Below are 139771 nucleotides of genomic sequence, written 5' to 3'. Positions count from 1 at the left end.
TTCTGCAATGCTTTACTGAGCCCAGTCACAACATCTCCCAAACCGCCAACCTTAAAAATTAGAAAATAAAGAACAAAATAAATCTCCTAAAAAAGAATTATGCCTTTAGAGTTTATCCATACTAACTACACTAAAGATTTCCATAGGAATATGGGGTTAGTTGATGTTAGCCATACTAACTGAAGAGAGCTCAGCCAATGGTTAAATTGTTGGTTAGATCATTGCTGCCAATTATGTTTCTCTAACCGTACTAATGTTGGTATGCAGCAGTAAGAATCCTTGAAATAATATAGAAACAAACACCTCTACAAAATAGGTAGTGTAAACAAGACTGAGGATCTGAAGCATATATCATGTAAAATTAAGGGTTACCTTAGCAACTGGTGCCATCTCAGCAGCAATGTGAATTATATGCAATCCTGCACTAAAATCAACAAGAATCAAAAGTTAAGAGAAATTATAAGTGCAATTACACCAAAGCAGAACTCGTATAATTACCAACCGGGTATGAGATGACGTCAATTTAAGCAAGGCATCAATAGTATCATGTTCATTCTTTTTGTTACACATCAAATAGGCATCACAAATTTTTCTATCCCTCTTCAATGCCATTTCTCTCAGAAGCATTGCATCTTCTAGTGATATTTTCTTCTCAAGAACCCAACCGTCTATCACAAGAAATAAACGACTCCAAAACTCCCAAGGCATATCATCCACGAGTCCATCCAATGTCTTCTCTTTTCTCTCATCTTTAAAAAGATTTAATGTAGATTGAAATTCCTTAACAGATTCCTGATATAGCTCCAGAAAAGAACTTATCTCTTCATCAGACTTTTCAAGACGTTCTTCCAGAGCTTTTATCTTTTGCTGCATGATTTCATTGTGTTGCTGCAATTTCTCCGATGATAATTTATAGACATTAGCCTCTTCAAAGTATTGTTCCAATTTGTCGACCTTTTCCTGCAGCTCATGGTTTTTCTGTAACATGGATATTGCTTTATCTGCTTCCTTTGTTGCCCTGGCTGACAATTCTTGTAAATATTCCACCTTTTCACATATGCTTTTGTAATCAACTCTCAAGGTAGACAGTTTGGATATGTCTTCCTTAGAGCCAAGGAGTTTAGTTTCCAACTCCTTAATAGATGACTCCAACAGAAAACGTTCTTTCTCCAACAATGCAACACGTTCATCTGTACCCTTGAGACTATCCAGCTCTGCTTTGAAGACTTCCAAATCATTCTTCAGGGACATATTTTCTTGTCTCAATATGCTAAGTTCCTTGACCAGAGAGTCCGGGGTAGAGTTGTTAGAGAGAGCAACTGCTTCAACAACATTACTGGAGCTTCCTTCAGAGCAACCCCTAATAGATAGTTCATTTTGTAGTTTCTCCAGTTGATCTTCTAGAAGTTCTACATGTAATTTTTCTTGGGCAACAACTCTAATCCGTGCATCAGTTTCCACAAGTCTCAACTGTAGAGCGTTGATTTCTTCTTGCACAGATTTCTTCTCATTAAGAATCTTTTCAAGATCCTTAAGTGCTTCAGCACGAGCTTGGTTGAGGATGAGGATATCTAAACACAATAAAATAGAGAGAAGAGTATTTGATAAATAACCCTACCAAATCAAAATAGTTAAAAGAAAATCAGTAAATGCGTGAGGGAACCTACTTTTTTCTGCATTCTTTATAATGCCAATGAAATTCTGTAGTTGAAAACTGGAAACCTTCCCTCCAGCATCTGCATCCAATAACTGTTAAAACAGAAGATACTTGATTACACTGTCAATAAAAGTAGAAAACTAAAGCGAAGCTATATTTATTATTAAGAATGTTTTATTGACTTACATAATACAAATCATCTATTTATATAGGATATAATACATCTATAATATCCTAATGAAATCTAATCAACCTTAACGATATTAATATTATCTCATCATATCATATCCTTAAGGCTTCGTCTTTGTCTCTATTGTAGTGTCTCCAACCTACCTCGTCATTGGCGACTTCTTTATCAATAACTCACTTTGTCTCTAGCATATCCGTTTCCAACTTGTTTTACCTTTTTTTTCAGTTGGTGAAGATAGAATTTTGGAATCTCTATCATGTGAATCTAAAATTAATAATAATGTCGAAAAACAACGGGAGGTGAACAAAACTAATTGGATCATTGAAGCCCTCCACCAATATCTACTATGGGAATTAGCAGAGGCAATGAAACTCTTAAGTCATATCCAGAAGCTCTTATATCAAGTAGAAACTAAAGAGAAGTTAAATTATTGAGGATATTTTATTCACTTACACAATGTAAATTATCTATTTATATGATACAATACCTATAACAAACTGAAAAAGAAGCAATCAATTCAACTTTAGATGATCATGATTATTCCTTCGGTGAACCCAATGGTCTAAAATAGATTGTCTTGCACAGGCAAATAATTATGTATGTTAGTTGTTACAAACAAACAAGAATATCTACAAAAGTACTTGTTAGTTGATCCACAACTTTCTTCAAACATTTGTGCACATCGATAATATGAAAAGAAATAGAAAACAACGCCAGAAATTTATACCCGAGATTTTACATCATTCTGCAAGGCTATACTTTTTATAACATCGTTTGTATTTCCAACAGCTAGAGCAGAGTCAACAGACTCATTAAGCATCCGCTCATTATCAAGGCTTATGATTTCAGCTACCTGAAACACACAACCAACATACAGAAGCGATTGAGAAAAAGAAAAACCAATAACACCGATTGAGAAAAAGAAAAATCAATAATACCAACATTCATATCATCTAAGATGATCCTTTTTACCTCATTAAACTTGGGTTGGCTTTTTACATCCTCTTCATTCGTGTCACCTGAAGCCTTATTAGATATTTGATCATAACTCAAACTAGAGATTTCAGTTGTGGGAGAGGAATCCATATCAGAGGCATCATCACTGTTCTGCCGCAGTTTTGCACCGGATGGGATCTTTTGGGGAGATATCCTTCTCACTTGCTTCCTTTGTTGTGCACAGCAAGTGCTTAGCCTAGAAAATGAGTCAAGCATATCATATGGCTGTTGCAATTTAAAAATTATATAAATCTGCTGCATGCAAATTCCAACTGAACTGCCAAATTCATGTTGTAGATTCTACTATACATTTCCTAAATCTTAGCATTTGAGATCTTCTAAAAAAATATGGTAGGATTGATAATAGCATCCAAAACCCAATACCCATCTGAACTAGATCAAACGAATCACACCCAATAAGAAGAAGACGGAGTAAAGAAATCACCTGATGTTTTTGTGCCGCATCCTGCAAGGAAGAAGAAGAAATCGAAAAGAAGGTGAACAAGGCTCTTGACAGCTTAACGAAGACCATCCATGGCTAATGAAGGAAGTAGAGAGTTTCCCCGCCATTGAAGCGGGGTGTGAAACAGAAGGGGGAGAAGCAAAGCAGCTTGCTAAGCTCTACGGCCAACGCGAAGGCGATTGATTGCTCCCGACTCTTTGCATCTTTTTTGAAAGAAAAAGCTCTCTTCTTTAGATGCGCGCTGATTCGAAGGACACGTGGGTGAGACGAGAAGACACCCTATCTTGTGATCAAACGATGATGGCTACTTTTAACCCTTTTGTTTATGTCCAACCAGCATTATCCATTTTTACTGGTTACAGATCTTTCCGTTGATTATCTTCAAATCCCAATTAATAAAATTCAATTTTTTTAATTCTGGGTCTCAATCATTTTGTTTCCTTCCTTTAATTTATAAGAACAACAAAAAAAAATCAAACATTTTAGTCAGCTGCAAAGTTTTCGTCTTTAATAGTGCATGTACCATAAACCCTAATCCTTATGGCGGGATATTTTAATAATTTTGTTTAGTAAAATTTGAAAAAAATAGACTTTTTAATGAAAAAAATTTAAAATAATAATAATAAATAATTAAATTAAATTAAAATATATTTTAATTAATAAATTGAAATATATGATTAAGAAAAAAGGGAAATAATATTTAATTACAATATTAATTTTATTGTTTTTTGATTTTGTTTGATATAAGAAACTATAATTTTTTTTTTAGATTTGTATAAAATAAATTATTAAAAGTACAATTTTATTTAAAATTTAAATTTAGTATAAAATAAATTATATTTTAATTGATGGATAATTTTATATATATGAAGTCATGTTTATCCTTGCAAAAAATATATATAAAAAAAGTCCCATCTTATCTTTTTAATTAAGATTTTTTTCGACCTTTCAATCACATTATTATTATGTTATAATTTTATGAGAAAATAGTCAAAATTAAGCATATATTAGGAAGAGTTCAATAATTGAAAAGAGAAAAATGTGACTTTTGTATTTTTGCTCTAAGGATAAACATGACTTCATCCTGAAAGGTATAAAAAGTCAAATACAATTCCAAATGGTGCTAAGAATCTCCATTTTGTGGGTAACCAACTTTCCCCATTTAATAATAATAATAAAAAATTGTTTGAATTTTTTATTTTAATTTTATTCTTTTTTTATTTGATTTTATAAGGTTAATATATATATATATATGTTGCATTTAGCAGTTTGTAAGGTTTATTATTATTTATTTATTTTGGATTTTCTCATTTTCTTTTAGATTATTATACTTTGGATGAAACATAGAAAATATCATTTTTTCTTAAAAAAAAGATAAAACAGTCAAATTATTATTTTTTATTTTTTAACTAGGACCGTTTTACCCTTGATGTGGGGGAGAACCGAGGAATCCCATAACTTTTGATTTATTAGATATTTAAAAAATTATTTTAGACATCCCACTCTATGCATCACATGATTAATATTTGAGAATTTTATAAATTAATTTAAGAGGAGTGATAGATAGGGGAGGGAATTTGAGTGAAGGAATGAGAAAGGGAATGAATTGGCATCACCCTTGGAAAAAGGGTAAAGTAGAAGGAAAGAGAGAAGAGAGAAAAATTATTTGATTTTTTTAGCCAATCATATTGCCGCCACGTCATTCCCTCTCTTATTCTTATTATTCGCTCACCAAATTCTCTCTCCCAATCATTTCTCTTAATTTAATTGGATGAAATTTGTTCCATTATTTGAATATATCATATATTATATATCCGATCATATATTGATTTTTTCCCAGCCGATCGAGGTTTTTCGGTTCGAATTGAGTCGATTCAACGATTGGACGATTTTGATCAATTTGGATGTTACTCTTAATTTTTTTTTATTTAAGAAAATAGTACGAACCCATAGTCATACCACTCAATTCAATTTAAGACGATTTTAATAAAAAAATTACGTTTTTAGTCTCAATTAATTAATATGTTTATTTATATATATATATATATATATATATATATATATATATATATATATATATATATATATATATATATATATATATATATATATATATATATAATTTGGGGTTAATTGATTACATCATTCCCTCACTCATTTCCTCCAAATTCCCCCTCCCAATTATATATTTATTAATATTACAATAGAATAAAACATATTCCTTCATATAGATATTTTCATGCATGTTATTCTTTTTTGCTAGTGTTTGCTTGTATTTCAAAAAATTTAAAGTTATTCTGTAGTATTGGATTTGTCCCATTATAAGAATGATTATATCTCAATTAATTGGTTAGATAAAAAAAAAAAAGTAAATCTTGTTGGCTTTTTATTTGATTTTGAGACTCATTGGGATCAAATCTCCTTACCATGGCCTTTCGAATAAGGAGTTAAGAGATCTTGGTTCCGTCCTAGACCTCTAAGATTTATTTTTAAATCTGCTCCCATTTTAAGTTAAGAGATGGATAAATATACACATTTCATGACACTAATCTGGAGTCGAATATCAAGAAGTGAGTTTTTTATACCAACCTAATTGAGATTTGGTGTTTCTTTATATACCATTTTCACAAAATATATTAATTTTTCATTCTCTCTTAATTATTATTGACTTTTTCTATAAAATGATCAATTTTTATGAAAGTGGTACATTATAAAACATCATATTTGAACCATTCATTCCATAGAATTTCTCATCTTAATTTTATTAAATCTAATCAAAATAAAACATCATTTTATTCACTCATATTCGCAAATTACACAATCCATCTATTAAAATAACAGAATATTTTATTTAAAAAAGAACTCACTTGTTCAAAATCATTATTTTTTTAATATACAAAATTAAATAACCTCCCTTTCCACATTAACAAAAACAATATTTAAATAAACCATAATCTTTTTAAGGAGAGAATACCTCTTTAAAGTTAACAATAATTTTGTACAGTAAAATATTTCTATCTATACGGTAGAAACGTATTATACTTCAACTTAATACATTTTAAATAAAATTAAAATCAAATATATTTTAAATATATTTTTTTTAAATATCATGTATATTAAAAATGATAGAAATTATTTGAGCACAAAGACAAAAACATAACATTAAGAGAAAATAAAAAAAAATAAAAAAAACGTTAATAAATAGGTTATCGAGCTCGTAAGTCCTCGAGAAGAACGATTAACTCCCCGACGGACTATACCGACTTTTTTGAATAAATCTCAAAAAGCATAATAATAATAACATTATGAATGATACGCACCGGACGACTACGACCAGTGAAAGTTCGACGATTTCTCTCTAACTAGATAGTTCACCAAAAAATAATTGGGATGATAACTCAATTATGTAGTCCTGCCATATTAGTTGCAGCAATCCAATTTTTCAACAACTATCTAAAGATTCGGGCATCACCCAATAAATCCCAATGATACTCCACAAAAGATTCCAAATTATAGTTACCCCGCCCCCCTCAACAATGCAAAAATAAGTGAGTTGCTGATTTAACCTCCTCGTGAAACATACGACAACGACTAACCATAATATAATTTTTTTCCATACAATATCATCCGTAAAATTCTACCGTGAATAACGCTCCATCTAAAGAACGAGATCTTAGATGTAATCTTTGACTCCCAAAGTTTCTCCCAATAAAAATTATATGAACTCATTTTAGCGAACAACTTGTAGCAATGTCCCACATGAAAACTATCAATGTTTTGCTAATGCATAACGTCTTGTTTAGATTGGGACATTTGTTTGTGTCCTACCAAAAATAAAATTATATTATGAGACGAACTCTTCATAATGAGACTATTCTTGTTGATTCATTTTTTTTAGATATATAATGAGATTAAACATTATGAAGTAGGTTCTAAATACGTTGTAGCTAGACTTTTGACACTACACCAACTGTCGTCCCAAAAACTGATCAAAACACCATTCCTCACAATGAATCAAAATTGCTCACGAATTTTTTTTCTACATAAAATAAATTCCCCTTAAAATGCTAAACCCTACTGAATAATTAAACATTTTTATTAACCAACAAGACTAATCGTAATCATACTTACATTTGATCATCGATGCTAAAAAACTATTTGGTTCCGTTGCAAATCTTTAGCATCATTTTGATAGAATAGTCTTATTAAATAAAATAAGATCTCGAATATCTAAATCTCATTGATTTTTAAAATATTTAACTTTATCCCATCTAACTAAATGATAAAACGATGAGTTAGAGAATTCCATAGAAAATTTATACATTATTCTCTTCATTTTTACCACCACACAAAGAGATCATATATGTAAAAAAAAATTAATAAAATAAACATTTCTTATTTAAGTTATAAATTAACTTAGGTCTCAATTATCAAAAAAAAAAAAATCAAACATTACTTCATCCACTCTTTCATCAATCATATTACTTAATTTATTTATTAAAATGAGAAGGGATAGAGGGGAATTTGAGAAAAGAATGAAAGGAAGAATGATATATAAAATGTGAGGAGAGAGAAAAAAGATAAAAAATTTTATTTTTTCAAGCGAATCAGATTGTGTCACTTAATTCCTTTTCAAATTTTCTCCCTCAGTCATTTCTCTATTAAAATACTCTTTATTTAAAATATTTGTTTAATATATTTTAATTATTATTATATATTAATACCATTTAAGTATTTTTAATCTTCATAACATAAACTCATCAATTTTTTTAAAAAAAATTCAAATTTATTTAAATAAATCATTAACAGCATTACTCTTCTTAAACCATCTCCAACCCACAAACTTATTCTCAAACCCAAAATGCAGTAAATTAATTATACTACATCAAACAGTAATTTCTTAAACGTCACATTAAACAAGTAATTTTTTTTCAACCCAAAAACACATTTCCAAACTCAAAAGAATATTTTTAAAATATTCCTTTTTTATACTAATATTTTTAACATTATTAATATTATCTATGTATTTATCAACTTTACATATTTAATTATAATATTTTCTTATTCATTTAATAAAATAAAAAAAAAATTAATTATATATCAATAATTCATAATTAACCAAATAATTCAATAATACATTTAAATAAACAAACATGATATATTAAAACAAACATTATTAATAAAAAATAAAAAATTTCTTTGTTTATTCGTAATAAGTAAAAATATAAATTTATAAAATATAAAATAAATTATATAATTTAATGATTTAATTATATATTTAAAAAATATTATAATTTTTATATTAAAAATTAAAAAAAAAAGTTAGAGGATAAATTTACATTATAGATATTTAAGATTATATAAAAAAATAAATTAAAGGCCATTTTATAAAAATGGTCAGAATGGGGAATGTACAGTATGTCAGTACCAACACATATTTGCGTTCGTCGGAAGAGAGAAAATCATCCAAAAGACAAAATGGGTTTGTGAATGGAATTCGGTTGGAAGAGAAAAGGGCGCACATAGGGGCGGAGCCAGGATAAAAAAATTACCTGGGGCTGACTCCAACTTGCATCTCAGATTTAACTTTCTATGTTCCGTTTTTTTTTTCAATAAAATTTCCACGATTATTAGAAGATGGAAACTCGTCATGCCCTCTCAATGCACACGCTTGTAAAGTGAGCCACCGAGTGATTTCAATAGTTGCTGTAAACCGTAATTTGTTATTTTGTTTTTTATCTGAAGACTGTGCATTTAGTATTTTGTCAATATGACAAGGATATTCATTAGATTATCAAGATATTCAACTGCCCTATTATGTGGTGAAATATTATATCCTATATGCATAACAAAAGAGCATCTATCCTCATCATTAACTCGCTTTCAATATTTGAATCCATCTATTGTAAATGTAGGTTTTTGGGGTTGCTTATGTTAAAACAAGAAACATGGGAAACAAAAAACATCATCTTTCAAAGGAGAGTATTCTAACCAAGTAATTTCTTAAACCAATGACTTTGGAACCGTCGATTTTGATTTCCAAATTTGGTCGGCGGGTACTCATCCTTAATAGGTTGATATGACCACATCTTGATATAAGCTCGTCTAATTTCATTCCTTTGATTAAAATGATATTTCCATATCGGAATGCGTAATGTTGGATCAAATTTAAGAGAACTTACATCAACATCAATTCTAGGAGATTTGTTAAGTTCTTTAGTAGGGATATCTAATTCTTTATTTCAACTTGTTTATTAATATTAATTTATATTTTCTTATAAATTTTTAAAATAGTTTAAAATTAAGAAATATAAAACACTATTATTATTATTTTAATTTTTATATTTTACTCTTATAAATAATTTGTATTATTAATTATATTGAAATAAATAAAAAATAATGTATAATTATTATATAAATATAATTTTAAAATAAATAATATAATTTACAAAATAAGTTAAAGGTGAGGCCAGAGTTTGATCACCTGACCTCATATTCATATTTCAATAACATAGCCAACTGGGTTAAGACTCACATGTGAAACACATGTATGTATAAAAATTTTTCTTCTAGGATTTTAATTTAGGTGGGGCTGGAGCCCGCCCTAGCCCATGGGTGGCTCCGCCCCTGGGCACACATAATGAGATTTGCGTGCCAATTCGGAATACTTTTAACCTTACTATTGATTTTTTTATTTTGTACTCTTTCTTGTATTCTTTCTTTACATCTTTTTTCGCAAAATAGAAAGAAGAGGACAATAATGGAGTTAATGAGAGTACAATAATGTAGTAAAAATAGAAACTCCACTTTCGAAACCAACACCAAGGTTAGAATCAAAACCAAATTAGTTTCTTGATCTTTCAACTAGTTCTACAGGAAGTTGTTCTTGATTCTGCAACAACCCATCATTTAAAACTCTCTGATTAGATTTCTTCATTTCCAAATCATCAATATAATGTTGATATATATAAGAAACGAATCCCCAAATTGCCAACACCATTGAAATCACCTTCACACCATCCATCTTATCTCTAAAAATAAACACAGCTAAAACAGGAACCACAGGCAAACCCAGAGTACTAATCACGTTCGAAAACAGAGACGAAATCTCAAAGATCAACCCAATCGCTCCAATCGAAAACACTTGCCAAAAGATAGCAGTCCAAACCAAAGTCATCACATAAGCCACTTTCCCAAGTTCAAACTCATTAATCTCCTTCCCAAACCACCTCCATTCCCCACTAGCGAAAAGCCCAATCATAATCGCTAAAGTCGCGAACAGAGACTGATAAATAATCATGTCAAACACAACCCTTAAATTATCCTTCTTCAATATCTTCCTAAACGCAAGCTGAGTAACCGATAGCATTAGAGCGTAACCTGCTGATGCACCAACCGTGGCTAAGAACCCGAGTATGTATTTCCCTTTTGAGACTTTATTTGATTCTGAAGAATCCGGTTGGAAGACTAGAAGGACAGAGGATAGTGTTAAGAGGACGAGAGAGTTTATTATGAAAGGAGTGAGCTTTTGGGCGTTTAGGAAGAAGGAAAAGAGAGCATTGAAGCCTAACTGGCTGGCGCAGATTAAAGAGTAGGTTGAAACTGGAAGATAGACTAACCCAATTGAGTAAAGCATGCAATCTGCGGCTAGGAATATTCCAAGGAAGATATAGAGTGATGACAAGGTGAGAAGTGATGGCGGTCGACTAATTTGATCGATTGTTATGGAAGAAGAAGAAGAAGTGGGGGATTTGGTTTTTGGGAATTTGATGAAGAGAAAAGGGATTAGAATTGGGAAACCGGAAGTTTGAACTAGCGTTGCAATCCATTTGCTGTTTCCACCTTTGTCAAAGTATAATCTTCCAAGTATGACGGCAATTGCCTGTCCAAACAAGACGAAAGCTGTATAGATTGCCATCCTTACCCACCATAGATATCCTTTGAACTTGGATTTTTTATCAACTGATGACTGGTTTTTTGGATACTCCTTCAAAGCTTCCTGCACTGTAGAGTAAGATTTTGTAAAGATCGCACTTTTTTTGAGTATTAAGAAATGGGTTGTTGTCTTTGTTTGTGAATTAGTTTATAGGTCTTGAAAATTAAAGGTGTGATCTTGTGATTAATATTACCTGTGATCTGTGTTTCTTGTAATTGATCATGAGAAACTTCACCCATGGCGAAACTTGCAAGGCAAATGATAAATAAATAAAAATCAAGATCGGACTAGAGAGAGAGAGAGAGAGAGGAGGAGAGAGAACTCGTAAGTGATAAATTAGATTTCGATCATACTAATTTATAAGGCAACTCTGTCCAATTACAAGATATTTTATACGACTTATGCATGTTGGGCAATTGCCATGTGTATTTTTTTTATAAGACTTGAGACTTTATTTATTTATTAATTTTTATTTTAAGAAAATAATGATCAAAGTTAAAAGAATTTAAAACATCAAAACAAATGAAAAAATAATTGTTTTGTTTGAAAATATTTCTTATAATACAATACAAATGAAAATAATTTAAGTCAAATAATAAAAATAGTACAAAAACAAAACGTAAAAAAACAGTTTTCTGTCCCTCCTCTCACGAGGAGAACACAAAACCGTAAATAAAAAAAATGAGCTCTCCCCTATGAGAGAACAGAGGAGCAAAAGATCTCAATTGGGGGAGTTGAATAAGAACATTTTATAAATGGTTTCGAATGTTAAATTGAGATTTTCGGATCTATTCTTTCAATCCTTAAAATTTGGAACTATTTTTTTAATACAAAATGAGTTTTGTCTTTAACTATTTCAAATGTCGTCAAATTATGAGTAACGATAAAGAGCATAAATTTGGTGTCATAAATGGTGTCGGAAATAATGTGCGAACATGAACATGTGATTAAACTTAAATTTAATAAGAAAGAAATTACATTTTTTAAGTTACACATCATTTTTTATATCAATCATAACACCAAATTCTTGCTCTTTATAATTACTCTCAAATTATTATATACGTGACATTTATAAATAAATAAATAAAATATTCATGTTATTAATTTAACTACCAAATTTCAGATAATCAAACACTGGACTACATAGATAATAAATTTACTACGTTAAATCTAATTTTATATAATTTTAACAATAAGAAACTAAAAATGGTAAGGTTCTCAAAAAAAATATCCAAAATTAAAATAGACAACCATAACAAACCCTAATTTGATAATTCAATTTTTTATTAGCGATGTCAAACAAAAAAACAAAAAAGAAATCAAAAGGTCTAGGCTCCAAACGAACAGGAATTTTTTCATAAGGGTGAAAACTCACAAAATTCAAACAATTCATAACCATATGTGAAGATTTATCTTAGATCTTTTGGGTAATCGAAATTCATGATTAATAATGGAAGGCATAGATAATAAATTCAACCTAACTTGTTGAGTCAATAATGGAAGGCATTGATTTTTCCTTTTTGACTAAAAGGAATAATCCTTTTCACCGTAATCATCTCCAAATCTATTTAATTATTTAAATAATTTAAACTAATTGAATATTATTTTACCTTGTATTTAAATAATAGCATCGTTCATTTTATTAATTAAAATATTATTTATTTAAAAAAAAATTATTATTATATATTAATAATTTGTAAAAAAAAAAATTAATTTTAATTTACCTCCAAAAAATTATCACCAATATTAAGTTTTTTCTTTCTCATAATTTTTTAAATAACCTAAATCCAAACAAGGCCGACTAAAGAAAAGAAAAAAAAGAAAAAAATGTGTAGAACATAAGAAATATATCTTCATGGTCATGGACATGGACTAGTAGTCTTCACACCCACTAATCATTTAAAAAAATAAAAATAAACAAGAATTAAAGTTAAACTTCTTTATTATGCCGACAAATATCTCATTATTAATTATTTTTGTTAAATTATTCATATTATTTAATATTATAAATATTTTTGCAACTTAACTCCAAATAAATCACTTCCAACAATTTAATGAAAAAAACATGGGTGACAGAAGCTGTCATTCACATGGAAGATAATTTATTAAAAAAAATAAAAATAATAATCTTATCCTTAGCCGGCAAACAAGATCCACCGTTACTTCTTTCTCGCCTTCACTTATTTAATTGTTTTTAAATATATATACCCAAGTTTTCTAAACCAAACAATTATAATTTATTATTATTTAATTATAAGAAACAATCTATTAGCACTAACAATCTCAAAATTGTTACCAACTTATAAAATCCAATATACAAAACTTCAAATTATCAGTTTTTTATGAATTTTGGGCTATCTATATATTATTTTTGTTCAAATTGTAAAAGTGTCAAAATCACATTTCAAAACTTTATCAGAATAACCTCTTTGGATTTATTTGATGAATTTCAACTCATAATAATAATTCAAAAACTTTCCAATAAACCAAACAAAACAAACAAATATTGGTGGTTTGTATTATCATTGACTAGCTGTAGTAATTGATTATTGTATTATTAAATAAAGTCATATTCACCACAACATTTAAATTAATTTAAGATATTAAGATATTTTTCCATAAATAACACTAGCTAATTAGAAAGATTTTTTTTAATCTTTTTTATAAAGAGTTAATAATTCAGAAGACAATACAAAAATGTTGATTTGCAATAAGTGTCTAGCAATCGTTTTTGCATTAAAAACGTACATTAACATTTTTCAACATTATTTCAGAATTTCGCAACTAAATTTGCAAACACACCTAAATATTGTAAAAAATTCGCTGCAAATTTGCATTAGTGTTAATAATAATTATTTCAACATCATTTCCACTCAATCCAGATTTAATAAATTTTTTTTTTTTTTTTAAATTGTAACTAAACATGATTAAAATATATTTGTAATAGATTTTAAAATTTGTTAAATATATTAAATAATAAAAATATATTTAACATAAACGGAAATAATCTAATATTTTTTCAATATCTAATATATCAAATATATGAAAATATAAACTTTGCATCTTTTTAAAACTGCAATACCTTATAAAATTAGGTATTGCAATACTCTTTTATAATAACTTGTTAAATTTTGTATTGTATAATCAATTACAAATTTGTCTGCATTTCGATTTGCATTATTTAGTTTGAAATTCTATTTATATTACCCTATATATTTTTGTATATTAAAGCATTATCATTTGCATTATATTTATATAGCTGATTTGTAACTTATTTTTCATTGTCATGACTAAAATTATATTATTGATAATATTGCAATTACCTTATTCACAACTTTGTAATACTATTAACAATAACTTATACAACTTCATTTGCATTATTTGAAATACATGATTTGCATAATTCTATATAATATATTTCAAATTTTATATAAATTTTATAACTTTTTGTACATTATTTCAAAAACTAAAATTACAGTTCAATTGAATTCACACAAACATTAATTATATTATCAATTCTTTTTAAATTAACATAATTCATTACAAATTTGTAAAATACATTTCAAATTAAATTAATCAAGTAATAATATTAAAAAATATGAAAAATCATGTCAAAAAATTACACAAAATGAGATTTCTAAATAGCTCTAAAATGTTTCACTCTATCCATTGGTATGTACATTTTTCACCCATCTTAATTTCTGCAAAGTTATATACATTCAATAAAATGACTAATTAGATTTAGTGTCTAGTTTATTTATTAAAAATACGATTAATTGTCTAAACAGAGCAATGCTGCAACCTATGTTAATGATTGAAAAAAAAATATCTACTTGTATCATATGGTGTAAACATAATGCCAGTATTAATGAATAAATAAATGACATGGAGCCCAATTTGGAAGCACTAATAATTTATGTTACTATATCCAGATCCAAATGAGATTTTTTTTTGAATTTGTTTGTCACTAAATTTAATTTACAAACATCCATCATACCTAAATTTCCTTGAGGTATCTGGCTTTCACAAAAATTCACCAAGCTCTTCTAACAAAAACATAAACTAGACTCTTGAAGAGAGGTGTGCATGAACCAAGTGCCCTAAATGTAAGTCATACCAAGAAAGCACATACAGTTGTAGAATTTATCTCATGCTTTATAGGTTAGATATTTTCTAATATGTGAGTGTATATGGAGATTCTCTGTGAAAAATGATGATTGTGTCAAAATTTGGCTTTGATGTTAGTCGATGGACATCACAATCGATCTTTAGGTCTCTCAGGCGTTGGTGCAGTCTGTTAACTATTTAGATAATTTTGGGACGAAACTTTTATCAGCTCGAGAGTTGCAATAGAAAATATCAACTATGCACTCTTTTAGAAAGATAAATGGAGAGGAGGGAAAACTTTGTCTTGGTGGAAAGTTCAGTCCTTTTATTGGCAAAATGCTAATGACATTTTCTGTAATTAGTCTTTTAATTTAAGAGCAACAAAACCTACCATATTCAACCTACCATATTCGAATACTTGTTTTCATATAATATAATTAAAATATTGCAGAATTTTTTAAAAAAAATTATGCAAAATAATCTGCAACTAAGTAAGCACTAATATTTCAAACTAAAACATCAAAATATGTCATCTCCTTTTAAATGTTCATAATCTCTATTTGTACTATTATTCGAATCAATTTGTAGATCATCACTTTCCTCCGAAGCACTTCCATACAATTTAGTTTCATCGAATCTATATAACTCAACATTAATGACATTTGGATCACTCAAATCATTGACATCATATAAGAGAATATTCATGAAAATATACAGTTATATGTTAGAATACTCTTATTGATACACCACTTTATTTGTCTATATTACCTCTATATATCTATATAAAAAATAATAATCTTGATTCTTGAGTTAGTAGACAAGATATTAGTGTGGATTAGTCACATTACCTAGTCTAAGGAATATGGAGTATTAGTGACTGAAAGTATTAAAACTTTGTCATCGTTATGACTCACCTGAAAAGATATCAAATTAGGACAAGTGAAAATATGATATATTCAAGAATTGAATGTCATGTAGCTTTTGACAAGATTTAAGTGCTTTTGAAGGTGAATTTATAAAGTAACTAAAATAACATTTAAAGGTGAATTTATGGTTTAGTTGTTCATTTAACTCTGGTCACGTGTTCAATATTTTATATTATCACATTGTTTGTTTTATTAGAAAAAGATAAATAACTATAGATTTTTGCACAAAGGGACAATTTTTAGTCATTCATATAGTCCAATATTATATGATAAACAAGAATATTATCATTGATCAAGAAAGTTGGTAATTTCATATAAACAAATCTATCTATTTTTGTTTAGGTAATTTGAATAAAATCAACCCAAAATAATTTCAAATTAATAATTTGAGTATAGGTTTGGTTAACCAATGATATGCTCAATCCTATTAGTGATACCCACATTTAGCAAGTTTTTCATTTTTTTTTCAAATTCTTATGATCATAACAATGTGTTACACCATTAGGAATTGGAAGTCCAAATGGATAATCCACTAGTTAATGTACATAAGTCACAAAATTCACATCATGATGAGTGAGATTAGCTTCTCTAATTCATGGTTGTGTATTTCTTCCAAATTAATGGTCAATAATCCCACTAAACTATAGATAACTAGTGGATATGTGTTCAACGTGACAATCAAAATGCTATTGTAAATTGGTCATAATGATTTCTATTGTCACCAAATTGTCATATATTATTCAAGCCAACTAGCTGATCATATATTTGTCACACAATGTAGGAAAATACTAAAAAGGAGTGATAGAGAGAGGGAATTTGGTGAGGGAATGACTTGGCATCACCTTCATTGATTGGAAAATGTAAAAGTGGAGGAGAGAGAGAAAAAAAGAGAAATTATTTGATTTTTTCAGCGAATAAAATTATGCCAAGTCATTTCCTCACCAAATTTCCTCGCCTAATCATTTCTCAATACTAAATTATAATTTAACGATACATTATCTTTACAAATCAATTTAATGTATATGTTAATTAAAGGTTGTTTCAGATATATAGCTTAAATGTTATTTACATCCTAAAAAATTCCTAATTAATTATGGTAGGAGGAACAAAATATATATAGAGAGAATGATGCTTAATTTTGAAAGTGTCCGGATTGTCGGATCGAGATCTGTGGTTAATTTGTATATATATATAAGAGTAAATGGATATTTGAGTCGGATTCTAGGTTGACCTGCCCACAAACTTAAAACGGTTAAAAATAAAATTTAAAATGCTATAGGTATGTTTCGAACTCGCAACCTAACAAAATAAGTACAACTTTTTAACCAACTAGGCTAATAACACTTTATATTTTAAATTCAACACCAAATTTGATGAACGCGAGACGTCCGTATGCATCGCACGAATATCTTCCTAGTTTTATTTAAAGATTGTTTCAGATATATAGCTGAAATGTTATTTACATCCTAAAAAATTCCTAATTAACTATGGTAGAAGGAACAATAAATTATTTTTCTTACATGCATTCAGAGAAGATTGAGGAGCTTATAGTTTCAATGTTTCATTCCTCATCTTCAAATAGTGGGCAATTAAGTATTACAGCGAACAAGAAATAGTAGAGCACATATGCAGAAATGCTCACACCTGAAAATTCACAATTTAGGAAGCATTCAATAAAATCCTAAGAAAACATTTGAACAATCTAGGCTCAACCATATACTATTCAGAAAAAAAAAAATGGGAACAAAGATAGCAAACATGTCTTGTAATTGCCAGTTGAGAAATGATGGAAAAAAAGACAAAATAAAAAAAAAAACATTTTATTTTTGTTTGTTTAACTTGTTAATTTTAACGGTCTTGGATGTAGGAAATAATTGGTTATTGAATGACTCTTGATTGTTCCAACTATATTTGATCTACCATAATAAAACTCATCAATAGTAAAGTCAAAGCTACGTGAAATTTTAGGAAAAATGTATCTACAAGTAAACCTAACATTTAATAAACAACATAAAATAAATAAATAAATAAATAAATAAAAGTCCATCACCTCTAAAACAAGTTTCCTCTTGGATTTAAACGGACGGCTGTTATCCCCTTTGAACTTCCCACTTAAAAGAATGTCATAAGTTGTGTCATCAGGTTTCATGCCATTGTTAAGCATCTCATCATGCAATTTAAAGCCTTCTTGTAATAATACCCAACAATCAATGTGTCCTAGATTAGGACATCAATGTCTTGAAAAATATTTAGAAAACTATTAAATTGTAATTGTAATATAGTTTACAATAATACATTATTATAATAACATAAATTATTTATTAGTGTTAATGCAATATATATATATACAAATTTTATTATCAAAATTAACTAGTTACTTTATAATTTATTTTGCAATAATCATAGTCTTATTTATATATTATGTGTTACAATAATTAATGTCAATATATTTTAGTGATATTATCAACATTATTTCTTGGTTTATTTGTTACTAGGTTAATTGCTAAAATATATTTAGAAGAATTTAGAAAAAATATTACAATTTTTATTTTTAGTGATATGTGGATTGCAGTTCTTAAAATTTGCATTAATTTTTGTTGTTGCACCATATGTTACAATTCGAAAGTTTTTTTTTATTTTTTTTTATTTTTTTTATTTTTTTAATGAGAGGAGTTTCATATGAAAATAATAGAATATAACATTAACACAACAAAAAATAACAAATTATAATTTAGATATTAAATAATATATCAAATTTGTAAATATAAAATTACAATTAAAATAATTCAACAATCTTGCATTTTTTTTAGTGTGACTCTAAAGACGAACTCTTTTGATTTCTATAAGAATAAGTGAGGAAGTAGAGCAAAACAAACAAACTAATTAAGCGGTGTCGAAAGAATCTCTAACAAATATTATGAGCGACAGTGAAAATTATCATTACATGTGGGTTGGTAAGAAATGCCAGAAAATATTTTGTTAAGTGATAACAGATTATCTATCTACATATATTACCAAAATAATAATGAGAAATGTATAAAAAAAAATTAAGGATACATGTAGAGGTCCTTCAAATGGAAAATTAGTTCAAATAACTTATTATTGAATAAATAAGAAATAACTTTATATCTAACAACTTCATTCATTTTGTTGCTAAAAAGATAATGAACACAGACTCGAAAAAATATTACCGGAATAATTGACAGTTATAAACAACAACTCACAAAAAGTTAAGAGTATTATTTGAATTATAAAAATTCAAGATAATAAATCAAATAAATTATAACATCAACTCAAATATGAGGAGTAAAAATAGAAACAAGACAACTGTAATACATATAAAATTTTTTGACAAACATAAATAAATATTATTCAATTTATTTATTTAGATGTCAAAAATATGTCATTCAAATCAGTTAAATTACATTTTATAAAAATGAATAAAATTATTTTGATTGATAAATTAAATAATTTAATAGTTAAAAAATAATTTTTATTTTTTTTATTAATATTTGTAAAAAAGGTAATATCTAATATATATATATATAATGATGCTTAATTTTTAAAGTGTTTGGATTACCATGTCGAGAACTGTGGTTAATTTGGATATATACGTGAGAGTAAATGAATACTTGGGTCGGATTGTGGATTGACCCGCCTATAAACTTAAAACGGTCAAAAATAAAATTAAAAATGTTATTTGTATGTTTTGAACTTGCAACCTAACAAAAAAAAAAGTACAACTCAATAACCAGCTAGACTACCAACATTTTATATTTAGGATTCAACACCAAATTTGATGAACGCGAGACATTTTAACAATAAAAGTTTAAACTTTTAACTAACTAATATATATATATATATATATATATATATATATATATAATGATGCTTAATTTTTAAAGTGTCCGGATTGTCGGGTCGAGAGGTATGGTTAATTTGGATATATATATATATGAGAGTAAATGGATACTTGAGTCGAATTGTGGGTTGACCCGCCCATAAACTTAAAACGGTCAAAAATAAAATTAAAAATATTATTTGTATGTTTCGAACTTGCAACCTAACAAAACAAGTACAATTTTTAACCAAGTGTGATTGAAATGTGATTTACCGAGGGATAATAGGCCGATATCATTTGAAAATGGTTAAACAAATATGAGTCAAATATTTGATTGACCAAAGTGTGAGGTCACGATGCTAATTATTAAAAAATATGAATCAAATATTTGATTGACAAAGTGAAAGTGTAAAGTCACTAGATGAGAGATTCATTCGAAAAAAATATGTGATGAAACATATAAAAAACAAGTTGTTTTACCGAAGTGAATAAAATGTGGGAGAGTGTTCTATTTTTATTTTAATATATTATTCATGATTTATTAAGAATTTTAAACATTAAATACATATTATTATTATTTTATTTATTTTATTTTTATTCTTATTTGTGTGCATAGCACGGAAATTTTCCTACTTAAATTAATAAGAATAAATAATGGCCTTTTTTTTCTTTTTTTTTTTTAATGAGTATTGGCAATAAATAAACATCATCTATACGTTAGCAAAGCGTCATCAATCTATTTATAGTGATTAGTGTCCAAGGAAAATTATATTTTGATGCATTCTCCTTTAATAAAATCACTCTCTTATCCAATAAAATAAAAGTAAATTTTTTACTTACAATAAATATTGATTTTTTTTATCATCTTCTTTTAATATTCATAAAAGTTTTATATATCAATTAAATTGATGTGCTTATATATAATTACAACTTTAAGAAGTTAATTGGTCAAATGATAGAAAGTCAACAAAAGATTTCAGTTTGGAATATGTGCCTTTCAATAAGAAAAAGAGGATCAATTGCTATCTTTATATGGACTTTAAGCGAGGGGATGAAAATATTTTTAATGTGGTTAGTATGAAAATCGAAAGAAAAAACATTACAAAATAAATTATATATATATATATATATATTATTTTATTTTAGAAAGTTAACACATACATAATAATTACCCTCACATCAATTTTAACTTTAAAAGGTTTTTAGTAGAATTCAAAATAAACTTTTAATGTATATATAATACTATTTTTATTTGAAATAATATGAAAGTATAATATATTATTTTGATAAAGAATTAATTTTTATTAAATTTAATTATGAGTTATATATAATAAATTAATTATAAATTTTGATAACGAATAATTGATTATCTAGATGTCACATTATATAAATAATTTATATAAATAATCTTTTTAATGAAAAAAATAAAAACAATAATGTAATTTATTTGAATGATAAACTCATCTGAGTTCATAAACAATGACGGTGAAATAGAGTAAGTTGAACGAACCAACGAAATAATATAAAAAAAATCTTAACGGCGGTTATATTTATTTTTAGTCGATGGTTGATAAGCGACTCTATCAAATAATAATTAACCTTGTCGAAAATTTGAGAAACTCATACAAATTATGAAAAGATACAGGTATAAAATCTCCATATGAATGATTAATTTTAATAACTCTTTATTTAAAAAATAAAAATTAATTTTAGATTATATAAAACGTCTTATTTTTTATTTTTTTTTGTTAAGAAGAAAACATAAACTAATGACACAATTAGAATGTATAATCAGAGTGAATGACCAACTATTTTTTAATTTAAGAAAAAAGATTTGTATATATATATATATTAAAAAAATGAAATTATCTATTGGAGATTACAATTCTGAAAAAAAAAGAATTTGAACAGTTGCTGTTAACCGGTATTCTTCTACATTCTCCTACCGTCCTCATCGAGGGATAAGGGAGATTCACTCAAAAATGGGGCATCAAAAGAAAGAAAAATACATAAACTAACTTTTACTGTTATTTAGCAAGCAGATATCAGCATTTTGTATTTAATTTGGTCAAGCTCCATGGATAATTGAGTGTCAATTTCCTGATCATGAATGCCCTCAATACACAACCATCCATCCATCATCATCTACACTTGCCTGCAACTCTTCTTTTCACATTTGCCTTTAACTTTTGTCATTCAATGGCGGATCTGAAGAAGAATAAAGGAGATGCAATACAGAGATAGTGAAATTGCAACCCCAGCAATAAAATTATGAAATAAACGTTTGTTGTCTCTTGAGGGTACAAAAACTGTCTTGAGAGTGTTGGTTAGTTCAAAGAGCCGATGAGATACCTGCAGAGATCATACAAATAAATGAAATGGAATCACGATTCTAGACGACCCACTGAATGATCAATCGATTACCAAACACTCACCAAAATATAAATGGCAGTTGTGAGCATGAAGTTAAGCAAGGGATATTCTGGAATGAATGATAGAAGCCACTTTGGTTGTCCATTAGGCATGTTAGATCTGCAAATGAAGGAAACAGTAAAAAAAAGACTAGTTTTTTCATTAAATGAACAGAAAAGGAACAATTAGAGAACCTCAGCCAGATATGGAATTGGGAAATGTAAGTCTCCAAAGTAATCTTGCCCAACCACCTAGTACACTCAGAAATCAACATTCAGTCACCTTATAAAATAAAACATAGCATGTTTAGGAAACTCATACTTACAAAAAAAAAAAAAATATTGTCAAAGGGGTCAAGAGAGCTTACGCAAATAGAGTTAAGGAGAAATTTCGAAGCTCCTGGGTGAAATTCCGCAAGCAAATGTAAACACTGAACAACAAGAGAACAGAGTTGGGGTTAAGATTCGCAGCAATGCTGAAAACAAGAAGATGACACAAAAAAAACTAGCTTTGAAGCTATTCAGTTCCTCATTGGATCAAAGGAATAAGATTGTAGTAGGACTGTGAACCTTTGGTAATAGTAAGGCCTTGTTTGATGCGGGTTCTTTACTAATTTCAAACAACTCATCAATCACATTACTCAAATCATCAAACAATATCATTTTTGTTATATATTTATATCCCTAATGTATTTTACCCAAATAACCTATATTTTCAATAACCTACATAAAACAAGGTTACTTGAAAATAATTATTTGGTTATTCAAACAAGTCCTAAAAGATAGAATCTAAAACAAGATAAATCAGCATTTGAAAAGTCAATGATCACCTTATTGGAATCCATGAGGTGTAAGGATGATATTTGTTATAAGTCGCCTTATCCAGCTTGTAGATGTACTCAAACCACAAGTATCCAACCTATGAAGCATGATACAATCAGTCCTCAAAGTGAAGCAATAAGAAATCAAGACTAGCAAATCGATCAATATATACTCCAAGGGAAAAAGAACATGCTACTTACTAATAAAGATGTTGCCAAAATGGCTGTCTTGATTGTCCGCCTCCTTTTGGTTTCTGATTCCTCTAGTTTCTCCATCCATTTCTCAACCTAAGAGAGAAAATCTAAAAGTTTAGGAGTCAAGACATGCAATCATAAGAAAGCGTCATCAGAAGTTGGTGTCATTACATTGGGGTGAAAATAAGCGTATATCATTCCAACGATCCATATGTAGCGATCTAGCCCCGATCGGAAATGCCATTCATGCAGACGAGGAAGATCTGGTTTTGCAGGATCATTATACCCTGCCATTGCACATGGATCACAGTCAGTTGGTGTAGGCACTCTGACAATTGCAATTTTAATCTACCAAAAAGTTGAACTTTTATGGGTCCATAACAACATGCAGCATGCTTACATTCCATTTGATATCATTGATGGAACTGTGTTGGGATACAAAAATAAGAATGCAATTTAAGCTGGGCATGGAAGAAGTAGAAAAGGGTTGATGCTCAGGTACCAGGTTAAGAGATAAATGATGTCCACCCCCATTTGGAAACACCTCCATACAAAATTTCTGGATCTAGAAAAGTATTGAAAACAGTTTATGAGTCTGGGTCTGGATCAAGATCTATATGAGAACCCAACAAATGTTTGTGAAAACTTGAAAGTGAAAAGGTTATAACACTGGAACCCACATAACACTAAAAGTCAATGTGAGGATATTTTGAAATAACACAGAAATCTCAACTATCCTGTAATCCTAAGGTAACCCGCCAAAGTTGAGAAAGCTTATCTAGAAAAAGGGGGGGGGGGGGGGGGGGAAATAAGTAGTTGACAAGAATAGAGTTGAGGCTAGGACCATTCAGTAGTGCACCACTCTCACCCTCATTATTTTCAGGAAACTGAGTGTACTGAATCAATGTTAAATGTTAGGCTAGATACTAACCAAGAAAAAATCTGAAAGGGCTCCATATGATGTCAAAGATCCCAGGTACTTCCCAGATTGCAATAACCACAAGAAAGCATGAGAGTATCTTCAGAGCCATCACAGTTTTGCTTTCATTATACTTGTTGAAAATGCCAAGAACTCCATACACCATAAGAGTGAAAAGCGTGTGCATGGGACAAATATAATAAAGCATATAATCATTGTTGAGAACAATACAACAAAAAGCCACAAAAAAGTTAAGCCGCCACATCATCTGCATAAAATTGAAATGTCAACTATTATTTTTGTTCCAGAATAGGAAAGAAAATTATCACATACACAAACTAAGAAATAAAAGCAGAACTAATATATCACCTGAGCAAATCTAGGAATGCTAAAATCCTTGCGTATATAATAGTAGGAAAAGTTTCCAAATCCAGTCATCCAGACATATGCAGCAATAAAAACACGAATTGCGTTGTATATCTCAGTGGCAGCAAAATAATGATACATTAAAAACAGTACCTGTAGAATATAACATAGCACTCATAAATCTGAAATAAAAACCACAATCATCATGGAATCTTTGAAGATGTTCCTCATACATGATTTTAAAAAAAAGAATTGAAAATAGATTTATAAAATATCAAATGACAAACATATTAACACATTGACAATAAGTAAATTCTTGATAATCATATAGCTCTTTGTGTAGCATTGTAAATGGTGAAATTAAACAGTAGAGCCGATTCTTTGTTATCATTAACGGATGTTCTAAGGGCTGCTTCTATTGTTCTAGAGGCATTAGTCAGAGAGACCCTCTATCTCTGTTTCTGATTATTATAGTTATGGAGTCACTGTCTAAGTTGATGTATAGTGCAAACGATTTTTCTTATCAATGATGTTGCATGTTATACTCATACATTTCCGTATTCTATCTCCCATCTTATTTTCGCTGACGATTCTTTATACATGATCCGGGCAACCAAACGAAATATTAAGCACATGAGGGACGTTTTATGACTATTCGGGGCATGCTCGGGCCTTCTCATAAATTTGGGTAAGTCTAATTCTTTGGTTTTAGTGCTGTCATTGAGAGATTTTGACGGATGAAAGGTGTACGAAGAAGGGAATGCGTTGTGACAAACAAATGACATATGTGATGGGAAAGGCTACTCATCTTCTTTTGCACTGTAATGAGGTGACTAATATTTAAAATTTGTTATTGGTTCAGTCTGGCACCATTGGAGGATGGTGAGATGCTTGGATTGAGGTTGCTAGAGATGCAGGGACTAAAAAAGCAATGGACCATCATCCCCATGGTTTTTGTAGTCTCATTTGGCTTGAATGAAATTGTCGAACGATTGTAGAAGACCCATTAGATTCATACATAGAACAATTCCCATTACAAATTCCGTAACAGTGGGCGACTTGATTGCTATGTTGAAAGAACTTTGTACTATATCAGTTTATATTAAAAAATTTGTTTATTTTCATGTTAGATTTTTGTTTTATAAGTATTTTTATTTCCATTTATTAGTAGTTAAGTTTAAACAACCTTTTTTTCATTTTATGTATGAACTGTTTAAAAAAAGAAGAGAGATAAAAGAAGGCAGTTGTGAAATAATACCAGATATAGTACTAGAGGAAGACTGGGAAATGCCATGAGAAGTCAGGTAGATCCAGATAAGATATACACTAAATTCTGCAATCACAAGGCCATGGAGAAATATACTTGCCTGCATCCAACCTTTCCACTCTTCTGTTTGATGCCGGTTGAGGTAAAGTAAGGCTTTTCCAGAAAATGGTGACTTGTCATGATGCTTCTTCAGAGATGTCATTGCTGAGACTATGATAAGAAGAAGGTAGAGAAAAAGGAATAGGTCCCGGTTGTAGTTCTGTGAAATTCAAAGTAGAAAGTTAAAAGCTGTCAGAAGTATAATCAAACTTGAAGTGTAAAGATGAATGGTTCCAATCTAAACTAAAAAGATTTATCAGAGGTACTTCTCTGATTATGTAATAAAAGGTATTATCTTTATTCATCCAACTCACTAGTAGTTTTGGATCAACCAATAAAAATGCATCACATCAATGTTATTGAATGTTGAAAGGATATCAGAAAAAAAATGAGCACTACAACAAGCTTCCTAATAACTATTATTGTCATGATGACTGTAAAACGTGGTGCAAAGGCATAGAGAGAGGAAAAAAAAGAGGAAAATAAACCTTTGTAGATTGAGGCACATAATCTGTACGGTCACAAATATAAAAATAAACCAGAATTGCTGTGAACTCGGACCTGTCGAGTATTTCATCATTAGGCACAAAATATCTATCACTTTCAGGGGCAAAAATAGGTACAGCTTACATTGCTCTCAGAGTTGCTCGATTTTCTAGCAGGAAAGAGTCTTCCATGGTCAAGAACCTTTCAAATGGAAAGAACAATGAGAAAGATCTGCATAGGAGCAACTAATAAACTCATTTAAAAAGAGAAAATAACACTGGGAACTACCTAAACAAGTTACTCCTTATAGAGGAAGTATGTGACTTCATGGAAGATGATTTTGTAAGCCCTCCTTCCAGTAAAACTGTCCGATCATCTTCTTTGATAGCCTCCTTTTCCAGTTCAACCAGATTAGTGTCTGAATGACTGGCATTCAGGAATTAAATTTATGTCAGAGAACAAGTTCTATGTTGAGAATAAAGGGTGTCAAGTATATAGTAAGGGTAAATGTTTTCAACCTAATATTGACATCTAATCATGAATACATTATGGTTAAAAAAGACAATATACTATAGTTTGAAGCATATATAATACAGCATCACTTCTAAGAAAAATGATGGCAAAAGAAGTCCTTAAAAAGTGTTTCCTTTCTCCTTTGGAAAGGAAGTTCTCTTGGGAAACATCATATACAGATTACGAATTATCTTGCTTGGACTAATTACTTTGTTCCACCATGAAAGATATCATAACATTCATATTTTTCTTACATAATACAGCTGTGCTAAGCAGCACATATACACCATGTTAACCTACAAATTTTGATGAATAGTCTATACCATGACAAAGTTATAGATTTAAAGAAGAGAGTCTAGAGAGTTGTTGTCAAACATTATCAACTATGACCACCACAAGTTAAAACATATTCCATTATCTGATCATAACATGTTCTGATTAACAAAAGGTCAGCTGACCACCTTATTATTGGAGCACATTCAATTAAAATAGACTTAAAAGCTAATGCTAAATTCTCAGGGAAGTTTCCAAGCCTACTATTCTAGACTTAAGGTTAGATTTGGAACTGAAATTCCATAGATAGACAATGTCATGCTGAAGTTTATTTAAATAAATCAGATGGTGCATTTCAATGTAAACTATAGATTTACTAAATTTAACTTCATTAACCAATGCATTTTGTATATATGCATGATTTGGTTTTTACTTTTGTGATGTTTATCTGTTTCAGTAACCTTATCCCTTCAGATACACTAGAACCCATGTCATTGGTGGTAACATAGTTTCAGATAACACAAATCTGAAACTGATTACTTGTGCCCTGAAATTGAAATTGGACCCTTGAATGAAGAGGCGGGATTTGACTTGATTAGTTAAATGCATTAGTGCCACAAATCATGACCCTTAGAAAAATGGTTAATGTACATTCAAAGTAGGTTGTGAGGAAACAAGAGTTAGGTTTTGGAGTCCATGTAATATTTTGATATGTTTATTTAATAAAAGTCCTCAAGAACTAAAAACAATTAATTACAAGACCTCTCCATCCTCCTTCCCTTTTTCTTGTTTTCTCGTATTTCTGCATTTTACTCCCTCTATATAACCAATAAATTTTCCTGCTCTACATTCACTTCTAACACATTAAAAGACAACTACAAAACTTAGCAGTAAACTTCTGAGTTTCCAACCATGACATTATTCGACAAGTTCTCTAAGCTACATTTGCTTTTCACAAGAAAATGTACTCTATAATTTATGTGATCTAAAGCAAGAGACTTACACTTTTGATGGCGATGCATATTTCCTGTACTCCAAAAATTCAGAATATATCCATGCAACAATAGTTGGGATACATCCAAGCAAAAAGGACACCTGAGAAAAGATATGAAATGAAATCATTCATCCTCCACATTATTAGTCTGAGTTGGGAACAAAATAACAACAGAGGATTAATGTTGTACAATACCCAACCATGTTTTTTGAACTTCAGAAAGGAACCCAATATTTCATTACTCACTAAAAAACTCACATAGTTGATACGTTCAAATTCACATGATCATACCCAAAATGTCATCTAAAGGGAACTCATGTCAGCAGATTTATCTATCTATCAATACATTCATTCATTTTTTTTCAGGTGACTTTCAGCATGAATAACTAACTTCCTACAAACTAAAATGAAGCCCAGAAATAGTTGTCCTACTTCTTCCACCCTTCCTATATTCACATTACTCTCTGAAAACTACTCTGTTCACATTAATGCTGAAATGCACAGTTAAAGCTACTGGAAATTCAGAATTCAGTCTCTCCAATGAAGCAAATTCTGATTCAACATTCAATAAAATCAATCAGATAACGGCATCTGAAAAAAAACAGACCTGTCCAGGTGTTAAGGGCCCCTCAAGCACCATTTTACAGGGGAATAGATTTCAGAACTGTAGAAAAAAGTGTTAAAAGAAAGATCAGATGAAATCCGAGATGAGAGAAGAAGCAGAAAACGTCGATACTCCGGATCCATTGGAAGTACCTGAAATGGAAGTACGAACCTTACATTCCTTCTCTAGAAAGTTGTCGTCATATATAGGAGCAAGAACAGATCTGAAGCAACTGGTGTAAGTCGACGTCGTCGTTTGCTTCCAAAACGGGCAAAATGCCGGAGAAACCGTCCGGCGCTCTCTCTCTAACCGTTGGATGGTGGTTGTGGTTTAGTTGCAACTGAGCTTTCTCCTCTCAAAAGGGTCGACAATTTTTTTGCTTTTCCTTAAAAACCAAAACTTTTCGGTTCTTTGTTACAAACTTTATGAATTCATTACAACCTTATTTTAAAAATATTACTAAATATATATTTTAAGGATCTTTATTGTTTTCTCTTTTGAAATGCAAATATCTGAGTTAAAGCTTATACCCGCAAATAGACTTTATCAATTTATCGAAACTTGTCATCTGACTCGAACTCAATACCATATAAATATCGAACTTTCTTTTACCACACTAGACTAGAAAAGGAGATTAATATATCTTTAAAATTGCTCTAAAACTAAATGAAATTGATTAAGTTACATATTTACTATATATTTTAAAATGGCTCATTATCATCTTCCCCAATCTCATAATTATCCATTGCAAATGCATTCATTAAATTTGATGTATTTAAATAATTAGTGTTTAATTACAGTACTAGTTAAACTTCTTCTTGCACATATTAATTAATTAGCAAATGAAGAACTTTGAAGAAAATACTATAATTAAATATAGCATTATATTATTAATATATTATACAATACAACATATTAACTAAGTCAAATTGTTCACAATTAATGGATAATTAGGGGTGGGGTTCATGTTTAAGAATGGTAGAAGGAACCATGTCTTGTAAAAGGCCATAGTCAGTAGTGAGACCAGAACTAATACTAATATTAGATGAGTTATAATAGAATGAATTAGGCACTTCATCCAATAGTAGTTCTTTGTCATGAGAAAAACCCGTTATCTCATTATCTCTTTCAATTTGGCTAATGAGCCGCGATTGTATCATCATCATTCGTGCTTCAACTATTCCCCTCATCGTGCTAGGAACATAATGGTTGTGTTGCCCTTCATAAGTTGTGATTACGGTAGATGGGTCATCGAATGATCTCTCAACACGTTTTTTTACTGGACACTTTTGAGTGGTACATTTGTAATAACTTCTGCAAAATATATAAATATATTATATATTTTTTGAAAAACTAACATAGTTAAAAAAAAATATATTTAAGAAGAACTAACATGACACCCCACATTCATGATTCCCGCTTGCATTCAAAACACTTTCATACTAGTTAACATCACGTATTAAGAAATTATATATCATCATTCATTTCTTCAATGCACCAAATGTATATTATGGCTTATATAAAAAAAAATAAGTGAGCACCAAAACATAGACAACCAGTATAGTTTTATTCATTTTGCGGTTTTAAAAAATTCAAGTCATTAAAATCTCTTTAGCATAGTTAACGTGAGGATCCTATTGCTGATGTGTTTATTCTTAGTCTAATAGTAATTTATAACTCTAACCATAACCAATGTTAGTTTTGTAAGGTTCGGCTCAATAATAGCTGAAATTTTATTTAATTAATTATGGGTCAACTCTAATACAAGGACACGTGATCAGCCTAAACCCATGAGTCATTAATGTCATGTGAAAAAGTATAGATTATATATCACTTTTGCGCAAAACAATTAAGCGGTTTTACTTAAAAAAAGTAATAATAGTATATAAAAATTGTGGTCAAAAGGAAATTAAGCACATAATTCGCAAACACATTTAACCAGTATTTGTTTTTTAACTCATTAAATTAATTCAAGTGATAAGTGTGATTTCTAAGATATTAAAGTCACATATTTAATTCTCATTTAAAATATGAGAATATGCTTAAAAAATATGTTTTTTTTCCTTATTTTGTAACATGCTACGTCACATTTTTATAAATGATTTACTAGTAATTGTTTGAGTATACTTTGATGGGGTGATTAGACATTAATTTTACATAATTTACAATTATATCAAATATATTTTTTTTAATTATATATGTCATTTAAATTATCGATTAAATGTAATAAAATATTTTTGTTTTTATACTATTATAAATATTAATATAAAATACTAAAAATATAATATCTTATTTAAATAATATAAAAATATCCAATTTTAAATGAAAAATATTAATTTTAATCAAAGATTTTTTCACAAGACAATAACCCAATATGAGTCCCAAATTTCCTTGTGAGTTGTGACCTAGCTAATTAGTAATTAAAGAAAGGAAACTTGGAATTGTCTCAAGACTAAACAAGATTATCCATTAATTTCCATATATAATTCATAATTCTCATTCTCCCATGCATGCATGCATCATCTCTCTATCTCTGAATATGATTAATATAAATTAATTATACATGCAATTTTGGGATAAATTAAGAATAGATGAGATTATAATTATAATTAATTACCTTGGAAAGGGGCTGTTCTTGACTGCTTTCTGGCCATACTTTCTCCATCTATATCCATCTTCTAAATTATCAATTTGGCTCTTTGTGGCAAAGGCAAATCTAGCTTGTTTATCCTTCTTTTCCACCTTCTTCTTTGCTTTCTCCTCCCTATTATATTATATATATATCAATCATATGTCAAATCTCTGATGACATGAATGCCCTAATATAATTCAAGAAAAATTGAATATACAGCTAGGTTGTATATAAACACATAAACCCTAATTCATATATTCCCTCTAAGTAAATGCCTCATCTTATAATTTATGCTTACATTTTCTTGGAGCTATGATCACCTTCTAATATTTTAGAACAATCCTTGAGTAAGAGTTGATCAATCTCCTTCAACTTACTCTTGCTAGAATCATGATCTAATTCCCCGCCGGCGCCGGCGGTCTCACTCGATGTGGAAGAAACCGACATACAGCTGTTTGGAGTTTCATTAATAATACTTCCACCGGACAAGTCTAAGGCCGGTTTCTTGATCTGAAGTTGGGTATCTGATGAAAATGGCTCTGGATGATAATTAACGGGAGAATTAGAGGAGATAAACCCAAATGGTAGAGCTAGGGAGGAGTAAGTATAGTCTGCGAATGATGATCCTGCTTGTAGGGTCGAGTCAGTGAAATTATTAGGAGCATGATCATGAAACCCTAATAATGATAATGGATCATGTTCGTGAGGTGCAGGTGAAGAATTGTTGGTATGAAATGAAAGCCCAGATGAGGAATTATTTGTGCCATAATGAATAGGCGGCCGGCTGTTTAGGAGGAAATGGTCGACATGATTATTGAAGGAAAAGAAGTCTCTGGTTTCATGATCAGACATTGAAGAAGAAGAAGAAGAAGAAAAGGAAGATCTTGGCTTTTTAGATGAGTGTTTGGGTAAGATGAATTGATTAAGAAGGCCTTGCTTGTCTTCTTCTTATAAGTGTGTGTGGGGGAAAGAAAGAGAGGTTTGAACTTTGAATAGGATCGAGGAATTGATCGAATTAGTTTAGGCCCACCTCAATAAAGTAAGTTTGACAATGCAATTGAATGCACCTTTTTAGGATCAAATTAAAGGCATCTACCTACCTAGCTAGCTAGTGTTGCCTAAACCAATTAATTTATTGCTTTCAAATTCATAAGCTTGTAATTGAGATAAACCATCTTAATCACATCTTTCATATATTAAATGAAAATAAAATTATCTTTACTTTTGATAATTTACAAAATATCATGACATGGTGATGTAGACAAAATGCTAATTTTCATATAAACTCAGTTTAAAGAATTTTGAGATCTAACCAGGTTTCGACCTCCTTAAGACTTCATGAGTGATGATGTTGTGATCAGCATGACTGGATTACATTCATGTCCAAGTTAGTTAGTCAAAGCCAGGAATTTAATTAGGTTTTTTTTTTTTATGGAAAGTCATATATATAGACAACCTAATTATATAAGTAACTAGAAGTGTTGACGATGTGGAAATGAACTTTAATGGTGTTTTGAAAACACTCTTTACAATGTTAAGAAGGCCTTGTTCGGTCAATGTTTTATTTTAATCAATACAAAATTAATTTTTCAACTAATTATATCATTGATTTATTATTTTTATTTTATTTATATATTAATATTCAAGTCTTTTACTAAAATAATTATTACCTTCTCAAAATCATCAAGTAATATAAAACGTAGACAACGTGCTATATATAACACTATCAAACAATAATTATCGACAAAAAGATGTACCATAAATGTTAATTTTACTGACGTTCTTTTAGACTGTAATTGTAGATACTAGATCGTTATAAATAATTGTTTTTCTTGTCCTAGTAAAATTAATCAATAAAAATGTCCGAAAACAATTAGAACAGATTACAAAGCTAAAATTTGAATCTTAAGCTAAAAATTGATATCTAAGATTTAAAATTTAAGTAGGCTGAAAAAAGACGTCCAATTGGACAGAAATAGAGATTTTAAGTAGGCTCAAAAAAGACGTACAATTGGACAGAAATAGAGTCTTGTTGCAAGTAAGACTTAAAAAGATAGAAATATTGTAAAGAACCAAAGACAGTTAAGTCTAAAGCTAAAATCTCAATTATGGAATTATATTCAAAGATAATTAGATATAATATAATTAATGTGATAAAATAATTAACATGTCCAGATAATTTATATAAAATTTAAAGGTGAATTAAATGGTGAAATTTTATTTAAATTAATCAAATAAAAATGTCTTAACAATTAACAAAAACTATTGTTAATTTGTAGTGTAACATATTAGTTTATTATTATAAATTGTTATTTATTGGAGAAAAAATTGAAAATTTTAAAATTACAAAATAAAAATTCATGTAAATTATCTTTTTCTATATGATTTTGAAGAATTTTAAATTAGGGACAGAAAGTAGATCATGTTGTGTAACAGTAGATGTGAACCCATCAAGGTGAGTTGTTAGATTCAATGATTAATGTTTGATTTTATTTAATGGGAGTTTATTATTTCAACAATATAAATAATCTTTTTATTCAATTTATTACGTATCATAATATTTTGTCATTTCTCACTTTAAATTTTCAAAAGTCCTCTCCTTATTTTTTATTTTTTTAATGTATTTCGAATTCTTCACTCAACATTTTTTTCGCTGAAACCCAGTAATAGTTGATGTACGTTGGTCAAATTGGTTGTGTGGTACTAGATTCATTGTACCATGAGAGACAACCATTTACGACGAAATTTTTTTAAAAGAAATGTATCTAACGCATGTCTTTGATCAATCCCTTATTCGGTGATTTTATTTTTCGTACATTTTATTTTATTTCATCTCTTTATAACATTGTATTTATACCTATTTTATCTAAAGAAAAAAATACCTAAGAATAAGTCTAGTCTTCCGATGGATTATCGCCACATTTGTTGTTTCGACTACTACTACGATCGGGAATATATATGGAGCTCGATGGCCTGGAGCTCGAACAAGAAATGAAATAGAAAGAATGAAGATTGGTGCTAAGGAACATGATCTTCGGTCACCTTAGTCTTCTCTTCACAAAAGGGCTCCGTTAACCCAACAAAAAAAATGCTTGCCCATTCTCTTCTCCTTGGCGGCAATATTCTCTCATATATATATATATATATAAGTAAATTTGCCCTTAGACATAATAAAATTGGTTAATTAAACATGTTTTAAATTATTTATGTAAATAAGATATGTCGGTGGGAATTGCGAACATATGCTAAGTTTTCAACATTCAAAAATAAAAATAAATAAATTATTTATGCATTGTTATTTTTTAAATAATTAATAAAGGAAAAACAACATGCACTATCTAGAGAATTCCTTTTATAAGAGTGTTAATAATTAGAGACCTCTAATAATTAATACATACCACAAATTTTAACAACGGTAATTATATATATATGTTGTACTTATTGTTGAAATTCAGTTTTTTTATGTGTTCGTGTTGTTTTGTCGGGAGAGTGACGCCCAATTCTTCTCACGTGATTCAATGAGAGGAATTTTCCAACGGCTATACCTTCTTAGAAATTGTTTTATCTGTTTTTTTTATAAATTTATTCTCTCTAATCCTATCATTCAAAATATCCATTTCATCAATTTAAATATAATTAAAATACATTCTTTATTTTTATTAATTTTTAAATACAAAATAATATTTTAATAATTAAATTAATTTATATTAAAACCTAAATAACTTATTTTTTTTAGATAAAATCTAAGAAAAAACACTACCAAACAAGTCTAGGACTTAGGATTTGAGTTATATTATAATTTTATTGGTGTGAATGAATGATAGTTAGAATTTTCACATCAACCAAAGAAATCTTTAAGAGAATAAAATTTGGACCTCTGAAAATTTTAAAATGTACATCGCTAGATTTAGACGCGATAGAGTAGGTATGGATTGATACCTTGATTAATGGTAAGCACGAGATAACACAATTTTAATAGAAGGGGCCATATTCATGAAATGATTTATTCAAATAATTGAAGAAAATTAATAGTGATAGTGAAATTGGTGTCCATGTCTTGTAAAGAGACATGTACAAAATGTATGCATCAAATTATAATCTCCTTGAAAAAATGAAGGCTAATTAAGCATGCAGCCACACCTAGCATATATATAATTGTCACATTATTATTATTATTATTGAGTGATATATTTACCTAACTATTTCTGGAGATCATGCGTAACGACGTCGCAGTTGAGAGAAACAAACTACCAACCTGTTATTTTGTTTGTTTATGCTTGTAAAATTTGGAAAGCTACAACAATAAACTAGCTAGCTAGATAGGAGTATCTTCTTTTAACTAAAATTTTATCGTTTATTTAAGTTCGTCATAATTTTTTTTCGAGCCCACACCACCTACGAATCCTGGGTGCGTCCCTGTTTATATGAATTTAATTATTTATATTTTATATAATATAATAATATAAAAGTAGATTATTGTAATATTTTATAAATTATTTGTTGAATTATTATGGTTAAAATGTTATAAATTTATTAGTATTTAAAAAATAGTATTATGAGAAAAGTAAATTGAATATTTATTATATTATATAAAATAATAATATATATTAAAATATAAATAATTAAATTTATAAAAATAATAAGTTGAATATATAAATAAATAAGTGAGGATGTATTTAATAACAAGTTATAATGGTTAAATTTTAACAGTAAATTATATTAGTTTAGAGAAATGATTAGGTGAGGGAATGACTTGGCATAATCTTATTCGGTGAAAAAATCAAATATTTTCTTTTTTTCTCTCTTTCCTACCACTTTTACATTTTCCAACCAATGAAGGGTGATACCAAGTCATCCCCTCACCAAATTCCCTCTCTCTATCACTCCTCATTAGTTTATACTTTAAAAAAAATAAAAATTAAAATAAGTTAATTTTGAAAGTTAAATCACTAACAATGAGATTCATGTTTTATTTTTTTGCACATGTTATTTTTCTTTATTAAAATTTAACTTTATCACATTTTTTTTCAATTATATTTAATTTATCAACTAAAATATTTTATTTTAATTTTTAAATAAAAAAAACAGTTATTTTCATCCAATAATTAATTTATTTTCTTTATGTATATAGATGGAAAAAAGGTGCATCAAACCTTAACTTTGGCATATTTTTGGCCACACAAATGGGACCCGAGATTTGGTCAAGGTTTGCATCTAAAATTAGATCAACAATTTTCTAATTAAAAATTAAAATTTTCCATATATAATAGTTAGAGAGAGCCAGCCTAGCTAGAGATAGATATAGCTAGTTGAGTTTAACACTAGTTTGAAGTCATGACTATAGAGAATGGAAGGTAATAAATTAATTAATATTGAAAATATGTTTGCTAATGGGCAGCAAATTAATTAATTAGGCCTTGTTTGGCCAATGAAGGTCATTTCTTTGAAAGGATTTGATAAGAGGTCACTTTGGCATGTGAATAGACAGCCACCGAATTTTAGCTATATGTCTCACCTAACACTACTACTACTACTTTTAATATATTACTTTTTTTTTTTTTTACTACCTTCAATCTAATTAATTAATTAATTCATTCATTAATGTTGACCTTCAAGTAAGTATTTGTTCATTATATGAATTACAACAAGCTTATATTAGTTTGCAACTACTAAATTTCTAATTGGTAATGTCATCTTAACTGTTCAAATATCATAATCTATATTAATTAATTGATTAAAAATAAAAGTATCTACTACTAATTAATTAGTTAGGTTGTAATTTCAAATCAACCCTTAGTTTTTAAGGATGTGATGTTTGGTGGGCACATATATCAGTATTTCTCTTTCCGAGAGGCAAGTGCATGTCATGTCTCATTGACAAATGTCACTTCATTTATTAATTAAAATAATAAATTAGTTTTCATTTTATTATTATATATTAATAATTTTTAATCAAAAACTTGGCTTTTCAGTTTCTCAAAATCATCCCATATAATTATTCCTCTTTTCTTTACCTATCTTCTAAAAAAAATTCAGAATAAAGCCAAATTTAATAATACAATTAATAAATCAAATATATAGATGAGATTATCAACATTTTTAATTAATATATGATATAATATAAAAAAAAACCTATCTTTTATCATATCAATCTGAATTATGACAAAACTAATCATATTCCCGCATAAATATATATAACATAATCAAGCTTAGGTGAATAATTGAGTACTAATAATATGTATGACGTGTAAGGATATACAAAAGGGTGACGTGGCATCAATAAAGGTGACAAGGTTTTCTTCTTTATTATGACACGCATAACATTAGAGGTCCCCATGTGAAATATATATTATCATATGAGATAAAACTGGGCTTGTTTGATGTTGGCTGTTTAGGGTTTTTTATTATATTAAAAAAAATTATTTGGATTTTTAGTTAAACTATATATTTTAATTAATTAATTAATTAAAAAGATAACATCGAAAGACCTCAAGTTAGATAACATGGAGCTACCATGCATTAATTAATTTAGTATATTTTTATTAATTATATGATGAATCAGCTGAAAAAGAAGACTGAATAAAGGAAGGGCTAGCTAGCATGAGATTTTTGACCAAAGTTGTGCACATAATTATATGAACATTTTAATAAAATATTATATATGCCCAGCTAGATCTGGATCGAATTAATTGTCATAGGTATTTGTTAGGTGACTTCACTGACAAAGGAATCTTTAATTAAGAAGTTGACACAACCACGTTTTCTATTAATTAATTAGTCCCAAAAATCAGTAAAAAAAATTAAGAACTCGACGTAGGAAGTTTTGAAAAAACTCTTTTCATAACAAATAATTGATTTTCAAAATTTCTCGACAATTGGTAGAAAAATTAATCGTTTTGAAAAGGCAGAAGCTTTAACAACCGAACAAAGTTTTAGAATAAAATATTTATCATTCTCGCTAACAACGGACAATGCAGACAAAACTCGAACCATGAAGCCAGAATTATTTTTCATGAGTTAGTTGGCCAATTAAGTTTAGTTCCAACATTTATAATCTAAGATTTTATGGTCAATTTGTGCATAGTGAGGTTTGTGCTTGAACAAAAAAATCACCCGATTGTGAGACCATGGGACATTAACGTCGTGCCAAGTAATCCTTTTGTTTTCTTTTCCATTAGCAACAAAAAACATTGGGCTTGTATGTAGTTAGGTTTGCATTCCATCATCAATACATAGAGGGGATAATCATAAGAGAAATTAATGGATTCCAAATAGAATGCTTAGTTAGTGTTGGTTCTAGCCTGACTCATTAGTCCATTGATAACTGCTACCAAAAAAACTCCATAATTTAGTGATTGAGCACATAAATTAATATTCACGTCATGATTGAGCACATAAATTTATGTTCACTCATAAATTAGTGCTACGAAAATTTTTGACTCATTAAATGAGACGCTATTCATGAATTTCTTTCTGTTTCTGGATTTTCAATTATTTTCATTTTTCTCACTTTGTTGTTAGTATTAATGACATTCACGAATGTTTCTGAAAGGGGGTGTTAGACAGACCTCTCTCACCTTATCTTTTTTTGTCATATGACCATAGAGATTCTTGACTGCTTTTTTAAAATATTGTTGAAGAGACGTACATATAAATTTCACCCATATTGCAAGGAAGACATCACACACATATGTTTTGCGGATGATCTATTTTTGGTGGCTCATACGGATGTTGAATCGGTCAGTACATTTAAAGAAACGTTACCATTTTTTTCTAGTATTACAGGGTGAAATAAGAAATTAAGAAAAGAACTGTTCAATATTATGGGAATCAAAGAGGGTACCCTTCCAATCAGATATTTGGGAGGTTCGCTTTCATCAAAACAGTTGCAATGTTCACACTGTAGGCCTTTGGTCAAAAATGTTAAGAACTCGGTATTGGGATGGCCAACCAAAAAATTGTCATATGCTGGTTGGATTGATCTCGTTAAAAGAGTCATTGTGGGTATAATTGGTTATTGGGTCCAACAAATCGTCGCCCCAAAGAAAATAATGAAGGAGTTAGATAGAATAATGCGAGATTACATTTGGGCACCTAAGGGAGCGGTGGGAAGAAAGTTAAATGGGAGAATGTGCACCCCAAAGAAAGGAGGCGACTTTGATCTTAAAAACTGCAAGAAATAAACACATGGACGTGTAGAATAAATGATGAAATGACATGGTTTTTAAAGAAAATCCTTAGATTGAGGAATGAAACATATCAAATGATTCAAAGCACTATTGGTAATAGAAGGGGTATACTATTTGGCTAGAAAATTATCACATAATTCTCAAGGATGAATTTGAGGGAACTAAAATTACACGGAAATGCTCGACATCTCGATTTGGGATGTGTTTGATGGAAATAGTGGCTCCCTTTTGAGGCGAATCCCATAAGGAAGCAGAATCCTAAGTTTGATTAATAATATTCAGTTCCATGAAGGTATTCACTCGTTCATTTGATAAAATGGAAGAAATGGAAAATTTGTGGTTGATCTTGCCTGGGATATTATACATACAAAGGGAAATCAAGTGGTATGATCTTCAAAGATTATTCGAAGCACCAGTTTATCCTTTAGCTTGCATGCATATAATGAAAGGTTAACGACTCGTGATCAGATTCGAAAATACATGAATATTGTCCTCTTTGTATTTCCTTCTTTATGGAGTGATATTAGAGTTATAGTGGTGAAGCAAAGGCTAACAATTTCTATGCAAACATCTTTAAGTGCAATTGTTTGGCGTTTTGGTATTCAACATTTGGATGGAGGGTAATGCAAGAATTTATACTGGAGTTCGAAGATCAGTAGAGCAAGTCTGGAATCCCTAATAACGAAGGCAAATGAAGCTTAAATCAAAGCTGAAATATTCATTTTGATGTGATTACGAGTAGAGAAAGATTTAAAACGTTATAATACTGTTTGCTTTTTTTGGTTTGTATACTCTTTACATTGTTTTGTTGTGTATTATGTTCTTTGATAAGGATAGGGCAGGCTTTTTTTTTTTCACTTCTGAGTTTTTTTAATGAAATAATATTAAGCCGTTTTCAAAAAAAAAATATGACATCAATTTTTACTAAGATAACTTTTCTAATGGAATTAATCATAATCTAGAGACAATAAAAATAGTATTTAGAATCTTATCACATGAGATGTAAACTATGTCTATATCCAATAAGAACATACTGACCACAAAGATGAGTCAATCATTAGATCACATGAATGCAGTTTAGATTGAAGTCTGATCTGGTTCCGTGGAGAAAAATCAATCATTAAAGAGTTATCCATAACCATAGGATACAAATATATGAACACAAACCAGTTGAATAGTCATGAAGGATCGAATCCAATCTAGTCATCATCCTCAAGAACACTCCTTCGCCTCTGGATCTGAGCATTATTAGAAAGAAAGAAAAAAACAAGGATAAGGTGATTTTCCATTGAACCAAAAGTAGAAGAAATTGCTGCAACTTACTATAACTTTTGTCTGTTTACTCGTCTGCGTATTGATCTGTTCCAGCAATGATATAAGTTTCTCTTCAGAAACCTAGTAAGTAATTGTATATATGTAAGTGTGATCAGTCTGCATCAAAGAACAGATGTAACAAAATCATGTCCACAATTTGCACTTACTTTCTCAGCTATCTGACCCATCTGGGCAGCTCTGAGTACAACATCTTCAACTCCCCTAGCTTTCTCAGGTTTTACCAAAGCAATTCTAGCAACTGTACAAAATTAAGGCAGTTTATGCAACAAGCATTAGCCCATTTCCTGCTAAACACTATCCCATACTGAAAGCATCAGGCAATTGCAATTACTTCTTTCATTTCTTGTGTTGCCAATTTAAACAAATTGAGTATCAACTCTCAAACAAAGAAAAACACATATAATTTATATCATTGTATCCAGATCTAAATGAGAATCAAACAATAAATTTCTGAATCATCTCTGTCTAAATTTAGTTTTCAAACGTATATGTATCTAGATACAAAAACAGAAATAAAAATAGTGTTTCTTAATGGGTTGGATAGGTAACATCAATACCTCAGTACCTCTCTTTTTGAAACAAGGTCATCTTGTTTAAATAAAGTCTAATACAATCATTTTACAGGAAAGGAAACAAAAGAAAAGACAATAACAAATAAAAGTGTATTAGATTCATATCAATGTCTCATTATGTTGTAAAGACATCCATCAAATTCCATATTTCTTAGCTCGTTGACATTCATTTTGAGGCAATACTCTTTGCAATAGCATACCAATAAGAAACTCCATTTCAATCTTGAATCTAACCATGTCTTATATCTCGAGCAACTTTTGCATTATATGTTATAGGATGCATGAGAGCTAGTGAAGAACCAAACATATGTAGTTTAAGCATAAAACATCCATAAACTTACGCCTTTCACGTGCTTCAGAAGACATGATCTGAGTCAGCATCATTTGTCTCCTCTCATCTGCATCCCTGATAATTTAGATCCATTTTTTAAAAATTTGAATAAAAAGCAAGAAACTGATCATATAGTAGTACTATAGTAGAGGAAAAAAAAACCTCTTAGCTTCTTCCTGGGCTTTATGCTGTTCAGAGTTGTTCTGATTTCCCTGTTTGACAAAATCATATATATGATTCAGTAACAACATACTTCATTTCATGGACACAATCCAATTTAATATTAGGTCCTTACAGCGCCGCCACCACCACGTTGAGCCATTAGCTCCTGCATTCTTCTCTGCCTAATTGCTTCCAGTTCTGGATCAGCCTTTAAACCCAAAATTTTAAAATAAGATCATCCATTGTTATGTTATTATGTTAACATATTCGATGAAATCTGAGTAGATATAATTGGATGAACGATTAATACCATGAAATTCTCCGATGAAAAAGGCAAAGATTAGTTGATAATATGAATTAACAAAACCTTAGTACTTTAACACGAGTACAAAACATCTACTATGAGGTAACCCAAGTACTCCAGTAGAAACATGTACGTGTGTCTGTATATTATAAACGAAATTGGATCTATTATATTATATATTGCAAATATATTTAGAGAGTGAGAGTGAATTACCATGTGAAATGATCTCAAATTAGAATCTTGGAGCCCGTTGGTAGAGAAGAAGAAGATTAAAGAAAGAGAGAGGGAAGAACAAATTAATCAGCGTTCGACAAACGCGATAGATTTGTTTTGGTATAACACTAGTACTTCTTTCTTTATTTATATATAGTGGGAAATCGGGTCAGGTCTTTCCGATAATACTTTTATTTATTTGTTTTTTTTAAATTAAGTACTTCAAAATTAAAATAAATACTTTTTGTTTTAAAATTAAAATAAATACTTTGATTGGTTCATTACGGGTTATTTTAAAAAAAAATAAATAAATAAATCAAGATAGGAGGTAATACATTTTTTTGGCAAAAAAATTTTAAAAAAAATATTAATATATAAAAATAATTAAAAATAAAAAATGTATTTGAATTTTAATTCATTAGAGAATGAAATAATATATGATTGGTTAAAGATCAAATCAAACTAGACTTTTAAATCCATTCATGACAAATATTAATTTATTTCTGTAAACTTAAATATAGTTTATAGTTGAGAATTTAAATAAATAAATAATATATTAAATTATTATATTTTTTGTTTTAAAAAAATAACATAATAATTTTAAATTATTAATTAAATATATATTTTTATGAAGAATAATATAATAATTTTTTTTATTTCTTGACATATATATATATATTTGTACATTGATAATATTATTATGTTATATAATTAATATAATTTAAAATTATTATGTTATTCTTCTTAAATATATATATATTATATATATATAAAATAATTACATCTGTAAATTTTCAATTCCATCGATATTTAATTAATAATATATTTTTTATAATTATTATGTTATTCTTTATAAATATATATATATATATATATATATTTTTGTACAATCAAATAATTGTATAATTAGTTCACTTTACTCTATTCTACTCTGCTATGCTATTAATTGTACTACGTCTTTATTAAACTCCTTATTCTTTCTCCATTGATCATCGAAAATGTAAACTCACTTTTTTAGTATAAAAAACAGAAGTAGGCCACATGCAGTAACAAACTTTTAGCCAAGGGTGTAACTAAGGGTTTAGCAAGATCACTCGCTTCGGATGTACATGGACGGTTCCTACTTTGAGCCGACGCCCTTCGCACTTGGTTTGTTTTTGTAAATTTCTGTTGATAGAAGGCAGAGGTAGGCGCACGGATACTAAACATAATTAATTTTTATTTTTTACTTTATATATTTATTAATTAAATATTAATATATTTTTTTCTTTTTTCCGTTAATTATACCATTAAAATATTTTATTTCTAAATTTTTTATTATTTATATATTAGTTTTGCTTTCTCGTTCTTTTATTTCATCTCATTCATCTGTTTTTATTTCTCTTAATACTCAAATTTTTATTTTTAACTGATTTTAATAACTTAATTGTGAATTTTGTTCTATTATAATATTTTTGTGAAAAGTTTTTTTCTTATTTAATTTAATATGAACAAAAATGAAACTAATAGTATTTTATTTAATTTTTTATTCATTACTTATAGTAGTAAGAAATATTATTTTTGTCTAATATTTAATTATTACTTTTTTGTTTTTTTTATGAATGAGTTGTTATTATTATTTAATTATTGATTATTAGTTTTTTTTGTTGAACAATTTTTGTTATTGAAGAGACGAGTCTTTCTTATATCTAACCATGAAAATCAAATAATTTTAAAATAATTAATAATCAAATATTGATATCGTAATAAGACATAAAATAAAATAAAAAAATATAAATTAAAATGATTAATTGTGAATGCTCATATATCCGAGAACAAGAAATAGAAAAGGACAAAAAGAAAAAGAAAAAGAAAATAAAATTAAAATAATTAATAATAAATACTTATACATGAATAATAAGAAATTTATGAAAAAAATAAAAATAAAGAAGATAGTTAATTAATTAATTAATGAAAAAGAAGAAGATAGAAAAATTATTAATATATAATTAATAAATATATAAATTAAAATTAACTTTTGTTTATCAGGGACTAAATGAGTCTATATTTTATAATAAGAATGTTTAAATATGTCTAAAATGAATTTTTTTCTATAAAATTTAAAGTCAATTAGTAGTTGAATTTAAGCACTAACTTTATTGGTATGATAGCTTTTATGTATATCACTAACTTCCCTACATACAAAAAAATAAATGAATTTGATGATGATACAATTATTGGATGTATTGTATTTGAATATTTAATTTAAAGTTAAGAAACACTTATTATAAACCATGATAATTTACAAAATAAAACTATGTTCTTGTAGGTTTTATTAATGCCAATGTTTGAATGATTTTGCTACTAATCCAAAAAACTCAATTAATAAAGTCTTATATATTTTTAACCACGTTCTCAATCCAAATAAAAGTTGTTTTCTCCATGAAAAAGAGAAAAAGTAAATAAAATTTAAAAATAATTCATAAATACTAAAAAAAAATAAAAATAAGAATCATCTAAGTATAACCACACAGATTGACATAAAAAAATACAACCACATTGAGTAACCAATATGTTATCGAGCTCGTAGATTTTCAAGAATAACGTTTAACTTCCTGACTGTTCTACCGATTTTCAAGAACAAATATATTAAAAATAATACGTATCAAATGATTACTATCATTGAAAGTTTAACGAATTGTTTCAAACTAGATAGTTCTCAAAAAAAAAAAATGGGTTCATAATAAAAATATATAAATATGTCATATCAACCGTATAAATCTAAATTTTCTATCAACTAGTCAAATATTTATACATCACCTAATGAATTCCAGTTTTTAAAAAAAAAATTATAAATATTAATAATAAAAAGAGAAAGAAAAGCATGAAGAAAAAGTGTATGAAATTAGTTATTATGTCTTGTAAAGATCCACTTACTATAAAAATTTTCATTATGATAGATCCTATAATAGATTACAAGACAGTGATATCATTCATAAACTAATTGACAATTTATAAATCAGATCTGGATCTAAATATAAGGTTAGTGTTTTTAGAACCCGCAAAACCTGTTCACCTTAGGACTTTTGTTGAAAATTTGACAAAAGAAAAGAAAAGACTTTGAAGAGATCAAAGATTCGCAAACAAGAGAGAGAAGCTGCCATTAGTATGCAGTAGTAAAGTGTGGGTTGGGAGTGTGGGGAGTTAGTAAAGAGAAGAACCGATCGATTTGCAGATCTTCTTTCTTTCTTTCTATCTTTCTGTTCAAAGATGAGTCTGAACTTGCTCCTCTTACTGGCCATGGTGGCCACCAACATTCTTTCACTCTACCATCTCTCAAACACTCTCCAATCCAAACCCCCTTCCCCTCCACCAGTCCCCGATTACCTAGTTCGCCAGCTCCAAACCATACGCGCCACCATCAACCACCTCACGCGCCTCCATCCTCAATCCTCCTCCACCTCCTCCGCCAAGCCCACCAAGGCCGCGATCCCTTCCGACCTCCTTCTCTACACCCACCTCTCTCCAATTGGTTCTTCCTGTAGTGATCATCCCGATTTGCTATACAAGTACATGAACTACACTCCCTTCTCTATATGCCCTCTTGACGACGATGTATCCGAAGCCCTCATTCTCCGCGGCTGTCATCCTCTCCCCCGTCGCCGTTGCTTCTCTAAAACCCCAACTAAGATCCCTTCTTCTTCTTCATTCCCTACAAACCCTTTTTCTCCACTCCCAGATGATGCTGTTATTTGGACCAAATACACTTGTAAATCATTCCAATGTCTAACCAAACAAAACGTAGATTTGGGTTTCGATATGAAGATGGAGAAATCCAAATTACTATCTTACAAATCAGATCTGGATCTACCCATCTCCCAGTTGATTCAGATTTCTAAAGCTGCGAAATCGCCTCTCAGATTGGCACTCGACATCGGCGGTGGAACTGGGACTTTCGCAGCTCAGATGAAGCTTCAGAACGTGACGGTGGTAACTACTACCATGAATTTCGGCGTTCCTAATAACCAAGGAGTGGCTTTGAGAGGGCTGATTCCCCTTCACGTGCCACTGCAGCAGCGGCTGCCGATGTTTGATGGAGTGTTGGATCTTGTAAGGTGCAGTCGGGCAGTGAATCGATGGATTCCGACTGAAGTGATGGAATTCTTGTTTTATGACGTTGATAGGGTATTAAGAGGAGGTGGGTATTTGTGGATTGATCATTTCTTTAGTAAGTCAGTGGATCTGGAGAAGGTGTATTCGCCATTGATAGGGAAATTGGGTTACAAGAAGGTGAAATGGGCAACTGGTAAAAAGACAGATTCTAGTGGGGTGAAGAATGGTGAAGCTTTCTTGACAGCTCTTTTGCAGAAACCAGTTTCCAGATAAAGAAGAAGAGAAGGTGATCTCTTTTATTTTTCTCTACACTATTATATAGCCATTGTTGTGTATTATGCTTATCGTATTTCATCACAAAAAGAAGAAACCCATATGGGGAGGACAATAGAGAATTGATTCCACATGAACCTGTGTATTTTAAACTAAATGAACATGAAAAAAGTTGCAAACTTGAATCTTCAATTTGGCTGTTAGATAATCATCAAATGTGGGTATTAGAACTTCTGATAAACGGTGACATTCATTACTTTGCAGGCATTCCTTTCTCCTTCCCAAAGTTATCTAGGGCAAGAAGATGTATGTACCTACCTACCCACCCTACAAAGAAGATAGTAAATGGCTTATATAAACTTGATCATCATATTTCCATTCTGTCTTTCAAATTTCCCTCTAGCTACTTACTTTGTTGCTCATAAAGGGTGATGATCTCCAATTGAATGGAAAGTACATAGGCTTCTTTAATTCTTTCTCATAAAGGGTGATTCAATTGAAAGGAAAATACTAAGCTTCTTATTTCTTCATCATAAAGGGTGATCCAATCTCAATATGAAACATAGATTAGGGTTTAATCCAATAGCTAATTACATCATCATAAAACACCTCATGAAAAATAAGTGAATCTCTCCCAAGTAATAATATTTTAACCAATTAAAAAAATTATATATTTTACTTTCAATTTTTATTAAAAATACTTTTAACAGTTTTTTAAATAATAAAGACATTTGAGTATTATATGTTTTCAGAGATATAGATATTTTAATTAGTGTTTAAAAAATAAAAAATACACGATAACCTTAAGTTAACAATGATAAAAAAAAATTATTTTCAAAATGTTACCTTTTTCTTATTATTTAATTATCACTTTTAAACATTTTTGAATTCTATTTTATTTTAATTTTCATTGAACAACTAATAATAGAAAAAATGACAACGTTTTTTAAATAATTTTTTTATTATCACTATTGACTAAAAGTTATCGCCTTAGTATCCATCAATTTGATAAAAAGTAAACGCATGTATTTAAGTCTAAAATGTTTATTGATAAAGCGGAGTTTTCTTTAAGTCTTTTTATTCATTTTTAATACAATAAAATTAAACATAATATTAAAATATAAAAATAATAAAACAAAAAAATTACTAAAATAATTTAAAGTATAAGAGGGGTTATTAAAAGAAATTAAAAATCACTATAAGATCATGATAGTTTATTATATTTAAAAATAAATAAAAATACCTACACTAAAAAAAATTGAAGTTAAGTACAAATAGAATATTATGTTTAAAAACAAATATTTTATTTATTAAACTTTATACAATAAAATATTTTTTAATTAAAATAAAATTTTAGTATATATGAAAATATTATTTATGATGATTAGTATATTGGAAAAGTCATGTTTATAAGATTATAGGTTCTAACATGTAATTATATATATATTATTTATAATGTTTAAAATATAAGAGAGGTACTATAAGAATTCATAATTAAAAAAAATCTCCAAAAATATAAACATATTTATTCCATTTATCACCGATCTTTTAAACCGGCACCCGATTATCATATCCGACCCATTAACATTTTCCTAATTTTTATTAAATAGGTATTTATTTTGACAATGTTTTTTTCTATGTCCCAAGATCCCGCGCGGATCCGACTAACAGTTTGTCTTATATATAAATCTCAAGGTCGAAGGAAGCGATCTGCCGCAGAATCTTTGAAGGAGCAAGAGACTTTTGCGCCGACGTAACTGGAAGAAAATGGTCAGATCTCTTACCAATTTTTCATTTTTCTCTCTCTAATCTAAGCGCTGAACTGTGAAATGCTCAATCTCTTTTAGATTCACTTCGTTTTCTACAGGCTATGGTCTCCCGATTGTGGGTCTTTCTTATATGTGTTTAGATTACGGAAATGTTGTATCTTGCTTGAGATCGGACAACATTCATATGTGGGTTGGAGTTAGATCTGTATTTGTAGGTTATATATCTGTGTAGAATTTAAGTTGTCCTGATTCATTGAATACTTTTGTTGAAATGGTGGTGTGAATTCTTGTTATCATGTTTCTAGATTTACATATCTGTTCATAAATTGAGGTTGAAATCAGTCCATCAATCCTGTTTGCTTATTTGAGAATCAATTGTTTTGTTTGCTTGCTTGCTTGATTGTATAGGATTGCTGCCCTAAAGTAAAGAACATTCTTCTTCTGGATTCGGAGGGCAAAAGAGTGGCTGTTAAGTACTTTTCAGACGAATGGGCAACAAATTCAGCTAAGGAGGCATTTGAGAAAACTGTATTTACCAAGACACAGAAGACAAATGCAAGGACAGAAGGTGATTTAAGCATTATTAACATTTTCAACTTATAGTTGAGCTAGAATCTGACAATTTGATTCTCTTGTGCAGCTGAGATAGGAATGTTTGAGAGTAATATTGTTGTTTACAAGTTTGTCCAAGATCTTCATTTCTTTGTAACTGGAGGTGAAGAGGAGAGCGAGATCATATTAGCCAGTGTGCTTCAGGGATTTTTCGATGCAGTTGGCTTGCTTCTAAGGTATGTTTTGATGCATTTTTAAGGTTTATTTATGGTTTTGCTAAATCTAACATCTGACTGATGTTATACATTCCAAGGGGCAATGTGGAGAAGAAGGAGGCACTTGAGAATCTGGATCTCATTCTTTTGTGCATCGATGAAATTGTTGATGGCGGGTATGCATCCATCTTTTTCCTTCATGTCTTGCATGTTATTTTCAAAATTACAATGGTGAAAATATTCTATTGCAGAATTACCTTAGAAACTGATGGAGATGTCATTGTTGGAAAGGTTGCAAGCAATACTATTGATTCTAACGCACCACTATCTGAGCAGGTATACATACTTTGGTCATAACTGTTTCTATTGACATCTTTTACTCCATTTTTACTAGTGTCATTCACCATGTTATCGTCATTTTGTTTCTGCAGACTATAAGCCAAGCATTGGCCACAGCTCGTGAACATTTTACGAGGTCTCTGCTCAAGTGATATACATACAAAGAAGCTAGATGCAAATCAATGGATAGGAAGAGTCAAAATTGTTGGCAAGGATTTCCTTTTGTAGTTTGCTTTCTTTTGTTGGGTTGAGGGGATTTGGATTTGGGAGGTCTACAGATATTTTTTGTTGAAAATCTGACCATTGCTATTAAGTTTGAATGCAAACTATGCTTACAGGGAAATAAACAATAGTGCTTTTGGTGTGTTTGAGACTAATGTTCATGATAGAATGAAAATATCTTCAAATTATAACATAGAAGCACACTAAAGCTTGGCTCATACAGGAAAACAGATTGCTAAATTAGAAAGAAAAAAAGAAGGTAAGATTAATTCAAGTTAGTGCACACAATCAACCAACAGGGCAGATGGCATTAAAATTTCTAGCAGCTGACAGTGAATCTAATAGAGAAGAAGACCAGCCAGATCTTGATTGGCTACTTTCAAACTCAATACAAGACCCTTTTTTTAGCACCGAAGAGGTGATTACTAGCTATTTTGCCATAGTTGCTGAGATTGCCTCGAGGATTGACCTTGAGACCCAACTAGAGAATCTCTAGGGTTTTGGTTTTGATGTTGGTGTTGGCGTTCCATTGCCATGGCCGCCTGTGAATGGTAGTGATTTTGGTATCTATAATCCTGTGATGGTTGCTGAGTCTGCCTAAACCCAGCTGCCTGCTGGTTCTGTCTTGTTGAGCTGTAATATGTGTTTGAAGGAACAGCTGACATTGTTCTAGTACCAGGTCTATGTAACCACAATGGGGAGTTCTCATTCTGCTCAAGATTGGGAGGAACAATCAATCAGTAATTAAGAAAATCATTTATAACATATATTAAATCTATCCATGCGCCTATTTAGCAAATACAAAAAAAAATGTCTCTAATTCCTTAAGGGACTTTGTAAAAGTAGGTGTAGGGATGGATATGTTAAGTAAATAGTATAAGAGATTGAATTATTTGTATTTAAACCACCTTCAATAAACTCATTAAATAAAATACTCGTTAAATAGTCAACTTTCACCAAACCAAGTTCTTTTGCCAAAAAAATATAGCTTATTTTGAAAAAAACACTACATCAAACAAGTCCTAAATGTAATATTGTGTAATAATAAATAGTGTAGAGTCATGTGGAATAGACCAAAGACATGGCTTCAGTAATGTTATTTTAGAATCATTTAAAACAAGATAATTCATGTGCACCCAAAAGAACAGATTTATGAGTAAAATTCCAGCACACACCTGTTGAAGAGAGATCAAGTGATTGATATCATTGTATTGGTAGGATCCCCCAATATCATCGTATCCCGGTGCAGTAGGCGGAGGATTCATAGGGAAGTTGCTTAGTTGGTTGGTTGAATTTCCAAAACCGCCGTATACAGAAGATTGAGGCAAGCTGCTTACAGAAGAAACATTATTCTTGTATTGAGGCAGAAGTGCTGCTGCTGCTGCTAGAGACTGATGGTATGGGCCATTACTGGCAAGAGCTTGCTGCTGAAAGGCAGATGGCATATATGTATAACTCTGAGGAGCCAAGAAAGGATAACTAACCATATTGGAAAATGGTCCCAAAGGATGAGTAGGCTGGGAATATGGATGAACTGAAAGATGCTGCTGAGGAAGAGTCGGCCCTGTCCCTAAATTATTTCCAGGGAGACCAGCCTGTGAAAATTGGGCCATGTAAACATATTAGATTATCTTAGAAAACAGCACTTTCAGGTATGGAATTGGGTAAAAGATCAAGCAAAGACAGAATTTAAAAAGCTATGGCAGGGAATAACTAGTTCAAACGAAGCATTTACCGTATACATGTTAGAGATAAAATTCATTAAGTAATATAATTTTCAAAGAGTACAAACAGCATACATCTGGTATTGAAATCGTTGCTCCACCAATGGAAGATGATGCGTTTCCATATTTTGTAGCCATTGATCGTGTCATGGGAAAAGGTGAGTAAGAAAGGTCGGACTCTCTTGTAGCTCGAGCATTTGATGCCAATAAAGAATTTGTTTGAGAGTTTGAATATGTTGGTTGCTGCAAGAAAAACAAGACAAGTTGAAAGAAAACTGAACAAATACAAGTATTCAGTGCATATTACGAAAGATGAATAATACAAAAGAAGAATATGCTAGCCTCCTCTGGAAAAAACCCTGGCATAAAAAAACTACAAAAGCCAAATTAGTCTAATCAATTTACCATTGCACTTGAGAATTGATTAAGGTTCTGCATATGGGAGAGAGATTGATTTTGAGCAAATGCTGCGTTTAGATGATTGCCAAAATCATAACTAGATGTGGAAGGTTCTGCATCCGTTGGTTCTGAAGCAGAGGGTGGTTCATAACTCTCAGCATTTGCACAATTTATATGACCAAGATTTTCACCAACTGTTGTTCTAATTGGTTCATTCTCATAATACTCCAAGTTCCTGCATAAAGAGAAGTTTCATGAATACATTTGAAGCAGCAGTACTAAGATGATTCTCTAAACCCAAAATAAAAGTACCTAGTTTCAGACTGCCCAGCAGATGAAACACTTGCAACATCCACAGATGCACCCTCCAAGCTATGTTTCTCCCTAGAGGTACAAGGCCCGGAAAAAGCAGCACTAATGCCAGAACCAAAAGTTCCAAAACTTAGATGTAAACATTCTGCAGCTTGGGCCTGCAAGTGGTCAGGAATAATTACTGTAGAATTTTCTACTTCAAGCTGTAACTCCTGGTCCTCCTCTACACTGAGATGCTGCATGTTTGTAGTCATTGATGAAACATGGACATCAGCCTCTACATCTGTATATTTTTAAATCAAATTAGCCTGGAATAACCATAAAAAACTTTCATGAAGGAAAGTAGAAGAAACAGGATAACTAACTGCACACTTATTACTTGAGTAAACAATTCAATATTTTTTTACTTTAAATCAAGTATCAAACTGCTTCTAGATGGGAATGAAAGAATAGAACATAAATAAAGTAAATCCACTTATACAAGCAATCCACAAGAAAAAAGTGATGCAATGTAAACCAATAACATTCAAGATGAGCTCAAAGATTCATTATAAATGTAGTAATTAAGAAACAGTCTCACCCTAAACATATTAATATCCAGTGCATGTGCACCGGATGAGACTATCTCGAGCTTATCGGAATCTAACTTTATTGTATTTATGGGGTTTTTTTCTTCACCCTCTTTTTTTCTGCAAACTGTTTAGGAACGTTTCTTGCGTTCCAATTTCGATTTCAATAAGAAGTTGACATTAATTAAAAAAAAAAATTCCAGTGCAAGATCGACTAATGATAATATGAGTGAAAGAGCGGGTTTCTACCCAGCACAAATCCAAAGGACCTACCAAGTATCTAAAGGAAGCAATGCACACATAAAATAGATGATATTGATTATTTGTTAAATCTTGAAGAGAAATACACTTAAATAGACCCACAAAAACTCAATGTTACAACTCTAGATCAACTATATCAAGTCAGTGTTACTGCCAAACATAACAATCATGGATGTTTAAGGTAAATTCATCTATTGATAAGCAATCATAATGGTTGATAATAAGCTATATTGCATTTGGACTCGGGAGTAGAGATTAGCTTATGTGCAAGATCCGGGGCTTTTTGAATGTTTGGATCAAATGCAACCATATTCAGGGTTGATGAAATTTCTCATACAATATTGTCTTATATGCAAAACTATTACAGATGACCATTTTTTCATCTTGATCATGATCCTAGAGATCTACATTTGTTATGTTTTCCCTAAACCACAATGAACTAGAAAATAGTTTCATGATCTAAAAAATAATATGATCATGATATAGTTTTTTTTTTGTACCAAATTAATCTATAATTTGGATCATGAACAATAAAATAATTTATAAGCAAATTGAAGCAACAACTACATTATAATTTGGATCATGAATAAAAATTAATCTGAATCATGATCCTGAAAAATACAAGTTTCCAGATAGGCTCATTAAGTGAAGCTCAGCACATAAAAGATATAATATTCATTCACCTTCTTGATTCTCAAAATTATGCATGTGCGGCTGATAAGAACCAGTATCTGAACATAATTCGTTGTTAAAGTGAGATTTATTGCAAACATTGGCCTCATCTATCCTTCTAGGCGAGGTGCAAACAGATCCAATGCGGGTAGAACTAATATTTTCAATAGAGGCATCTCCTAACCGCACCTCATCTGCTTGAGATTGAGGTAGCAGACTATTTCTATTGATTGAAATGATAGATATATCTGCATTAAGCCCAGATGCATTGGTTTGTTCCTTAACAAGTGGGCACTTGTCCACATGTATATGGTCATCAATGGGCCAGTTATCATCAGGAGCAGATTGTTGTTCTGTATCAACTCTTGTCTCGTGGTCCAGTTCAGAAACCTTAGTAACAGGATACTCTGATAGATGTACATCATAGTGTGAAAGCTTAGATTTAGGTGCTTGAACATGATGGTGGTTGACATGTTGAGATGAGTTCACTGTGTTCATTACTTTGCCATGTGGCCGACCCATCTTAACAATGTCAGCCATTGAAACATGTCCAGGTGTCCCTGACCAAGCAGGTTGATATCCGTGAAGTTGTGGAGATACTAAATCACTATCAATTGTGACAGCTGGCATCAACTTGTTTTCCGTGGTGATGGGATTACTGCAAGAAAAACTAGAAAAATTATTCAAAGTACCTTTTTCCGCTTTCATTAGGGCCAACTGATAAGTACCTGGCATAAGGTGGTAGTCGACTCGTGTTATTGGTTATGCCAGATGCTGCACCTATGTAAGGGTTTACTCCATTTTCTTTCTTGTGCTCTAAGCAAAAGAAAAATGTCATGCTAAATGAAATGGTTTATAAAATCTTCTCCCATATCTGTAATTTATAAAATGTTGCATACCATAAGAGCAGAATTGAGTTGATCCACCACTCTGTCCAAAATAATGGTCTGAACCAACCTTACTTCCCCGACCACCCCGAGGTTTGGGCTCTGTAGGATCCTTAGTCTGAAAAGGCATTAATTCTCAAATAATCATGAATGAAGAGTGAAAACTTTCCATTATGAAAAAAATCATATCCAAAAGTATTTCATCGTCCATGTCTTATGTCTACTACTCACCTCTTTTTTCTTTTCACGTTTGCTCTTCACCTCATGAAAAGGATCTGTATAGTTGAAAAGGTTGACAATAAGAAATAAAAAAAATGTCTATAAAAGGTGAATATGTCAACATGCATACTGAAATTACAAAATCAATAGAACATAACAAAGTTTGATAATCTAATGATTGAAGAGATGCATCCTATGTCAGTTCACATGCAGAATTAAAAATACCACGTATACATCACCAAATCCGAATATAGAAAATAGAAGCAAAACTGATAATTTTCTACATACATATAGCACAAACAAAGGAAGAGCACACCAGAGAAGACATTAGAGGAAACAACCTTGAGAGAGAAGCCTGTTGACGGTTTCGTTGGGATCCATATTGCATTCTTTGAGAACAGAATAGATCTCCGCCTCAGGACAGTTGACAATCTCTTTCAAGCTCTGAATCATCTTCCTCGACGCGGCGGGGATTGACTGTAGTCCGGCACCATTAATGCTGTTTCCGCCCCTGGTAGTCGTCATAATAGTGTCCTTCTTCACCTCTTAAGCCTCTCGGATCTGGTAGAAACAACCGCCGCCGCTTCTCCGCCGCCGTCTACTATGGAAATCCGGTGCCACAACAGGAGGATATCTAAGCTATCTTTCGCTCTTCCTTTTCGCTTTGCAGTTTGCCCCACTGGAAAACCCTCTGATCACTTCAAATTATCTAGGATAATTTTAAAACTATTCTCGATTACTGGGAATAAAGCTTGACTGGACTATATATATGATATGTATATATTTTGTGATTAAATTTCTTTTATTATATTATTATATATATTTATTTTATTTTATTACTATTACTAATAATATTCAAATTAAATAAATATAATTTATAATTTTTATTATAATTAAAATTATATTAGTTATTAAATATATTTATAATAATAATTAAATTAATAAAATAATATTAATTATATAAAAATCATTTTAAATTTATATTTTCACTCTATTTAATTAAATACGGTACATTATACTATTTTTATAATTCAAATCAAACCAACAATAACATATATAACTTACTTTATTTCATATACAAACTATATTATTTATGCATCTTTACCATTTATATTTTTATATAACTTATAATTTGTACAATTCATCAAACACTATCATACAATAATAAATTATAAATCTATTAAAAAAAAGATTATTATCACTAATTCAAATAGATAAACATAAAAAAAATTAAATTATAAAATAGTGTCAATAAAATTAAAAAGACTAAATAAAAATATGAATGTTAAATAATATAAAAAATTTAAAATTAAAATTCTATTGAAAAAGATTTTAACAATTAATTAAATTTTATAGTGATTCTAAAAATCTGTAACAATAAGTTATGAAATAAAGGAAGTCCAACAAATCAATCAAATGGTGTGGAAAGAATCGATACCAAATATTCTAAGCAATAATAAAATGCAATAATAAAATTTCTGAAAAATGGCATATTAAATGACAACTAATCATCTTTATATATAATTAAAAAAGTAAGAATATATGTAAAGAGTCTTCAACTGAAAAGATATATTAAAAAGACAGTCTCTAATAACTTCATTTAATTTAACTTCATTTAATTTACTGCTAAGAATTGGACGAATATAACTCGATAAATGATCATCAAAATAATCGAATGATATTAACAACAAATGATTCACAAATATTTGAAAATATTATTCAGATTATAAAATTTTGACTAAATATTTTATCAAATAAAACACAAATTTTACAATATTTTTTTTTAAGAAAAGAAACCTTAGTTTGTGACTTTTTTTTTTTTTTTTTTTTTTTACAAAATTAGAATATAAAATTTGAACTATATAAAAAAAACTATCCCAATTTCATATTCCTTATTTATTAAGAGTTTCTTTTCTGGAACCATCTCCTCTCCATTAGGTTTTCTTTATTTTATTCTTCCTATTATTCTCTTTGAACTTAAATTTTTCTTTTGAATAGGAGCGAGCATATTGAGGGTTTACCGAACCATAACCCAACTCAAACTCTATTTGAACAATATATTCTTGATTGAGTTCAACTCGGTTAGGTACAATTACCCAAATAAATTTGAAAACTTTTAAATCCTTTAAAAATATATATTTTAAATTTTCTTAAATTATTTTATAATTTATAAAATAATATTAATAACATTAAACTAAAATAAACATTAATAACATTAATAAAACTTATTAAATATTTAAATCAAATAAACTTACTTATACTAATATAATAATAAAAAAATTAAATGTAATTGTTTTAGATTTTAACTTATTAACTTAGTTCAATATTTTCACAGGTAATAAAAAAAAGTTAATTGGGTTAAAAACGTGTTTCCAGGTAAAAATGTATAAATTAGTTCAAAAAAAAATATACAATGTTAGTCTCATAAAAAACGTGTCAAACAGGTTAACACATTGAGTTAAACAAGTCAAATACGTGTTAATAAGTTATAAGTTAATCAAAATGAATTTATTTAAAATACAATATAATTTGAGAGAAAACTACCTTAAGTGAGTAGATTGAACAAGGAAGAAAATAGAAGCATGAATCACTGTGAAACAGCCCATTTGTGTGTGTGTTTGATCTCTCTTTCACTTGGAAAATTGAGATTTCTTGAAAGACAAACAAGCAACAAGAATGGAGTTAACTAGGAAGAGATATTGCCATACTTGATGTAGCTTATAATAATATATCATAGGTTTCTTCAGGTGAAGATTGATGATGATGATGAAGAAGAAGAAGGGTTGTATTCTATTCTTGAGGATACCTCAGACAATGTGATCTTCAATCATTTTATCTAAATACAGACAAATCATCTTTCCTATTGACATCTACTCTAAAATTATCACATCCTTATTCTACAAGGGATGAACAAAATTATATCACTATTCACAAAATCAATGAAATTCAACCAGGGTTCCAAGATTCAACATGCCACTAGAACAATAAAAGACAATTAATCATGCATGCAAACAGTTCATATCATGATTTTACTAGAATATATATATATATATGATAATACTGGATAAATAACGCAGGTAAGGTAAATCAATGTCTCATTAGAAGATTCTCTTCAAAGCAGAGTGATCCATATACACAAACTTTTACTATTGAACCATCTCTTAACTGTACAGCGCAACTATATGAAGTTCTTCTCCACTTATCTTCTATCACAAATCAGGTCCAAGCATTTGAAATCATGTTAAAAAACGAAGAAACAAAGCTAAAAGCAAATAATCAAAAGGCTAGTAGTACTTTCTTAGTGCACCTTGTAGCAAGAGCTCAATGAGAAACGGATATTGAGCATGTGAGGATAGTTGTGTCAAATAGGAGCAGAGGGGAGACAGAGCCTATTAAATGGAGCAAAAAAAGGAGACAAAGGGGACTCTTATTCCTTGTTACCGAATCTCTTGGCAATTATTGGACGAACATCATCAACATCAACCAAGGTCTCTAGGAAGGGAAGCAATGAAAATAGTGCACTATCTGATTGGTCATCGAACCAACTCTTAATAGGAATTCCATTGTTGATTTGTAACTGAAAAACCTGCAATCATCATAGGAAAAGTGTTTCAAGATTAGCTAGCTCTCCAAGGAACTCAGAACCCCTCTCCCGACCCATATGCAATAGTTTTCCTTAACTGACTGTAAACGAAACCAGTCATCATTCAAATCAACAACTAAATTACCTTACTTTTATCTATTATAACATTTAAAATATTAAATACAAATGAAATTTCTTCCTCAACATCAACTAAAATACCCTCACTTTTATCATTTATAACATTTAAAATATTAAATACAAATGATATTTTCTTCCTCCACAAGAATTGGAGAATTTGTCCTATCCTGAACTCTCCTTTACTCTTCTTTTTTCCCTTTCAAGAAGAGAAAAAGGAGAATTTGTACAGGATAGGACTACTTTGACCTGATAGCATTTAACGTTTTTTTTGTTTCTTGTCTTTCATTCCGTCCTTTTTTTGTGTCCCTCCTTTCCGGTAAAAAAATGACCGCTCCTGACGTTCATAATATATCTTAATACAAATTTGACCTCTTTTAAAAAGTTAAAAAAAAAAATACAAAGGATATTTTAACCATTTAACCCAAATAATCCACCTTTTTCATCATACAATTTTCTTTCCCCAAAATATCAGATTAAAAATACCTACATGAAACAAGCTTTTGGTGTTTTGGTTTATCCTGGAAGGAATTCTAGGTGTAGCAGTGATTCTAGGATAAAGCTGTGAGATAAGTAGATTAGGCTATATCCTATAAGTAACAAAATATCATAAGTACCTGTGGGGAATTGTCAATAATGACAACTTTTGCAAGATCTACACCTAGAACAGTCAAGTCTTTGGTGTAACTTCCATCAGAGAAAGTGCATGATTCACGATATGCTCGGCCAGAGATGAGCCTTCCATCAGGGTCCAGTATATCAAGAAGTTGTGACGCATAAATGCTTTGACTGGCTGTGAACACTACAATTTCAAACATTTGTGCAACCTTTTCAAGAAACATCTGAAGATAAGGCCTCCTTTTCACATACACAGTATGTTCTTTCATGTTGAAGAAAACAGGGAAAGTGAAATCAGTATTATCACAAGGTTCCAGAGTAGAGTGGACAAGTGTTTCTGCAACCATAGAAACCAAATATGTTCAAGTTAGTAACATGACTAAAACTGAAAAGATCATAGAATAGTTGCAGGATGTGGCCAATGATATATAAATAACCATAAACAAACATATATATACACTTCAGAAGAAGAGATACAGAGAATATAATTTTAAGAGTAAGGATGGATGGAAGTCTTACCATCCAAGTCAAGTACTAGGGTTACAGATTTGGTCGCCTGACAATCTTTTGTCAATAAGTCAGACTGCATATCTGCTGCTACCTCTGGTAGGTCAGGCATGTTCCTAAAGAATATACGAGGATCAAAGCACTCTTCCTGAGCTAAATCAGAGAAGAAATTAACATCATCTTCCTGGTCACACGATTTTAACTGATGGATTGCAAGATATAAACTTGAATTGTCTGAATCTAGTACTGTGTCTTCACTTGTTCTGGCATCCTGTTCGCAGCTCGTTTCCATGGTCTCCACAAGGAAAGGAAGAATCATATACTCTTCAGTAGAATCAATCAGTGAACTCGGTTCATTGCATCTATAATCAGGTAAGCTAACTGTGCCTGTCAGATCATTGTATCCTGAATTCCCATCATCATGTAATCCTGCAATCATCCTTTCAGGAATGTAGAGATCTGACACGTTGCATATTTGACATTCAGACGCACTTCCACAATTACCATTACTATCCTCAGGTCCCAGTTGTTGTACATCCAGTGTTACGTTGTTTCCTAATAAAAAATGTGAAGAATATACAAAGATCATTAATTTATGGCTTTATACCATATCTCCGATTTTAAAAGAAATAAAAGATGCATTTCCATAGTTGGCAACTCATATTGTACATGCACAAGAACAAAACAAATTCAATTTATATCTTGCATCAGTTGAACAATTATTGTCAAGCATAAGTAATACCATAACCTACAAGTAAGCAGGATGAAATTTGGAAAAGACACATAAATATAGAAAAGAATGGCAATGCTAATTCGTTTTACTTGCCCTTTTGTTCACAATGATGTAAAAAACAATTCAGTGCTTTTTTTTTCTTATTTCCACCAATAGTTCTTTGAATTGCATGTCCTTTTGCCTGGTTAACATCTTGGACTCCCGGTTAACCTTTAGAATCCAATAAGGATAACTCATTCTCAAATTCAAAGAATAACAGTACAAGTTACATTTACAATGGTAGCTGGCCTTTCCATTATCATAGAGTCAAGAAATAAAATCTGAAAACAGCAAATTTTTGGAATTGCGACTATTATGATAAACAAAAAATGGAATATTTTTTTTAAGACTTACTCAGCCTTTTTCACAGTTAATATAGAAATCCTATATCGCCAGTGAATCCTAGTCATTATGATCTCTTTATTGCTGTTGTAAATTCTTTTTAAGACTGACTATACTAATTTAAGAAGATTCAATCACAAAAGATATGAGCTCTACCTGTAAAATTATCAAATTCTGATTCAAGTGGAATATTGTTCAACTCCAACACAGGTGAGAATATAGTTTCTAAGCTTGATGCAGCGATGCTTGGTACAGTAGATTCCTGCAATTAATCAAACCATAGGCGGGTTAAATTTCACAATGGAAATGCAACCGAGGAAACCGCTAATGTCAAAATTTCCATCTACACGGAAATAAATAGGAAAGAAAAGTCAAAAAGATAATGGAGCAGCAGTAACAATCAAGATGCTGCATATCATTATCACTGAAAATGGAAACAAGAGTGGTCAAAGATGCCAGCGGCGTCAAAACTGTGAGGAGATTCCCAACACATTAGGCTTAAATAAAAGATTTCATGAATACACACAGACAGAGCATATTCACATCAACTTCAGACTCATCTAAATATAACTTAGTAAAATGGGTCTATTGGATTAATTACTTACCATTTCCCCCTCTGCATAGGCCAAGGACACTGGTTGCTCTTCGGACTGAAGATTGTCTACATCAGGCAATTCTTGGTGTTCCGTAATGTTATCAATTTCTATATCAGGACAATCTACTTTCTTGCATACAGGAACTGCAGAAGAGAATATCAATAGCTCTTAACAATGAAAAGGTCAATTCTAGCTACTAAAACAAACAATTAGCACATTGAAAAAATCATGCCTTAAAAGATACTTTCATTTCACAAACATCCTAAGATTAATAGTTAATGAACAATATGATTGAATTTTCGGAAACGCTAATCGATAGAGAATAATCTGTCTTTCATTTTGGTAAATATAACCCTTTCTAAATGGTTGTTTAGTGGTCTTTTATATATTATCTTCCTAATTGTATGGCGTTCAATGAGGAACAGGTCATCTTATTGAAAGGAAAAAAAACAGCCATGAGACTAGTATTTGCATGTACCTCTCATTTAGGTCCCCCTAAACATACATATTGACGTTCTGTAAAACGACTAGGACCTTGTGATCAAGTTTATTTAGCTTCAAAAGGAATATATATCAAATTGAGCAGCTAATAGAAAAATCTTAGTTGTATAAGAGTATCACATGGCTTCTTACCAAGAGAATGTGTCACAATTGAGTCATCGACATTCCAGAAACCAATAATCCTATTATGAAATGGTATTTGGTCTACATGTGGATTCCTAATAACACAATGACACAATGTTCCTCATATACAGTGATTATGAGAGATTTAGAAATTTCAGATTCCATCCCTGTTGTCATTTCCTTTGACGGTTTATCAAAAGTATCTGCCTGTGCATTTGTAGGCATTCAGCAACAAGAAGTGGCTTAATAAAGAATACTTTTTCTTTCTTTTTACATTAAAGCAATCTTAACAACAGCTTGTTAACGAATAATACTCTTGCAACCTACAATTAACTCACCATCCTGCTCGTTTTGGAAGTAACTATCAAGCTCTTCGGCTTGTACGCAGCTCCTGACACAAGAAGATGAGTCCTTGAATATCATACTTGACTGGCGGCATACGTGAAGACCATTTTTTTCTCTTAAACAACCCTTTGATGATTTGGTCTTCATTTTTAGTGATGGCATTTGATTTATTGTTCTAATATCTTCCTCTATCAAGAGTTAAATAAAACAATTGCCACCGAACCGCTGCTTCTGTATAATCAAGTCAGCTGCAAGAACAATCACAGAAAAAATACAATGAGTAGTAGGACAAAAGAAAACCCATTGCTCAAATAGCAAAACATACCCAACATAAATATGTGAATATGAAACAACTAATTACAGGTATAGAAACGACACATTTAAGTTCATTTTAGCGTTTAGTAAAATATATGCTAGTAAAGTAAGATTCTCTGTTCCCCAATTCCAAGGCACAGCTTTATTTTACTAAACGCTAAAATGAACTTAAAATGTCTTCTCAAGATTATATGCATCACAATAATGCCACGAGTGTTAAGAGTACTGCCATGAGGCCTCTAGCTTCCATAAATAGTGATATCAAGTATCAATATCAGACATGATTATACCTCGCAATATAAAGACAAAGACACCTCAATCATGAAGACGAATCATTGTCTTAATAACTATCACAATCATAAGATAACAAGTAGAATAAATCACACTAACTCTAGAAGATTCACAATCATAATTAAAAGGGATAAACATCCTTAGTAGTATTCAAGTAATTCACTTCAGCTGCATGCGTTCAGAATAATATTGAAGAAGTCTATTTACTTTCTCATCTATATTCTTGATTATATTTAAGACCGAAACAGGATATTGGAACGGATTATCACCAAAGAACAAGATTGATTGTGCATGACAGGATAATCCGTGATCCAACAAATTCAAACAATATAAAGAACTAGAACATGCGAGAAAAGCAATCAGACTATTAATTCATGGATCGGAAAATACATCGAGATCTGAAGTTAAACAGCAAAGTCAACCTACAGATAATTAAACCGTAAACGATGATTTAATAAGAAAGATAGGTTAGAAATCGATAAAAGAAGAGTCGTAAGTGTAAAACGCGAAGAGAAATTAGAATCTAAAACCCTAGAAAGATTGAAGAACGAATTGAACAGTGATTACGATTGAATTATCCGTTATACAGTTGAAATATAATCAACATAATCAAGATAAACCGTACAAACAATTGATGAACTGATAATTAAGCTAGAATACCTATGAACAGAATTACACATATCTCTTCTATCCACTTTCTCTAACCTTCGTCTCCACCGTCCTCCCTCCCTCTGCTTTTTTATTTTATTTTTATTTTTTTGTTTTCAGTTTCTCTCTCTAGAAACTAGAGAGAGATGACTTTTCTTCATTACAGGGCCCTTACTCTTGTAAAAGGGAATTTAACACCCGAAAGAAAGAGACCATAATCTTTTGAATTTACAATGCCTACGATCTGACGGTTGTGATGTAATGAGTTAAGATATCGATGGTGATATCGACGGTTGTGATGTAAACAGCAAGGAGGTTTAGCATGTTAGACGCGTGTAGGTGAAACGAGGTTAGTACGACGCGTGTGAGGACACGTGCAGCTTCACGGAAAGTTAGAAAGACCGAGAGAAAGATAATGACACTCCCACATTCTTCATAACGCGTGAACTTCACGTTTGCACCGCTTGCACCGATCACATAACCGATCACGTAGATCAGTGTTAACCGTAACAGGATTAAGTCCTTACGGTTAAAATGTAAAAGTTATTTTTTTATTATTATTTTATTCATAAAAGGTATTTAACTCATCTAGAAACTAATCAAAAAAATTACCTCATACCTATGTGAGAGTCTAGTACAACCCAAATTTTAAGAATTACTAATAAATATAATTTATTATTTTACAAATTATATTCAATTTTACAGTACATTATTTAAACTATTTGAGTTACTCACATATAATTTTTTTTAATTTTTTTGCGCTATATCGTTTGTAATGTCTTAAATTTATAATGTTTGTAATGATATAAGCTATAAATAACTGATTAAATCACCAAAAACTCAAGATTTTAAATTTACTAGTTATACGTTATTTTAATGTTGAATAATGTTGATGACGTCTAGGGTTTCTCTTGGTGCACTAATTTGGCGGGTTTTCTGTAATTTAAATGCAAGGGTAAAGTGATTTTAATGTTAGACAAGGTTGACACAAACTAAGGTTTTTCTCGGGTTTTATTTTCGACCTAAAATTTGACTAGATTTTTTAGTTAATTAAATGCAACGGTAGAATGTAGTTAATTGTGTAGATAAAAAGTATTTAACTCATCTAAAAACTATTTCAAAAAGTTACCAAATTCCTCTATTTTTTTTTTTTTGAAAAGGTACATTTTGAATTTTATCAATTTGAATAATATATCATTTGTAATGTCATAAATTTATAATGTTTGTGTTGATGTAAGCTATAAATAACATTAGTTGATCACCAAAATTGAAGGCTTTAAATGTACCACTTATACTATTTATAAGTGATTTTAATGTGAATAATGTTAATGACGTCTATATTTTTTTTTAGGACATATAATTTTATTAGGGTTTTTTTAAAGTAAAATGAAATACAACGGTAAAGTGTGGTTAATTATGTAGATAACACGTATGCCTTATTCGGTTTGAGTTTTTTAAATAACTCAAATAAAATTAAACATCATTTTACTCCCCTCTTATTTATCGTGCATCATTAACCAAAATACTAAAATACACTATATTTTAAATTATTATTTTTTAGTTTATTTATATATATCAATATCTTTTATATATTTTTACTAAAAATAATCATTATTTTCTCAAAATTATAAACAATTATTTATTAGAGTTTATTTGGATTGAGTTTATTTAAAAAATACCTAAAGAGAAAAAATAATAATAATTAATATTTTTTAGGAGGTGATAATTATTTTTGATAGAATAAATTAAAAAAGTATTAATATATATATATATAAATATATTAATTTTAAATATAAATTATTTTAGTATTATAGTTAATAAAGTGAATAATATTAGAGATGAAATGAAGTAAAATGACTTTTTTGATAACCGAACCGGCCTTTGAACGATTTGAAAGGTAAAAGTAAAAAATAATAGTAACCAGTTACGTAGAGTATTTGATATAATATTAGAAAGTAAGTAATTTGAATTTAGAGGATGATTAAGTAATAAAAGCATGAGCCCACTATAAATAGTGAAAGAGATGTGAGGGAAGCATAAATGAAAAAACCAGTACAAATCTTCTCAATATCATAAAATTCCATATCTCCAGTGGTTGCTGAACAACAACGAAAGCTTTCTTTCTTTCTTTCCATCAAAGTGCTGTAGAATGGATTATGGAGAGATGCCGCCGGAAGAAGAAGGAGAAGAAGATAACGCCGGCAACCCTGAAAACATCGCTTCTTCATCAGCTGCGAGCAACATGGATCCCACCACCAGTTACCGTAGGGACGCAATCAATGCTCAATTCAACGCCGACGCCGGACTAATGGAAGAATTCGAGCAGTCTATAGATTCCGGTAAGTCCTTCAACTACTCTAAGTCGGTAGCTTCGGCGCCGAAAAGTGTGTCTGATGACAAGATCGTAGCTTACCTCTCTAGGATCCAAAGAGGTGGGTTTATTCAATCCTTCGGTTGTATGCTTACGGTTGAGAACCCATCTCTCAAGGTTATTGCTTTTAGCAAGAACTGCTATGATTTGATGGGTTTGCAATCTAATCCCGAATTTAACCGTGGTCAGAGTTTGATTGGGGTCGTCCTTAGTACCTTTTTCACTCCAGCTTCATGGGCTTCTATCCAAAGAGCATTGATGTCGATGGATCTTTCTCTAATGAACCCTATCTGGGTTCATTGTAGGAATAATGTCAAACCATTCTATGCGATCCTTCACATCATTGACGTGGGTATTGTAATTGACCTCGAGCCGACTCACTCAGGCGACCCGGCATTGTCTTTCGCCGGAGCTGTCCATTCTCAGAAACTAGCCGTTCGTGCTATTTCTAGGCTGCAGTCCCTCCCCGGAGGCGACATGGGGGCCTTATGCGATACCGTCGTGGAAGATGTTCAAAGGCTGACCGGCTACGACAGAATCATGGTCTACAAGTTTCACGAGGATGAACATGGAGAAGTTGTGTCGGAAATGAGGAGAGCCGACCTTGAACCTTACTTAGGTTTACATTATCCCTCCACAGATATACCTCAAGCTGCCCGTTTCCTGTTCAAACAGAATCGCGTTCGAATCATATGCGATTGTAATTCTGATCCAGTTCCAGTACTCCAAAGGGCAGATCTAGACCAGTCTATTTGCTTAGTTAAATCCACACTTCGAGCCCCTCACAGCTGCCACTCTCAGTACATGGCCAACATGGGTTCTATCGCATCGTTGGTTCTCACTGTCGTTACAAACCTCAACAACGAATCAAAGCTATGGGGTTTAGTCGTCTGCCACCACACTTCCGTTCGCTACGTCCCTTTCCCACTTCGATACGCTTGTGAGTTCCTTATGCAGGCGTTTGCTCTTCAGCTGCAAATGGAAATTCAGTTAGCATCTCAGATAGCCGAGAAGAGCGTTCTTCGTACCCAAACCTTACTATGCGACATGCTGTTGAGGGACGCTACTTTCAGCATCATTACTCAAACTCCTAATATAATGGACCTGGTGAAATGCGATGGAGCTGCACTATACTACGACGGGAGATGTTGGTTGATCGGTACAACTCCGACGGAATCCCAGATTGCAGACATTATCGTGTGGCTGTTAAGGGAACATGGAGACTCCACCGGATTAAGCACAGATAGTCTACTCGAGGCTGGATTCCCCGGTGCTGCATCGCTCGGTGACGCTGTTCGTGGGATGGCAACGGCGAGAATATCTTCTAACAATTTCATGTTTTGGTTTAGGTCTCATTCAGGTTTGGAAATCAAATGGGCAGGAGCTATTCATCAGCGGGATGAAAGGGACGATGGGGCGAGAATGCATCCCAGATCTTCGTTCAACGCTTTCCTCGAGGTTACTAAGAGTAGGTGTTTGCCTTGGGAAGGTTCTGACATCGATGCTATTCACTCCTTGCAGCTTATATTGAGAGATTCCTTTAAGAAAGGCCACATTAATTCAATATCAGACATCGATGAAAAGGATCCTGAAGTAGCAAGGATGGAGGAACTCAGTTCAGTGGCCTGCGAAATGGTTAGGCTGATCGAGACTGCAACAGCTCCCATTTTCGGGATTGATATGACTGGTTCAGTCAACGGATGGAACTCGAAGATCGCTGAATTGACCGGTTTACCATCTGTGGCGATCATGGGGAAACCTTTAATCAGTGTTGCAGTTCATCCTGATTCGTATAGTGTGGCTGAAGATGTCATCTCCAAAGCTTTTCAAGGTGATTTATCTTTTTTTCTACAATTTGTTTCCATTTTCGAATACGATTTTTTAACTTTCTTTTATAAACATATCCAGGTCAGGAGGAGCAAAACGTCGAACTAAAGCTGTTACAATTCGGGGAAGAAGGAGACAGGATGAACTCGGTTCTATACATTGTGGTGAATACCTGTATCAGTAAGGATTACACAGACAGTGCTATCGGCGTGTGCTTTGTTGGTCAAGATATAACACGCCAAAAGACGATAATGGACAAATTCACTAATCTGCAAGGAGACTACAAAGCGATAGTACAGAGTATTAACCCCTTGATCCCACCAATATTTTCTTCAGACAACGATGCCCATTGTTCTGAATGGAATACAGCCATGGAAAACCTGACCGGGTATAATAGAGAGGAGGTCTTGGGTAAGTCTCTTCACGGTGAAGTTTTTGGAGAGCTTTGTCGTCTTAAGGGTCAAGACACTCTCACAAAGTTGATGATTCTTCTTTACAGAGGAATTAGTGGTCACGAAACTGATAAGTTTCCGATTGGTTTTTACAATAGGAGTGGAGAGTATGTCGAGGTTTGTATGGTTGTAAACAAAAGAACGGACTCCGATGGCAATGGTATTGGCTGTTTCTGTTTCTTGCAGACGGCTACTTCTACTGTTCATGAGGTTGGTGAAAGTAGTAGACAGAATGAAGACGAAAACCTTCACGGAACTAAGCTTAAAAAACTGGCCTACATCAGGCAAGAGCTGAAGAATCCACTGAATGGGATTAGGTTCATCCACAAACTGTTGGAGGAGAGCGCCACCACTCAAGATCAGAAGCAGTTTCTCGAGACTAGTGAAGCATGCGAGCGACAAATCATGTCGATTGTGGATGACACTGTTCTAGAAAGCATGATGGAGGAAGGGTAATAAGAAGTTTATTAAATATTTCTCATCTGCATCAACTTTTTCTAACATTTTCTTTTACAATTGACAGCAAACTTGAGCTTCATAACGAAGAATTCCTGTTCGGAAATGTGATTGATGCTATCATCAGTCAAGCTATGATAACAATGAGTGAGAATAAGTTACAGTTAATCCATGATATTCCACCTGAAGCGAGGACACAGTATCTATTTGGAGATCAGATTAGGCTTCAGCTGGTCCTATCAGATTTCTTGCTTAATATAGTTCGATATGCACCTCCCAATGGATGGGTCGAGATCCAAGTGTCCCCAATTTCGAAGTTGATGGAAGATGGGAACGAATTTGCACATTTCCAGTTCAGGTAACGATTTAATGTTGTTTTAATAAACATACGATTCTTCAATTATTAACTCAGTCTCCTCTTCTTTCGTCTAGAGTTGCTCATCCCGGGAAGGGTCTCCCTCCAGAAATCATGAAAGACATGTTTGAACAGGGGAATCAGTGGATGACACAAGAAGGAATGGGACTAAACCAGTCGAGGAAACTACTAAATCTTATGAATGGTAATGTCCATTATGCAAAAGAGGAAAATAAAGGCTACTTTCTCGTTGAACTCAAACTCAAGATCAAGAACAACAATCCAGAGGAGGAGGAGGACAAGGCTACCAAAATGTTTATAGAAGCAATATGACAGAGCGAGTCGATGGTTTCGAGTGTTTTCGCCAATAAAACGTATGTATAATTACCGTTTTTCCATAAAATAAATGATGTTTATATGTACTTTCATGTAAATATCTAGTGTGCCTGTATGTTTCATGTAATTTCATGTAAATATCTAGTGTGCTTGTAAGAACTAGTGGTTCTGAGACTGGTACAGTTATATAAATAAACCTGCTGCTTTTCCCTTTATACATGAGTATGCACACAAAACAAGAACTTGAAGATTTATTGATTGCTAATGTTCTCTTTTTCACTATACATTTGATTTGACACATGGTTAAAAACAAAATAAGTAAGAGGCTATACAACCGAAAGAAGGTCAGGTGAGACACTATTAGCTCATCTTACACTACTTACTTCCAACCAAAAGAATCCTCCAAAGTCGGTCCATTAAATTGAACAAGTTGTTGTTCCTGGATCATCTGCATATACATAGTAATATCTCCAGTCCTTTGTTTTCCATTGGAGAATGAAATCAAGTAATATATTTTTTATAAACTTACCTGATCAGCAACCTCCGAACCATCCGAGTGGAAGAGAATTGGTCTGCATCGCTTGTCTTCGTTCATCAGGCTTGAATTCTGAAAATGGGAAACAAGGGCTGCTTTTCCCTGAATGCGAGCATACGCCAAGGAAGCAACTTTCTCACTGTTGAATTTCTCCCACTTCTTTCCATTAAACGACTGTAAGAACGAGATGGCATGTTGGATTTTGAAAAGAACGGTATATTAAAAGGCGAATATAACTCAATATTTGAATAAACTTTACCTCATAGAATGAAATAATATGTGAAGGAGACATCATATTGATAAATGCATACCCCACATTGCATTTGTTCTACAATATTTGTCAGATTTTTCAGGTTAAATCGTCAAGAGAGCAAAATATGTAAAGATTCTGTACTTCAATTACCTTAAAGTCGATAGGCAGATAAAGAAAATCGTAAGTGCCCATATGCTTTTCATCTATGGTACCTAACAACATCTTCGAGGTATATCTAGAGAAAAAAATAAGGCAGATAAAAGAATTATAACCAATAAATACAAAAATTCTATACAAAAAGGTTTTAGCCAAAAGCATATTACTTATTGGGGATGTTTTTAATCATTAATGTTGTCCTAGTGTCTTCACCAATTCTAATTTTGTCCAAATCGAGCTGAAACTGCTTCTTGTTATCAAACTGGTTACTACCAATATTGTCACGCCCAATGGGTCCAAATCCTGGAAAATAACCGTTCCCTATGAACACTGGACTAATCCTTGAAGAACCATTTTGCAAGACTGGCCCAGGATCCACTAAATTCATGAAAGATGTATCTGGAGAGCCACGATAACTTAAGTGCCTGTCAATAGGAACACCAGATGGAGCCGAACCGACATGATGGAGCTGAGATAAACCAACAAAAGGTCCTCGACGGTTTCCATAAGGAATATTGCCATTTGGCATTAATGTCTGTCCTACAGAAGAAGGCATTTGCCATCCAGATGAGTTAACTTTTCCTGGATATGACCCAGGACTTCCCCAAAGAAACTGAGGGCCAGACAATTTCTCGACCGCAGATCCGTTTGAGCTGGATGCACCAAAAGATGAAATGGGTCCTGGGTATTGACTTAAACTTGACTCTGTTAGTGAATGAGACTGTTGAAACCCAATTCCATTGAATTTATTATGGTCCATATGGAAGCCTCTGATTGGGACAGAATTTGGAGCTCTAACAGGGCTTGATGATACTTGAGGATGAAGAATTGAAGCTAGTCCAGGACCACCAGGGAAACCATTTCCAATGTTTGGGCTCATGGAGGTCCTTAATCCAGGAGAGCTACCGTGAGTATGAAACGAACCGTGTTCAATGGGGCTTCCCATTTGTGGCCAATTCCCTGATTGAACGCATAATAAATAACAAGCAAAATTAATGTAGCCCCAAAATCCATAAACAAAAAGTAAAAGAAAATTGGATATATACCTGGAGGTGAGCTAGTAATGGGAGAACCTATTTGATGTAGGAAACTTCTAGATTCATCTTGTTCAAGTTCTTGGTTGAGTTGAAACATAATGCTGAAATCACAATAGGAATTAGGAAGAACAAAAATATCACCGAACATGAACATGAACTATCCTCAGTCACCTAATATGTAATTGGTTATTTTTTCCACTGTCAATTGCGACTTTCGCATTGACTGTGGATCAATGAAAAGTTTATCTCTTAAAAAAAGGTACATGCAATTAGGATATACATTTTCTTTTCACTTTAGGAGGGGTAACACAACATCCCATCACTTCAATTAAGGTGCTTTAAGTAGGAATTGACTATTCGGGAAGATGTCACCCGATAGAAAAAAAAAACCGGAAACATAGTGATTATTGAACTAAGAATATACTTACTTCCGACGTGCTCCCCCAGGGCGACTAGGTTCAAGCTTTATACGTTTACCAGCTATGTCACTCCTATTTAAGAACCTAAGTGCTGCTTCTGCGGCTCTAACATCAAAAAACTCAATAAACTTATGATGACGCTTGTGAGGTGTTTCCCTTATCTGTTTGCAAAAATCAGTAACACATTGTTCGAGATATCAGTCAAGCTATTATTCGAATTACAGCCTCAAAAGAATAAAAAAAAAATCACCTCTTTGATCTCTCCATAAACACCAAATATTTGAAGAAGGTCATCATTGGAAACAGATGGGTCCAAATTAAAGACCACCAAAGTCCCTTGGTTAATATCCTTATCAGATGGGTTATCCTGTTACATCAATAAAAAAGGAGGTGAAATAAGATTATGCAAAAAAGAGAAGAAAATTTTGATATCACAAAAGAAGTTTTAACAATTTTTTTATTGTGTACCTTAGGGATTGAGAAGTGAATATCCAATTTTCTGCGTCTAAGTGGTTTGTTTTGCAGTGCCTTCATAGCTGTTCGGGCATCCCGGATATCATAGTATGAAATCATCACAAAGCCCCTATGTTTACACGCAGTGTAGAGAGTTCTGATATCGCCATATTGCTAAATTGTAGAGATAAAGACGTAAAGTTAGCAAAAATCAACAGAATTAGGCAGTTAATTTCTGTTTGTCAACAAGATAGAAAGAACACCAATCTAAGAAGATGACATATGCAAAACAGAGTTAAAGCACAAACCACAATTTAGGTCATTCTTCATGTGATTACATTTCTAGTTCTACTTCCAGCATAACCCACAAGGAGGGATTTGATCACGACTGGTTGAAATGATAACAGAGAATAAATAAAATGTTAAAATTATAGTTACCTCAAAAAGAGAAGAGAGCTCGGAGTCCTCAACATTACTATTGATATTCCTAACAAACAATGTTCTTGAAGGATGTTCACCATATGGATGCTCCCCAGCAACAGTAACCGAACCATTAGTAGGAAAACTATATTGAGTTAACCCGTTTCCATGAACATCATCGGATAAACTTAAATTTCCCATAGCCCCACCACCCAAAATATATCGCGGATCAGATTCCAATTCCATACCACCTCCACTTCCAAAAAGATCATAATCCTCCACATCATGGATTTGATGTGGTAAGTCACTCGGCTCAAAATCATCCATAATTCCTGCTAAGAGTTCGTCCTCATCTGGAAGCAAGCTTCCAATGGCCGCCAATTCATCAAACAAACTATCGTCATCCTCTGGATCTTGATTAAATTCATTCACACTAGATGGGATTTCCTCATCCCTTAAACCATTCTTCTTCAACCCATGGGGAAGAACAGGTAATGAAGTGGAGAACAGAGATGCATCACTTGGTGTCCGGGGAACATTCATTATTGTTCCACTCCCTTCTTCCTCAAGAACACTCATCGATCAAAACTTTGATTGATTGACCTACACCACCACAAGTTTCAGTCCTTCTACCATCCAAGGTAAAAAAGAGAAAACAAAACCAATTTAGGAACGAGTTCAACACCCATCATAGATAATCAAACCTCAATCTTTTTCAGCAACCAAATTCAAACAATAATTCCCAACAAAAAAAAAAAACATGTCCGCAAAATGATCATTTGACTCCACATGCAAACACACCATTCGCAGGGCATAGAGCCATAATGAAAAGGCAAACCAATTTTAGGAAAAAGAATCCATTTTTATGGGAGAAGAAAACCAAAATATCTAATTTTTCACAAACCCTCTATAAATCCCCATAAGGAAGATAAAATTCGCTTAATACAGAGAAGGATTTACCTGTCTGAACTCTGAAACTCACTTAAATACCCAAGTTGCTCAATCGCAGCAGAAACCCAACAAATATGATCGGAGGAGAGCAAGAAAAACAAGTGCAGAGAGACGTGATGAGAGAAAATACCCTTTTCTTCCACTCAATCACTCTTGTTTGTTACTTGACCCTTAGCCAAATCCAAATCCAAATCCAACTTCAATTATCACACACAACTATTGCTGATGATCACACACGAATTCGTAATCTACACACAGTGAAAACTGAAAATATCAATGACAGGGGGAAGAGTGCATGATTGGCAAGAAAGACTGAAAAAAAGAACAGAGCATGATTGATTGAGATTGTGAGAGATAGAGAGAGGTTGTGAGACGAAAGGGAAGTGGCATTTGTGGGACAATATTTAAATATTTTTTTACTTCTAAAAAAAAACTCTATTTAAATTTGTTTGGCATCCGATAACACGACTCTCATTTATTCATAGCATGGGCTATCTTTCAATAAATTTAAAAGGATGGGATGTAATTATTCCTTATTCTCCATTTAATTAATTAAATACATATATAATTCATTTACTAAAATATACATTTGTTAGAAAAAAATTCTTATCAATCAATAATTGAGACATGCACATATTTAGTATTATATTAATGCAACAATAAATTAATTTAATTTTGGTGATTGAATTGAATTATCAATAGTGTAAAGATAAGGTTAATGACTCCAAGTTGTGGTGTGATTGTAATGACTATCTTGCCCTTTTAAGGTTGGTGGATGGAATAAATTATGGATGGTTTATAGCTTCTTCTTTTTTTTCTTAATTCAATCTTTAAGATTAAAGAAATGGAAAGATAGATCATATTACATCCTAAACTTGTAAGTGGGAATTAAATAAATTTAAGATGGGTAAAGGGATATTTTTATAAGTTCCCCGTAAAACTCTAATTGCTTCGCCGCCTATTCTATTTGACCACGAGGTTTTTGTAGATTCGGATAATAAAAAATATAGTTAAAGCCACTTATCATAAAGTAATTTAACCATTTTTAGATATGTGCTTATAAGGTTGAATTATATGTTTTTATGCTATTATTGAAATTTGATATTGATATATAAGAAATTTTTGAATTTGGAAATCAATATGTAGAATATATAATATGTTATTGATTTATGTTGATGTAAATTAAAAGTAAAAAAACAATTGTTAATGACAAACAAATTAAAAGCATTAAATATTTGAGGAAAAGTACATGAATTCACATAAGAACAATAGTCAACTTTCTTCAAAAAATAATGATAATAAAAATTAAATTTAATGTAAACATGGAGAATTTTAATTTAGGAAAGATTTATAAAAATATTGTTTAATCTAGTTATGTTGAAAGTTAAAAAAGTAGTATCAAATATAGTAAAACAAAACAGATCTCCTGAATCTTTTCAAAGATTATAAATTCATAGTAAATAATAAATTAATAATAACAATCAAATATGGGAGATCTTGAAAATCTAGAATTGATTACATGGTGAAATCATTCATCTATATTGAAGTGTTTTAAAAACATAATAAAATATTTATTTGACTAATGACCTTAGGCCTATGAAACTAATAATATCTCTTGAGCTAATATTAATTTGCATTTAAAAAATTAAGCATATAATTTTGATGGCTAGCAAATTTAAACAAAAGGAGTGGTGGTGAAGTTCGTCATCCCTTAATTGATTTTTTACCTTACAATCCTCTCTCTTATCCTTGAGATAATATTGGAAATGGAGATTTGAGTCCAACCCATATAAATATTAATCATAAAATATCAAATTGGAATTATATCTCAAAATTAGGATATGGCCAAATAAGGATATTTCCAATTTAATCCATTTTTTTCCTTCTAAACTAATAGAAACTAAGACTTTATTGTCTGAGCTTCTTAGATCTTAATCCTAAAAGGGTTGGCCACAAACAAGAGTACCTTCCAATATAATCCATATTTTTTATATAGTAATTGAAGCTAAGTGTGAAAAAAAAATTATTTTTTTTTATAAAGAAAAAAATAATGCGTCTGCCGGGAGTCGAACCCGGGTCTATTGCTTGGAAGGCAATTATCCTAACCGTTGGACTACAAACGCTAATTGTTAAACTTTTCAAAGTAAATATACTTATTTATGTAAGTTGTTCCATTTCGAATATAAAAGTCAGTTTTAATAATTAAAAAAGAACTAGCATAACAAATTACAGTATGCCCCCCGTTTAAATTTAAAACGTTTTCGGATGAAATCAAACTCATAATCTTTAATTTTTAAGCCGACTCTTATCATTGGACTATCTTAGTGGTGTGAAAATGAGACAACTAGGGATTGCAATGGGGCGTGGAATGCTTTTACCTTCTCCGTTCCGTTTTTATTTCGGAAATTTTTTTAATACCATCCCATGACCCCGTCCCGTTCAATTTTGTTCGTGGAATCCCCGCGGGACACCGTTAAGATAATATTTTTTTTTAATATTATAATTATACAATAAAATTATATAAAGAGATTTTTTAATATAATATATATTGCAATATATTAAAATTTTATATTATTATAAAGAAATAAATTTACGACTCTTATAAAATATAATGAATAAATAAATATTTTAGTTATTTAATATATTTAATTTTGTTTATAATGTTCGGGGATTCTGTGAGATCGGGGCAGGTCGGGACGAGGGACACAAATACCATCCCGCCCCATCCCCGTTCGGTTTCGGGAAAAACTCGTTTCAAACGGAAAAATTCGGTTTGGTTTTCGCGTGACGGTTTCAAATTGTTATCCTTAGAGATACCGAATAAAACACGTAGTCCACAAATACATTTAACCATTTAACGACACAGAACTTGGCGTCGACAAATTCGAACCCAAAACCTCAAAAAGTGTAAAAATATTCACTAGAATATGAAAATCATTATAATATATATTTCCAATATTCATAAATTTAATTAAACATAATTAAAGCGATCGATTCCTGGACTATATCAAAAATTAAATTTTAACGAGATAAAAAAGTTTTTAATTTATTTTTGTAGTGCTTGCTATAAATCAATATCTCTTGACAAATGATAAACTCATTTATAAAGATGGATTTATAACAGGGCTGGGTGTGATAGCTCATCTAAAAAAAATGTAACAAACCCTTTTAACTTTTTTTTTTTAATTCAATTAACTATTTATTTTTATAATTATAAAAAATAGGCAAAAACACAAGTTTGATCAACCAATTTCATTAATAATTTTTCAAAAATAATTCAAGTTCACCCAAAATTTGTTTAAGTCCTCCGCAGCTTCAATTTCATCCGTGTCTAAATTATGTTGCTTTCTTCTTCTTTTGATTTCACAGAACTGTACTTATTAATATTAACTTCAAGATTAAATTATCATACATTTGTTTTGTTCTTGATTGTCATGGATTCCATTATTTAAGGATTGATTCTGATTTCTGACTTATACCTGTCTCATGTTTTGTGATAATTTTGATTCTTTTTCATGTTCTCTCAAGTCTGAAACAAGTTATAATAAATATATTTATTTTATTTAACAACATTATCAAACAACTTAGAACCGTGTGCCAATCACATACAATTGACGAAAATATAGAATAGAAATGCAAATAAAATAATCAAATGATCCAACATAACATTTAAATTGATACAGATCAAACATTATTTATTTATTCTTTATCCATAAGATGCCGGTACCATTTTCTTCATCAAAGTTTCAAGCAAAACGTGTAGATTCATATTTCATGGCAAATTTAAATGAAACTTTTTTAGGATGAAAAAAGCTTTTTCATACATACCCAAATCATCATCCATCTCTATTTGTTCCACTGAATAGCTCAAACAATCCACAGCAACTTATCCAGGAAGTGTTTTTAAGATCATTGTGAAAAACAACAGAGGATGATTGAAAATCCTTTTCACTGTCATTTGGAAAACCAATTACCATACCTTCTGATTCAGTAATGGTTACAGTTTCTTCTTCTTCTTGTTCTTCTTCAAGTGAATCATGATCCTGGAATAGAGGAATCATGGTTACAGTTTCCACTTTATTCTCTTCCAATAATACAGCAGCAGCATCATCATCATTTGAAGGTAGATCAAGATCAGATGGGTTAGGATCAGAATGATCATCCTTTTTATTATACCCATCAGTAATTGACTCAATCATCAATATGTTTTTCTCAATATCCTGAGATTTTTCGTCCTCATCTGAACTACTATTACTATTACTACTGCTGCTACTGCTACTAGAGGTCTTAGAAGTCTGAGATTGTTGTAAAGATGACCCATTGTTGTTGTTCTGATCTTCTTGATTAAGCTCCAACACCAACAGTTCTTTCTTCTCAGATAGAGGAGAGTCTTCCTTGTTGTTCTTCTCCAATTCATCATCAGCATGCCCTGACATAGGAGGAGAGCTAACATCACCACCACCACCTTCTGCCATGTTCATATTCAACAAAAGGAGTATTGAGCAATTGTTAATAAATAACAAACAGGGCATGATGTAACTTTGAGACTAAGCATTAATTCCGTCTCCCAATGGATAAAGTATGAAACAAGTACCGAAAAGAGTAACCTATAATTCATCCGTGACAGGCACGCACACATACACATATACACACATACCATGATTATTGCTAAGATGATAATAATATATATTATATATATATACGATTGACAGTTGGATCGAGAAAGTATAAGTAAATAAAGTGATTTGAGAGATGGGTATGGTTGAAAGTTGTCGAGAAGGGGCCCGGAGTATTATACTACCATGAGAATGAGGCGGAGGAGGAGAAGTGATGGGGAAGATGGGTTCCATTTGCTTCTTTTTCTTTACTGCTTTCCTCTTCTTCGAACCAGGCGGCATGATTGAATGAGAGAAATGGGGGTAGGGCGGATCGTGAACTGTCTACTCTGTAAATCGATACCCTTTTATGCATACTTTTTGAAATTAAATAACGGCCCTTTATCATTACTGCTCAAGTTTTTCTCCATTTCTTACCATTTATTTGAAAATTACTACTCAACAAAATATAAAATGATTTATTTTTTCTTTTCTTTTTTAATTTTGAAATTAACAATAAACATGCAATTTGGTCTTTTTAGCACGGTCATTTGAGTGTTAGTTCGATCTATCGTACCTGGATTTGTATTTTAATCTTGAAGTGACATATATACAGAAAAATAAAATTATTATTTGTTGATTCTCTTTTTAACATCGTTCAGATTTTTATTTATGAGTAAATAATATTAACATACATAATTGTTTGGTTTTCTGTTGTTTATTATATTATTAATTCTTTAACATAATAATAATTAATGGAATGACTTAATTATCATTTAAAGTTTGAACTTCCAATACGGGTTGAACTTTAAATGGTACTTGAATTATCAAAAATTTTGTCATTTAAAGTTTTGCTCAAATGTTATCTTATTTTAATATATTTTTATTTTTCTAATTATTTATTATGTTTATTTATAAATAAAATGATATTTAAAGACTTTTTAGACGAATTATTTTTAAGATGAATATTATTTTTGAAACCTAATTATTTTAATTTGTTAAAGTTGGTTTGAGTGACTAAAAAATTGTAATTTAATAAAAGATTTAAGAAATATTGAATAGATATTGATTTTGTATTTATTTTTTTAAAAATAACTTTATTACGACATATTCTATATGGTTTACTAATTTAAATATATTTGTGTTTTAAATTGAGTATTTTTTTTGAGATATACGAGTTCAAAATTGACGAATATGATTTGAATACTTTAAAAAATGTATAATGTACGGGAATAATTAGAAAAAATAAAATGAAATAAAAGAATTGTTATATTTTTTAACGTCGTAAATTAATTATAAAAAATATATGATTAAAATAAGATGTGAGACATTCGCTTTTTGAAAGTATAATCAAGTTCATTTTTAATAAAAGAAATTGTCAGCTAGATCATACTTAATCTCTTAATCTGTTGCTTTATTCAAATATCTTATATAGTATTAAACTAAACTAATATTAATTATTAAATTTATATTTATTTTTAATATATATATTCTAAGTTATATTGTTAATTATAATTTTTATGAGAATAACGTGACATTATTATTGACAAAAAAAAATAAAAAAATATAAAGATAGGGAGTATATAGAAAATGTTTATTATTTTTTCAGCCAACTAAAGAAAATAATATAAACTACAAAACATAAAATGTGACAAAAACACACAACCGAACGATCAACTACACCGGTTATTTCAAACGTATGGGGATGTTTCTTCCAAATATAGGATTTTGACAATAATAAAAGAATGATATATCCTCATCGTTCATCACATAATCTATAACTTCATACATCCTATCTCTGATTTCAATACCACAATCTTCATATCACATTTAAAGCATGTCTTATTTTTTTTCTTGATCATATCTTATTTTTTCTCGAGTATTTGGTACCCATCTAATGGTCATATATACAAGAATAAGTGGCGATAAATCTTTAGACGAAACCCTTATACAACTAAATGGCATCATTAAAACTATAAAGAGTTTCCTACAAAGAGTATCTTCTCCGAGTGCAATGGGCCGCGCTGGCTATGCGAAAGCTTGCTTTCCCATCTCATCCTATCCATTATTCTTCGTATCTTTACAATCATATCGACGTGATCTCTTATTACAATGGCTCCTTCAGGTCGAAGCATCCTATACATCTCAAAAAGGATGTCCTGAATGTCACACCTACAATTAAATAAACACCACAAATCTCTTCTCAATGTGGCCTTGTTTGATTACAATACTGATAATGAAATCGAGTTACGTACTTATTCAAGTACATGGAGAATATATTGTCTGCGTGTATCAAATCATATGTTCTTGGGTAAGTCGAGAAAGGCTCACACCTACAATAAGCACAATTAATCGAATCATAACTAAAGAGAACTTACCATGAGTTTTTGTCTGTATATTATTATTACTATTACCAGTTCATATAGGTTCCGATAAAACCACGATCATAAATAGCACCGAGCGTGTTGTTTCCTGTATCGTGAGGAACCACATTCATAACCCAAACTGGGTATTTCGATAGAGCAGCAGCAAAACCCCCCATGCCAGCGTTCATGTCCATGATATTTCTATATTTGCCTGTAAATAGAGAATGGATGATAATACCATAATAAGAAACTCTGTTTCTCCATTCTCGATTGTACTCGTTGAAAGCATCTTTGGTCATTCCGGTTTCCACAGCTCTGTGAGGAAACACGTTTGACCTTTTAGGCCATTTCTCGAGCACACCTCCAGATAAGTCTTTTATGCCTGTTACTTGCTGGAGAGGAGTTATGCATGGTTCCATCTTCCTGTACCTGTTAGAAGGATCAAAATCAACCCTTTTAAGAGAACAGAAAGAACAGAATAAAGATTTCATACCAAGCGGAATCAGGATCAGATTGAGAACAGAAGTCGAGAGATTTCCATGTCTTCAATTTTTTAGAACATTGGATATGATTAGTAGGTTTCTGCCATACTGCAATAGTTCCTGTCTCTTTTACCTTTCTCCAACACAATCTTCTAGCCATATCTTCCAATCTATTCTGTTCATTCTCAAGATCCTCTCTACTTCTTTTCCATCCTTTATAAAAAACCCTCCAATTTATAGGTGGACCTGATAATACCCAGTATCCCCCTGGCCTTAGGATTCTGTCAATTTCCAGCAAATATAGTCCATCTATCAAATACAACGTAAACAGACATCAATGGTTATTATTGAATTATGATCATAAGAACTTTGAAAAGGTACTTACCATGGCCTGTCCATGGAACAAGACATCTTGAACAATGAGACATGTCGAATGATCTTGAAGGAAATGGCAGCCTATGAACACTGAGAATCCCGAGCATGGCTGGAACTCCTCGTTCAAGCGCAAACTGTACTTGAGCTTCGTGTATGTCTCTTGGCGCGACAGACATTGTTAGAATGTTGTAGTCCATTAGATGGGCTCCAAAGCTTGCAACCTTAATAAGAAATTGTTCAAACAATCACAAAAGCAATAAGATGTCATAAATATGACCAAAAACTAAGGTTTAAGGAGAGAATTAACTAACCCCACACCCAATGTCAAGAACAGTCCTTATGAGGCCATTCTTCAATGGCACAATACGATTGATATCATCGACGTATCCTTTAACTCCTTGGACAAACGATGTTCCTCCACCGGGGAAAACAAGAAGATCTCCTTTCAATTGAACCCAATTTTGCTGCTTCTTATACTCAGTTAACCTTGGAAAAGGAACATTGTTGAACCAAGCATAGTCTCTGCTTTTAGGCCATGGAAAAGGCTTTCTGTAGCCCTTTGGAGGTGGAATTAAACATCTTAAGGTCTCGGATTTATCTGGGCAGTGTCTTTCCCTATGGAAGAAATTCTTTGTACTGTTGATAAATTGGTTTGCTCTATATGGGTCTTGACAAGGGCAGTAATCTGTGAAGTTATTAGGGCAGTAAGGGAAAAACTGGGTTTGTTCTAGGGACTGATTTTCTGGTAGAGGTAAGAAGTGATGAGGTTCGAATTCGAGAGATTGAAAATGAGATGGGATTTGGAGGTTTGTGAGGTTTTTGATGTGGAAACAAGATGATGGGTCTTGAATGAAAGAGGAAGAAGAGAGATTTTGAGAACCGAAAATGTAAGAAAGAAAGCAGAGGATAGATAGGAGTATGATCTCAATGAATGATCTCTTGAGAGGCTTCCGACCGCCTGAAAGTGGCGGTGCCGGTTCCGGCGCCGGCGCCGGTGGTGTTACCATTTTTGGAGGCAGACATTCCCACTTTGCCAGCCCATTTGCTAGTTCAATTTGCAGAATTCCGAAAATCCGATTGCCGAAATCGAAGGTTTAGGCTCAAAGAATGTGACTTTTTCATACTACCCATTTAAGTCCAGAGTCCAAACATGTCGGGTCGGGTCGATTATTTTAAAGTATTGATTAGAAATATTTCTATGCAAAGATAAAAAAAAAAACAATCCCATTTCACATTTATTTACTTCGGTAAAACGACTCATTTTCTCAGATATCTCATTAAATATTTTTTCTCTATAAATCTATCATCTCGTAACCTTAAACTTTCGTTTCGGTGAAATCAAAAATATCAAACATTACTAACTATTTTTTACCCACTTTAGCCATCAATCTCTTGACCTTAAATCACTCAATCTGACAAACCATTTCATTTCACATTTATCTACCAAATTAAATTGAATTTCTCATCTCGTGACTTTAACTTTCACTTTAGTCAAATAACTAATTTTCTCACATATTTTAACCACCAATATATTTTCTTTCTCAATAAACATCTATCTCTTTACTTTACTTTCACTTCAACTAATAAAAAATAATCACATTACATATTTATCCATCAATCTCGACCTCTATTCTCTTAAAGACATTACTTTCACTTCTTTAAACAACTCATCTTTTCACATATTTTATAATATACAACCCGACATTTTTATCCTCACTTCGGCTAACCATACAATTCATTCCACACTTGTCCACCCCAATTGACCTTTCATCTCGTTAAAATAAAGAAAAATAATAATTTTTAAAAGATAAGAACGAACCTAATGAATAAAAATAAAGAACATAAACCCACACAAAACAGGGTCTTAAATGGGTACCATGGACTTGTCATTTGTCAAATGTATAAAAACATAAATAAATTCAAAAGATAATCCATCATTCGTTAAAGTCCCTTCTTTCCAAAATGTAAGGTCATAACTCCTTAATTCTTCTAACCTTCTCAATATATAGGGCAGAAACTTGAATAATCGGGGTAATGTGGGATATAAACAAAAGGAACTTAAAAGGATTTGTTTGAAATATGATAAATTTAATTAAATAAAATGATCAACACAATTATTACACCATAAATTATTCACAGATAATTTATATAAATATTTTTTGAACAAAGTTTATTTCATTAAAATAAAGAGAAAAAAAACAAGAACCAAAATAATGAACAAAAATGCACAACCCAAAAAAACATGAAACCCACACAAAACAAAAGATAAATAGTGTCTAAAATGGATTTCATGTACCATTGGACATAGTCATGGTTGTGGCATGTATATAGACATAAATATACGTGCTTTCAGATATGAAATATTTGCAATCATTTGAAATAAATATAGGGAGGAAAACTCATATTCCAAAACAATGGTGAAAAAAAGAATTACTAAACATACTTCGAAAACCAAATCATGTGATGTTTTGCTTTCATTGAACTCTTACACAAGTACAAAAGCATATCGAAACATGAACGCCCTGAACAGACAACAAGAAGGCAATAATATTACGCCACCAATTATAAAAATGTATGTTCAGATCATTAATGAAAGTCCTTCTTTCCAAAAGTAGAAAAAACCATTTTCAATGCTTTTTACTTTCACAGTGCATTTCCAGGAACACCTTGCATTGCAGGCATATCTTTGTAGACAAAAACTTAGGTTATCTGGGCAAGGAGGAATATAAACATTAGGTAACTCAAGGACATGTCAGGAATACGGTTAAATTTAATTAAACAAAATGATCAACACAATCCAAAATCTTATCAACACAAATTTTGCACCATAATTTATCCACAAATAATCTAGTTACAGGACAAGGAACTGAGGTCTGAAGATGACACAAAAATAGAGATATTATCAAGTGTTGGAATTAGTTAATCATGGAAGGAAGATAGTATGTCCAACCATCTTTTCTTTCATATTCTTCTTATAATTAGTGTCTCCAAATTCGTGAACCAGCTGAAGAAGATAATCAGCTAGAAAATGAATTCAATAAGAGTATATATAACACCTTCTTCAAGTATTACCTCTTTTGCTAAGAAGGCCTCAAAATTGAAAGGTTTGGGCTCAAGTAGCTAGGCGGTGAAATCGTTAGGACATATTTGAAATAGTAGAAAGAGCTAGCATATCTGAAACAAACAGCAAGACTACCCCTAACAGCTAATTAACAAGTCATCAATATGAGGTTTTGCTTTCAGTGTCTGCATTTAGATGAAAACCTTGTGAGACTCTTCTTACACAAAAAGAAAAACATATCTTAAACATCATGTGTGGAACTCCATCTGAAAGGGAAGTTTTCTTTTGCATAGTAAAATATGTTTCGATCAAAACAATATTCACACAAAAGGAAGAAGGCTTAGTAAATTTGGATAAGAAAATGTTGTCTGAAGATGATACATAAATAAAGAGATATCATCAGGTGTTGGAATTAGTAAATTTGGATTGTAGGGCACAGTTATTTCCAAAACAATGGTGGAAAAAAAAAGTACTAAACATGTTTGGAAAATCAAATCAATGTGAGGTTTTGCTTTCATTGTCTACATTTAGTTGAACTCACAAGAAGAAAGCAGTAATATTATGCCAGTAGTTAGTTATATAAATGTATGTTCAGATCATTCATGAAAACCCTTCCTTTCAAAAGTAGAAAAAACAAAAAAGTCTTTTCCAATGAGGTTTTGCTTTAGAGTGCATTCCATCAAACACCTTGCAGGCATATCTATAAGATAAACTTATTATGTATGGTTTTACATGAGAATCTGATGTAGCAAAACTGAAGTGAAATTAGTAAGAGAGAAATCTGAGCGAGGCTCAGAACGTACGTACGTACGTGTTCATAACTTTAAATTGCGGTTGACATGACAGATCAAACTCAGCTTTCTTCCGAGTTGACTCAATTGTATTTATTATTCAATTAAATAGAAAGCGATGAAATGTGTACTCCTTAACAAAGAATTAAATCGAACATGTTAACGATGAAAAATAGAACAACTATAAAGACAATGGTGACGACAAAAATGTGAATACCGTCTCTTCCAACTATGCAGACTACAATGATATATATTGAAAAACATTTTAATACAAATCTCTAACATGCATAATCCCCCACATTATAACATCTCCATTTGGTTATGAATTATAAGTAGTATTTAGCAATTGTACATGAGTACATTTTATTAAGAATTTAGCCTATTTGTATAAGAAGTATTTTAATACAAAATCTCAAACATGCATAATCATGACAAAAAAAAAAATTAAAAAAAAAAAAATATTGACAAATTATGACAAATAAGGTCTTGGTGGGGCCTCCCCTTTGTTGGACAGTTCAAATAGTAATGGCTTACACTAATAGTCCAACAACCTCAAAATATTAATGTCCCACAACCCCTTTCAAAAGAATTAATTCCTCTGCTACCTTACCTTTCATATTATTTTTTTCCAAATATTTACATTTTTATTTGCATTCCTAAATTACTCACGTTTCTTTATTTAAATTATTAATTAACTTTTTAATTACCTATCTTTTACATTAAATCCAATAATTACTTTATTTTATAATTATATATAATTAAAATTAATAATACATATATTAAATAAAATATATTACATAAATATTAAAATAACACATATATTTTATTTTTACTTAATTTTATAAATATAATATATATAATTAAAATTACTCATTCTAAAATAAATAATTTAAATAAATATTATAAACTAAAATAAAATATTATACACTAAAATAAAATACATACAATTTTAATATTATATATTAAAATAAAATATATTATATTATATAAATATTAAAACAATGCATCTATTACATAAATATTAATCCTAACATGTATATTTTATGTAAATCTTAAAATATTATAAATATTTTAAAATTTATATAATTTATTTTATTTTAAGGTTTTTTAAATTGATATTTTTATAAATATTTGAAGGTTTATGTAATATATTTTAAGGTTTAGTTTAATTTATTTTAGTTTATAATATTTATTTTAATTATTTAATTTATTATTGCTTAGTTTTAATTATATATATTATATTTATAAAATTAAATATAAACAAAATATATGTGTTAATTTAATATTTATGTAATATATTGTATGTGTTATTTTAATATTTATATAATATAATATATTTTAGTTTAGTTTATAATATTTAATTTATAATGTTTAATGTTTAATTATATATATTATATTTATAAAATTAAATAAAAATAAAAAATATATATTATTAATTTTTATTATATATAATTATAAAATAAAGTAATTATTAGATTTAACGTGGAAATTGTGTAATTAAAAAGTTAATTAATGATTTAGAAAGAAAAAGTTTGATAGTTTGAGAATGTGAATGGAAAGGTGGATAGTTTGGAAAAAATTGTTTAAAAAGTAGATAGGACAGAAAATAGTTCTGAATGTACCTCCCCTTTGTTAGACATGAAATAATATATAGTGTGACTTCACCTAAATTTATTCATGTTTCTCCTTAAAATATCCTCAGAACCTAACCTTTTAGTAGGTATTAAGGTATATTTTATAACCTAATCTTTTAGGTATTAGGGTATTTCAAAACCAAGTGACTATTGCTAACTTCTTATATTCATAAATAATAATAATAATAATAATAATAATAATAATAATAATAAAATATCTCTAATACTTTTAGAAACAAACCTCTCTATTAGCCAACTCATGAATTAGATATAACAAATTTTGAGTGCGAAACTTTCCCAGTTAGAATTGAACATTTCTAGAAATGTAGCCTCCAAACATGCTTACATAGATATTAAATACTTATCACTATTATGTGACACAATTTATACTATATATATATTACTGTAAATGAGGTTATTTTTGTTGTTCAAATTTTCCTTTTGAAGTTCATTAAGACTTGAACGTTTTGTAATGTTCTAATTAAGTAAAGCTTTTTGAATTGATTTACTTATGACACAAAAATAAAATTTACCTTGGAGAAATCAATTACAAAATAAACATAAAATTCTAATAGAAAAAACAAGATATTCATTGTTCCAAATCAAGATTATCAAAAGAGTTCAGAACAAACTTGGAGATATATGAACTTTCATCTACACTACTATTAATTAACTAATGTTTTAATAATAAAAAAACACTTAATTTATCAATTAATTAGTCTTAATAAACTACTATGTTTAAATAATTAATAATTCATAAGTGCAGCACATGAGCATAATTTTCATAATAGTAATATTAAGATTAATAAAAATATGGCCAGGGTGAAAAATAATGTTAAGGGATGGAATAATTAAAAACATACGAACAAGTCTGAGAGCTGATTTAAGACAATAAATCAAGCTTAATTATTAAAATACATATAAAATCATTTCCCATTGCAGTATATATATAATCAAACCAATTGGATTAACCAAATCATGGTTAATTATTTTCAAATTCTCATAAAATCAAGGTTTGATTTCCCTTGAAGCTTGTAAGAGAACATATCTTTGAAGTAATCAGAAACACCAACTTTCTTGAATAAGGCTGGAGATTCGGTTGTGATTAGGCTTGGAGCAGGTCCCAATTCTTTCTCCAAATTAGGGTTATGGAAAGTTGCGATCGAAAGCCTCTCCTTGCTCGAGTTCACCCTAGCTCTATGCAAAATGCTTCTATAGGCCCCGTTACTCACAATCTAAACATAAAAAAAATTAATAAATTAACTAACTAAGACCTTAAAAGTCTATGCAATATAATATAAATGATATTCGTTTAAACATATATAATAACAAAAACAATACAAAAACACGAGTGTTCATGTTGTTATAAAACACACCCGAAACTCAAATAGTACTCGTATAGTAAAAATAAATTACCTCCATAATATCGCCAATGTTAACAATGAATGTACCCGGAAGAGGTTTGACAGAAATCCATTTGCTATTTTTCATAATCTCCAAACCAACCGTCTCATTGGCCTGAAAAAGGATGGTAAGTCCGGTGGAATCCGAGTGAGGCGACAAGCCAATGGCTAACTCCGGCTGAGGGCAGGGAGGGTAATAATTCATCCTCATGGACTGCATCCCTCCTTCAAACATCTCATCCATATCTCCACCTTCAATTTTTAAGGCTTTTGCCATCTTCCCAAATAGTTTTGTAGCTATTTTATTCATTTCATTCGAGTATACTTCCATAGTTTCCCTAATACAAATGCATTAATTAATTAAATACAAGAATAGTTTTAAAATCATATACCAAATTTATCTTCTTCTTTTTTTCACTTTTGTAATATGAGGACCAGCTTTCATATATATATCTACTAAAATCTAACTTATGTCACAATCTTGTGTATTCCGATCAATAAAGCAAAACAACAACATGCAATAGTATGATCTGAAACATAATTTGATCAAATGATAATTGGTTTAATTAGCTAGGTTTAAGAAACAGAAAGAGATCGACCTGAAAGATTGTGGTAGGGAAGGAAATAAGGAAGGGTTTCTGAGAAAAATAGGTGATGTGATGATCCAAAACATGTCACCCCAATCAAGCTTTTGCCCATCCGATACAACAAAATGCTGCCCAAACCCTTCAAGTCCTCCAGGTTGCTGCCAATACTTCTTTTTTTCCTCCATCGGTAGCTTAAAGAATTCTCCCATTTCTTCCTTCACTTTCTCCATTAACATCAAACTCACCCCATGATTCTTCAACTAATGATCATGATCATGTTCATGTTCATCCCATTCACACATAAAAATTAAACCCATTATTAATTATATAAGAAATGAGTAATTATAATTAAAATAGTTGAGAACAAGAACCTGGAAAAAACCCCATTCCTTACAGGCTGAGTCAAACTTGTTGATCTCAATCTCATGATCCTGATCATCTCCAGACATCAACATCCCTAAGTCAATGATTGGGATTGAAAGATCATCATCATCATCATCATGGGATAGGATCAGACGGTCTTGATCATCGGTCTGAATGTAGCGAGATGGAACAGAGTCGAGAGGATTCTTAGCCAACTCCTGAACAGAGGGTACACTAAGGGAGCTTCCCAAGAAGCTTGCATGGTTTTCACCTTCCATTTACACCTTAAGCCTTAAGAGAAGAGAGAATGAAATGCTGTATTGATTGTGTAAGGAATACCATGATCCATTCCATGCTAGTTTTATATCCAAACAAGAGAGATCATTAAGAAATATCACACAATATTATTACTTCAATACTAGTAAAAAATTTTTTTTACCTTTTCAAAATAAAATAGTAATAAACTAATTTATCAGTAAAAAAATATTTGATTTTGTCAAAATTCAAAACTAATAATGTTTGTTAGAAAATTTTGATAACTTATATGTAATTTTTTTATAAAAAAAGGTTAGGTATATTAAAAATTATAAAATTCTTTCAATCAAAACTATAAAGAATGACATAAAAATAAAAAAATTGTTACTCAATAAAATATATGTTGTAATTTAATAAGAAAAATAAAATTATTTTCACTTTCAATAAAGTTTACTTTGGGTTAATGTAAAAGACCTTATATGATTACGATAATAATACTTTGTGTAGAAAAATACACATTCTTAGTCTAAAAAGTTAAATGAAATAGAGATAAAAATATTAATTATTATCAATATTTATTTTTAAAAATACTATTTTATTTTTTAAAATTTTGCTAATTATTCTATATCCAAACAAGATGTAATTAAGGAAATATTCCACTGTAAATATATCAATAGTTATTATTAGATCTATAGTAGCAAATTTTGTTTTTTTTACACTTTCAAAATAAAATAGTAAAATAATTATCACCATTAAGCCATTACTATTATTATTGATAATAATATATATTATTATGCCGTTTTGGTATCTGTCTGCCCAAGTATATGGTCTTAGGGTAAAAAAGTGAAGAATTTGGTTGGCATAATTTTATTTTTAAACTATTATATTATACACTTTTATATTAAAATAATTAATAAATTTAATTAAATATATATTTTTTATTAAATGAATTACCTGAAACCGTGAACTTGCTCTTGAGATCCTCTGCTGCCAAATCTATATGCTGCTCCTCTCACAAGCGGAAGGCAATATGGTAAATAAATAAAAAGTACTTCGTAAATTTGAACGAATAAAAAAGAGCACAGATAACATTTTAGAAAATTTGGACGAATAAAAAAGAGCACAAATAACATTTTAGAACAGCCGGGACCAAATTAATATCAATATGCATATGTACTTGTACTATTAACATTTAATATATATCCATTTATGCATTGTGGATGTAAAGAAAACTATACTATATATACCATTTTATTGAATGGGATTAATTTTGAATGATAAACACAAAATTATCATTATTGTGGAAAAGTTAATGATCGATAATAAGAAACAAGTAATGCCATTGTTATCATAAACTAATCAAAATATTTAGAAAATGAAATAAAATTTCAAGAAAAAAACAAGATACTCATTGCTCCAAATTGAGATTATCATATAAGATGATCATGGAGTTGAATTTAATTAGTTTCTTAATACTCCTCGTTTTTCTACATTCTTAGTTGACTCTCTATTAATTAATATTTTCATTAAAAACTTAATTTATCAAATCTTGATAAAGTAAATCATTTAATTCATCAAGTGGATCACATGATAATTGTCATGATAGAAATAGAATTTTAAAGAAAAAAAACAAGGTAGAAAAAATTAAATGTTAGGGATAATTAAAAATATATTAATGGAGACAAATTTGAGATATGATTTAAGGCAATAAAACAAGTTTAATGATTAAAATACATATATAATTCTGTCTTGCAGGCCAATTGGATTAACCTAGCTAGCTAATCATGGTTGTACATTTTCAAATTCTCATTGAATCAAGGTGTGATTTTCCTTGAAGCTTGTAAGAGAACATTTCTTTGAAGTAATCAGAAACACCAACTTTCTTGAATGATGCTGGAGATTTGATTGTGATTAGGCTAGGAGCAGGTCCCAATTCTTTCTCCAAGTTAGGGTTGTGGAAAGTCGCAATGGACAACCTCTCCTTGCTCGAGTTCACTACCGCACGATGCAAAATGCTTCTATAGGCCCCGTTACTCACAATCTAAACATAAAATAAACAATCATATACTCGTAGTAATAAGATATAAAATTGTAATGTATCTTAATAAATTACCTCCACAACATCGCCAATGTTAACAATGAAGGTATCGGGAAGAGGTGTGATTGAAATCCATTTGCCATTTTTCATAATCTCCAAACCAACCGTCTCATTGGCCTGAAAAAGGATGGTAAGTCCGGTGGAATCGGAGTGAGGCGACAAGCCAATGGCTAACTCCGGCTGAGGGCAGGGAGGGTAGTAATTCATCCTCATTGACTGCATCCCTCCTTCAAATATCTCATCCATTTCACCTCCTTTCATTTTTAGGGCTTTTGCCATCTTCCCAAATAATTTTGTGGCTATTTTATTCAATTCCTCCGAGTATGCTTCCATAGTTTCCCTAATACAAATTAATGGATTAGATAAAATTACATAGTTTTAATTTATTGAAAAAAAAAGCAACAAGTATAGAATTATGTTACTTGTATATTGTTTAACCTAGCTATAATTTGAATGGATAAATTATATATTATAAAAGTAAAACATATTAGTAAACCAAACATCTTTTACTTTTTTTTAATCTAGATTTTCCTAAAATTTTACAGATCTACTTAAATCTAAGGTCAGGTATTTCAACCTTATATAATACTATCTCGAAAGTTTGCACACACATGCAGATCTACATTATGATTGAGTAAACTCTTAAAAAAAAAATTACGCTAAAGTGTGACATAACTTCTCATTTTTTATTTTATTTCACTGCTAGTTTTTTAATTATTAAAAAAAATAAAATTATGCTATTCTATAAATTTCATCAATAAATTTCCCAAAATCAATTCAAGCCTACCCAAATTTTTTTAAAGTCCACCCAATTTCAAATTTTGGCACGAGTCATTGACACACGATAACAAACTTATGAAATGTGTATGGCTCTAGCCAACACCCGGTGAACATAATTTGAAAAGATAACTAGTTTCCGTATATGAAACACCTTGGGTGCTGACGACACTTTTGACACATGTGTTTTTGTATTGTTTTGTTCGTTAAGCTTAAACCAATATTAAATTATTATGTATTTTTTTAAAAAAAAAATATGAAACAAAGAGAAATGAAGATACCTGAAAGATTGTGGTAGAGATGGAAATAAGGAAGGGTTTCTAAGAAAGATAGGTGATGTGATGATCCAAAACATGTCACCCCAATCAAGCTTCTGGTCTTCCGATACAACAAAGTGCTGCCCAAACCCTTCAAGGCCTCCCGGTTGCTGCCAATACTTCCTTTTCTCTTCCATGGGAAGGTTAAAAAAAGTTTCCATCTCTGCCTTCACTTTCTCCATTAACATCGAACTCACCCCATGATTCTTCAACTGATGATCACGTTCATGTTCATCCCATGCACACATACAAATTAAACCCATTATAATAAGAAAACAAATAAGTAATTAAAACAGTTGAGAACAAGAACCTGGAAAAAACCCCATTCCTTACAGGCGAAGTCCAACTTGTTGAGCTCAATCTCATGATCCTGATCATCTCCACATATCAACATGCCTAAGTCAATGATTGGGATTGCAAGATCATCATCATTATGATGGGATGAGATCAGACGGTATTGATCTGTGTGAATGTATCGAGATGGAACAGAGTGAAGCTGCTGCTTCTTCACCAACTCCTGAACAGAGGGTACGAGAAGGGAGCTTCCCAAGCTGCTTGCTGCGGGCTTTTCACCTTCCATTTACACCTACTGCAGGCTCAAACAGAAAAACAAGTGTAGTATTTTGGTGTGTGTGAGGAATACATGGAGAGGGTGATGCTAGTTTTATATCCAAACAAGACGTTATTAAGGAAAGGTTTCACTATAAATTTACCTATTATTAAATTAATTTTTAACTTTAAAGTTAAAAATAGTTGTAAATTAGTTATTGGTCAACTCATAAATATGACTGAGTTAATTAGTTCAACTTGTTCTACTTGTATAAAACTTATATAAATTCATCTTTTGAATTTTGTATGACATTGGTGCAAAAACTTTATATAAAGTGTTCATTATGTTCAACTAAAATAAACTTTCTTAGAGCAAATTAATTTGTTAACACTAAGACAAAAGAATCAAAATAAAGGATTGGATTTCGTAGAGCTAATATTCATATTTTTGTGGCACATTTTACCTTTTTTTTTCTTCAAAAATTTATAATGATATTTAATAACTGAACACTAATTCACTCATCATTCATCTTTAAGTCATATCTATTGTGTAATAAATATTGATATTTGAATCTGCCGTATTGTATAAATATTTTATTGAATTTGTTGTCCATTTCATATTAGCATATTTAATATGTACATTTACACTATAAATAGTTAAGTCAATGGAATGGATTCTGTCATTTTAATTAACAAATACATTTTAAATTTGTATATGTCAGTAAGAATTTTTATTATTATTTTTTTAATATGGCCGGAAGAAATATATAAAATAGAAGTCAAGAAGTTAATTTATGTAGAGGCATGTTCCTCATTGAGAAAAAAAAGTTGAGTCTCCTCTTATGCTTATTTTGATATTTTTATTTTGGCTTAGATTGATGATTTTTCTAATTAACCCTGATTTAATATGTTAGTGTTTTTATTACTAGTGTTGTATACATGTCTCTATAGATATTTAGCGTTATACAAAAAAAAGTTTTCAAATTTCAAAATTAAAAAATATAAGAAATATGTAATTGTGTATTTGACGAGAATAGTAAAACAAACTAATGAAAAAATATATGCACAAATTTCTACTATCTAATTCTTTGCTGAAAACTTTAAATTTTAAAATATCTTAATATTTAAAGTTCGATTCTTATTTAAAATATTTTAAATTAAAGTTGAAAATCAATAAAGGTGAGAATTATGTTAAATTTTTTTAGAGAATAAATTGATTTACGGCAACTCACTTGCTTCTCCATTGTCGAGTGATGACTAGTATTTTGAGCATTTTGTGAAGTATTACTAAAATTAATTGGGTGATGTCTGAGATTTTATGTAGTTGCTGGAAAGTTTGGATTGATGCAGCTGATATGACAGAGCTACATATTTGAGTTATCATTCCAATTATTCTTTGGTGAACTATATGGTTGGTGAGAAATCGGCGAACTTTCAATAATCGTAGTCGTCCGATACGTATCATTCATAATACTATTATATGATACTTTCTGAGATTCTTTTGGAAAACAGTAAAGTATGTCGGGGAGTTAATCGTTCTCTCGAAAATTTACGAGCTCGATAACTTTTTAAGTATCTTTTTTTCTTATTTTTTATTTGTTATTTTCATTTCATGGTTTGTCGTTATGCTTTTAATGTCTTTGAGATAGTTTTCATCATTTATAGAACAATTTATCTTTTTATTAAACCGAATTATCTTTGTGAGAACTTATATAAAATGTTTATTACTAGATCTCAATTGGGAAAGAAATAGGATTTCACTTTCAAATGAAGCAATAATAGGGTTGAAAACTTGCCTACACTCAATCTTAGCAAAATAATAGTAATAATAATATGTCAATGCTTGAATTGGATTTCTCTTAAGGCCTACTCCATTTAAGTTTTCTTATTTTTATATTTTTTATGCTGAAACCAAAGCTAATTGACCGTTCTCTTAATTCTCTTAAGGCAGACTCCATCTAATTGGATCTTTTTTAAATTATGAATTAGATTTTTATTTTGTTCATCTTATTTACAAAGAAAAATAACATTTTAGCATTATAAAATAAAAATGAAAAAGAAAGAGAGAGAAATACATGCTAACTTAATACAAGATATGAGTAGAATTGTTATAAAATAGTCTATGAAAAGTTGAAGAATTGTTATATGAGATATGTATACTAATATTCATTAAATATTTTTAATTTATCCTTCAAACCTAATGACAATAAGAGTTGGATTCTGAACCTAGATCCTATTTAGGTTCGAGTCCGTCGACGATAAAAGTAAACCGCACTCCAATAAAAAAGTGGAACGAACGATCTAAATAAAATTAAAAAAAAAAAAAAACTTTAATTTTTCTATGGGAATGTACACTATATAGAGGCTTTTAATTTCTCATTTTAGTGTGGCCTCTTGTAACAGGCATGCATCATGCAACACGTGTCTTGTCATCTACCATCACATAAATATTTATTTATTTTTGTTTTATTTACCACATTTTTTTAAAAAGAATAATCCTTGTTATCAAAGAAAATTTAGTTTTTCATTCACCATAACTTGAAATGTCTCAAACCTATTTTCTCTTATGGTACAAAATAAGTCATTTTCCTATGACAATTATTAATTTAGTGTTCCAATTCCATTTTGGAAGTTTATAGGTATCAAGTTATATCCTTACAAATTCTTTAGGGACAGAAAATAGATAGTTAAGTCTTTTACAATAAAAAAAAAGTATCGTCACATTCACAATTAAAGATTATCAAAATAAAAAACAATTATATTTGAATTTACTCAATAAAAAAATATTGGTATTTTATTTTAATTATCATCACATTCACAATCAACAATTATCAAAATATAAAAGTGTTTTATATTTTTTTCTCTTCTTAAAGCCCAAAGAATAAGACCCATTTTCTTCTTTTGTTTCAGCCCAAAGAAATATATTGTGGTCCAACTAGAAATAGAAAAAAGACCTGAGCCTTTCCCTTCAGCTGCAAAACCGCGGCGTGAAAAAAAAAAGATTAAAAAAAAAAAAAAGTCAAGATCTGGAATCTTAAATAAATAAATAAATTAATTAATTAAAAAAAAAAAAGCAACCGCATCACTTGCCATGAAAATGGAATCAACCACGCTGCTAATTAATATGGCCAGAAGTCTTTCATAAAGAGTGCAAATTTAGTTAGCGGTTATTCTAATTTATTTTTTCAACAAGTCACCTCTCTAGATCTCTAATTTGTCATCTTAGTTATTTATTTATTTTTTCTAAATCATTGGACAAGAATTTTTATATATTTTATAACGTAGAAGAAAATTCCGGAGTCCGGACAATGTTATGCTACTAAATTTGCGAGTACATTAGCACTGCGAAGAAACTGAATTTAAAGTTACGGTGACAAAACATAATTGGTTTAATGTCTTGTATAACAGGTTTGAAGCTTCAATATTTTATTTTAACTTTATTTTTGGAGTCTGACTTGAAAATGATGTTGTGTCATTAATTGTCTACATTGTTTAATGAATTGCTTGATTTTAGCCACAACAAATTTAAGACATTTGAAGGTATGGTCAAAAACTCTGACAATCATCTTCAAGAAAGAAAAAAAAAAAAGAAGTTTGTTATACTTATAATAAAATAAAATTTTTAATTTAAATTTAAATAAATTATTTTATATAATAGTAATTTTATTAAATTTAAAAGGATAAAATAGTCTTTTGTTGATTTTGGTTACAAATATGCGTTAATTATTAAATATACTTATTTAATATATTATATTAAGTGGTCATAGGTAAAGTCATAAATAATGTCGTAGTATTATTACTTCATTTTCACTCAATTATTTTGTGTATAAAGCTTTTCCTTTTATGGATGGAGGCCTATTCAAATTATTATATAAGTAATAAAACCAATTATTAGAGTTATAAAGAGTTTTCACTTTTGTTAAGTTGCTATAATAATAGTTGGCATGAACCACTAATGTCAATATTCTCCATTATTTTTTAGTATACATCTTTTCTTTGGTTTAACTTTCTTAGGTCTTGTTTTTCATTATTGTTCTTTTGATAATTATGTTTGTTTTATTTTATAGTTGTCTCAACTATATATTTAATCAAATATCTATGTATACTTTGAACATATATAATTATAAGTTGTTTGTTTGTAACTTTGTATAAAATACATATGATATAAAAAAAATAATTTGAAAATTTGTCAGTTTCAAACAGATTCTAGATAGTTTTCTTGTTGGATAGCCTTTCTCATACATGGAAAAAGACATTTTTTCCATTATAAAAACGTGCTTAATTGATATAAAAGTTCCACGTTTTTGAAATGAAAATTACAGGCAAGTGGCATAATCACGTAAGTAGGCCTAGTTTGATTCCCAAAAATGTATCAATCATAGTTATAAGTTAGTTGAATTAATCAGTTCTTACTAACTATTTAATAAATTAAGTTTAAGTCCTCCTCTATTTGTGAAGAGATTAGACAATGAATTCATGCTTAGCTTCTTTTTTAAATGATAATAAGACTATTTTTTATATATAAAAATAAATCGTCAATAATTATTTAAGACTTGAATTTGTGTTGTTTTTATCAAATTAGACTTGAATTTTGAATGGTGTAGTATAGTGTCAAACTATTATAATTTTAACCATTTTGATGTTGTCCCAAATAGACAAACCGATCATCTTCTTATTTCGACGTATCATTTATTTTTATAATTAATTTGTTACGTCTATAAATGAAATGAATATGTTTAAATGTATTTTTTTTCAAAACCTACACATTTTAAACTTTCGAAAGTTGTTTGAGTGGCTAAAAAAATTTGTTATGTGAAAAAAAAAATTAGAATTTTTTGAAAAGATATAGATTTTTTTTTTTTGTCAATAAACTTTAAAATGATATAATTTTGTGTATAGACTACGTTTTGGACGTATTTATATTCTTAAATTGAGTGATTTTTTCAAAATTTATACGTTTTAAATTGTCGAACCCAATTTGGGTGGCTTAAATAATGTATGATGTTGGGGGAAGAGTAGGTATAATTCAAGAAAAAATTTGATATTCATTCACAAATGTAATCAACTAATTGAAAAAATGTTATATTAAACTAAGAAGATAGTTAATTTGAGATAAAGTTTAAAATGATTAATATTAAGATAATTTATGCCAACCCAAATTCAAATTTCGAATCTTCAACTTATAAAATAGAAAAAAATGAATAAATAATAAAATTAGCCATAATCTTTTTGTTTAGTTTGGACAGGAAATCAAAAGGTAAGTGTCCCACATCAGATTGATGTATTGTTGATCTACTCTACAAATTCTGTTTGTCTAGAATTTCAGATTTGTGTTTTTATTTAAAAGTGAATGTCTGATGAGAATTAACTAGGTTGTAAGAAAATGTTTTGTTATAAAAAATTAATAGATTTGGCTGGGATCTCAAGTCCATTCATATGATCTCACATCAATTAAAATAACAGATTTTGTAAGAGAATCTCAGTCTCATTTTTTTAATGAAACATCTTTACAAGAAAAAAAAAAATCATTATTAGAATTAAATGAAATTATTTTATACCTCAAAACATGTTTATAAGATTTTTCTTTATTTTATTTGAATTTGTAATTGCTCACATTGCTTGCATTTAAGACATATCAAATGTCACATCCTTTTTCCCATATAAAGATTTGACATGCTTATATACAGATAGATAGATCTTCATGTTTGTTCACAAGCATAAATCTATCTATTAATTAATGATCAGCTCTCATCACGATCAATCAACTTTAGCTTAAGCTTATTGTCATGGCTGCTAATTCATCATCATCAAGATCTAATGATCATCTTGATCAAACTGCAACGATGATAAACGTTCAAGAGCTTGCAAAGAATCCAATGACATCTATCCCAAGACAATTCCTTCTTCCAAATGATCATAATCCAGCTGGTTCAACAATCCTCCCCCATGATCAAACAATCCCAGTTGTAGACATGAATGAACTACAGAAGATAATTGATGATGATCATCATGACTCCACTGAACATCATTTGGATTTAGATAACTTCTTTTCAATCTGCAAAGAATGGGGTATTTTTCAGGTATAATCACATTATTAGTTTGATTTAAAAGTAAAAAAAAAATAAAATGATTTTGATGGCAGCTGGTGAACCATGGATTGGGTGAGGTGGTGGAGAAAGTGAAGGAGGAGATTGAGGAATTCTACAAGCTTCCATTGGAGGAGAAAATGAAATACAGGGTAAGTAGTAATGAAGGAAATGTTGAAGGTTATGGACAAACTAAAGCCACACTCATGCAAAAGGATGATCATACCATTGATTGGGCTGACAGATTATACTTGATCATTAATCCTCTCCATAGGAGGAACCCTAATCTCCTTCCTCTCCTCCCTCCATCGCTAAGGTATGTATTAATTCTTCGATTTCTTTATCAATCAGGAGGATTACCTTTAATGTATTATTATAATCAGGGATACCCTTGAGAGTTATTTCACTGGATTGGAGAATTTAGGAATGAAGCTACTGTTATTGATGGGAAGAACAGTTGGAATAGGAGAGAAAGAAATGGTGAATATGTTTGAAGATGGGATGAGGTCGATGAGGATGACTTATTATCCACCCTGTCCCCAACCTGAGCTGGTCATGGGTCTAACTCCTCACTCTGATGGCAGCGGTCTCACCTTTCTCCTTCAAGTCAACTCTGTTCAGGGTTTGCAAGTTAACAAGTCAGGTCTTTGGCTTCCTGTTACAGTTCTCCCAAGTGCCCTTGTTGTCAATATTGGAGACGTTCTCCAGATAATGACTAATGGGATATACAAGAGCATTGAACACAGAGCAACGGTTAATTCAGAGAAAGAAAGAATATCGCTTGCTGTTTTCTTCAACCCAAAGTTTGAAGCCAATGTCGGACCGTGTAAGAGTGTTGTAGATCAAAGCCCAGAAAACCAACCCATGTTTAGGACTATCCAAATGGAAAACTACTATAAGGAATTCTTTTCTCGTAGATTAAATGGAAAGGCTTTCTTGGAGAACATGAAGCTCATCAACAACAATCAATCAATTGTCTAATTCTAGTACTACAACTACTGTTTGTTTGTCTTACTTTAATTAATTGCATAAATTTAAGGTTGATTTATAAATATTCTGTCTCTCAAGTCATATTAAGATCAATCAGAAACATAGGTCTGGAGAAAAGATTGGCTCGACGCATTTTGGTCCGGTCTTGCTCTTTTGCTGTAGTAGTAATAATACAAGCCTAGCTGTATGACTCCCAAAACTGCGCCAATTCCATTCGGTACCTAATCAATCATGTTCAAACACCATTTATAAGCTAACCATAATCCTTGTATATATATTTAAGTGGTGTGTGTTTTTGATACTTACATAGATGAAAGCATCATACTTCAACATTCCATACGCAAAGAAAGACACGCTCATCAAAAACGTCGAGAGAGAAAGATAGAATGGCATGAACTCAACACTACTAGTCTTTATCACTATATTCTGCCATCCATGATCCAAAAAAAACAAATTAGCCATATGCTCATAAGTCATAAGGAAGAAGTAAAATGAAGAAATATAATTCGAAAAACTCACAATGACAGAAAGTGGAGAAGCAAACATCGATACGAGAGAAGCCACACTCAAGTACCCGACAAACAATTGTCTGCCTAAAGGATCAAATACTTTCAAACTCAAGACTATTATGATAAGGAACACAGAAAAAACTGCAAACAACAGTCCCAACATCTTCACCTAAATCATTAACAACATATCATCATCAAATTTTAACATAAATCAAAATTGATTAGTTATATGTTTTATCAATTACCCTTTTGGATCTGTCTGCGAAGATGATGAATATGGTGGTATAGGTTAACTGGAAGACAGCCCCGACAGTATTGACAGTTGCGACCAAAATAATACCAGGTGTTACAATTGGCATACCATACCATAAACATATCAAACAGTTCATGAGTGAATATATGTAAGGCAATCCTGAGAATTGCTCTGTTGATTTGTTTCTCATAATTCTCCTGAATGTAGGACTGCATCATCCAATGAATCAACAATCAAATTCAAAGCTAATAATAATAATAAAAATCATTAATTTCACCAACCAACTTACATGGGTGAGACAAACAACACAAATGCCAACACATTTCCTGCATTATTATTTTTATTTATTTATTTCATCAATACATAGATCTAATTTATTCACAATAGTCAATGAATCAATGAACCAATCAATCAAACAGAAAACAGAGATCGAACCCATCTCCAAAACAGTTCATTTACACAAACAAACAAACAAACAGTCTAGAGACGTTAATTACCTGCAACTCCGGTTGCATCGCTGAGAAAGGAGTTGGAAGAGAACAACGCCGCCGCCGGAATCGCTGCTGATGAACCCATTGAAGCTTCGTCCATTGGGTATTGCAGAAATCAATCAAAATCTCAAATTCTAAATGATAATAATAATAATAATAATAAATCCAGGGGGAGCTTTTACGTTTAAGATAAGTAGTCTCCCGCTTTCTTATGGAACATCATGAGAAAGAGGGCCGGTCTCCTGAACTAGTAGGGTCCATTTTGTTCATATCTAAGTCACCGCTAGTTTGATTTCAATTTTATTAATTTAATCAAATATTAAACTTTAGAGGAATGATAGAGAGCGCGACTCTGAGACAGCGACTGGGAGCGCGATGCCTACGTGGTGTGCTACGTGGGTTGACAGGTAGAATATTCTTTTTTTATTAATTATTTTATCTCTCTTCTTATTAACTAATTTCTCTATCCTTTTATTAAATAATTTTTCTCTCTATCTCTACAAATTAATTTATCTCATTTATCCATATTCTCACGATTATTATTTTACTCATTTATTTGATATTTACTATTTCTCGTTTAACGGTTAAAATAAATCAATAATTTACAACAAATTCTCACATTAAATATTTTAATAATATGTTTAAATAAATTCTAAACCCTAAACCTTAAACCCTAAACTCCAAATCCTAAACTCTAAATCTAAATACTAAATTCTAAACCCTAAACCTAATTAATATCAATGATTAGTTGAATTATGAATTTATCTCTTTTATTATTATTTTATTTTTATGACTTTTTAATTCCTTTATTTATCAAATATTTTTTATGGCTTTTTTTTATTATTTTATTATTTATTGACTTATTAATATTTTTTTAGTTTTATTACTTATAAATAAATGTTTATCTAATATTTCTATTTTCGCGATTAATTATTTTCTCTCCAGTAACTAATTATTAATAATAGGAGAGAGAAAATAATTAATAAAAGAAGAGAGAATATTCTACCTGTCAATCCACGTAGGCACACCACGTAGGCATCGCGCTCCCAGTCGCTGTCTCAAGTCGCGCTCTCTATCATTTTTCTAAACTTTAATGCATATAATATGAATGAATCAAACTAACCCATATTTCATAATGGGCCCTACACTCACATGCAATTAATTAGGTTAAGGTTCTTATTTATTTATTTAAAAAAGTAAAATATTTTAATCTTATTATTATTTTATTTATTATGAAAAGAAGTTATAAGAAATTATTGTTTCCAATAATACTATAAGGAATTTGGATTTTTAGTTATTGAAATTCAATGATATATGGAAATAAAACTATGTAGAGTAATTATTAATTAAAAAAAATCTGAGTTATTATGGAAAGTTATAATGGTAGGTATATGATTAGATTATTACTAATAATATATATATAATTAAATGGTTTCCCTTTCAAAAATTATTTAAAAATAAAACATTTTATAATATTTCCTTACTTAAATTCTCTCCTTTTAATCATTTCTTTTTTATAATATTTTTAGGATGATATTTAATTTAGAAAGGTGAAAGGTATAAAAACAACCATTATTGGTCAGCATTTTCTCTATACATCTACAAATATCTCTATACAAAAAGTGACTTATTGAAGAATACAATGACAAAATGTTAATTAGTGTTTATTATTTTGAGACTTGTGACAGATTGGGAGTAGGCCCACATTAGACAACTATCAGAATAAAAAACAAAATATCCTTTATACCATGGTGAAACAACAAAATTTATAATTTTTTTTTACAAATCTAGACAAACTAATTTATTTAAAGTGATTCATTGACAATTATAATACTTTTATAATCATCTCACATGTGATGGATGAAATGAACATATTAAACACTTACATTGTCATTTTAAAATCCATAAGTTTTCTTTTAACAATCAATTAGTCATATATCTCTATGTTATTGGTTATAAACTAAAAAAAATGATATATAATATTATAATGCTAAGAAATATTAAAAATAATAATTTAATCATATGCCTTCAAAGGCCATCTTTCCATAATCTTCTATGAGTATTGATAAACCCAACGAAGGGTTAGCGAAAGCAAGGCCACGCCAGCTAGGAGAGAGAAAAAGCAAAACAAAATAAAAAAATTAAATATTTCAGTTTCCCCCTCTTTCTTCTTCCCTCTCTTTCTTCTTTTCATTTATCACTTTCGGCGAACCCCGATTTCTTCTCTGGCGATTTTTCTCTCCGGCATCCCCGACTTCTTCTACTTTCTTCATCTTCTTTCGATCGAAAATGGTAAGAGAACTCTTTCGTGTATGTTCACTTTATTATCTGCATTCGTGTTCACTTCATACTATCTTTTCAGGCTGGTGGTCCAGGTACATCTCCATACAAGACTTCAAAATCTCCCAGATCTCAAAAGACAAGGTAAATAACATTTTCTTTTTTAGAATCGTAGATCATTTTAAAGATTTGAAGATCGTTTAGCTTTTTGCGGTTAGGGTTAGGGATTTTAATGATTTTAATGATTTTAACGATAGAAAACTATGATTATTGTGTATTTGTTGCATTATGAGTCCGGAAATGGATGGTTTAGAGACCCGAAAGTATGATTGTATAATGTTTGGCTGTTATGGGTCCCAAAAATGTGATTTCGGGACCCGAAAATATGATTATATAATGTTTGGCTGTTGTTATGGGTTTAGTTGCAGAACTAATTTCAATTAGGTTGTAAGAAAAAACATTTCTGGTCCCGAAATCACTCATTTCTGGTCCCGAAACCACTCATTTCGGGTCCCGAAACCACTCATTTCGGGTCCCGAAACCACTCATTTTGGGTCCCGAAACCACTCATTTCGGGTCCCGAAACCACTAATTTCCAAAAAAAAAAAAAAAAAAAAAAATTTTTTTTTTTTTTTTTTTTTTTTTGCCGTTTCGGGTCCCGAAACTACTTATTTCGGGTCCCGAAACCAGCTTTTCTGGTCCCGAAACTAGCATTTTTTTGTCCCGAAATCACCATTTTAGGGTGATTTCAAACTCCGAAATGGTTTCTATACGATCTTTTATGGCTATTTTATTTTTGTATAAACCAATAATCTTATTGTAATGTTAATTTGATTTGTAGGTCATGTATGAAGATCCAAATCTTCTTATTGATCAAGTTAATAAAGAAATGAGATTATTTGAGATCTCTCAAATTGTAGGTTGTATTTTAAATGTGATATAAATGACAGATTGTAACATTGTAAATAAATGTTCAATTCTGTAAATTTCTAGTATAATAACATTATCTTCAATTATTTTTGATTTTCTAAGATTCATTATAATGTTTCAGATTAAAAAAAATTAAAAAAAAATGTCCCAAAATCACTCATTTCTGGTCCCGAAACCACTCATTTCGGGTCCCAAAACCACTCATTTCGGGTCCCGAAACCACTCATTTCGGGTCCCAAAACCACTCATTTCGGGTCCCGAAACCACTCATTTCGGGTCCCAAAACCACTAATTTCCAAAAAAAATAAAAAAAAAATTTTTTTTTTTTGCCGTTTCGGGTCCCGAAACTACTCATTTCGGGTCCCGAAACCAGCTTTTCTGGTCCCGAAACTAGCATTTTTTGTCCCGAAATCACCATTTTAGGGTGATTTCAAACTCCGAAATGGTTTCTATACGATCTTTTATGGCTATTTTATTTTTGTATAAACCAATAATCTTATTGTAATGTTAATTTGATTTTTAGGTCATGTATGAAGATCCAAATCTTCTTATTGATCAAGTTAATGAAGAAATGAGATTATTTGAGATCTCTCAAATTGTAGGTTGTATTTTAAATGTGATATAAATGACAGATTGTAACATTGTAAATAAATGTTTAATTCTGTAAATTTCTAGTATAATAACATTATCTTCAATTATTTTTGATTTTCTAAGATTCATTATAATGTTTCAGATTAAAAAGAATTAAAAAAAAGTGTCCCAAAATCACTCATTTCTGGTCCCGAAACCACTCATTTCGGGTCCCAAAACCACTCATTTCGGGTCCCGAAACCACTCATTTCGGGTCCCGAAACCACTAATTTCCAAAAAAAAAAAAAAAAAAAAAAAAAAAAAAAAAAAAATTTGCCGTTTCGGGTCCCGAAACTACTCATTTCGGGTCCCGAAACCAGCTTTTCTGGTCCCGAAACCAGCTTTTCTGGTCCCGAAACTAGCATTTTTTGTCCCGAAATCACCATTTTAGGGTGATTTCAAACTCCGAAATGGTTTCTATACGATCTTTTATGGCTATTTTATTTTTGTATAAACCAATAATCTTATTGTAATGTTAATTTGATTTTTAGGTCATGTATGAAGATCCAAATCTTCTTATTGATCAAGTTAATGAAGAAATGAGATTATTTCGATCTCTCAAATTGTAGGTTGTATTTTAAATGTGATATAAATGACAGATTGTAACATTGTAAATAAATGTTTAATTCTGTAAATTTCTAGTATAATAACATTATCTTCAATTATTTTTGATTTTCTAAGATTCATTATAATGTTTCAGATTAAAAAGAATTAAAAAAAAGTGTCCCAAAATCACTCATTTCTGGTCCCGAAACCACTCATTTCGGGTCCCAAAACCACTCATTTCGGGTCCCGAAACCACTCATTTCGGGTCCCGAAACCACTCATTTCGGGTCCCGAAACCACTAATTTCAAAAAAAAAAAAAAAAAAAAAAAAAATTTGCCGTTTCGGGTCCCGAAACTACTCATTTCGGGTCCCGAAACCAGCTTTTCTGGTCCCGAAACCAGCTTTTCTGGTCCCGAAACTAGCATTTTTTGTCCCGAAATCACCATTTTAGGGTGATTTCAAACTCCGAAATGGTTTCTATACGATCTTTTATGGCTATTTTATTTTTGTATAAACCAATAATCTTATTGTAATGTTAATTTGATTTTTAGGTCATGTATGAAGATCCAAATCTTCTTATTGATCAAGTTAATGAAGAAATGAGATTATTTGAGATCTCTCAAATTGTAGGTTGTATTTTAAATGTGATATAAATGACAGATTGTAACATTGTAAATAAATGTTTAATTCTGTAAATTTCTAGTATAATAACATTATCTTCAATTATTTTTGATTTTCTAAGATTCATTATAATGTTTCAGATTAAAAAAAATTAAAAAAAAGTGTCCCAAAATCACTCATTTCTGGTCCCGAAACCACTCATTTCGGGTCCCAAAACCACTCATTTCGGGTCCCGAAACCACTAATTTCCAAAAAAAAAAAAAAAAAAAAATTATTTTTTTTTGCCGTTTCGGGTCCCGAAACTACTCATTTCGGGTCCCGAAACCAGTTTTTCTGGTCCCGAAACCAGCATTTTTGGTCCCGAAACCAGCTTTTCTTGTCAATAATCTTATTGTAATGTATGAAGATCCAGATCTTTTAGAACTCTAATCTAAATCGATTCAGCAGCTAAACCATAAACGTTAAACATAAATATTGATATGACAATCATTTCGAACGGAAGATAAACGAAAGAAAGAAAAAAGACTTTATATTTCAATCGATCGGAAGATAAGAAGTCGATGAAACGTTTCAGTAACATCGACAGTGGGTTGGGTTTTGGGAAATGGAAACGAAAAATAAAGAGAGAGATTGTCGTGGGGGTTTTGGTTTTGGGAAAAAATAAAACGTTTCATTAACAGAAGAAGTCTTACCATTTCGATCGATCGGAAGAGAAGTCGGTGAAAATGAAAGAAGAGAATCGCCAGTAGGTTTAGGAAAAATGAAACAAAAGAGAAAGAGAGAGAATGAAACAAAAGAGAGAGAAAGAATAAGATTTTGGTTTTGGGGGAAATAGAAATATAGAAATAATAGGATTTTTGGTTTTGGGGGGAAATAAAAAATTTTAATTTTTTTTAATTTTTTTTCTCTCTCCTAGCTGGCAAGGCCACGTAGGATTCGTGGCCTTGCTTTCGCTATCTTGTCGTTGAGAATATCATTTCTCATCTTCTATATCTCTTATTTCTTCATTTGGAAAGTAGCGGTAAACCAAACCATTTTATTCCAAATCACTTTGGTTATTTTAACCATTTTATTCCAAATCACATTGGTTATTTTTTTTAAATGTTTTAAATCATACATAAACCTTATTTTTATTGTGTATTAAACTAATAATTTAAATTCATTTTTAAAATTTAGTTCGATTTTGTTTTAACTTTTAAGACATGGAAATGTATTTGGGCTGGGTTAGAACTATTGGGTTTATCCATTTTGACTATTCCTATCAATGACGGTCCATATATATTTTCCTTGAGGATGACTTCTCTTTGTAATCCTAAATTCTTAATGAGGATATATTTTTTGTGAAGGATTTTCTGATTATATATTAAGTTTGTTTGAAAAAAAAAGACTTTTAGTATTTTATTGGTGATGCATGTATTTTGTAGAGATTTTTTTTATAATTTATTTTAAGAGATAAATGTAATATTATATAAACAAGAGTCGTTTAAGTATAATGATTAAAATAATATTATAAAAATACGAGTGTTCACTTTGTTACCAAACACAGACAAACAATGAAATTAACCATTTGAAAAATAATAGTGAAAACATAAACTAAATATTTATCCACGAACAAACATAACATAAAATTTAATTTTAACTAGCTCTGAGATCCTAAGAAATATAAAGAGTATTATGAGTTCATTGACCGCCTCCAGTACCGTTTTTTAGAAAAGATCTTCTATATCACAATAATAATAGCATTGTGAAATAAACAAATTCGTCGACCCGATCACTGAATTAATGTCCTAAGGTTGCTTTTTGAGCCAAATAGATCTCATAAAATAATCGGAATAGAACCCATTTACTCAATCAAATCGAAATCACAGTATCTATTCAAACATTTTAACAACTGATGATTGAATCTACATCATCTTTAATATATATATATATATATATATTATATATATATATATATATATATATTATATATATATATATGTTATATATATATAGTTATAGTTATGTATATATATAGTTATGTATCATGCCATTTGAACCTGAAAATTTTAATTGTAAGATTCCTATTATTTGAGTTAAATTAATAATGAATTAAGTAATCATTATTATAAAACTTATAGGGGGGTGATTGACGAGGGAGAATTGGAATTGGAATGAGAATTGGCATTGAATTACAATTCAATTCCTATGTTTGAAAAATGATAGAATTGTAATTCAATTCCAATTCCTATGTTTGGGAAAATGATAGAATTGTAATTCAATTTTAATTCCAATGTTTGTAAAATAAAATATTGGTTCAAAATGTTAACTTTTAAAATATGTTTTCACGTTTTGGCACGTTTAATACGTTTTTGACATTTTTTCACATTTTTTACACGTTTTTTACGTTTTTCACACGTTTTTCACATTTTCATACGTTTTTCACATTTTCACACGTTTTAGCACGTTTTTCACACGTTTTAACACGTTTTTCACGTTTTTCACATTCTTCACGTTTTTCACATGTTTTTCACGTTTTTCACACGTTTTTCATACGTTTTAACACGTTTTTTACACGTTTTCACACGTTTTCACGTTCTTTACACGTTTTAACACGTTTTTCACAAATTTTCTCACGTTTTAACACGTTATACACGCTTTTCACGTTTTTCACACGTTTTAACATGTTTTAACACGTTTTAACATGTTTTCACACGTTTTAACAGGTTTTCACATTTTTCACACATCTTTCATTTTTTACACGTTTTAACACGTTTTTCACGTTTTTCACACGTTTTCAGATTTTTTCACACGTTTTTCACATTTTTGGCACATTTAACATGTTTTTAACATTTTTAATATGTTTAACATGTTTTTCACACGTTTTGATAGGTTTAAAACGTGTTAAATTTATCAAAAACGTAAAAACGTGTTAAACGTATCAAAAATGTGTTAAATGTGTCAAATAAGTGAAGAACTTGTTAAACGTGCCAAAACATGAAAAACGTGTTAAACGTGTTAAATGTGTTAAAAATGTGTCAAACGTGTCAAAAACGTAAAAAACATATGAAACGTGTCAACAACGTGTTAAACGTGTTAAAAACATGAAAACGTGTCAAAAACGTGTTAAACGTTCCAAACATGTGAAAAACTTGTTAAACATGCCAAAACGTGAAAAACGTGTTAAACGTGTCAAAAATATGGTAAACGTGTCAAAAACGTAAAAAAAGTGTTAAATGTGTTAAAAACGTGAAAACATGTTAAACGTGTCAAAAATGTAAAAAAATGTGTTAAATGTGTCAAAAACGTGAAAACGTGTCAAAAACGTGTTAAATATGTGAAAAACTTGTTAAACGTGCCAAAACGTGTTAAACGTGTTAAACGTGTCAAAAATGTGGTAAACGTGTCAAAAACGTAAAAAAAATGTGTTAAATGTATCAAAAACGTGAAAACGTGTTAAACGTGTCAAAAACGTGTTAAATATGTGAAAAACTTGTTAAACGTGCCAAAACGTGAAAAAACGTGTAAAACGTGTCAAAAATGTGGTAAACGTGTCAAAAACGTAAAAAAACGTGTTAAATGTGTCAAAAACGTGTTAAATGTGTCAAAAACGTGAAAACGCATTAAACATGTCAAAAACGTAAAAAAATATGTTAAATGTGTCAAAAACGTGAAAACGTGTTAAACGCGTCAAAAACGTGTTAAATATGTGAAAAACTTGTTAAACGTGCCAAAACGTGCAAAATGTACAAAAATATAAAAAAACGTGTTAAACGTGTCAAAATGTGTTAAACGTGTTAAAAATGTGAAAATTATGTTAAACGTGTCAAAAACGTGTTAAACGTGTCAAAGACGTGAAAAACGTGTTAAATGTGTCAAAAACGTGTTAAACATGTCAAGGACGTGAAAAACGTGTTAAATGTGTCAAAACGTGTTAAACGTGTCAAAAACGTGTTAAACGTGACAAAAACATGTTAAACGTGCCAAAAACGTGTTAAACCTGTTAAAAACTTGAAAATCATGTTAAACGTGTCAAACACGCGTTAGACGTGTCAAGGACGTGAAAAACGTGTTAAATGTGTCAAAAACGTGTTAAACGTGCCAAAAACGTGTTAAACGTGCCAAAATATGAAAATATGTTAAACGTGTTAAAAACGTGTTTAATGTGTGAAAAACGTGTTAAACATGAAAAATGTGTTAATTTGGAATTACAATTCCGACCTAAAAAGATAGGAATTGAGAACTATCAAATTACACTATATTGAATTCTATTGGAATTCTAATTCCAATTCCAATTCTTAATATTAAAGTGTCTAACAAACATAAGAATTAGAATTAGACCCTCTAATTCCAATTCCAATTCCAATTCCAATGCCAATTCCAGGGTTATCAAACACACCCATATAGTATTTCTAACATTAACATAGTCCCGATTTAAGGGTAATGTAATATGGAAATTGCTTTTCCCACCATTCTTATATTCCCACCCGCCGTACTATTTAATTAATTCAAAAATTACTTATTTATTCCTTTCTTTTTTATATATTTACCTTTTTTATCTTATTTATTTTACTTATTTTATTTTATTTAATTATTAAGTTTTTTTATCATTAAATATAATTAATTAATTAATTTTTAATATTTTTTCTATTTTATTTATTTAATTAAAAATACAAAATATTATTATTTTTATATTATAATTGTTTAAAATATATAAAATATTAAAGTGTGTCTTTATTTAATAAAATATAAATATTTAATATTTTATTATATTAATTATATATATATATTAAAATACTTATAAAAATAAATAGCGGGATGATTCAATTTTTTTATAAATAAAATTATTTATTAAATAATAATTAATAATTAGTCTAATCATTATTATTTTAATTAATAATATTATATTTTATTAAATTAGTACACATTTAAATATTTAATATATTTTAAATAATTATAATATAAAAATAATAATATTTTGTATTTTTAATTAAATAAATAAAATTAAATAAAAAATATATTAAAAATTAATTAATTAATTATATTTAATAAAAAAACTTAATAATTAAATAAAATAAAATAAATAAAATAAATGAAATAAGAAAGGTAAATATATAAAAGTGATAGGAATACCTAAGTAATTTTTGAGTTAATTGAAAAATGAGGAGTGAGGGTGGGATAGGAATATGGGATGGGAAAAACACCTCCCATGTAATATATTATATGTATTAACATATGGTTACAACCTTGAAGTTATACTAAACAAAAAAAAAAAAAATTAATTTTTATATTTTATTTCACTATATATTTTTTAAATTATATGCAATATATAAATATAATAATTGTGTTATATAATTAATACAAATAATCTAATCTAGTTGATTAAATATTATATTATTACATGTTGTGGTCTCGCCTTCTTCGAAGCCGAACCGGTTTCTAATATGCTGCAAGAAAATCATATAAAAATAATAATAACGTGATGAACAATTTAGATGCGTGGATTAAAGTAGAAGTAATAGAACTTTGTGGCGTATACGTCCCCATCATAATCAATGGGTTTTGAGCACAATTAAATAATAAAATAAACTAATTACCAATATTAATTATTTATTTATTGGTTTATAATAAATAAACACATCAGTTCTCCCTATCAAATGATTTTATATACTGGTTGTCATTATTCTTCTTTGCTGGGTTATTATTATTTTTTTGTGGGTAAAGTCACTTACACTTATTAGGGTCTTCATTAAGATTTGAGGCGTAAAAAAAGAGAAACAAATATATTTTGTTAGTTCATGCATTGACAGCATTGTTATCTTTTAATTATAAAAATATAACAAAACATTATTTCTTTTAACTTAACGGCAATTAGCGGCAATAAGAGGTGGATACTTGGATACCAACCCTAATTTCTGGGTTCGAGCCTGCCCGTCAGACGACAAGTTCTCAAATTCTGCGTAGGTTAAAACTAAAATAAAAATATATACAGCAAGAAAATAAATAAAAGATTTGGTGAATAAATCCGAAACACGTGGCTTCGTATATTTTGAAAAATAAAGAGCATGGTTGAATCTTGTACGCTTTGGAAAAAATGTATGGCTGTGATCCAAGATAATTTGTGGGACATACATACTTAATTAGAAACCCACATAGATGACGTGTGCTTGTTTCTATCACGCTAATGATTGATTTTACTACTTTTATAATATAACATTTATTTATAGCCACAACTCACAAAGTCTAGCTATATGTGAATGAATTATTTTTAAAATACTCTACAATTTAAAAAAGATATAATAGTGGTAACATTATTTTGTTCAAAACTGAGACTTTTCATATATTTTGTATTAATTTTGATGCTGTGAAATTACAAATTTATTAATTATTGATGTAATTAATTATATATGCAAGTGTGTATTGTGATTATTTGTGTAACCATATATATGTTGTACATACAGCCACCTACTTAATTTGTTAGGTGTTTTTGAATAATAATAAAATAAAATAATATATATTAATTGGTTCTGCCGCATCTTATAAATAATTAGATAACACTGCTGGGAGATTCTCAATGCCCGCCAGGTCTTTAACATCTAATTAATAATTCTCTCAAATTTCTTCTTATCAGAATTATATAAGAAATTTGACTCCAATGTATAATTAACCGGATGACACATATTTATGTCAATGTGATTTTAATATAGCTCAACAACATTAATTTAAGTAAAAACATCAAAACAATGAATCAAATCCCAAAACAACATTATTGAACCCCCCAAACTAGGAGATAATAATATTTCAGGGTTCCGTGTTCAAATAAGAATCAAACAATTATATAGTATTCAAATAAGAATTTCCTAGCTAGCTAGAACATTGAAGAATTCAATAATATGGACCAATATCAATTAATCTTTTTTGTCATTTAATTAATTAAAAACACAAACATACAAACACATAACTAACTTGACTACTTCAAGAAACAGCTTGAAGCAATAAATTACATACATTTTGGGGGTAACAATTTTTCGAAACAATTAGTAATGACAGTAGACATTTGTAATATCACGATATAATAATAATTAATTAATTAAGCCTGAAAATATATAGTAAATTACTAGTGTAATTAAATAAATATATTGGAGAAATAATTAGAATTGGCGAGGGAGGGAGGGAGGGGGGGTTTACGTTTCTAGGAAACCTGTCATTCTAAGGATCATATTCCTAACTTGACTCAAATCTCTTCCCTTGAGGGTCCTCCCATTGCCCGTACAAACAGAAAACGCCATCTTTCTGGCACTAACTAAACGTCTCCTGATTATCAAGTGCGGAGGCACCACCACCACCTCCCCCTCCACATCTTTCAAGACTGTCTCCGGCGGTTCTACTAAAGGGGCTGGACCCAGCTTGTTCGGCGCTGCCGGGATTGTTACCGGAAAAGATGACTTGCCTTGGATTTTCACCGGTACAGGACAGTCGTCGACGACCTCGTCGTCCTTGTCCATCATCATCATCATCATCTTCCTCTTGGATTTGTTGTTGTTGTTCCAAGAGTAGCTGATCATTTCCTGGTTTAGTCTTGGTGGTGGGCATTCGGGGAAAATGATATCTGATTCAAGAAATTCATCTTCCATCATATTGTTCATCGATGAAGATGGGTAAGTCTAGTAGTGCCAAAGAATGGATTTTTATGAAAGAGAGAGAGAAAAAGAGATGAAAGTTATGGGGGAAAAGGGGGAAGCTTTTAAGGAGGTCGTTTCAAGTGATTGATTTGATTGATTGAATGAATGAATGAATTGTGGGTGGGGAGACCAAAGAATCTGAATCGTAGAGTATTAATAATGCTTTGGATTGTGTCGTGGGATGGCGTCACTCTATGTACAAGGGGGGTTTATACACATTATTATTTGTATGAAAATATATTTTAAAAAATTGTCTTTATGTTTAATTTGTTCTGTTGTTTTTAAGTGTTATCACATCTAAACCTAACTATTAATTTATAAAGAGAACTAAGTGTTTGATATGATATTTTTTTTAAACAAAACTGAATCAAGGCAAAAACTTTCTCTTTCTCTCTCTCTCTCTCTTCATGATTGTCCTCATTCTCTGCTCCTTTTCTTATGGATATGGCTAACGGCCTTCATTCAGGTTTGCCTTGTGAGGCTACTTGTGTTACACTCCACTCCACTCAATTCCATTATCACTATTTTATTTTAATATTATTTAAGAAAAAAATTAAAATTAAAATTAAAACTTGGGGTGGGGGTGGAAATATCTTTATATTTATCTATCTATATATATTTGCATGGTTACAAATTGCAATTGAATTAGTAATTTTATCCTAATTGGGTAGTTGGACATTTTGGAGTTTGACAACTCTCTTGTTATTCTTATATATATTAATCTTGAAAGAATTTCATGACTATCTTTTCCATTTTAATGAGAATTAAGTTGACAATTTGTTTATATATAATTAATTAGAATTTATATTAGAAACGGATAAACTTGAATAATTTAAATAATTGTCCAGGAAGCTAGCTAGCTTGCTAAGAGATCGAACTTACAAGTTTGTTCACGTACGTCTTCATCAAAATATCAATTGCACGCCGCATATATAAATAATATACACCACACACAAATAAAGGCTAACTAGCTACCTTGTCCTATATATATAATATATATTCATGAATTTCATTCTTTCGTTAATTAAACATACTTAAATTTCTTTCCAACTTTTTTTATCCTAAAATATTTATATATCAAATTTGGCCCAACTAAGAGAGATTAATTCAATTATTTAAATTATAAAACATTTTATTTATTTTTAAAATAAATAAATAAAAATTGAAAAGTCATTTTTTTTATTAATTTTGTAAATATTATTTACTAATTAAATTGTTATGAGTAACTCCATTTAAATTAAATAAAACTCTTTTTTTTATAAAAGAAGTGGTGACTCAATGTTTACTAATTAGTTTCCATTTACCATTTAGCTATATATATATATATATATATATATATATATATATATATATATATATATATATATATATATATATATATATATATATATATATATATATATATATATATATATATATATATATATATATATATATATATATATATATATATATATATATATATATAATGTTAATCATTATATAATTGAAAGAGGACCATCACATTTAGAAAAGGAGACGGATGAGATTACCTTACTTATGTCTCCTTCTTATCGTAACTATCAACATCTTAGTTTAAAAAAAAATCTTTATCTGTTTAAGTATTTGTTATCTTGATTAACGTGTTGATATCTAAATAATTGAAAGGTAGATAAAAAGACTTATAAAAAAGTATTGAAATATATAAATAAAATAAAAAACAATAATTTAAAATATATAGTATTTTAGTTAGAAAAATAATTGGAAGAGGGAATTTAGAAGAGAGAATTTGAAGGTTAATTCGATGTTACAATTACATGTAGTGTATGTATTCCACTCATTAAGTGACACTATATACAAAAGTGAAGCATTACTTTCCTCCTTTGTTGATTTTTTTTTTCTCTTTGTACATGTGACATTTTTTTAGTGGATTAATACACTACCTGCATGGGTAGCATCCAACTAACCGAGAATCTGAGAGGAAATGACGTGTCTGGTTAGCTGAAAAAACAATAAATTTTCTTTTTCTTCTCACTCTTTTTCCATCAAGTGATGTGGTGACATGTCATTCCTTCATCCATCACTCATCTTTTAGTTAATGAAATGAGTAATGTGATGAATGAGAAAGAGGTAAAATTATAATTGATTTTGTTTAATTTTTTTAAATAACCTAAATCGATCAGGGTCTTATACAAATTAATTCAACATCATTTCACTCTCCTTTATCTAAAGATGATAATTTGAAATTGTCCCGCGACTACCGAATCAAATTGCCGCATTTATGATAGTTTTTTCCCGAAATTGAACGGCCGGAGATAGGCGGGATGATATTTTAGTCCCCGCCCCTTTCCGATCTCAACCCGATTCTGCCACGAACACTATAAATACAATTAAATATATATAATCATTCATATATTTATTTATTCATTATATTTTATAAGAGTAATAGTAAGTTTTTTCTTTATAATATATATTATATTAAAAAATTCGTTTATATAATTCTATTATATAATTTTTTTATTTTTTAAAAATATATTTTATAAACGGTGTCCCGCGGGAATTCCTCAAAACCGAACGGAATGGGAATAATAAATCCATTCCCCACCATAATTCCATGGCTCTATCATCAAATTCACCCCACATAATTTATTAATTAAAATACTAAATTATTATTTATTATTTTATTATTATATATTAATACTTAATAAAAGTAATAATAATAAAAAATTCTTTACTCCTTAAAATCTTTTCCATTATTATTATTTAAAAACACGAGAACAAAGTTAAAAACTATAATATGATCATAATACATTACTTGTCATCAATACTTATTTCTCATGTACATGTTTATTTAAAAATAATAATAAAATATTTTTCTACTATTTTGTAATTTTGTCAAATAAAGTTAATATAAGATATTTAAGCAGATGATATAACAATTGGACTTCTAACAAAATGGATCCCATCACTCCAACTATACCAACCAAAGGAGAATCCACTCCCCGTCCTTCCATTTGTGGCGGCGGTAACCGTCACGTTGAAGCTCTTCTTCTCCCCTATCCGGTTGAAGTACAACGTTGTAGGTGAAACCACGACCGAATAACCTGCCGGAGAACGCCCAGTTACATTATAGACACTCACGGCATTGCCTACGTTTGTAACGGTCCTCACCACGGTTACGGGTCCTATAAGATTTGAGACGGCCAGAGAAGGATAGTTTAGATTGTTTGAGGAAGATACATTTGTCGGGCATGTAAACGTCGAATCGACCTTGTAGCCATTGCTACATAGGTAAATGAGATAGTCTGTGTAAGTTGCATCGTAAACTAGCCCTGGATCCACAGCTTTAGACGGGTTGAAGTGTCCTGATCCAAATTGGAATGGGTTTGCTTGCTTTTCGTTTGCGTCTGTTATCGCCGTGCCCACATTGTTAACTACTCCAGCTATATATATTTATGATAAAATCAAATTATAAGCCAGATGCTAAATAACTTATAAATTATGAAATAATTAAAGAAGAAGAAGATAAATTACCGGTTGTCATGAGGGCAGATCTAATAGCAGCACTACTCCAATCGGGGTGAATGGCTTTGAGAAGTGCGGCGGCCGCAGCAACATGGGGACAGGACATGGAAGTTCCCGAAAGCATGTTGTACTTTGCTATGCGATGATCACCTTCCAGTTTTGTTGGGGAAATTCCTTCAGTCCAGGCTGCAAGGATATTCATCCCCGGGGCAGTAATATCAGGCTGCAATTTAATTTGTGTTAACTAATTGATTGGCTAGAATTAATTAATCTTGAATCTTGTTAGTAAAAAGGCATAGCCATGATACTTAGTTACCTTAAGGAGGTTAAAATCTATGCCGTTTGGACCGACTGAGGTGAATGGAGCCATAACAGGTGCGGGTTTAGTACCCAATACTGTTGTTCCTCGGATTAAGGTTGCCATGGGATTGGTGGCGCTACGTGTGTAGTTGATGATTTGAAGGCCATCTACTTGACTAACAATAATTGCGGGAATTATGTGGCTCTCTTGTTGTATTTGAGTTCCATTGTACGAGTTTAATAGTATTACGCCGGCTCCGCCTGCTCTTGCCACACCGTCGGAGCTCGAAGAACTGGATGATAAACATATCACAATCTTACCTTTTACAAGAGATGGTTTAAGGGTTCCAGCAAAACATCCTCTGCACGCACAATAACATGATCACATTTAATATTAATCATTGTCAATTAATCAATTATCAATTATATTTATATATATACCCTCGGATATTTGTTGGAGTGTCAGGTTCTTCTGCATCCAATCCAAGTATAAGTGGTCGCATTTCTGCTATATCGAAAGGAGATATTGTTTGTCCCTGAAATTATGGAAATGAAGCTTTTTATTTAAATCAATTCATGTGGAATTAAGTAACAGTTTATTTTATTATTTTTGTCTTACCGCAAATTTCATTCCATTTCCCAAAACAACAGGAGCGGGGAACTCCCGATCTATGCTGCTTGCAGCGACGGTTAAAATCCAGGGAGCAGTATTTGTGACGGTGGATGGCGTGGGGCCAGAGTTCCCGGCGCTACAAGCAACGACGATATTCCGGCGAGTGGCGTGTAGTGCTCCGATTGCCATCAAGTCTTGATCAAAGGGAATACTCTCGTTTCCTCCTATAGATATGCTAAGCACGTGGACTCCGTCTGCAATGGCCTGGTCCATTGCGGCTAGCATGTCTGCCGGAATGCAAGTCATTCCAGATTCTCTCGGCTCACCTGGAATCAACCAACAAACTTTGTATATGGCTAGCCTGACAAGTGGGGCACCTCCCACGGCTGTGCCACGGGCAAAGCCGCCAAGGGCGGAGGCATTGTAGACATGCCGACCACCTATAGTCGAGGCGGTGTGTGTCCCGTGACCGTCTTTGTCTCGAGCTGAACGAAACTCTTCTGTTTCGTTCAGGCTGCCGTAGATTTTTTCGTAGCCATCCAAATAATAACTAGCTCCCACTATTTTTCTGTAAAAAAAAAACAGAGTTATGACCAAGCCAATGATAAAACAATTACCTACCCAATTAGAAATGAATAAATAATGAACCTGTTACAGTGGGAAGAATTGAAGTCAGTTCCAGTTTGGCATGTCCCGTTCCATGATGCCGGGACAGGTTCCATCCCTTTGTCGTTGAAACTTTCTGATTCCGGCCATATTCCTGTATCTAGAACTCCGACGATGATATCTTTTCCTTGGTTGGCCTTCAGCAATAAATCTTCGTAACCGTTGTTTGGAGTCCCTGCTCCTTCGAGCAAGCTCGTGAAGTCCCACGATCTTGTCGTGTGTAGCCCGTATGTCCTAGGGTGGTTGTGGAACACCGACACCACTCCTTCCATTCCTAATAATAATAATGAGAATAAGAAGAAGATGTAATTACAATTAAGCAAAACTTTTTTAACAAATATGGTAGCTCCAGGCAGGCAGGTTGTGAGGTTGGTGTACCAGATAAGACTGCGGCCTCTTGAGGGGTGAGGACGGCTGAGAAGCCATTGATGACGTTCTTGTAGCTGTAGACAATAGAAGATTTAGCTTGGGATCTCGACCCTTTTACAGAGTGAAGATAATTGTGATGAATTTCTTCTATTTCCTGCTCTGTTTTCTCTCCACTGTGCTCTCCCAGATACACAACATAAACCTGCACATTAATTAATTAATTAATTAATTTCATATCATAAAATTAATTAATGTGATTCTGAGAATTACCTGTTGGTGTGCAAATGAAGTGAGAAGCTGGGAAAGGAGAATAATAGATATAATAAACTTGTTCATTATTGTTAGATATGATGGATGATTATTTGATCAATTAGGTTTAATTAAGATGGTTTAGATGTGTCTCTATATATATACATTATAATTGCAAGTGCTAGGAATGAGACATGTTTGAATCAGTCACATATTTCATTGTCGCGTTTTATAATGAGGGAAAAAAGTCATCAAAAGGCTTCTTAATGCTTGGTTACGAAATTAAGCTAAGATTTAAGAATAAGATGGGTTTTTAATTGGAATGTTGACTTCACCTCAAATATCTTTTTAATGGTCGTTCTCTTTTGATCTAGTCCAAAGTCTCCTAGTTAGATATTATTATTTCAAATTAAAAGGATAGAACATTTTCCTTTTTTCTTATACACCACAATCAATTATTCAAATCCCTCCTACTATGATACAATTGTATAATTTCGATCAATTGTATGATGATGTGGATTTACTTTAAATCAAATTTGTCCACCGAGGCCTGATTTTCGATGTTGCAATACATGAACACTTTTGGCTTGATCGATGTTATTTGGGTAGGATTGTTTTATTTGATTTTGGGTTGCTTCAAACAATTTGTTTTGATATTCAAACATACTATTCTTTATTTTGAGTTTTTATTGTTTCTCTATTTTCTCTTTTTTTATTTTTTATTTTTGTTTTATTATACTATATTTTTTAAAGAAAAAACATTAACTTTATATAAAAAAGAAGAAGTTGATATGGAATGTGAAAATTTGACCATAGGTGATAATTTTATAGAAGATACATACACATGTTTTCAAATAAATTTACATTTATTATTAAATAAAAATATATCTCAAAATGTGAATTCATAAGTAGGAGGCTGAGACGGATAACTTGAACGGGCTAATGGATACCGAGTAGCAAACCTTTATTTAATTTCTGTTTCAATTTCTATATTTGAAAAATAATACAATAAAAACTTGAACTGACTTGTTTGTACGAGTCATATTGCAATTTCAATTTTGTTGGTATTGAATTATAATTCAATTTTTATTTTTGAAAAAACTTTAGAGTTGTAATTCAATTTTAATTTTTATATTTGAAAAATATAAAATAAAATCAATTTAAATATATATTATTTAAATCATTAAGATATTTTTGTTTAACAAAACTTGTTATGATAACCTAAGTATAAAGAGTTTTTTTTTGTTTAGAGGTCGATTCTTAATAAAAAAAAAATATTGATTCAACATAATAATTTACTAAATTAAAAATAAATATCGGTTCGACATTTTAACTTTCTAAACTAAAAAAAATAAAATATTAGTTTAATTTTTAACTTCTAAATTCAAAAAAAAATTATTAGTTCAAAATGTTAAGTTACTAATTTTTTTTTAAAAAAGATTGTTTAACTTTCTAAATTAAAAAAAAAACTGGTTTAAACCTATTGTAAATGATAAAATACTAATATATTTTTGTTTAGAAAAACATCAAAAATAAATTTGAAATTATAATTTCGAGCTAAAAAAAAGTGAAATTGTTAATTATAAAAACAAATAAGTAGATTGAATTAGAATTCTCATTTTTTATATTGAATGCTATACCAAAACTAAAAATTAGAATCGAAATCCTAATTTCAATTTCAATTCTAATTATTTTAAAATTATCTAATAAAAAATGCATAATAATTTACTCAATTAGTTTTTTTTTTAAAAAAAAAAATCATAAATATCATACTCATATTTATGATAAAAAGATAATAGACTAAACTCAAAACAATACAATCAAATCATTAAAACCTCAAAACACCGGGCGAGGAGTCATTTTCATCTTGAAGACTCTCACTTAACATTTTGCTAACCCATGTCACTATTTATTTTATATGATTCACATTTCTAGAGCGATCTTCTAATCTTTTTTTTCTTAATTTTTTCTTCCATCTTATAAATGAGTTAAACTTGTTAATTAACAAATTTTCAAAATATTTGAATTAAAATTCGAACCAAACTTTAAAGAGTTGTGAGTTTTTCAACATCACACATCAATGCTATGTTATAGTTTCCGCTTTTAATTAAGAAAAATTATTTAAGGGTTTGTATTATTAGAAGCCGTATGGTAATATTATACAAATTAACTTATTTGGAAAATGACAATATAGTTAAATTAAGGCCTTAATTATATAATTAATTATTTCAAAAGTTTTCAGGCTTATTTGCTATTTAAAGCAAAAGTTGTCTCAGGTATATTTTGGAGAAAAACCAAAGCTGACTGTTTAATTAGTTTTCATGTTAATTAATATATTACAAGCCAAACACGACAGGTTCAATAACTACATAAATTGATTGCCGAACTAATTGTCTATACGTTATTTATTTATTTATTTTGAGGTTTTGCTTAAAAAAAATGACATTGAACTTGGATATATAGATCGAGATGACATTTTATTTGACAAAGATAGCCTAACTACTTCCCAAACTAAATTACAATAGAACTTCTTAATTTAGTACTACTTTAGTTAATTGTTCTATTAATTAATGATTACGTACTGCATGCTAATTGTGTTAAATTATTTTTTCTGTAGAAGAAAATAATCATATATTAGGCTTAAAGATAAGGTCTTATAAGAGATTTGGACGTTGGAGGATCGGGTCAGGTCGGATTGACCTAGTTATAAGAAGGTATTCCTCAAAAGTAAATTAATATTAATTAAATCAAATATAAATCTTTCTGCCGTGTATATTTTGAACAGATGCTTGGTCGCGATCGGCATGCATGTAGAACAAAAGTATAATTAATTAAAAAGGGTATTAGAATTAGTTAGTGTGGATCTTAAATGTTGTTAAATGGAGACTACCATCTCATTCTAAATTTAATAAGTGTATATAGTTTTTTTTATAAGGTGTGAATGAATGATTTCTGCATATTTTGTATTGATTCTTTTTTTGTGATTTTATTATTAGTGTGTTATTATTATTATTATTATTGTTGTGTGTTTGATAGTTAGTAATATATTCTTTTTTTTACTATAATTTTGTTAGTGTTTTCATTTTTTTTTTTAAATTTTACCTTTAATAAAAAAAATTGTTTTAGAATAACAAAATAAAATAAAATAAAGAGTTAAAAAAAACATAAATACAATTATTTGACTCCTAATAAAAAAGAACAATAATTTAATCAACAAGTTTTTCAGATCTAATCTCCGACATATATCATGATAATGACATTGTGATAATTTTTAATGACCTATTTCGATTGTACAATTTTTTTCAATTTCTTTACAACTAGACGATACACCAAAATATTATAGAGATATAAGTCTCACCTTTTAAGTCGGTACATACCTCCTAATAGTCACCAATCTTATCAGCAATCCAATCATAGAAACTTAATTCACCACTTTTTAACATATACTTACATAAGGTAAAGGCAGGCAGCCTCCCAAGGCCCATCTGTTTTAGGCCCCAAAAAAATAAAAACCTTAACAAAATTTGAAATAAGTCTTAAATATAATACAAAATTATTAATGTTTTTGAATATAACATAAAATATAAGAAGTAAAACAAAAAAATAAATAGGGCATCCCAAAATTTAGGGTCATTCTCGGTCGGTCCAGCATACGATAACGACTCACAATAATCACGTTATTTCGAATATATCTAACATTAGTTTGAATTACGTCGTAAATAATACTCCAACCAAAAATTGAGATTTTGATATACGAACATTTTTCAGTCTAAAAACCAATACTTTTTTCCGTAGAAGCTAACATTTTATCTTGTTTGGTTTGTTTGTAGCCTATACTAAAAAAATGCATAGTTTTTTTTTGTTTATGTTTCCTTTCTTTGAAAATTATTTTGTCTAAGTTGTGCTTAAATTTTATTTTTTAATACTAAACAATTTATTAGATATGTATTAAATGGAGATTAAGAATCATGCATGAGCATGACAACTGATCTTATTATTACATTTTGAAGTTACATATTTCACATGGTAACTAACAATCGATAACGGAGCTTAATTCAAAGCTCTTATTTTACAATACCCATGAAAGAAGAGATCCAGATATTTAGGCCGATGAGACAACAATTGGACTCCTTACAGAGTGAATACCATCCTTCCATTCAAACCACCCAAATGCATATTTTCCTTTCTCCTTTGTATTTCCTTCAACACTTACCGTGAAATTCTTCTTCTCCCCTACCTTACCAAAATACAACGTTTTCGGTGCTATGTTAACCGAATATCCTGTTGGAGACATAACCGTCACGTTGTAAACGCTCTTACCCTTGCCAACATTTGTAACCGTCCTTAAGACGGTCCTCTTCCCTTTTAGATTTGAGATCGCCAAAGAAGGGTAATTGAGATCGCTGGGTGAAGGAGGGTTCTTCGGACACTCGCCTGCTACGAAATCATATCCACCACTACAGAGGAAAAGAAAGTAATCATCAAAAGTAGCATCGTAGACAAGGCCAGGATCAACCGCTCTATAAGGTCGAATATGCCCAGATCCATAATCAAACGGGGTTGCCTCGTTTCCAACTTCATTTCTTATCAACGTTCCCTTGTTATTCTTAGTTCCAGCCGTGGTCATAAGGGCTGACCTTAAAGCGGCGCTACTCCAACTAGGGTGAATGGCTTTGAGAAGAAGAACCGAGGCAGAAACGTGAGGACACGACATTGAAGTGCCCGAATCCATTTTATATTTTGCTACACGATGATCGGCAACTAAAGGAGTAGGAGAAGTTCCTTCACTCCATGCAGCCAATATATTCAATCCGGGTGCGGTGATATCGGGTTTAAGAATATTCGGATTCAGGTTGTTGGGTCCACGAGAGGAGAACCAGGCCATCTGAGGGGCGGGTTCAGAACCGCCCAATCTAGTCTTACCAGGAAACAGAGTGACGGTTGGATTCTTATTGGTTCGAGCATAGCTTACAACTTTAATTGCATCTGCCAGAGATATGACTATCCCGGGTAATAACACAGGGCTAAGTGTGGTTTGGGTGACGTTGGCAAGGGTGATAACCTGAATGACGCCGGCACCTCCAACTTGTTTCACCTCCCAGTCATTGCCCGGAAATTCTCCAAAGCATAATACAATCTTCCCTTTCACTGCGCTCGATAAAAGCGTCCCTTCTTTACAATATCTAGTAAATGAAATGGTCGATGTTTGATTAGTTTAAACTATACAATATCAAAATATTTATTAATTGTCGCAAAAGTACTTTACCCAGTTGTGTTGACATTCGTGGTTCCTTTGATTTCAGCGTCTACACCAATAACCAGGGGATGCGTCTGTGGCGTTTGAAAAGATGTTGCTGATTGCCCCTGTTTTCATGTCATGCAATGGTACTTGTTAATTATTTATTAGCTTTTAATTTGGGTCTCAATATCTAGTAAATTTACCTGGAATTTTTGTCCGTTCCCTAAAACCAGGAAAGCTGGAAAATCTCGGTCAAGGCTGCTAGCGGCCACAGTTAGAATCCATGGCGCGACGTTTCCTATCAACGAAGGTGTGGGCCCACTATTCCCGGCGCTGCAAACTGAGACTATATTTTCTTTAATTGCAAACAATGATCCAACAGCGATCTCGTCTTCACCGTAGGGTTGTGCCGGGGTGCTACCTATAGACATACTCATAACATGAACTCCATCGTTTACCGCGGCGTCAAGAGCTGCGAGTGTGTCGGCCGGCATACATGCAGTGCCGCCTTTGGATCCGGGCGCCGCCCAACATACTTTGTATATTGCCAGGCGCACGAGTGGAACACCACCGGAGGCGGTGCCTGGGGCGAATCCACCGATGGCAGAAACATTGTGTACCCTACGGCCGCCTATTGTGGAGGCCGTGTGGGTACCGTGGCCAATCTTGTCACGCGGAGATCGATACTCCTCGGTTGTGTTGAGACTACCGTATTGTGCCTCGTAACCTTTTATGAAGTATTGAGCTCCAATTATTTTCCTATAGTTAAATACTCAACCATATATTATATATATATATATGTTAAAACAACAATTAAATAAGTCACGTAAGCTAATTAATTAATTAATTAATTAATTTACCTGTTGCAATGAGATTTTTTGAAATTAGTACCAGTTTGACATTTCCCTTTCCATGTACTTGGGACAGGCTCCATTCCTCCGTCCTTGAAGCTTGCTGATTCTGGCCATATACCTATATTTAAATGTAGCATATAATAGTTTATTTAATTTGGGAACATTCACTCAGAATTGATATGTTACTATTAAATTTAATACCTGAGTCCAAGACACCAACAATTAGATCTTGTCCATACTTTGCTTTTCTAAGCAACTTTTTATGTAATCGGTCGTTCCATTGTCCTCCTTCTCCGTTATCCTGGTCAAGTGTGCTCACAAAATCCCATGATCTCGATGTATGAAGTTCGTAGCCTCTCGGGTCAGTGCGAATAACCGAGGCAACTCCTTCCATACCCGATAACTGTGTGGCTTCTTCGGGGGAGAGCATTGCAGAGAAGCCATTGATGACTTTCTTGTAGCTGTAGAGGAGCGACGCCTTTGCTTCCTTCCTCGAACCCTTCACCAATTCAATGTGGGAGAGATGGACATCTTCAACCTCGCTCGGTGTCTTGTCTCTGCTATGCCCCCGAAAATACACAATGTACGTGTGTTGATTGGCAAGTGTGGAAGCGAATCGAAGGACTAGAATGAGAAGGAAACCACATGTATGAATGATAGACATGGATCTTAATTAATTAGTTAATTAAAGTTGTCATGGTCAGTTTAAAGTGTTATTACCTATTTATAGTGATTGGGATTTTGGCATGGATGAAGATATTTTTGGTAAATGTTCATATGGTATTAGGTGGACGGTGTATGTTGGTGCTAAAGTAGTGACACATCAGTGGGAAATGCTTTTAGCAAACATCAAGATTATAAAGGTGGAGAATTAATTATTCGCACTATATAATATTGTTCTTTGTACCCTACATAAAAATCACATGTGCTCTGCTCATTCTTCTCATCCATTATGTCAATCTTTCTTATACATTATAAATATTATTTTTTGAAAGAGCAAATTAATTTCACTAACATTATTGCAAAATTCTAACTAAGTGAAAAGAGTGGGCTCCAACCAGACTCAATTATATATAGGATCCAACCAGACTCAATTATATATCCATGGCTAAAGCTTGCTATATATAATTGTGTTCTAATAATTGATATATTTATCAAGATCCTTTGTGCATATTAATATCAGGATTTTTTTAAATATTTTTATTAAAACTTCAATTCATAATCTTAAAGATATAAATTATTGTGTTTTATCAATATGCTATTAGTCTTCACTAATAAATATCTTATTATTATTATTATTATTATTATTTATTTTCACTCATTTTTTCATTAATATAAGAAAGGGTAATTATTATAATGCAACTAGGTTGATTTTTTTTTTGTAACAAGTTCTTTGACATTTTATTTGAATAAATGTCTTCTTATAGTAAAACAAATATATTGAAAAATAAGCAAGACTAGAATACATATATTTTGGTTAAAGAAAAAAAATAACTTATGAGAGAAAATATTGGAAGCTTGTGAAAATATTCTCTATTTATAATATTTAATTTAATAACAATAAGTTCTGGAAAAAACTCCAAACTAATTTAAATTGGTTTATTTATTTGCTCTAGCTCAGAATTTAAGATATTGGTGTGTTGATTTTGAATTTTTCATCAAATTATTGTTTAAGCACCATTTTTTTTGTTTTTTTTAAAGATTAATGTATATTTAAAATGAAAAAATCTTTTAAACACAACAATAAAAATATGACATAAAAAGAAAAAATAATAAGAGAAAATGATATTCAATAAATTATCGAACTCATAAATCTAAGAAAAGAATTATTAACTCCCTGATCTGTTGACTTTCCTAGACTAATCTAAGAAAATGTCATAATAATAATATTATAAATGATACCCATCAGACGACTATTATCATTCAAAGTTTGACGATTTCTCTCAAACTAGATAGTCTACCAAAAGAACAATTGGAATGGTAACCCAAATATGTATGTATGCCTTATCAGACGCATCAATCCAAATTTCCTAGCGATTACTCAAAGACTCAAACATCAATCACAGTAATACTCTATAAAGGCTCAAATACACTAGTGAAAAATACATCATTAACGACGACATAACCGTCGCTAATAATTATTAGTGTCGGCAAACAAAATCGTCGTCCATCGTCGCTAAAAAGTTGATCGTTAAAAGATAATGGTTTTATCGACGACGATATTCCCCTAACGTCGACGTTGATAATCATTACTCTTGGGTTTTTGAACATCTCTGATTCTCTTATGAACGTCGACGTTAATATTGTTCTATATCAACGTCGATATTCCTTTAACGGCGACGTTAATATTATTCTTTATCGACATTTTCCTAACACTGACGATGATAATGTTTGCTTTCGGGTTTTGGGCATTTTTTTGATTCTTATTAAACCTGTTTTATATATTGTTCTACTACTATTAGCAAAAAATATCATTCATAATAAACATCAATTCTAAATTATAAAAATCTCAAATTGTATGCCAATAATTACTGATCGGGGAGGAGGGGGTATCCTAGACATAAGCGTATACCCTCTTGTTGTGCACACATAGCCTCTTGTTGTGAACGCATCATCGCGCACATCTCTTCCATTTCAAGTCTTTGTCGCGTCATTCGTTCTTGCATGTTCATGTTCTCTTCGATCAACGCTTCCATCTGTTGACGTTGTGATACGCGTAAGCTGTTGACGTTGTGACACATGTGAGTTGTTGACGCTTGAGGAAGAAATTCCCCATTGATCGACTCTAAAGTGCATTGGACGGATTCCCGATTCCATCACGGTCACCTTTCCGTGTCTCTATGATCCCAAAGCAGCCTCAAACACGTCAAACGACAATATATCTATGTTTGCTTTTAACCAATTGAAGATTGATATTTACCAAAAAAGATTGATGATCATTGAGAAAATTCCTTAAGGAGAAGCGAGAGAGGAACGTGCTAAGTGACTGTAGAAATTGTTTTTTCCTTGTGATTTTCAATCAATGTGCTTCTAATCAATAGACAATTAGACTCTTCTGAAAAATATTCATCTTCAATTTCCTTTTAACCAATTGAAGATGGAAATATCTCAGAAGAGATCGATTAGTGAGCATTGAAAAGACCCCGATTGACTATTAGTTGAAAGAAAATAAATAGTTTCACTTTAGGTTAATGGTTATAACTTTTATTTTTATTTTTTTATTATAGGTATGGCAGATTCAAAATGAAGGTGTAAATGTTGTGTATTGGATGACTTTTTAGATTTTGGTTATTTAATTCTTAGAATCACTCCAATGAAATATTTTATAGTAACTGATAATTTCATGTATTAGTATATTAGATTGAGGGTATGAACTTTGTGGTGCCAAAGTTCTCAACAACATAAAGTTCTTCAATTTCCTCATTGGCATTGAATCAGCTAACTATTGTTTCGTTTTTTAAATCCCAAATTTGTAATTTCCAAAAGATGGTTTCATTGTGTAAATTTTGATGACTTTTTAGATTTTAAACATTCAAATCTTGAAACAAAATATTTTATAATAGTGGATATTTTTATGAATATCATTTAATAATTTGATTGATTCTTTAATAAATAGTGACGGTGAAATTTGTCGGCATTTAGTTCTCTATGGCGACGGTAAGGGGTGGTAGCCATTTACTTTTTTATAGCGATAGTAAGGGTGGTCGCCATTTATTTCTCTATGGCGACGATATGGGTGGTCGCCATTTATTTCTGTATGGCGATACTTCTCTATGGCGACGGTAAGGTTGCTTGCCATTTATTTCTCTATGGCGACAATATGGGTGGTCGTCATTTACGGTACAAAATAGTCGGTGTTTGTGTTTCTGAGCAATAACAACAAAAGCAATGGCGACGACTGACGACAGTCATTCCTGCTGTCGCTATAACCCTTTACCGACAGTTTATTACGAATTCTGCAGTCAGCATTGACCTTTTTTACTAGTATATTAGAAATGAAAAAAAAATGTTTAAGTGAAATTTTAAATATTATTTACTAATTAAATTGTTATGAGTAACTCCATTAAAATTAAATAAAAAAATCTATTTTCTTATAAAAAAAATTTGTGACTCATTGTTTACTTAGTAGAGTAAATAAATTTATGTTTGAAAGGAAAGAGTTTCATTTACTAACTATAATATATATATATAGAGAGATAATGTTAATCATTATATAATTGAAAGAGCGCCATCACATTTAGAAGAGAAGACATAGATGATATTACCTTACCTATGTTTCCGTAACTATCTTACATCTTAATTTTAAAATAATATTCATCTATTTATGTATTTATTATTTTTATTAACACTTTAACATTTAAATAACTCAAACTAATTCAACAACATTTCAATCTTATATTTAACTTTACTTAATTTATTAATTAAAATATTAAATTATTATTATTTTATATTAATACTTAAATAAATAAATAAATAAAATCTGTACTCAAAATCATTACCATTATTATTAATATTTTAAAACACGATAACAAAGATAAAAATTATATATAACAGGATCACAATACATTACTCCCAACTATACTTATTTATCAGGTACATGCTTATTTAAAATTATGATAATAATTATTATTTTCCTAGTATTTTGTAATTTCTTCAAATTAATATGAGATATTTAAGCAGATGATACAGCAATTGGACTTCTAACAAAATGGATGCCATCACTCCAGCTATACCAACCAAAGGAGAATCCACTCCCCGTCCTTCCATTTGTTGCGGCCGTAACCGTCACGTTGAAGCTCTTCTTCTCCCCTACCCGGTTGAAATACAACGTTGTAGGTGAAACCACGACCGAATAACCTGTCGGAGAACGCCAAGTTACATTATAGACACTCACGGCATTGCCTACGTTTGTAACGGTCCTCACCACGGTCACGGGTCCTCTAAGATTTGAGACGGCCAGAGAAGGATAGTTTAGATTGTTTGAGGACGTCGGTACATTTGTCGGGCATGTAAATGTCGGATCAAGCTTGAAGCCATTGTTGCATAGGTAAATCAGATAGTCTGTGTAAGTTGCATCGTAAACTAGCCCTGGATCCACCGCTTTAGACGGGTTGAAGTGTCCTGATCCAAATTGGAATGGGTTTGCTTGCTTTTCGTTCGCGTCTGTTATCTCCGTGCCCACATTGTTAACTACTCCAGCTATATATATATATGTTTATAATGAAATCAAATTATCAGCTAGATGCTAATTAACTTATAAATTATGAAATTATTAAATAAGAAGAAGATAAATTACTGGTTGTCATGAGGGCAGATCTAATAGCAGCACTACTCCAATTGGGGTGAATGGCTTTGAGAAGTGCGGCGGCCGCAGCAACATGGGGACAGGACATGGAAGTTCCCGAAAGCATGTTGTACTTTGCTATGCGATGATCACCTTCCAGTTTTGTTGGGGAAATTCCTTCAGTCCAGGCTGCAAGGATATTCATCCCCGGGGCAGTAATATCAGGCTGCAATTTAATTTGTGTTTACTAATTGATTGGCTAGAATTAATTAATCTTGAATCTTGAGAGTGAAAAGACATATTCATGATACTTAATTACCTTAAGGAGGTTAAAATCTATGCCGTTTGGACCGACTGAGGTGAATGGAGCCATGACAGGTGCGGGTTTAGTACCCAATACTGTTGTTCCTCGGATTAAGGTTGCCATGGGATTGGTGGCGCTACGAGTGTAGTTGATGATTTTAAGGCCATCTGCTTGACTAACAATAATTGCGGGAATTATGTGGCTCTCTTGTTGTATTTGAGTTCCATTGAATGAGTTTAATAGTATAGCGCCGGCTCCTCCTGCTCTTGCCACACCGTCGGAGCTCGAAGAACTGGATGAAAAACAAATCACAATCTTACCTTTTACAAGAGATGGTTTAAGGGTTCCAGAAAAACATGCTCTGCACAAGTTGATCATATATAATATTAATTAATCATTAGCAACTAATCAATTAACAATTATCAATTATATTTATATATATACCCTCGGATATTTGTTGGAATGTCTGGTTCTTCTGCATCAAATCCAAGTATAAGTGGTCGCATTACTGCTATATCGAAAGGTGATATTGTTTGTCCCTGAAATTATGGAAATGAAGCTTTTTATTTAAATCAATTCATGTGGAAATAAGTAGCAGTTTATTTTTGTCTTACCGCAAATTTCATTCCATTTCCCAAAACAACAGGAGCGGGGAACTCCCGATCTATGCTGCTTGCAGCGACGGTTAAAATCCAGGGAGCAGTATTAGTGACGGTGGATGGCGTCGGCCCAAAGTTCCCGGCGCTACAAGCAACGACGATATTCCGGCGAGTGGCGTGTAGTGCTCCGATTGCCTTCAAGTCTTGATCAAAGGGAATACTCTCGTTTCCTCCTATAGATATGCTAAGCACGTGGACTCCGTCTGCAATGGCCTGGTCTATTGCGGCTAGCATGTCTGCCGAATTGCAAGTAACTCCAGTTAGTCTCGGCTGACCTGGAATCAACCAACAAACTTTGTATATGGCTAGCCTGACAAGTGGGGCACCGCCCACGGCTGTGCCACGGGCAAAGCCGCCAAGGGCGGAGACATTATAGACATGCCGACCACCTATAGTCGAGGCGGTGTGAGTCCCGTGACCGTCTTTGTCTCGGGCTGAACGGTACTCTTCTGTTTCGTTCAGGCTGCCGAAGGTTTTCTCGAAACCGTTCAAATAATACCTGGCCCCCACTATTTTTCTGTAAATAAAAAAAATGAGTTATGTCCACCAAGTCAATGGTAAAACTGTTTTTGTTATGCTTTCTTCTATAAATAGAGATTGTAACATATGAGATTAGTTGGACCAATCCATCTATATGTATATAATCTTTTATCGTCGGTTTAGATTAAATCATTTCTTAAAAAAACAAAAACAAATTATCTACTAGACCAAAAGAAATGAATAATTAATTACCTGTTACAATGGGAAGAATTGAAGTCAGTTCCAGTCTGGCATGTCCCGTTCCATGATGCCGGGACAGGTTCCATCCCTTTGTCGTTGAAACTTTCTGATTCCGGCCATATTCCTGTATCTAGAACTCCGACGATGATATCTTTTCCTTGGTTCGCCTTGAGCAATAAATCTTCGTAACCGTTGTTTGGAGTCCCTGCTCCTTCGAGCAAGCTCGTGAAGTCCCACGATCTTGTCGTGTGTAGCCCGTATGTCCTAGGGTGGTTGTGGAACACCGACACCACTCCTTCCATTCCTAGTAATAATAATAATAAGATGGAATTAATATAATTAAGAAAAACTTCTTTTAACAAATATGGTAGCTCCAGCCTCCAGGCAGCTTGTTAGTGTACCAGATAAGACGGCGGCTTCTTGATGGGTGAGGACGGCGGAGAAGCCATTGATGACGTTCTTGTAGCTGTAGACAATAGAAGATTTAGCTTGGGATCTCGACCCTTTTACAGAGTGAAGATAATTGTGATGAATTTCTTCTATTTCTTGCTCTGTTTTCTCTCCACTGTGTTCTCCCAGGTACGCCACATAAACCTGCACATTAATTAATTAATTTCATGTCATACAATTAATTAATGTGATTCTGAGAAGTACCTGTTGCAGTGCAATTGAGGTGAGAATCTTGGAAAGGAGAAAAAGAGATATAATAAACTTCTTCATATCTTTATTGTTAGATATGATGATGGATGATTATTTGATCAAAGACGGTTTTCAATGTGTCTCCATAATATATACATTCTAGGAGAGTGACATGTTTGAATCAGTCGCATGTTTCATTATCGCTTTTTATTATGAGGGAAAAAAAGGTCATCAAAATACTTTTCAATGTTTTTTCTTACGAAGTTGATCAAGATTTAAGAATAAGACGGGCTTTTAATTCCAACGTTGACTTCACCTCAAAAATCTTTTTTTTATGGTCTCTCTTTTTATCTATTCCAAATTCTGAACATTTTCATTCATCTTTATTTCAAGGATAAAATTAAAGATAAATAATTCTTTTGCTAATACATGATAACATTTTCTTTGTTTCTTCTTGTAGGATTCGACGTTTAAGCAATTCTTTTGCTAATCCATGATTCCGATGCTATCTCTTATAACCTTAAGTTAAGTGTCGGTAGTGTTGATGGTGACGCATATATATAAAAATAAAGATAAATAAGCAAATACAGATATCTTTTTATGATTTTAAGGATAAGATGGGTTAATGTTGACTTCACCTTAAAAATCTTTTTATGGTCTCTCTCTTTTAATCTAGTCCAAAGTCTGCTAGATATTATTAATATTATTTCAAATTAAAAGAATACAACATTTTCATTAATCGTTTATTTTATTTAAAGGATAAAATAAACTTGTATAAATAATTGGTGACTTATATAATTTTTTTGTAAACTTGATCATATTAACAAATATAAATATTTAACTATTATCCCTATTTCTCTCCAAGAAATGATCATATATATACTAGATGGTTTTTCTTCTAGTTCAGAAGTGAGTTTCTTCTTGTACAATTTGGATGAACTGTATTACAACCGTTGATGTTACTTTTAAAAATCAAATTTGTCCAATAAAGTTTAATATTTACAACATAAACCTTTGATTTTGGATGTGATACAGGAACACCTTTGGCTTGCTGGATGTTCTTTAATTGGGTAGGATTGTTTCATTGTTTTATTTGATTTTGGTTTGCTTCAAACAATTTGTTTTGATTACTATTCTTTATTTTGAGTTTTTATTATTTCTGCAAATACCTATATTTTTCTTTTTTTGTTTTATTATACTATCTTTGTTAAAGGAAAAACTAATAAATATAATCAATTGAAGATATAATATTAAAAAAAAATATTTGTAAGATATTATCACAATATAATAAATTGTGATGATATCGATATTATATTATATTAGTTTCTTTTGGTTTTGGAGCAATTAATGGTGCACCTGCCTTCGAATTCGGAACAACTGGTGCCTCGATCGGCTTTAGCCGCTTCCACACATTCTTTTGGAACAACTGTCGTCTCGACTTTAAATTCATCTGCCATAGATATGACTATCCCGGGTAGTAACATAGGGCTAAGGGTGGTTTGGGTGATGTTGGCAAGGTCTATAACCTTAATCACGCCGGCACCTCCAACTTGTTTCACCTCCCAGTCATTGCCCGGAAATTCTCCTTTGCATAATACAATCTTTCCTTTCACTGCGCTCGATAAAAGAGTCTCTTCATTGCAATATCTAGTAGTAAATGAAATGATGTTGGATTAGTTTTAACTATAAGATATCAAAGTAAATAATTGTCACAAAAGTATTTTACCCAGTTGTGTTGACATCTGTGGTTCCATTGATTTCAACGTCTGAACCAATAACCAGTGGATGCGTCTGTGGCGTTTGGAAAGATGTTATTGATTGCCCCTGTTTTCATGTCATGCAGGTTGTTAGTTATTACCTTTTCATTTGGGTCTCAATAAATAATATTTACCTGAATTTTCAGTCCGTTTCCTAAAACCAGGAAAGCTGGAAAATCTCGATCGAGGCTGCTAGCGGCCACAGTTAGAACCCATGGCGCGACGTTTCCTATCAACGAAGGTGTGGGCCCACTATTCCCGGCGCTGCAAACTGAGACTACATTTTCTTTAATTGCAGCCAAAGATCCATTAGCGACCCCGTCTATACCGTAAGGTTGTGCCGGGGTGCTACCGAGAGACATACTCAAAACATGAACTCCAACGTTTAGGGCGGCTTCAATAGCTGCGAGTGTGTCGGCCGGCAAACATGCAGTGCCGCCTTTGGATCCAGGCGGCAGCCAACATACTTTGTATATTGCCAGGCGCACGAGTGGAACACCGCCGGAGACAGTGCCTAGGGCGAATCCACCGATGGCAGAAACATTGTGAACCCTACGGCCGCCTACGGTAGAGGCCGTGTGGGTACCGTGACCATTCTTGTCACGGGGAGATCGATACTCCTCCGTTGTGTTGAGACTACCGAAATGTGCCTCGTAACCTTTTATGAAGTATTGAGCTCCAATTATTTTCCTACAGTTAAATACTCAACCGTATATATATATATATATATATATATATATATATATATATATATATATATATATATATATATATATATATATATATATATATATATATATATATATATATATATATATATATATATATATATATATATATATATGTTAAAACAACAATTAAATAAGTCACGTAAGCTAGTTAATTAATTAATTAATTAATTTACCTGTTGCAATGAGATTTTTTGAAATTAGTACCAGTCTGACATTTTCCTTTCCATATACTTGGGACAGGCTCCATTCCTTCATCATTGAAGCTTGCTGATTCTGGCCATATACCTATATTTAAATGTAACATATAGTTTATTTAGTTAGGGAACATTCACTCATAATAGATACGTTTCAATTAAATAATACCTGAGTCCAAAACACCAACAATTAGATCTTGTCCATACTTTGCTTTTCTAAGCAACTTTTCATTTAATCGGTCCCATTGTCCTCCTTCTCCGTTATCCTGGTCAAGTGTGCTCACAAAATCCCATGATCTCGATGTATGAAGTTGGTAGCCTCTCGGGTCAGTGCGAATAACCTAGGCAACTCCTTCCATACCCGATAACTGCGTGGCTTCTTCGGGGGAGAGCATTGCAGAGAAGCCATTGATGACTTTCTTGTAGCTGTAGAGGAGCGACGCCTTTGCTTCCTCCCTCGAACCCTTCACCAATTCAATGTGGGAGAGATGGACATCTTCAACCTCGCTCGTTGTCTTGTCTCTGCTATGCCCCCGAAAATACACAATGTACGTGTGTTGATTCGCAAGTGTGGAAGCGAATCGAAGGACTAGAATGAGAAGGAAACCACATGTATGAATGATAGACATGAATCTTAATTAATTAGTTAATTAAGGTTGTCATGGTCAGTTTAAGGTGTTATTACCTATTTATAGTGATTGGGATTTTGGCATGGATGAAGATATTTTTGGTAAGTGTTCATATATATGGTATTAGGTGGACGGTGTACGTATGTAGGTTCTAAAGTAGTGACAAATCAGTGGGAAATGCTTTTAGGAAACGTAAGATGATAAAGGTGGAGAATTATGTGCACTATATAATATTGTTCTTTGTACCCTACCACTCATTCTTCTCATCCATTATATATATATGTCAATCTTTCTTAAACATTATAAATATTATTTTTTGAAAGAGCTACCGTCATCCTTAATTAAATCCTAGCTTGATATCGGGATTTCTTTTTATACTTGTTTAAAACTTTAATTCATAATCTTAAAGATATAAGTTATTGTCTTTTATCAATAAGTTAGCTATTAGTCTTCATTAATAAATGTCTTATTATTATTATTATTATTATTTTAACTCATTTTTTCATTTGTATAAGAAAGGGTAATTTTTATAATGCACCTAGGTTTGATTTTTTTTTTTTTTTGTAACAAGTTATTTGACATTTGTTTGAATAAAATGTCTTCTAATAGTAAAAGAAATAGAAAAATAAGCAAGACCGGAATATTTTTTGGTTAAAGAAACAAATTAGCTTAGGAGGGAAAATATGGGAAGCTTAGAAAAATAATCTCTATTTAAAATATTTAATTTAATAACAATGAGTAGGGAAAGTAAATCAAACAAACTAATATCTAAAATTCTGAAGGACAACTGATAAAAAAAATTATAAAGGTAATTAGATGATATATATATAAACTAGTGGGACTTTATAACCATGTGAAGTGAGAATTCAAGTTGATGTTATGTACATTTTGAACATATTAATGATTCAGAAGAACAACATATTGATCAAACTCTACACAATAAAGTCATTATGAATAACTTATAATAGAATATTGAATTAAGATGATCTATAAGGGACAAAAGATCTGCAATTTTTTTATGACTATTTGACTTATCTACCATTGTCGAAATTTGATTTAGGCATCACTAATGATCCAATTTCGTTTTCACATGTCAAAGACAGTGAAAATTCTGCTAAATGGTTAGACGTCATGAAAGAAGAGTTAAAATTAATTGATCACAACGAAGTCTAGGATCTCATTGAATTGTCATAAGGTTGTAAAAGAGTCGAGTGTAAATGGGTATTTTGTTATGATTTGTATCTCCCAAATCCGACATGTTTGAAACGATTTGTAAAAACGCAAAAAAGAAAAACACAAGAAGACACAAATTTATAGTGGTTCACTCAAATTGAGCTATGTACGTCCATTTCAGCCGCCATCAAATTTCACTATGAAAAAAAAGAAGGAATACATAGATTTTGTCTCACACTTTATCTCTCTAGAATTCTATATTTCTTATGTAAATCCTTAATAATCACATATCTATATGGTAACATTCAGATAATAAAACCTAAATAACTCTTGGTTAGGCCCGAGCCCAAAATCAAATACAAACTCAATAAACTCTAATTAACAATTATATAATTTATTATAAGTGTATGCTCCATAACTCAACATCTTTATGACCAAGCACGACTCAATTAACTATATCGAACGATATAAACCAGACTAGTTGCCAAAGGTTTTACTTAGAAAGATGGTGTTGACTTTAAAGAGACATTCTCACTTGTCTCTAAAAATGATTATTTTAGAATCATTATGGCAATGGTGGCTCATTATGATTTGGAGCTACATCAAATGGATATGAAAATTGCCTTTCTAAATGGGAATTTAGATAAAGATGTGTTCATGGATCAACTAGAAGGTTTTGTGGTTGAAGGAATGGAACAAATGGTGTATAAATTAAAGAAATCAATATACGGACTTAAACAAACGTCCCGACAATGGTATCTTAAGTTTAATAATACCATTACATCTTTTGAGTTTAAGGAAAATATCGTTGATCGATGTATATACCAAAAGATCAGTGAGAGCAAGTTTATAGAGTTAATTATGTATGTTGATGATATCTTGTTTGCTACTAATGATTTTGGTTTGTTGTATCAAACCAAAGATTTTCTCTCTAAGAACTTTGAAATGAAAGATATGAATGAAGCAACTATTTGATTGGAATAGAAATATTTTATGATAGATCACATGGATTGTTGGGATTGTCTTAGAAAGCAAATATTAATAAAGTTTTAGAGATATTTAAAATGAAAAAATACAATGCATGTGTTGTTCCAATTCAGAAAGGAGATAAATTTAGTCTCAATCAATATCC

General features: G+C 30.8%; 22 protein-coding genes and 1 non-coding gene across 25 annotated transcripts in view; 4 read left to right on the top strand and 19 right to left on the bottom strand.

Annotated features, from left to right (window-relative positions):
* LOC124914117 (probable starch synthase 4, chloroplastic/amyloplastic) overlaps positions 1-3599 on the bottom strand; it is an 8060-nt gene extending 4461 nt beyond the window's left edge. Inside the window, exons 1-7 of the mRNA XM_047454599.1 lie at positions 3289-3599; positions 2820-3039; positions 2575-2700; positions 1668-1749; positions 503-1571; positions 373-424; positions 1-50 (exon numbers count right to left, since the gene is read on the bottom strand). The exon at positions 1-50 is cut by the window's left edge and continues 73 nt beyond it. Coding sequence (XP_047310555.1) covers positions 1-50; positions 373-424; positions 503-1571; positions 1668-1749; positions 2575-2700; positions 2820-3039; positions 3289-3413 — 1724 coding nt within the window. The 5' untranslated portion in view covers positions 3414-3599. The remainder of the gene's footprint in view (positions 51-372; positions 425-502; positions 1572-1667; positions 1750-2574; positions 2701-2819; positions 3040-3288) is intronic.
* A 6486-nt stretch (positions 3600-10085) lies between these two features.
* LOC124916248 (purine permease 21-like) lies at positions 10086-11465 on the bottom strand. The gene is made up of 2 exons (XM_047456977.1): positions 11436-11465; positions 10086-11371 (listed from the first exon to the last, which is right to left on the bottom strand). Exons 1-2 carry the CDS (start codon positions 11463-11465, stop codon positions 10151-10153), a joined length of 1251 nt encoding a protein of 416 aa, XP_047312933.1. The 3' UTR covers positions 10086-10150.
* A 10527-nt stretch (positions 11466-21992) lies between these two features.
* LOC124914596 (protein REDUCED WALL ACETYLATION 1-like) lies at positions 21993-29453 on the bottom strand. The gene is made up of 16 exons (XM_047455180.1): positions 29217-29453; positions 29068-29124; positions 28470-28561; positions 26969-27106; positions 26825-26881; positions 26683-26755; positions 26196-26354; positions 24832-24981; positions 24475-24730; positions 23715-23830; positions 23550-23636; positions 23358-23446; positions 22896-22958; positions 22723-22779; positions 22552-22648; positions 21993-22468 (listed from the first exon to the last, which is right to left on the bottom strand). The coding sequence occupies exons 2-16, from the start codon at positions 29098-29100 to the stop codon at positions 22313-22315; spliced, it is 1623 nt and encodes a 540-aa protein (XP_047311136.1). The 5' UTR covers positions 29101-29124; positions 29217-29453; the 3' UTR covers positions 21993-22312.
* A 503-nt stretch (positions 29454-29956) lies between these two features.
* LOC124916247 (WRKY transcription factor 71-like) lies at positions 29957-32548 on the bottom strand. Its single transcript, XM_047456976.1, has 3 exons — positions 31995-32548; positions 31682-31828; positions 29957-30378 (listed from the first exon to the last, which is right to left on the bottom strand). The coding sequence occupies exons 1-3, from the start codon at positions 32546-32548 to the stop codon at positions 30015-30017; spliced, it is 1065 nt and encodes a 354-aa protein (XP_047312932.1). The 3' UTR covers positions 29957-30014.
* An 8373-nt stretch (positions 32549-40921) lies between these two features.
* Positions 40922-42512, bottom strand: LOC124914597 (DNA-binding protein DDB_G0278111-like). Its single transcript, XM_047455181.1, has 6 exons — positions 42419-42512; positions 42286-42335; positions 42134-42198; positions 41367-41458; positions 41209-41280; positions 40922-41123 (listed from the first exon to the last, which is right to left on the bottom strand). Exons 1-6 carry the CDS (start codon positions 42455-42457, stop codon positions 41085-41087), a joined length of 357 nt encoding a protein of 118 aa, XP_047311137.1. The 5' UTR covers positions 42458-42512; the 3' UTR covers positions 40922-41084.
* Positions 42513-45892: 3380 nt separating this feature from the next.
* LOC124915040 (probable methyltransferase At1g29790) lies at positions 45893-47695 on the top strand. Its single transcript, XM_047455688.1, has 2 exons — positions 45893-47180; positions 47432-47695. Exon 1 carries the CDS (start codon positions 46052-46054, stop codon positions 47165-47167), a length of 1116 nt encoding a protein of 371 aa, XP_047311644.1. The 5' UTR covers positions 45893-46051; the 3' UTR covers positions 47168-47180; positions 47432-47695.
* A 1113-nt stretch (positions 47696-48808) lies between these two features.
* On the top strand, positions 48809-50413 carry LOC124913939 (coatomer subunit zeta-1-like). Its single transcript, XM_047454384.1, has 6 exons — positions 48809-48937; positions 49345-49504; positions 49577-49724; positions 49802-49879; positions 49955-50039; positions 50135-50413. The coding sequence occupies exons 1-6, from the start codon at positions 48935-48937 to the stop codon at positions 50192-50194; spliced, it is 534 nt and encodes a 177-aa protein (XP_047310340.1). The 5' UTR covers positions 48809-48934; the 3' UTR covers positions 50195-50413.
* Positions 50414-50480: 67 nt separating this feature from the next.
* LOC124913938 lies at positions 50481-56022 on the bottom strand. Of its 2 annotated transcripts, none has more exons than XM_047454382.1 (10): positions 55649-56022; positions 55320-55363; positions 55101-55206; positions 54930-55017; positions 54213-54871; positions 52700-52982; positions 52394-52622; positions 52064-52231; positions 51440-51859; positions 50481-50974 (listed from the first exon to the last, which is right to left on the bottom strand). In XM_047454382.1, exons 1-10 carry the CDS (start codon positions 55830-55832, stop codon positions 50690-50692), a joined length of 2466 nt encoding a protein of 821 aa, XP_047310338.1. In that variant the 5' UTR covers positions 55833-56022; the 3' UTR covers positions 50481-50689. The 2 variants fall into 2 exon arrangements, with proteins under 2 accessions (XP_047310338.1, XP_047310339.1); XM_047454383.1 differs by having other exon boundaries at positions 54213-54859; positions 55649-56021.
* Positions 56023-58383: 2361 nt separating this feature from the next.
* On the bottom strand, positions 58384-64248 carry LOC124915464 (CTD small phosphatase-like protein 2). Its single transcript, XM_047456179.1, has 7 exons — positions 64096-64248; positions 62823-63077; positions 61870-62003; positions 61421-61526; positions 60163-60705; positions 59643-59980; positions 58384-58893 (listed from the first exon to the last, which is right to left on the bottom strand). Exons 2-7 carry the CDS (start codon positions 62989-62991, stop codon positions 58735-58737), a joined length of 1449 nt encoding a protein of 482 aa, XP_047312135.1. The 5' UTR covers positions 62992-63077; positions 64096-64248; the 3' UTR covers positions 58384-58734.
* Positions 64249-66135: 1887 nt separating this feature from the next.
* Positions 66136-70095, top strand: LOC124915462 (phytochrome E-like). Its single transcript, XM_047456176.1, has 4 exons — positions 66136-68285; positions 68363-69185; positions 69257-69547; positions 69622-70095. The coding sequence occupies exons 1-4, from the start codon at positions 66233-66235 to the stop codon at positions 69875-69877; spliced, it is 3423 nt and encodes a 1140-aa protein (XP_047312132.1). The 5' UTR covers positions 66136-66232; the 3' UTR covers positions 69878-70095.
* A 17-nt stretch (positions 70096-70112) lies between these two features.
* Positions 70113-74460, bottom strand: LOC124915463 (protein MEI2-like 2). 2 transcript variants are annotated; one of them, XM_047456178.1, is made up of 11 exons: positions 74114-74460; positions 73172-73782; positions 72749-72907; positions 72531-72647; positions 72290-72441; positions 71871-71962; positions 70992-71784; positions 70819-70903; positions 70675-70743; positions 70410-70589; positions 70113-70328 (listed from the first exon to the last, which is right to left on the bottom strand). In XM_047456178.1, the coding sequence occupies exons 2-11, from the start codon at positions 73730-73732 to the stop codon at positions 70260-70262; spliced, it is 2277 nt and encodes a 758-aa protein (XP_047312134.1). In that variant the 5' UTR covers positions 73733-73782; positions 74114-74460; the 3' UTR covers positions 70113-70259. The 2 variants fall into 2 exon arrangements, with proteins under 2 accessions (XP_047312134.1, XP_047312133.1); XM_047456177.1 differs by having other exon boundaries at positions 73172-73756.
* A 1695-nt stretch (positions 74461-76155) lies between these two features.
* TRNAG-UCC lies at positions 76156-76227 on the bottom strand. The gene has a single exon. It is a non-coding gene; the product is annotated as a tRNA-Gly (tRNA).
* A 1713-nt stretch (positions 76228-77940) lies between these two features.
* On the bottom strand, positions 77941-79002 carry LOC124916245 (putative vacuolar protein sorting-associated protein 13F). The gene is made up of 2 exons (XM_047456975.1): positions 78906-79002; positions 77941-78572 (listed from the first exon to the last, which is right to left on the bottom strand). Exons 1-2 carry the CDS (start codon positions 79000-79002, stop codon positions 77941-77943), a joined length of 729 nt encoding a protein of 242 aa, XP_047312931.1.
* Positions 79003-80438: 1436 nt separating this feature from the next.
* Positions 80439-83016, bottom strand: LOC124914453 (probable methyltransferase PMT19). The gene is made up of 6 exons (XM_047455006.1): positions 82234-83016; positions 81933-82143; positions 81559-81856; positions 81114-81494; positions 80955-81032; positions 80439-80871 (listed from the first exon to the last, which is right to left on the bottom strand). The coding sequence occupies exons 1-6, from the start codon at positions 82927-82929 to the stop codon at positions 80673-80675; spliced, it is 1863 nt and encodes a 620-aa protein (XP_047310962.1). The 5' UTR covers positions 82930-83016; the 3' UTR covers positions 80439-80672.
* Positions 83017-88211: 5195 nt separating this feature from the next.
* On the bottom strand, positions 88212-90039 carry LOC124914454 (protein SRG1-like). Its single transcript, XM_047455007.1, has 4 exons — positions 89764-90039; positions 89411-89652; positions 88825-89149; positions 88212-88643 (listed from the first exon to the last, which is right to left on the bottom strand). Exons 1-4 carry the CDS (start codon positions 90037-90039, stop codon positions 88401-88403), a joined length of 1086 nt encoding a protein of 361 aa, XP_047310963.1. The 3' UTR covers positions 88212-88400.
* A 1754-nt stretch (positions 90040-91793) lies between these two features.
* On the bottom strand, positions 91794-93788 carry LOC124916244 (protein SRG1-like). Its single transcript, XM_047456974.1, has 4 exons — positions 93519-93788; positions 93173-93420; positions 92130-92454; positions 91794-92057 (listed from the first exon to the last, which is right to left on the bottom strand). The coding sequence occupies exons 1-4, from the start codon at positions 93786-93788 to the stop codon at positions 91815-91817; spliced, it is 1086 nt and encodes a 361-aa protein (XP_047312930.1). The 3' UTR covers positions 91794-91814.
* Positions 93789-99543: 5755 nt separating this feature from the next.
* Positions 99544-100839, top strand: LOC124916243 (codeine O-demethylase-like). The gene is made up of 3 exons (XM_047456973.1): positions 99544-99837; positions 99900-100159; positions 100227-100839. The coding sequence occupies exons 1-3, from the start codon at positions 99544-99546 to the stop codon at positions 100822-100824; spliced, it is 1152 nt and encodes a 383-aa protein (XP_047312929.1). The 3' UTR covers positions 100825-100839.
* Positions 100741-102298, bottom strand: LOC124915315 (bidirectional sugar transporter SWEET2a-like). Its single transcript, XM_047456008.1, has 6 exons — positions 102093-102298; positions 101885-101921; positions 101588-101804; positions 101353-101511; positions 101140-101259; positions 100741-101054 (listed from the first exon to the last, which is right to left on the bottom strand). The coding sequence occupies exons 1-6, from the start codon at positions 102184-102186 to the stop codon at positions 100923-100925; spliced, it is 759 nt and encodes a 252-aa protein (XP_047311964.1). The 5' UTR covers positions 102187-102298; the 3' UTR covers positions 100741-100922.
* An 11900-nt stretch (positions 102299-114198) lies between these two features.
* On the bottom strand, positions 114199-114762 carry LOC124913644. Its single transcript, XM_047454052.1, has one exon. It carries the CDS (start codon positions 114717-114719, stop codon positions 114258-114260), a length of 462 nt encoding a protein of 153 aa, XP_047310008.1. The 5' UTR covers positions 114720-114762; the 3' UTR covers positions 114199-114257.
* Positions 114763-117634: 2872 nt separating this feature from the next.
* LOC124916242 (subtilisin-like protease SBT5.6) lies at positions 117635-120421 on the bottom strand (the record flags this gene model as incomplete). Its single annotated transcript, XM_047456972.1, has 7 exons — positions 117635-118177; positions 118269-118482; positions 118576-118921; positions 119001-119095; positions 119179-119740; positions 119821-120163; positions 120217-120421. Coding segments are annotated over 7 exons (2289 nt in total), but the record flags the coding sequence as incomplete, so codon positions are not given.
* Positions 120422-124409: 3988 nt separating this feature from the next.
* On the bottom strand, positions 124410-127249 carry LOC124915212 (subtilisin-like protease SBT5.6). Its single transcript, XM_047455889.1, has 5 exons — positions 126751-127249; positions 126556-126667; positions 125899-126454; positions 125723-125820; positions 124410-125639 (listed from the first exon to the last, which is right to left on the bottom strand). Exons 1-5 carry the CDS (start codon positions 127211-127213, stop codon positions 124559-124561), a joined length of 2310 nt encoding a protein of 769 aa, XP_047311845.1. The 5' UTR covers positions 127214-127249; the 3' UTR covers positions 124410-124558.
* A 3923-nt stretch (positions 127250-131172) lies between these two features.
* Positions 131173-134236, bottom strand: LOC124916241 (subtilisin-like protease SBT5.6). Its single transcript, XM_047456971.1, has 8 exons — positions 134171-134236; positions 133918-134110; positions 133529-133820; positions 132749-133313; positions 132582-132676; positions 132153-132498; positions 131846-132059; positions 131173-131757 (listed from the first exon to the last, which is right to left on the bottom strand). Exons 1-8 carry the CDS (start codon positions 134234-134236, stop codon positions 131222-131224), a joined length of 2307 nt encoding a protein of 768 aa, XP_047312927.1. The 3' UTR covers positions 131173-131221.
* Positions 134237-135474: 1238 nt separating this feature from the next.
* LOC124916240 (subtilisin-like protease SBT5.6) lies at positions 135475-137466 on the bottom strand. Its single transcript, XM_047456970.1, has 6 exons — positions 137188-137466; positions 137007-137103; positions 136848-136928; positions 136047-136570; positions 135882-135979; positions 135475-135802 (listed from the first exon to the last, which is right to left on the bottom strand). The coding sequence occupies exons 1-6, from the start codon at positions 137464-137466 to the stop codon at positions 135475-135477; spliced, it is 1407 nt and encodes a 468-aa protein (XP_047312926.1).
* Positions 137467-139771: the final 2305 nt, after the last annotated feature.

The sequence above is a fragment of the Impatiens glandulifera genome, chromosome 9 (assembly GCF_907164915.1).
Source record: "Impatiens glandulifera chromosome 9, dImpGla2.1, whole genome shotgun sequence".
In the NCBI taxonomy this organism is placed as follows: domain Eukaryota; kingdom Viridiplantae; phylum Streptophyta; class Magnoliopsida; order Ericales; family Balsaminaceae; genus Impatiens; species Impatiens glandulifera.
This window is presented reverse-complemented; position numbering and strand designations above follow the sequence as displayed.

What these genes read in the sequence shown, in the direction of transcription:
- LOC124913644 (XM_047454052.1), bottom strand. Translation starts at nt 114,719, where the DNA reads ATGAACAATATGATGGAAGATGAATTTCTTGAATCAGATATCATTTTC.
- LOC124916247 (XM_047456976.1), bottom strand. Translation starts at nt 32,548, where the DNA reads ATGTCTGATCATGAAACCAGAGACTTCTTTTCCTTCAATAATCATGTC. An exon ending in GATCATAGCTCCAAGAAAAT is followed by an intron (nt 31,829 to 31,994) that starts GTAAGCATAAAT and finishes ATAATATAATAG; the next exon opens with GGAGGAGAAAGCAAAGAAGA. An exon ending in AAGAACAGCCCCTTTCCAAG is followed by an intron (nt 30,379 to 31,681) that starts GTAATTAATTAT and finishes TATATTTTGCAG; the next exon opens with AAGTTATTACAAATGTACCA.
- LOC124916243 (XM_047456973.1), top strand. Translation starts at nt 99,544, where the DNA reads ATGGCTGCTAATTCATCATCATCAAGATCTAATGATCATCTTGATCAA. An exon ending in AAGAATGGGGTATTTTTCAG is followed by an intron (nt 99,838 to 99,899) that starts GTATAATCACAT and finishes TTTTGATGGCAG; the next exon opens with CTGGTGAACCATGGATTGGG. An exon ending in CTCCTCCCTCCATCGCTAAG is followed by an intron (nt 100,160 to 100,226) that starts GTATGTATTAAT and finishes TATTATAATCAG; the next exon opens with GGATACCCTTGAGAGTTATT.
- LOC124916248 (XM_047456977.1), bottom strand. Translation starts at nt 11,465, where the DNA reads ATGATCAATTACAAGAAACACAGATCACAG. An exon ending in ACAAGAAACACAGATCACAG is followed by an intron (nt 11,372 to 11,435) that starts GTAATATTAATC and finishes TCACAAACAAAG; the next exon opens with ACAACAACCCATTTCTTAAT.
- LOC124916241 (XM_047456971.1), bottom strand. Translation starts at nt 134,236, where the DNA reads ATGAAGAAGTTTATTATATCTCTTTTTCTCCTTTCCAAGATTCTCACC. An exon ending in CCTCAATTGCACTGCAACAG is followed by an intron (nt 134,111 to 134,170) that starts GTACTTCTCAGA and finishes ATTAATGTGCAG; the next exon opens with GTTTATGTGGCGTACCTGGG. An exon ending in AATTCTTCCCATTGTAACAG is followed by an intron (nt 133,314 to 133,528) that starts GTAATTAATTAT and finishes TTTTATTTACAG; the next exon opens with AAAAATAGTGGGGGCCAGGT.
- LOC124915212 (XM_047455889.1), bottom strand. Translation starts at nt 127,213, where the DNA reads ATGTCTATCATTCATACATGTGGTTTCCTTCTCATTCTAGTCCTTCGA. An exon ending in TGTTGGTGTCTTGGACTCAG is followed by an intron (nt 126,668 to 126,750) that starts GTATTAAATTTA and finishes ATTTAAATATAG; the next exon opens with GTATATGGCCAGAATCAGCA. An exon ending in ACGAATGTCAACACAACTGG is followed by an intron (nt 125,640 to 125,722) that starts GTAAAGTACTTT and finishes TTCATTTACTAG; the next exon opens with ATATTGTAAAGAAGGGACGC.
- LOC124916245 (XM_047456975.1), bottom strand. Translation starts at nt 79,002, where the DNA reads ATGCCGCCTGGTTCGAAGAAGAGGAAAGCAGTAAAGAAAAAGAAGCAA. An exon ending in TCCTCCGCCTCATTCTCATG is followed by an intron (nt 78,573 to 78,905) that starts GTAGTATAATAC and finishes TGAACATGGCAG; the next exon opens with AAGGTGGTGGTGGTGATGTT.
- LOC124914454 (XM_047455007.1), bottom strand. Translation starts at nt 90,039, where the DNA reads ATGGAAGGTGAAAACCATGCAAGCTTCTTGGGAAGCTCCCTTAGTGTA. An exon ending in GGGGTTTTTTCCAGGTTCTT is followed by an intron (nt 89,653 to 89,763) that starts GTTCTCAACTAT and finishes CATTAGTTGAAG; the next exon opens with AATCATGGGGTGAGTTTGAT. An exon ending in ACATTGGCGATATTATGGAG is followed by an intron (nt 88,644 to 88,824) that starts GTAATTTATTTT and finishes TTTTATGTTTAG; the next exon opens with ATTGTGAGTAACGGGGCCTA.
- LOC124915463 (XM_047456178.1), bottom strand. Translation starts at nt 73,732, where the DNA reads ATGAGTGTTCTTGAGGAAGAAGGGAGTGGAACAATAATGAATGTTCCC. An exon ending in CCTGGGGGAGCACGTCGGAA is followed by an intron (nt 71,963 to 72,289) that starts GTAAGTATATTC and finishes TTGTGATTTCAG; the next exon opens with CATTATGTTTCAACTCAACC. An exon ending in ATATTATTTCATTCTATGAG is followed by an intron (nt 70,590 to 70,674) that starts GTAAAGTTTATT and finishes TCGTTCTTACAG; the next exon opens with TCGTTTAATGGAAAGAAGTG.
- LOC124916244 (XM_047456974.1), bottom strand. Translation starts at nt 93,788, where the DNA reads ATGGAAGGTGAAAAGCCCGCAGCAAGCAGCTTGGGAAGCTCCCTTCTC. An exon ending in AGGAATGGGGTTTTTTCCAG is followed by an intron (nt 93,421 to 93,518) that starts GTTCTTGTTCTC and finishes CGTGATCATCAG; the next exon opens with TTGAAGAATCATGGGGTGAG. An exon ending in ACATTGGCGATGTTGTGGAG is followed by an intron (nt 92,058 to 92,129) that starts GTAATTTATTAA and finishes TTTTATGTTTAG; the next exon opens with ATTGTGAGTAACGGGGCCTA.
- LOC124915315 (XM_047456008.1), bottom strand. Translation starts at nt 102,186, where the DNA reads ATGGACGAAGCTTCAATGGGTTCATCAGCAGCGATTCCGGCGGCGGCG. An exon ending in CGATGCAACCGGAGTTGCAG is followed by an intron (nt 101,922 to 102,092) that starts GTAATTAACGTC and finishes ATAATAATGCAG; the next exon opens with GAAATGTGTTGGCATTTGTG. An exon ending in CTTCTCCACTTTCTGTCATT is followed by an intron (nt 101,260 to 101,352) that starts GTGAGTTTTTCG and finishes CATGGATGGCAG; the next exon opens with AATATAGTGATAAAGACTAG.
- LOC124915040 (XM_047455688.1), top strand. Translation starts at nt 46,052, where the DNA reads ATGAGTCTGAACTTGCTCCTCTTACTGGCCATGGTGGCCACCAACATT.
- LOC124915464 (XM_047456179.1), bottom strand. Translation starts at nt 62,991, where the DNA reads ATGCCATCACTAAAAATGAAGACCAAATCATCAAAGGGTTGTTTAAGA. An exon ending in CTTCCAAAACGAGCAGGATG is followed by an intron (nt 62,004 to 62,822) that starts GTGAGTTAATTG and finishes TCTCTTCTGCAG; the next exon opens with TTCCTGTATGCAAGAAAGTA. An exon ending in CCTAGTACTTGACTTGGATG is followed by an intron (nt 59,981 to 60,162) that starts GTAAGACTTCCA and finishes CTATGGTTGCAG; the next exon opens with AAACACTTGTCCACTCTACT.
- LOC124913939 (XM_047454384.1), top strand. An exon ending in GATGAAATTGTTGATGGCGG is followed by an intron (nt 49,880 to 49,954) that starts GTATGCATCCAT and finishes ATTCTATTGCAG; the next exon opens with AATTACCTTAGAAACTGATG. An exon ending in ACGCACCACTATCTGAGCAG is followed by an intron (nt 50,040 to 50,134) that starts GTATACATACTT and finishes TTGTTTCTGCAG; the next exon opens with ACTATAAGCCAAGCATTGGC.
- LOC124914597 (XM_047455181.1), bottom strand. Translation starts at nt 42,457, where the DNA reads ATGCAGGAGCTAATGGCTCAACGTGGTGGTGGCGGCGCT. An exon ending in TTCTGAAGCACGTGAAAGGC is followed by an intron (nt 41,459 to 42,133) that starts GTAAGTTTATGG and finishes AATTTTGTACAG; the next exon opens with TTGCTAGAATTGCTTTGGTA. An exon ending in TGGGTCAGATAGCTGAGAAA is followed by an intron (nt 41,281 to 41,366) that starts GTAAGTGCAAAT and finishes ATTACTTACTAG; the next exon opens with GTTTCTGAAGAGAAACTTAT.
- LOC124914453 (XM_047455006.1), bottom strand. Translation starts at nt 82,929, where the DNA reads ATGGTAACACCACCGGCGCCGGCGCCGGAACCGGCACCGCCACTTTCA. An exon ending in TGTTCCATGGACAGGCCATG is followed by an intron (nt 81,857 to 81,932) that starts GTAAGTACCTTT and finishes TGTATTTGATAG; the next exon opens with ATGGACTATATTTGCTGGAA. An exon ending in TCTGATCCTGATTCCGCTTG is followed by an intron (nt 81,495 to 81,558) that starts GTATGAAATCTT and finishes TCCTTCTAACAG; the next exon opens with GTACAGGAAGATGGAACCAT.
- LOC124914596 (XM_047455180.1), bottom strand. Translation starts at nt 29,100, where the DNA reads ATGGTGCTTGAGGGGCCCTTAACACCTGGACAG. An exon ending in ATAAGGAGTAACTTGTTTAG is followed by an intron (nt 26,882 to 26,968) that starts GTAGTTCCCAGT and finishes TCCATTTGAAAG; the next exon opens with GTTCTTGACCATGGAAGACT. An exon ending in CGAGCAACTCTGAGAGCAAT is followed by an intron (nt 26,756 to 26,824) that starts GTAAGCTGTACC and finishes AATACTCGACAG; the next exon opens with GTCCGAGTTCACAGCAATTC.
- LOC124916240 (XM_047456970.1), bottom strand. Translation starts at nt 137,466, where the DNA reads ATGTCTATCATTCATACATGTGGTTTCCTTCTCATTCTAGTCCTTCGA. An exon ending in GAAAGGAAAATGTCAGACTG is followed by an intron (nt 136,571 to 136,847) that starts GTACTAATTTCA and finishes ACTTCATAAAAG; the next exon opens with GTTACGAGGCACATTTCGGT. An exon ending in GAAACGGACTGAAAATTCAG is followed by an intron (nt 135,980 to 136,046) that starts GTAAATATTATT and finishes ACATGAAAACAG; the next exon opens with GGGCAATCAATAACATCTTT.
- LOC124915462 (XM_047456176.1), top strand. Translation starts at nt 66,233, where the DNA reads ATGGATTATGGAGAGATGCCGCCGGAAGAAGAAGGAGAAGAAGATAAC. An exon ending in GAAAGCATGATGGAGGAAGG is followed by an intron (nt 69,186 to 69,256) that starts GTAATAAGAAGT and finishes TACAATTGACAG; the next exon opens with CAAACTTGAGCTTCATAACG. An exon ending in TTTGCACATTTCCAGTTCAG is followed by an intron (nt 69,548 to 69,621) that starts GTAACGATTTAA and finishes TCTTTCGTCTAG; the next exon opens with AGTTGCTCATCCCGGGAAGG.
- LOC124913938 (XM_047454382.1), bottom strand. Translation starts at nt 55,832, where the DNA reads ATGACGACTACCAGGGGCGGAAACAGCATTAATGGTGCCGGACTACAG. An exon ending in AACGTGAAAAGAAAAAAGAG is followed by an intron (nt 55,207 to 55,319) that starts GTGAGTAGTAGA and finishes ATGCCTTTTCAG; the next exon opens with ACTAAGGATCCTACAGAGCC. An exon ending in TAATTTTGAGAATCAAGAAG is followed by an intron (nt 52,983 to 54,212) that starts GTGAATGAATAT and finishes AAAAATATACAG; the next exon opens with ATGTAGAGGCTGATGTCCAT.